Source organism: Podarcis bocagei (genome assembly GCF_964188305.1).
Source record: "Podarcis bocagei genome assembly, chromosome: 10".
Lineage (NCBI taxonomy): Eukaryota > Metazoa > Chordata > Lepidosauria > Squamata > Lacertidae > Podarcis > Podarcis bocagei.
In genome coordinates this window covers 53,204,288-53,348,466 of record NC_138135.1, presented here as the reverse complement: position 1 = coordinate 53,348,466, position 144,179 = coordinate 53,204,288, and the positions used below count along the sequence as shown (strand labels likewise).

The 144,179-nt window shown below is 42.2% G+C and overlaps 1 protein-coding gene across 4 annotated transcripts; it reads right to left on the bottom strand.

The window, feature by feature from the left end:
- Nucleotides 1–44,872: 44,872 nt before the first annotated feature.
- On the bottom strand, nucleotides 44,873–125,860 carry ADAMTS20 (ADAM metallopeptidase with thrombospondin type 1 motif 20). Of its 4 annotated transcripts, none has more exons than XM_081211366.1 (39): nucleotides 125,546–125,860; nucleotides 123,830–124,176; nucleotides 107,974–108,139; nucleotides 103,069–103,328; nucleotides 101,412–101,495; nucleotides 100,697–100,821; nucleotides 100,154–100,194; nucleotides 99,794–99,899; nucleotides 98,522–98,668; nucleotides 97,601–97,742; nucleotides 95,703–95,807; nucleotides 92,981–93,126; nucleotides 91,258–91,439; nucleotides 91,025–91,161; nucleotides 90,038–90,155; nucleotides 89,210–89,305; nucleotides 88,772–88,938; nucleotides 88,537–88,666; nucleotides 86,951–87,077; nucleotides 86,417–86,627; nucleotides 85,963–86,127; nucleotides 85,178–85,342; nucleotides 84,599–84,721; nucleotides 84,379–84,486; nucleotides 83,418–83,582; nucleotides 82,879–83,169; nucleotides 81,613–81,774; nucleotides 80,352–80,528; nucleotides 59,983–60,150; nucleotides 55,955–56,128; nucleotides 54,968–55,138; nucleotides 53,927–54,127; nucleotides 53,688–53,817; nucleotides 53,478–53,572; nucleotides 53,299–53,393; nucleotides 52,580–52,713; nucleotides 50,625–50,716; nucleotides 48,215–48,319; nucleotides 44,873–47,546 (listed from the first exon to the last, which is right to left on the bottom strand). In XM_081211366.1, the coding sequence occupies exons 1-39, from the start codon at nucleotides 125,634–125,636 to the stop codon at nucleotides 47,457–47,459; spliced, it is 5,739 nt and encodes a 1,912-aa protein (XP_081067492.1). In that variant the 5' UTR covers nucleotides 125,637–125,860; the 3' UTR covers nucleotides 44,873–47,456. The 4 variants fall into 4 exon arrangements, with proteins under 4 accessions (XP_081067492.1, XP_081067494.1, XP_081067493.1 ...); XM_081211368.1 differs by lacking the exon at nucleotides 125,546–125,860 and adding an exon at nucleotides 118,796–118,900 and having other exon boundaries at nucleotides 123,830–123,946; XM_081211367.1 differs by lacking the exon at nucleotides 50,625–50,716.
- Between the last annotated feature and the right edge of the window lie 18,319 nt (nucleotides 125,861–144,179).

Sequence of the window (144,179 nt, the reverse complement as noted above, 5' to 3'; positions counted from 1 at the left end):
ATGGAGCACAATTCTAATTGTGATCTAGAATTGTTGTTCAAACAGAGTGCTGGAGAAGGTTCATTTATAATTATATTTTGGGAATGATCTGTGTTTTTATGTAGCTGCATTGTTTTATACTGTCCTGTGACCATATTATCAAGTTGTTGGTGTTCTGTGTTATAAATCAAGCCCTCCTAGCAGTTGTTTCTTTTTCCAATGTATCTCTTATCAATAATAAAAAAAAAATGGTATGTCACGAGTAATTTTTTATTCTGTGTAGCCCAGAGAAAAAAGTTTGAGAACCATTGATCTATTCTACACAATTGGCAGAGAGTTTTTTGTTTTTTGTTTTTTAAGGCCAACTCTATCTCAAATCAAGTGTAAGTCAACAAATGACATCCCTGTGCTGCAGCTTTTTGAAGACACCTGAAGGCAACCCTATATCAGGAAGTTTTTAATGTTTGATGTCTTACTGAGTTTTTAAATTATGTTGGAAGCTGCCCAGAGTGGCTGGGCAACCCAGTCAGATGGGCGAGGTATTATTATTTTTATCCCTCATTCATTCTAGTTATCAGTCATAATGTCAAGCATTTTAATGCCGTCCCTCACGTATTAAGTAACCGGAAGGCCTCTTTCCTTAAGAAGTAGAAAGTAAATATGGCAGGTCATTTTGTTTCCAACTTGAATCCAAAAGAAGAGAGATACAGGGTAATTGACCATAATATTTAAGTGGCTATTTAGACATATTATCATTTTGTGCCTTTTGACTGAATTTACAAGGGGATGGTCATTCAATAGATTTTCAGTCATATTAACAACGCTTCAACTAGAAATTTATTATCATTACCCACAAGGGTCTTTCGCAAAGGACTGGGAGCTCATGTCTATGAAAGATGCAGCTGCATTAAATAACATTTTTCTTCTCCATTAACTTAACAACCATAATGTGGTTTCCTGCCATATGAAATTATCTGGCTAAGCATAAACAGCAGCAAAAGGAGTGTTGGGGGATTTACTCTTCGTCTTGTTACAGCGCTGGCCATTTTTATAATTCATCTGATAAAAAGTAATGAGTTTGTCAAGGTGCTGACATGGATAATCCAGATCACCACTGCTCCCTAAAATGGAGACGCTGGTTTTCGTGCTTGCGGTGGAATAGGTACCATGCACTTATACTTTAATTTTGAATCATTGATCAGAGCTCTTCTGGATAATTACTCAGAGTGCAACTGCAAAACAAAACAGCATGTGCTTCTGCATAATTCTGAGGGTGATTTATCCCCAATTTTTGAATCTTCTTGCAGACTTTTATCCAATAGTATTGAATAATAGTTTGTAAATTCTCTCTGTCTCTGTCTGGTCTCTCTCTCTCTCTCTCTCTCTCTCTCTCTCTCTCTCTCTCTCTCTCTCTCTCTCTCTCTCTCTCTCACACACACACACACACACACACACACACATTTAGGAAAAGTCAGAAGAGCAGCCAAAGTTTGATGAGGCTCAAATTGCTTCCTGGTTCCCATTTTCTTATTCAACCCAGAGGTACAGATGCATTCTCTGCTCCCAAAAAATACCCCTTTTCACCTTGCAAAAGTTTGGGCCAGTTGCAATGCCAAAGGAGAAATATCCCAGAAACAGGGATGTATGACCTGGGCTAACACAAAGTTAAATTAGTAGCAAAGCCTCAGAGTCCTTATTTGTGGATACAGTGGCAAGAGTGAGGATGTTGTCCTTTTAAGCACCTGGCTCATAAGTAATGCTTTGGACCTGATATTATGTTAGGACATCACAAAAGAGACTATTTCCCAGTGGCAGGAGTTTATCATTTTGGGGTGGCCGAATCCTGAGTTTCCTATTGGTAGGTATATGCTTGCCATGGGGCATTATGCTTCCTGCTTCCTGCTTCCTGTATGAAAATGACATTTTGGACCAGACACAGTGCTAGATCATCTCACAGGAGAGAGTTTTCCTATAGCAGTGTTGTGACTATGGTGTCACTTAAAGGTTATTTTGGGAAACAAAGGGATGTATCAGAATGTTCTTTATTCAAATTGCTGGTGTGTAGAATAAAGGAACTGGAAATGAGGAACAACCTTTGCCTTTGAAGTCTTTGAATGTTTAACCCTCCCTTCAAATTATTACCTGTAGAATGAATGAACACAGGGGGCAGGCTTTCTAGCTTTTACAGAAATTATTAGAATTAGTTATATCAGCATATTCTCCTTCTCTGTATAGCATATAATTTTATTTTCACTTTCCAGTCCATGGCGGAATTATTTTTCATGCAACTCCTGTGCTTATTTTCTTCAAGTTTGGGTCAATTTAGGAAACAGTTTGACATAGCATTTTTTTTAGTAATTTACTTGGAGTGGCTGGATGGGAAGCCTACTGTCTGTGTTGCTGTCATAGTGCCTCCATCATCATAATGTTAAGTATCATACAGTGGAGTGGAGCAAACAATGAGAGCACACTCCACAAAGTGCCAACTCATCACGAGCTGTTTTGAAACGGGAGTTGCACGCAGCTAGCGCTCAGGGGATTATACTCTGAAGCGAGAGCCTACACAAATGAAAACCCGATAAGATAACTGTTGTGATGAAAAGTGCACACAGAACAAAGGCACATAAAGGATGAGAGCATCGGTCTTCCCGCTAGGACAAGAATGACTCAGCTAAGATGATAGGCCTTGCGTGACTTGCTCAAGATAAAGCAGAAGAAGATTTGGGTTCATATTTGCATGTTATCAGTGCTATCAAGATAATGGCCGAGTGATGCTGATCTCGGGTGCAATGGAAAGTTAAGCCATTTTAGCAAGATCAGCAACACTGGGCAATCTAGTCTTACAGGCTGGTTTTGCTTATGGTAGAACAACCAACCATTTGTCCTAAATCAGGAAAGCAGGTCTCCTTTATTTGCAATAATTTTTGATTTCTTTTATTTTTTTACTTTTTTAAAAATAAAGAATAATAATTAAGTATTTACCTGGAAGGTCCAGGCCCTTAGCTAATCAAACCCTTATAAAATATACCATAATTCCCTTCCCTGATATAATTGGGTTGCTCAGAGTTAGAAGAGGATTTGTCAGCACAGCAGTATCTGCGGCAATGGAGTTGTCAGCTGCCGTAGATCTTAAACGATTTTAAACGATCTTAAAGGGTGGAATCTACATATGTATTAAAAAAACACACTGTGAAAATGCTTTTAAAATAAATGCTTTTTAAAATATATTGAATTTGCCATTAGCTCATCATTGCCATCTAGTGTCACATTTTTATAATGCACTTAAAACATTATATCCGCAGCTGTACCGTCCCAGGGCTGGCCCAATACATTTTGCTGCCTGAGGCAAAGGACAAGACTGTGCCCAATGGTGTGGCAGCACACCTGATGGTAGTAGACTCAAACAGGGAGTAGGGGTGTGCTGTGCTTACCCTGCATTGTGAGGCAAAGCTGGGTAATTTAAGCAAGGTTGTCATATTTCCAAGTATGAAAGGTGATGTTCTGCTTATTCCAGAAAAAAAGGCAACTATACAAAACCAACCATGAGGAGCCATAAAGCACAATCCAAGCAATTTCAGATCCTATTGAATTCAATAGCATTTACTGCCAAAATAAAAAAATTTCTTCCAGTAGCACCTTAAAGACCAACTAAGTTAGTTCTTGGTATGAGCTTTCATGTGCATGCACACTTCAGTGTATCTGAAGAAGTGTGCATGCACATGAAAGCTCATACCAAGAACTAACTTAGTTGGTCTTTAAGGTGCTACTGGAAGAATTTTTTTTATTTTGACTATGGCAGACCAACACGGCTACCCATCTATTTACTGCCAAGTAAGTGTGGCTAGGATTTCAGGCTGAAATATTGTAGCAGCTTCCACATTGATTTTGATGGGTCCTAAGTGTAACTTTGGGACGCGGGTGGCGCTGTGGGTTAAACCACTGAGCCTAGGGCTTGCCTGTCAGAAGGTTGGTGGTTCGAATCCCCACGACGGGGTGAGCTCCCGTTGCTCGGTCCCTGCTCCTGCCAACCTAGCAGTTCAAAAGCATGAAGTGCAAGTAGATAAACACGTACCGCTCTGGCGGGAAGGTAAATGGCGTTTCCGTGCGCTGCTCTGGTTCGCCAGAAGTTGCTTAGTCATGCTGGCCACATGACCCGGAAGCTGTACACTGGCTCCCTTGGCCAGTCAAGCAAGATGAGCGCCGCAACACCAGAGTCGTCCGTAACTGGACCTAATGGTCAGGGGTCCCTTTACCTTTACCTTCAGTGTTAACTTCATGGGTGACAGGGACCCAACTCTCACCAGTGTTTCACGGCATGGATTTCTGAAGGATTCATGAGATAGAGAAAATGAAGAAGTTAAGAGTAGGGAATGATGGTGTGATAAAGTACTTCAAAAAGAACTCCAGTACTAAAAAAATACTTCCAAAGGGCATCCAAGAGTGGGAAGTACTTCAAACAGGGATAGAAAGAGGGGAGGGGGAACCACCCTCCCTCAAGAGATTGTTGAAAATTACCCTGTAGCACAACTTCTCTCAGTTCGTTATAATTAGTATTACTTTTATAGTTCTGCTTTTAGAACACCCGGCAGTGTAATAGGGTGCAGAAGTCCTCATGTCATACTGAGAAAATACATACTCCAGAAGCAGAGCTGTGTTGGCTGCTGCAGCAGCAGCAACAACAGAGTCTTGTTGAGTAAGGGTAGATGTTTTGTGAACTCTAATGCATCTATACCAGGGGTAGGCAACCTAAGGCCTGTGGGCTGGATGCGGCCCAATCGCCTTCGAAATCTGGCCCGCGGAAGGTCCGGGAATCAGCGTGTTTTTACATGAGTAGAATGTGTGCTTTTATTTAAAATGCATCTCTGGGTTATTTGTAGGGCATAGGAATTCATTCATTTCTCCCCAAAAAATATAATCCGGCCCACCACATGGTCTGAGGAATGGTGGACTGGCCCACAGCTGAAAAAGGTTGCTGACCCCTGATCTATACTGTAGAGCAAGTCTCACCAAGTTCAATGGGGCTTATTCCTAGGCAACCATGTGATCCCTACATATCCTTCTTGGGCCAAGAAATAGCATTCTCAGAAGCTTCTCTGTGTTCTCTCTTGCTACAGATACTCCACTTTGCGGCATGTTAAGACATTCAGTGACATGGCTCAGGTGGGGCAAACTACACATTATGCTTAAGGCATGATGCTTAATTATTATTATTTAATTGCAGGTACAGAGGTAATTGCTATCATTGTCACAATGTGTAGGGAGGAGATGTGTAAAGGTAACAATAAAGGACCCCTGGATGGTTAAGTCCAGTCAAATTTGACTATGGGATTGTGGCGCTCATCTCGCTTCAGGCCGAATGAGCTAGCGTTTGTTCGCAGACAGCTTTCCTGGTCATGTGGCCAGTATGACTAAACCACTTCTGGCGCATGGAGCACCGTGATAAATGCCAGAGAGCATGGAAATGCTGTTTACCTTTCTGCCGCAGCGTTACCTATTTATCGACTCACACTGGTATGCTTTCGAACTGCTAGTAGCTGGGCAGGAGCAACGGGAGCTCGCTCTGTTGTGGGGATTCAAACCGCCAATCTTCTGATTGGCAAGCCCAAGAGGCTCAGTGGTTTAGACCACAGTGCCACTCACTCCCTAAGCGATGTGACCCCTCCCTATTCCTCATAGTTAAATGGGTTATGCCAATGGGAGTCTTTTTCTAATCCTCATATCCACAATTTTCACCCAGATGGCAACTGAGGAGGGAAGGGATATATTCCTCTTCCAGTCCCAGTCCTAATAATATTTCTAATAAAAATTACCTATTATTAATTAAAGGAGGGGAACCAGAAAAGTACCCGTGTAGTACCCGTTAACGTGACATGCAATTTGATCCTCTCATTTCTTGACTGTGGAAAGATGCAGAATGGGAGCGAATCTAGGTGACTTTGGGCAGATCCACACCATACATTTGAAGCATGTCCAATGCACTTTTAAAGCACGTGACTTCTCCCAAAGAGACCTGGGAACTGTAATTTGCTAAGGGCACTGGGAATTGTAGTTCTGTGGGGGGGGGGGGTTTGTCACAATTCCCATTATTCTTTGGGAGAAGCCATGTGTTTTAAAAGTGCGTCGAATATGCTTCAAATGTATGATGTGGATGCATAGTGCGTCTGCTTCAAAAACAGGCTCAGACACTTCTGTTTCTCTTCTAAGCAATGGTCCTCTGAGTCTGCTGTCCAGATCACACCTTGTCTCCTCCTACCTGCTATTTCCCAATGGAAGAAGACACTTCTGGAGAAGCTTTGTGCCAGGGAGTGTCAGGCTTTAGCAATTAAGCATTTCCACATTTCTCCACTATCTTAGAGTTGAATATGCCTTTTCTCTCGGTCTAAGGAAGCAGCCACACCCAACCACAACACAACCATCCATTTCCATTCAGCATAAATTCTTTGAACACTTCTGTCCAGACCCAAAGCCAGATATCGCACCTTAATCCAGCCAAAGCCTTTTGAGAAGCACCACTTCACTCTTCTACCAGTGAACTATGTCACTTGCAAAGATCAAACAGAGCATCAAGAAAGCTATGCACATGTCTAGACTTGTCTCACCAAACTTCAGTGTGCTTTAATGCCATCTTTTCCTTCTGAATCTTTCTGTCGTATGTATTTCTTGGTAATCTAACAACACAAGATACTTGCCAAGTATATAACGTCTTGTAATATGATGGGGGGGGGGAGATAGCATTTTAATTGTCAATCATTGCACATGGATTGTTGGTGGCTTATGGGCACCTGGCGTCATGTGTGGAGGAAGTGCTATATGACCCAGAAATGCTCAGACAAAGGTGCACCTACTCCTGCAATAGCAAGGAGCTCCCAAAAAGTCTGTTATGAGTTGTGGGGGTGGAGGGGAGAGAAGCAGGCTGTATGTGAGACCCTTCTAACCCCTGGATTCAGGAAATGTTAAAATAGAAGCTAGAGTAGCTTCCTGACGAGGTGATCGCCTGGCCATTAAGGGAACAAAGGAAATGGGTTCTGTGTGAGATGACAAATGGTTATCCCCCACAGTTTCTGGTTGGTAAGAAGGATGAATCCAGAGTTTAGCGCTGTTGCTATGGGCTGTGTGAATAAACATTTTATTTGTCTGTCCTTTAGGGACACGGGTGGAGCTGTGGGTTAAACCATAGAGCCTAGGACTTTCCGATCAGAAGGTTGGCGGTTCGAATCCCCGCGACAGGGTGAGCTCCCGTTGCTCGGTCCCTGCTCCTGCCAACCTAGCAGTTCGAAAGCACATCAAAGTGCAACTAGATAAATAGGTACCACTCCAGCAGGAAGGTAAACGGCGTTTCCGTGCGCTGCTCTGGTTCGCCAGAAGCGGCTTAGTCATGCTGGCCACATGACCCGGAAGCTGTACGCCGGCTCCCTCTGCCAGTAAAGCGAGATGAGCACCGCAACCCCAGAGTCGGCCACGACTGGACCTAATGGTCAGGGGTCTCTTTACCTTTTGTCTGTCCTTTATCTTCCAACACTCAGTTTCATTGAATGTACCCAGGTTCTAGTATTATGTGGGGGAGGAGAAAGCTTTTTGGTATCCACTTTCTAGAGACATAATTTTGTGCACTTCTACTATGAAGCCTCTTGCTTGCCTTTTCTCTGACCTAAAAATCCTCAAGTGCTGTAGCCTCCATTCCCCTTGATGACTTTGGTTGACTTTGAACCTTTTCCTGCTGCAGTACAATATTCTTTCTGGAGCGAGAGACAGCCAGAATGGTGCACAGTATTTCTAGAGAGGCAGAAAGATTTGTAAGTCTCTTGAAGGAATTGCATTTGAAACTGTATATTGTAATGTGTATAACATGAAATGGTTTGTGCTTAAGTTGAGCTAGTGAAACGGAATGCTAGAAAGGGGACATGTCTTTTTCCCTGACCTTGCAGTTGGCTGCAATAATCTTTCAGCCCAATGATACTGATTCAGTTCAGCACAGCCTGAAAATTATCACCACACTCTTCAGGAGTGTGGAGAAACACAATAATACAGTCGGAATAACCCTGGTTCTGAAGTATCAACGCTTACTTTATTTCACAAAATTTATGTACCGCTTAATAAAACAAAAACAAAAAAATCTCTGAGTGGTTTACATAAAATAATGTAAAATATTTCAAAATAGTTGAAAACAAAAACAGTAAAAAGACTAAAATTATAAAAATATAGATAAAATCGGCAGTTTTAAAAGCAAGTATAAACAATAACATTGTGTTTTAATTGTGATGACGATGATATTTGGTGAACTTGCTCAAACAAGAAAGCTTTTAGCAGGCACCTGAAATAATTCAACAAGGGGTTCCAGGCGCTACCCCACTAAAAGACTGGTTTCTTGCAAGTGCAAAACAAACATCGTGTGGAAGTTGTAAAAATGCCAGTTTTTGTAGTTCAGAGTGGTTGAGTGAGTGGGTAGGCAAATAAGGAGGTAAGAGACACAAGTCTCAGAGTGGTCTAACAGTCAATTACACTTCCCAGGGAACTCTGGGAAATGTAGTTCTGAGAGAAGAATAGTGTCGTAACACCTTTCAGCACCCTTAACAAACTGCAGCTCCCAGAATTCTTTGAGGGAAGCCATGGCTGTTTAAAGCGGTATCATAATGCTTTAAATGTATGGTGTGAAAGTGGCTTAAACAACAATGGCTCTTAGAACAAAAAGCCCTACATTCTAGGTGAAAAAACCTAGATGCACACCCTGGATAGAATTGTACAATGTTGTTACAGGCCACTCCAATCTCCAAGTGGTGTGAGATTCCAGGAATTCCAGGATCCATGTTTCCTTTTGGAAAACAAGGCACAGCGGCGACTGTGGTGTCTTTATGATATATGATTTGTTTACACATATATACAACCTGAGCATATGTGTGAGGGGTTCCTAGCATTACACTCCAGTAGGGTCTTTCTTAATCTATAAGCACAGCCTTGTATTCCAGGCAGCCATTGCTCTGCCTCCTGCTTCCCACTTCTCACAGAACACAACTCCTCTCAGCTTCTACCCCATGTTGCTTTATCTGTGGAGTGAAAGGGGCCCTATCCCTTTGCCGTTTCACACAGAGTTCCCTTTGAAGTTTTGTTGTCCTAATGGGTCCTTACCCCCAGGCTAACACCTCACGCAAGAAGCTAGTCCTGGCTGAATTAGCTTTTGACACATGTTGATTACAGGATTTAGAAGTGTCCAATACACAGCTTACATACACACAGGTTTCGCCTAATACACACGAATCTAGCTATGTTTTAATATTGGACCCAATGATCTTGCTATTTGTCTATGTAAGCTCTAATGTCCTTCCTGAAGACAAAGCAATGGTAATTCATTTATTAATGGCAGAAAGAATGGCCATAAGGCATAACTGTAAAAAAAAAAAATGAATTCACTTTCTATCTGTGATGGGTGGTTAAGAGCCTGAAATATGTTACAAATATGCTTAGAACCAAGACACTAGTGCAATTGACTTCAGCAGGATAAAGATGATTTAAATGCATTGACTTAAATTTAAGTGTTTTGGTCAGGCTACATGGTTATGCTGATTAACCCGGGAACCCATTCAAATGGTGCTTTACACAAAGGCAGCAATTTCCAAATCTAAATCCTGCACATATCTATGCAGAAGGAAGTGTACTTGAGCTGCAATCCATATCCTCTTACCTGGGAGTAAACCCCACTGAGGTCAGTGGGACTTACCTCTGAGTAGATGTGTATAGCAGGATTGCATTTTATAGTTTCTCTCTTTTCAATAGATCTTCTTTTCCTGGCATCAAAGGAAGGGATTTAAAAACGCCAAATTGCACTATCCAGACTTTGAAGAGTAGCTTTCTGGTCAAATATGCTTGTAAGATTTATGTCACCGAATACATAAAGACAGAGCTTGAGGCAAGAAGCTGATGAGCTTTAGGAAAGGGCTTGTTGCAAGAAAGTGTTAACACATTTATTGTCACTCTAGGGGAAGGTGTATTTTACAGTCTTATTAGAGCAGCTGCTAAACTATAAAGACACCGAGCTTTGCATCTGGTTTTGAACATCAGACGTGGACACATGATTGACATTCAGCGCTGAGCTGATCAGATCTATTTATTAACTCTTGTTACATTAGACCTTAAAGTGAGAAACCTGACCAGTGTGGTCTACATGCAGCAGTGGAAGTTTCTGCCTGTATTAATTTTGTTGTCAAAGATACAGCTGTTATAGGAAATATTTTGAATTTTTAGTACCATCTGGCATGTCGAAAGCGGCGGCAGCGGTACGTCAAATGTTGGCAGATTTCCATTTTTTAAGTGGGTAATATTGGTGCTTTGAAAAGGGGGCTGTCAGAACACGGGCTGAGAGGAGTCATTAATCTGGGCTGTTTTCATCTTTCAGTCGTGCTACAAATCCTACCATGCCTCAATTACAGCAAACATGTTTATGACTGTATAGGAGTCAACAGACAATGGTTCATTTCTAAAGCTATTTGCATTATCAGACATTGCTCCCCTGCAACTGACCAAAGTTCAACAGTAAGGAAGAATGGTTGACTCACAAAGAATTGGGCAAACATCAGGAAAATGCCCACATTAAGACCTTGTGGCCAGGTAATGAAAGTACAACATTAGGTCGGTGAATATACTTTCTAAATTACTATCATAGCATTTCATCTGCCTCAATAATCTTCTTTGCTTGTTCCCATCTCTTGCTATTCACATCCTTTTTCCTTTCCGTTTTATTTTACAGATGGCTTATTTGAATGTTAAATATATTTAGTTGGAGAATTTTTAAAAAAGAAAAGTATTGGGTTGTATCCAATGATAACCCTACTCAGATTAGAGCAGTCTCAAGTGTTTCAGCCCATTCTGAAGTGTGAATAATTGTGAAGGTCTGAATAGATTACTTTGAAGAATTCTTGGAAAAGGCAAAAAACACCTGCAATTTGTATATAGGGTTTTAAGATTCCCTACATCCTCTCCCCACCAAAATTTATCGCCGCTTTCCATGGTTTCCCTACCCAGCCACCCATGTTACCGAGAGTCCTGTTGCATTCAATAAGCAGAGCCTGTTGTGAGCCATTGTGTGCCTTCAAGAAAGCTAGATTGTGATAACAACTGCAACATCAATCCATAAACTAGTGGTAAAGAATACAGCACTGTTCCCAGCTTTCCATGGAGAATGAAAATAATGGCTCCTAGTCACAGTGCAGAGGAAGGCTGCACTGAGGAAGAATAGTGGGAGCCGCCACCCCCCTCCTGATCCTGAATCTTCCCAGGAGCAGGAGGACAGTATAGATTTGGAACAGTGGTTTGCAGAAGGGCATAGTTCAGAAGGCAGAAGCTGGGAAATACTGGATGGGGAACAGCTAGCAGAAGAAACACTAGAAGAGAGAGGGTTAACAGATCCACAGTCTCTGGAGAGTATCTACCCCACTTCCCCAAAGTCCTGGAGAGCTCAGAAAGCTCTGAACTGGATGGGCCTCTGGTCTAATCCTGCAGGACTCATGTTTTTATGTTATGAACTGCTATAGAAGGGAGTGAACCTTCAAGGATAAGTGAGAAGGAGCACTTAGAGTGTGAGCCCCAGAATTCCTTCATAAATCTCTCTTACCCTTTCAAGGATTCTATCCAGATTATTTTCAGGTCAAACTTCAAATTGCCCTCTATTGACTGTTGTTTGCTCAGCTCTGCCTGCTTTTATTAGGATTAAGGGATTTCTTGTTGGCAAAAACAACAGCCTTTGCTTGGGAATTCTAAATACTGCCAGATACATTTGTTACTACTCTGTGACTTTCTTGAAGGGGGAAGAAAAATCACACTATAGAGAGATATGTTAAACTACAGATTCACAGTGAATCGCATAAATATCTCCAGGAGTAGAAAGGTGGAGGGAGAGCAATCTGTATGTGCATCTATCAGCGGGCAGAGCATTTATATTTGGTTCAGAGAGTTTCTATCTTCAATTTTGTAGCAAGAGCATCCTAGGCAGGGCCAAGGTTTCCATAAGCAGCAGCTGAATCAAGCTCTGAACTAATCAGGTCCCTTATAATGTTAAATAAGAAGAGGCTTGATGAGGCGCAGCTGCACCCAATCCTCATAAAACCTTCCGAAAAAGAAAAGAAAAAAAGAAATTAAGGGAAAGAAGGAACATCATAATCATGGGATGGTCTCCTGCTGTCACAAAACCCCACAGCCCTGTGCGTGGCACTTCTTTTCAATGGGAGAGGGATAATTACCTCATCAGTGTCTCCTTTATTGTGCTTGATTTCTGCTATTCTAAGGGCTGGTTCACATTTTGTTTGTTATCTTCCCTGCAATGGCGCCACACCAATTCCAGCTTCTGGATCCCATTGAGTGGCTTCAGGTATTTTTGCAACCCTAAATTCGGCTTTCCACATTTCCGCAGCACATTTTTGCAGATCCTTGTGAAAATTCATCAACATCTTAGCGCGAATTTCTCACAGTAAAACACGTTTTCGTATCCTGTTTTGACCAGTGCACATATTTGTGCAAGCAATTCCCCCTACTATAATGGATGTGAGGGTGATACTGGCTGCAACATCTGTCACTCCATTGATCACTAGGGTTGATTCAGCTGATCTGGCTAGCTAGGCGGGTGTCCCCTCACTGCTTCATGTGCGTCCCTCCCTACTATAATACATTTTTGAATGTTATGTTCACTAATATGTTGATTTTCATGCATGCTTTTTCTAACATACGCGCTTTTATAAGCACTTCAGTTGGAGAACTGCATCACAAAATTCGAATAAGGGCGAATTTTGAAAGATGACTACATTTCTTTTCTTGTATTGCTTTGGAAAGGACAAATTAGATAGACTCTCCTTGGAATGTGAACTGAATTGACTCTCTCCCCATCCCCAGTGGTAGTCAAGCCGCACCTCAGGAACAGACAGGTAAAAGAAGGATCTCTTCTTTGGTGTGACTCATCTTACCTCTATGACAAAACTGTAGCCCATTTCTCACCTTGTGAAGTGGCAAACTTAGGTCTCCCGTTATATGCACACTCAACTGAAAATACTGGAGAGCTACTGTGCAGACAGTACTGAGATAGATTGATAATAGTCTGAGTGGCATAAGATAGCTTCCAATGGTCCCCTTAGCTGCACACCAAAGCAATAAACTGGGTAAAATGAGACTGTGTTCGTTTCTACTCATTCAAAGTATCTTGGCAGTGACAAACTAGTTTCCATCAAAGCATTGCTGGCTTGCACAGAGTTGTAATGTCCACCCAGTGAATTGTTCAGCCCTGGATTGTAACACATTGGAACAATAGAAATGGAGGCAGAACTGTCATTTCTTCTGATAGCAAACACAAGTGTCTGAGCACCAACGGCAAACCAAAGGGTGACATCAACAAAGTATGCAAGACTACATTTTTCTATCTAAAGAGGGCACCCGCTAAGCTGGAAAAGAAAATTGGAAGAAGCCGGATTGCCATCTGGAATCCTATAATACCCTGGAAGTGGGCATGGGTCACAGGTACCCTGAAGAAGAGCTCTCCTGGTACTGCTCTATTTTGTTGTAGGTCCTGGTTGTGACTGTGCCAATGGAAAATCCTCCAGCGTATCACAATAGGTGTATGCATCCCCCCCCCCATTCCCTCACCCCCATGTCACACGCTACTCATCACCCTCGGGGCCAGACCCACACCTCCCAAAACTACTTAAAACATTTATGGCTCTCCCCAACTCAACCACCAGCCCTGGGGAACACACAGGTGTCTGAATTTCCCATTTCTTAAGTGCATCCAGCTGGACCTTTTGACGGGGGACGGGGGGGGGGACTGGTGGAGCTGAACAAATCATCTGAGAAATTCCACAGAACTAACCGAATGCCTCCAATATAGCATCTTCTGCCATAGCATATTTACTGTTGCTTCTTTCAACACCTTTATCATCAATCTCTATGCATAGGAATGCAGAGCAAGTTAGAATTAAACCTCAAAAAACCACAACAATAGGATGGTTTAGAAGACCAACAAAGCAAGTTTGTGTTCCTCCCTCTCTCTCTTTTACAACAGGGTCTATAAATTCTTCTTGGGAAAACTAACACAGATTTGCACCTGGTCTCGACTGCAGCACTTTTCTCTCTTGGAATCTTTAGAAACTGCATTCTTTGAGCCCATTGGACAGCAATCCTGTGCACACTAAATTAGGGGAAAAAGCTTACTGAACTCAGATTTATTTGTGGGTAAACTTGCACATGAGGGTCGTGAACTGATTTGAGAGTGAAGCATACCCACCAACAAAGAATACAGACTCTTCTTCTGTGACCAAGTCCTGCTTACAACTTAATAATAATAATAATAATAATAATAATAATAATAATAATAATTAATAATAATGGAGGGAAGCCAGAAGTCTTTTGCGATTCTGCTTAATGAAAGTGGAATTTTTGCACCGTGTTCCAAACGTCTTGGCAGATCCCTTTGGCAAATATGGCATGCTGTATACGCAAAATGGCCTTTTCTATTAAAAAATTTAACCCATTCTAAATGCATAGCAGATGAAAGCAGTGAGGTGGGTTGTTGTTTTTTACAACTGACAATAGCTACGGGGCATAGGAGGCATCATGACAATTTTGAAAATAGTAACATGCCAGGCCTTTTGTTGCTGCTTGATAGCTATCAATTAATCTCTGAGATGCCACACCTGGGACAGAGAACAGACTCTGCCAATTAACAGTCCACATTCCTTCTATTCTATGAGCTTTCACCTGAGAGCTTCCCCTTCTTTCACCAGCCTCCTACCCTGGGAGATCCTCTCTAGCCTGCTCCTCACGCAAGGTCCTCCTTCTTCCATCCATCACCTTCCTGTGCACATCTTCATTAATCCAACATAGGGAACTTCAAAAGCACTCATGCCACGCATGCAATAGGTTATCACAGGCTTCCTCAACCTCAGCCCTCCAGATGTTTTGAGACTACCATTCCCATCATCCCTGACCGCTGGTCCTGCTAGCTAGGGATCATGGGAGTTGTAGGCCAAAAACATCTGGAGGGCCGAGGTTGAGGAAGCGTGGGTTACCAGCTCATTCTGTCAGCTCTATATTCTGGTTTTAATTCTGTCCACTCTAAAGTAGATTAAACTTGGCTTCATGGGTCTTTCTCTCCCCCCCCCCCCAACCTGCAACTTTTATCTGCAGGTGGTTGAAGAAGAACAATGTAAGGAAATACATGAGTGCCCCCACGAGTCCGAAACATGATAAAACAAATTAGGGATTTTACCAAAGATGGAAAATAATCCAAACTGGTTTTCTTATATCCCTTTAAAAATAATCATCCCAACTTGCTTCCAGGCTGAAATCAATCAAGTTTGCCCAAATTAAGTAGCATGTGATTACAAATGAAAAACATAGATGCACATAGTATGGTAAGAATCCCATCATTTCTTCATATCTCTGTAAAAGAAAAAGAAAAAAATATGCTCATTCTTTGATCAAAACGACATGCCTAATCAGTAATTCATTTTTTTTTAGATTAAATAAAAGCCCCACACCCCTCAGCATGATGATAAACGAGATCCAATATTTCCCTGAAAGGGGATTATGAAAATGATTCTGCTGTGTTATTAAGAGCTCTGATTTCTTAGATAACCACTCATAAATATTAATAGACGTTTCAGCCCCTCTGGAATATTGAGAGACTATCAGCTGCTCTTACAAAGCTATTGAGATGAAGACCCCTTGATGCAAATGGTTGCTGGATGTTTCACAAAGGAAGGACACTAGCAGTTAACTGTTGGATGCAAGTGGATCACCATAATAACTGTGGCAGTACTGTCATCTTCAGGATGCTTGCAAAATAGGCAGGAATGTTTTGCAGCTTATTGTAGACCTTATAGGTAGGGGGAAGAGTCTCATTTGAATTTTTCATGCTTTCTTTACAATTTACTTTTGCATAATTTTCTAGGTGAACTGTCAGAACAACAACACTGCCAAGGCGACCTAAGTAAAAACATATATAAAACCACAATGGATAGTTTCCATAAAATACAATGAACAGCAGCTAAAAAAGATCTCAAAGTCCTGCTCAAAAGCGAACAAAACAAATTAAGCCACTAGGAAAAGTTAAAGCCAGTGGTGAAATTGGCCAGAAAACAGCCCCAGTGAGCAACTAGATAACTATTTGGCTATGAATAAAAGTAAAAATAAAAATCAGAGGTGGGAGAATGGGACATCTTTTGTGCTACCTGGAGGTCCTGAAGGAATGGTGGGATATAAATGTAATTATAAATAAGTGTGAGGGCACCCTAAATTAGAGGATTGATTGGTTCTTTCTTGAGATGTCCACATTAATGGTGTGAGAATCACAGTCTCTTAAAGACTTGTCTCTTTCCAAAATGGACTCATCTTCAAAACTTTAGTTTAGAGCAGTTATGGGGAACTGTGGCTCTTCAGATGTTGTTGAACGCCATCAACCTCAGTCAACGAGGTCCCTCGCCAGGGATTATGGGAGTTGGAGTCTAGAGGGCCATCGGGTTTCTCAACCCTGTTTTAGAGAATCCAACTTTGGTTTCTTTTTATAATAGATTTCCCTTTTCTTTGCCCTTCTTTCCTCTATTAAAAATGGGTTTTAACCGGATATTTGATTTGAACGTTATCTGATAAGAGGCACTATATAATTGATAAAAGCAACAGCAACTATTAATATAATTCCATGGGTTTATCCTGAATCTGCTGGAAGCTTTGCTTAGTTTTCTCTGCAAAGGAATTGAGTAATTCTCTTTAATCCCTTAAAATGATATTAAACAGAAAATGAGCTCACTGGGCTTTCATGTGGGAGAAACATATCATTCCACGTGGGCTTTATTTCAATTTGGCACCTACTTAAATCTGCTTTTTTGACATTTCGGCTGGAAAACGAACATATCCCAGAGGTTCTCACAATAGTCTCATTTAGTAATCTTACATCTTCAGTATATTTCCAAACACACGTGCACACAAAAGTCAGTGGAATGAAAAAATGAGTAAAACTGAACACAGACACCAATGTTTTATGTATGTGAGGGCTCTTGGCTGAGTGCAGCAATGTTGTTCTTACCACTATAGAACAGATTGTCTGCTTCTAGTTCAGTTCCCATCCATAGCAGGCAGGCCTGCTTCAGCAAAGTCACGCATCATCCTTTGCGGTTCCTCCTAACAAATAGCTCTCGAAGTAGAAAGTGGAAGCTCCTCCCTGATCTTTCCCACCATTCTTGAGCCAGAATTACAAATTTAACTTTTGGTGATTTACAAAAGCACATTATATGTGCTTCTCTTTCAAGAATTCTCCTTCTCCTCCAAGGTATTAAGAAGACTACTACTGTGACATGCTCAGCGATAGCAAAGGAGGGTCTCTTCCTCCTCTGATTGCCTGGCCTGTTCCTCCAGCCAATTTTTTTTACCTTCCAGCTGATACAGTGGTGTTGCATGGGGGACCCCACCAGGGTGGTTGCCCCGGGCGCAAAATTGTTAGGGGTGCAAAATTTCAACACCTGGGGCTGCCTCAATAGAGTGCGTGTTTCTGTCGCTGGGCTCTGTTAAAAACAGCTTCTCCATGAGAACCAGGAAGTGACCTCTCCAGACATTAGAACAATTCTTCTTTAATAATAATAATAATAATAATAATAATAATAATAATAATAATAATAATTTATTATTTGTACCCCGCCCATCTGCCTGGGTTTCCCCAGCCACTTTGGGCGGCTTCCACAAATACCAAAAATACACTAATATGTCATACATTAAAAACTTCCCTGAACAGGGCTGCCTTAAGATATCTCCACCACAGCATACTCCACCACAGCATATAAGGCCCCAAGGAAGCCCGGGACATTGCTGCTGTTGCTTTGCCGGTGAGTCTTGGGGAGGACCCCTCCCCCCAGAAGCTCTTTTTCTACCTTGGGCCTGGGGGTGGGCCCCATACTCACCTCTGCAGCCTATGGGGCTCCAGGGAGGCCTCGGGTGTGTGGGGTGGGTGGGTGTTTAGTTGGGTGTGGGAATTTGTTTAATTTAATTATGTTGTGTTTGTAACTTTTTTTGTTTTTATAGTTTTATTGTTCTGTTAGTTTGTTTTTTGTATAGGCTTTAATTTGATTTTAAGGGGAGGGGTCAGGGCTGCCTGGGAGTGGGTCCCAGCAAACAAAATGGCTGGGGCAGGTTCCACAGGGGGGAATGCACTGGAACAACCGATCTCAGTGATCATGGGTAGGAGGAGGACTTACGCTAAGACCAGACCATGTCATTACCAAGGAAGCAGGCTTACTCGTTGTCTGAGGACTATCCCTGCCTCCAGGTCTGGTCCTGACCGGAAAGATACTGGAATCAGCAAGGGAAACCCACATGACCTGAAGGTGCTGCTGTGCAATGCCAGGTCAATGATGAATAAAACCACTGCCATCCATGACTTGATCATGGATGGAGGATTTGACCTGGCATGTGTAACAGAGACTTGGTTGGATGAAGCAGATGGGCCTGTCCTTGCCGCTGCTTGTCCACCAGTTTTCTCTTATGCACAGCAACCCAGGCCTTGTGGGCGGGGGGGGGGGTTGCAGTGATTTTTAGGAAGTCATTAGTTTGCACCAGGCATCCTATTGGAAAGACCCAGTTCTCTGAGTGCATGTTCTGGAAGTTGGGCAATAGGGGCAGTACAGGATTCCTATTGGTGTACCGACCTCCCCGCTGCACCAAGGATTCCCTGCCCGAGCTGCTTCAGGTCGTGGCGGATGTCCTCCTGGAGACACCTAGTTTGGTTGTCCTAGGGGATTTTAACATCCATGCCGACACGACCTTACAAGGGGCCACTCGGGACTTCGTAGAAAGCATGGCCTCCATGGGGCTGTCCCTGAATAAGTCTGGCCCAACTCATAGCCACGGGCATGCCTTAGACCTGGTGTTCACCTCTATGGATGTTGGGATCTGACACTAAGTAAAAGCGAAACCAAAGAAGTGCCATGGTCAGATCACTTCCTGGTGCAACTGGACTTCTCCGCGACCCATCCCCTCTGCAGCGAGGTGGGACCGATTCAGATGGTCCGCCCCCGCCACTTAATGGATCCAAATGGTTTCCAGAGAGTGGTAGGGGATGTTTTATCCCATGTTGATGGCCTTTCAGCTGATTCCCTGGTGGCCCGCTGGAATGTGGAGTTAACCAGAGCTATTGACTGTTTGGCTCCAAAGCACCCTCTCCGATTGCATGGAGCCCGGACAGCCCCGTGATTTTCCACGGATCTGAGGGCAATGAAACAATCGTTGAGATGGCTAGAGCGCCGGTGGCGGATAAGCCATTCTGAATCTGACCGGACACGGGTTAGAGCTCAATGTCGAGCCTACCAAGTGGCGATAGCGACGGCGAAGAAGACTTTCTTCACCGCCTCTATTGCATCTGCGGAAAACAGCAGCAGGAGACTCTTTCAGGTGGTTCACAATTTAGCGGAACCACCTGCTCCATCAGGGCCCAGTACGGGCCACATGATCTCCTGCAATGACTTTGCAAAGTATTTTGCAGATAAAGTCGCTCAGATTCGAGAAGAGGTAGACTCCACCGTGGGAGCAGGGCCGGGGTGGGGGAGTGCTAGAGTCCTGTCTAGTCAAGTTGTGTGGGATCAATTCCAATCTGTTACCCCTGAGGATGTGGACAGGCTGCTTGGATGAGTGAAACCAACCACTTGTCTCCTTGATCCTTGCCCATCCTGGCTTATAAAAGCTAGCCGGGAAGGACTGGGCGATGGGCTTCGTGGGGTGGTGAATGCTTCCCTCCATGAGGGAGCCTTCCCAGACCCGCTGAAAGAGGCGGTTATTAAACCGCTTCTTAAAAAAAAATCTTTAGATGCGGCCATGATAGCCAACTATCGCCCAGTCTCAAATCTTCCATTCCTGGGCAAGGTGATTGAGCGAGCGGTTGCCGAACAACTCCAGGCACGCCTGGAAGAAACCGACCATTTGGATCCCTTCCAGTGGGGGTCAGGCCTCATCATGGGACTGAAACTGCCTTGGTCGCACTGGTTGATGATCTCCGGCGGGCTAGGGACAAAGGTGAGAGCTGTTTCCTAGTTCTGCTGGATCTCTCAGCGGCGTTTGATACCATCGACCATAACATCCTTCTGGACCGTCTTGAGGGGCTGGGAGCTGGGGGCACTGTTATACAGTGGTTCCGCTCCTTCCTCCTGGGCCGTGTTCAGAAAGTGGTGGGGGGGATGAGTGTTCAGACCCCTGGGCTCTCACTTGTGGGGAGCCTCAGGGTTCTGTCCTCTCCCCCATGCTTTTCAACATCTACATGCGGCCGCTGGGAGAGATCATCAGGGGATTTGGGCTGGGTGTTCATCAGTATGCGGATGATACCCAGCTCTACCTCTCTTTCAAATCAGAACCAGTGAAGGCAGTGAAGGTCCTGTGTGAGTGCCTGGAGGCGGTTGGAGGTTGGATGGCGGCTAACAGATTGAGGTTGAATCCTGACAAGACAGAAGTGCTGTTTTGGGGGGACAGGAGGCAGGCAGGTGTGGAGGATTTCCTGGTCCTGAATGGGGTAACTGTGCCCCTGAAGGACCAGGTGCGCAGCCTGGGAGTCATTTTGGACTCACAGCTGTCCATGGAGGCACAGGTCAAATCTGTGTCTTGCCAGAGTGGTGCATGTTCTGGTCTGGTTATCTCCCGCTTGGATTACTGCAATGCGCTCTACGTGGGGCTACCTTTGAAGGTGACCCGGAAACTACAACTAATCCAGAATGCGGCAGCTAGACTGGTGACTGGGAGCAGCCGCAGAGACCACATAACACCGGTCTTGAAAGAACTACATTGGCTCCCAGTACGTTTCCGAGCACAATTCAAAGTGTTGGTGCTGACCTTTAAAGCCCTAAACAGCCTTGGTCTAGTATATCTGAAGGAGCGTCTCCACCCCCATCGTTCTACCCGGACACTGAGGTCCAGCACCGAGGGCCTTCTGGCGGTTCCCTCAGTGCGAGAAGCCAAGTTACAGGGAACCAGGCAGAGGGCCTTCTCGGTAGTGGCGCCTTCCCTGTGGAACACCCTCCCACCAGATGTTAAAGAGAACAACAACTACCAGGCTTTCAGAAGACATCTGAAGGCAGCCCTGTTTCGGGAAGCTTTTAATGTTTGATGTATTATAGTATTTTAATATTCTTTTGGAAGCCGCCCAGAGTGGCTGGGGAAGCCCAGCCAGATGGGCGGGGTATAAATAATAAATTATTATTATTATTATTATTATTATTATTATTATTATTATTATTATTATTATTATTATTATTCTGAATGTCAGGTAGTTGTTTATCTCTTTGACATCTGATGGGAGGGCATTCCACAGGGCGGGCGCCACTACCGAGAAGGCCCTCTGCCTGATTCCCTGTAGCTTTGCTTCTCTCAATGAGGGAACCGCCAGAAGGCCCTCAGTGCTGGACCTCAGTGTCCGGACAGAACGATGAGGGTGGAGACACTCCTTCAGGTATACTGGGTATCAACTCTGTGGCTGCGATCTCCTGGGTGATGCTGATGCTATTATGCATGCATATTTCATCTGTTTCCCTCCTACCCACCCACCCTTCACGTGGCCCTGGACACTGGCAACTCACGCTACGCCACTGCTGCATGGGCCATGACCAGTCTTCCCCTTCAAAGGCAAAATAGAGTCACAATAGTCCTCTGGGGACTGAAACTAGAACCTCTGTTGTTCTCTGAGCCCAGCTGGTGGTAGCCCTGAACGGTTGCTTCCCCCTTCCTTTGGTTTTCTGGCAGTCCAAGAAGTTCCTTCTTCCCTCAGTTAGTCTTCTGGTAGACACTTTATCAACTGATTCCTATGTAGCCCATCTCTGGATTGTTCCTAAACTATGACAGGAGAGTTCGAAATGGTGCTCAAGAAAATAAGGATGGGGTTACACACCCGATCCTGTTATTTGCTCCTCTCCCTGACTACTGAATCTCCTAGCTTCCTGCCTTGCCCTCCTCTGCCAATAGAATATGGTGATATGAAGTCTCTGTTAAAAGAGGAAGCACATCTCACTGAAATTATAAGGCTGAGAGCTTGAGTGGAGCAGCTGGGGTTAGTAAGCACATTTTTAACTTCAGAATCCTTTCATTCCCCCACCCCCCTTATAGACATAAGGTATACTACTGATAGTACATCAGGGTGGGTTGTTTTCAGCTTAAATTGTTAAGGAAAAATACTAATTCAAAGCCGTATGTTTCAAATTTTGAAATTTAAATATTTCCTGAACAAGCATGCTTAGTACCCTGTTGCTATACCAACTGAAACATATTGGTTTGCAACTGAATAAAGCCTTTATGCAACTCGGGAGCAAACTTTTGGCCACACAGCCGTGAAGGAGAGAGCTGGTATGGCAGAAAGAGGTGTAATAAATGGGGATTGTTCCTTGTTTTAGGGGTACAGAAATTCTGTGGTCAAATCTCGGGATATTTTAAATAAGGACAAAGCAGAATGGTCAACTATATTGATTGTTAAGAATATGAAATGGTAAAGTTTCTGTACAGTTGGGATAAACTCTTGGGATAAACTTTGAAACCCACAATATCTGCTAACTAGCTTCTCAATGATATAATTATGTCTCTTGATGAGAAAGGCGTCAAATAGATCTTGCTAAGTGGAACAAATTGAAGTACTTTTGCTTTGCATGGAGTTCTGCAATTAAGATGTCAGTTTGGGCTATAGTTAGAGATAATATAGATAAACCTGTGGAATCCAATTATTAAAAATTAGATGGAGAAATTAAGAACTTTGGTCAAGGGTACAAGTTGTTTGGATTTCAAATGTAACCTTTTAATTTTTTTGTCCAAGCTTTCATTCTTACTGCACACAAATCCATTGTTGACTTTTTTCAAATTCTAAAAATAGTCAAATAGCCAAATTTGATGTGATGTTAAATATGTCATTAGAAACATTTAGCTTTTTTAAATAATAAAAAAGCAGCAGGAATAAAGCAGGAGGGGCCAATTAAGATTACAGCACACAGGGAAGAGTATTTCATCTTTTTTCTTCTCAGGCATGGTCTCACTGAACAGCACTGAGGTAAATGGAAGGTTCTCTTTTTTAAAAAAGCTCATAACTTGTGTTCGTTGGCATCCATTTGTCTCAGGAGACAATGCGCCTTCAGTGGGGAGTCAAACCATTGGAAATTGATACAGGAGTGACATGTGTTGTTGCAACTGGGGCAGATGAAGGCGTCTAGGCTGCTCACTAGGGCAAGACTGTTTGAGCATATTACACCAATCCTAGCCAACTGCACTGGCTGCCAATTAGTTTCTGGGCCCAATTCAAAGTGTTGGTTTTGACTTATAAAGCCTTAAACCTCTCAGGACTGCAACACCTCAAGGACTGCCTCTCCCCAGATGTCTCAGTTGTCATCTGAGGACCTTTCTGGTGGTGGCTCCCTGCTTGTGGAATGCTCTCTTCAGGAAGGCTCACATGGCAGCATCATTATATATCTTTAAGTGCCAGGCAAATCTTTCTTCTATATCTATACTTTTGGCCTTTAACTATCTGTGGCCTTTTAGAAGTGAGTGGGATGTTTTCAATGAATTCCACCCCTCCCCACCCCTGTTTGGTGTATCTGTTTGGTGGTTTTGTTTGTTTGATTGATGTTTGTTTGTTGCTTTGGGTTGCCTTGGGCAAGATAAAGCAACCAGTAAATTTCATTAATCATCATCATTATCATCATCAATGTTAGCCATAGTTATTACTTTCAATAGTTTCACTCTGAGTATACATTAGCTGACTACAGAATCCTGCCTCAATAACTTGGCAGATCAAGCCTCTTTTCCTGAGTGCTAAAATTGTAAAAACAATTGTAAAAAAACAATAATTAATACCATCTCTGGTAAAGCTTCAACTCATTAAAAGTCTTGTTACACGGATGGCTTGACAGGAAGCGATATGTTCCTCAGCTGACTGTAAGCAGTGACACTTGTTCTAAGAAGGTATGAAATGATTTGTGCCACTTTGTCAGGCAAAGTTTGGTTTTGTCCATGGTGTTGGGCTATTTTCATTCACACTTCAATTCTTTGGAGTGATAGAGCTGCTCGGCTGCTCAGCTATTCACTTGCTGTTTGGTGGACAATGTCTCCGGCTCTTCCCAAATCATCGCCTTGGCAAAGAAGCCCTTATTAACAGCCAGGATGGTGGGCTTCTTGATAAATGCAGTGATTTAGAACAAAGCCATCATTCTTCTGAGCAGTTTAATGTACCATAATGAACTAAAATAAAGCAGAATGGAAGGGGAGGGAGATACAGGCAGTCTGCTGGAAAGCAAAGTCATTAAAAATAATGAGCAGCCTTTCACTTCCTTCTTTTTATTAACTTTCTGCAAAAGACAGCCCAACACTTTATTTTTAACGCAGTCGCCATGTTTCTAATATCCGTCAGACTGATGGCTAAAAAAAGTTTCCACAGTACAGTTCATGATATTCACAAACAACAACAACAACTCACAAGAATTGCTCTGCTTTTCTCTCCCCCCCCCCCCAATTTTATTTCTGGGCTGTTATGCCTTCCTCGTTATTTTAAATGAATCTTTTATTTTATTGTTCTCATAAACAGGGAGAACAAACAACCAGTATGAAATTGCAAAGCTTGGAGTTTTAAGTTCTCCATGATTCTGGGGAAGACTTCTAGAAATAGAATATTACCGAGATATAAAAGGAAATAGTGAAATAAAGCCCATTGCCAAACTCCAGCTAGTATCTCAAAAGTTGGCATCCTCAAGAATGTAAGAAAAGCCTTGCTAGATCAGGCGAGAAGACCATCTGGTCCATTTTCCTGTTCTCACCATAGCCAACCAGATTCAACAGCAATCTCCTCACTTGCAACTCCTGACAGCTGGTGCCTTTTCCGAATACCTTCTCCTCCAGAAGATTTGCAAATTTTGCTAGATGTGTTGGACGAATCCCTACACCAATACAGCTTCTTGACACAGCCTTGCATAATAAATATTGTACTGGGGAAACAAAGTTTGGACTGCAAATACAGTGGTACCTCAGGTTAAGTACTTAATTCGTTCCGGAGGTCCGTACTTAACCTGAAACTGTTCTTAACCTGAAGCACCACTTTAGCTAATGGGGCCTCCTGCTGCTGCCGTGCCGCTGGAGCCCAATTTCTGTTCTCATCCTGAAGCAAAGTTCTTAACCTGAAGCACTATTTCTGGGTTAGTGGAGTCTTTAACCTGAAGCGCATGTAACCTGAGGTGCCACTGTAGTGCAATAGTGAAACAAGGCCTAAAAGGATTTGGTTCCAGAGCCGATTTCGGGAGATAGTTCTCTGCATGAGGCAGAACAGCAAGTGAGCTTCCCTGCCCACTGCAAGCTGGACGAGGTGTAGAACCATTTTGACACCTGAGGCAGGAAAGCCCACAAAATAGCTCTTCCCCTTCATGGCAGTGGGGGGGGGGGAATACAACAACAGCAGACTGAATAATTAACAAGTCACTGCCTTTCATGACACTTAAAATCAGCTGCCTGAGATAGCTGGCTCATTTTGCCTAAGGCAGAGGTGGAGACCCTCAGGGCTAAAAGCCAAATGTGTCCCCCTCAGACTCCACTCCTTGGGACTCTTCCCAGGCTACATCCCCTTCCCAGTGCGGTGTAGTGGTTAAGAGTGGTAGACTCGTAATCTGGTGAACTGGGTTCGCGTCTTTGCTCCTCCACGTGCAGCTGCTGGGTGACCTTGGGCTAGTCACACTTCTCTGAAGTCTCTCAGCCCCACTCACCTCACAGAGTGTTTGTTGTGGGGGAGAAAGGGAAAGGAGAATGTTAGCCGCTTTGAGACTCCTTCGGGTAGTGATAAAGTGGGATATCAAATCCAAACTCTTCCTCTTCTTCTTCTTCTTCCCAACCACACCCCCTTTCTGCAGGCTACACCTCTCAGTGATCTCCCTCCTTGAATGTTCTTGCTTGGCTGACATGTATCCTTGGCCCCAAATAATAACTCTGCCTGGTTTGAGGACAGAGAGGTGTATGTGTAGAAACTAGTCTACTGTAGAACGGTAAAATTTATATTCATTGCCCACTTTTGCCTCTGGCCCCTCCCAATCTTGGCATCCCCTCAAGAAGGTTGCCCAGAATAGAATGTGGTCATCAGACTGAAAAGGGTTATTCAGCCCTGGGGGACAATGGAAGGGTCAGCCCTGTATACAGTTACTCAGGCAAGCTCTTCCAGTCCTGCTGCTCTTCTCCCCCACTTTGCCAGTAATGAGCCAGTAGTGAATCACACCGAGCAAGTAGAGTTAACTCTTTATTAGCAAAACCTGCACAGGAGTGTGAGGCCTAATGAGCATAGCAACCGGTAGGTCTTGCTCTCGTGAAGCAGCTGCCGAGACTGAAGGTCCCTGCCTTCCCACAGCTGCCTCTTCAGGGTTTTCCCCAAGCAATCTGAGACTGCATCTGCATGCCTGTCTTTGCTCTTCCTGCTTCATGCCTCTTCTGGTTCTGGCGAACCAGTGGGGAAGGAAACTTGTTGCAGCAGGAGCAACAAAGTTCTTAACCTGATACCTATGACTCTTCACTAGCCTGACCTTGGTGTTGGTGCTGACCTTTAAAGCCCTATTTGGTCTTGGCCCAGTATACCTGAAGGAGCATCTCCACCCCCATTCAGCCCGGACACTGAGGTCCAGCTCTGAGGGCCTACTGGCAGTTCCCTCCCTGTGAGAAGCGAAGTTACAGTGAACCGGGCAGAGGGCCTTCTTGGTGGTGGTACCTGCCCTGTGGAACGCCCTCCCATCGGATGTCAAAGAAATAAACAACTTTCTGACTTTTAGAAGACATCTGAAGGCAGCCCTGTTTAGGGAAGTTTTTAATGTTTGATGTTTTATTGTGCTTTTAATATTCTGTTGGAAATTATTCTGTTGGCTAGGGAAATTGTTGTTGTTACAGTGGTACCTTGGGTTACAGACGCTTCAGGTTACAGACTTCACTAACCCAGTAATAGTACCTCAGGTTAAGAACTTTGCTTCAGGATGAGAACAGAAATTGCACCACAGCTGTGCGGCGGCAGCAGGAGGCCCCATTAGCTAAAGTGGTACCTCAAGTTAAGAACAGTTTCAGGTTAAAAACGAACTTCCAGAATGAATTAAGTTATTTTAACCACTGTATTGCCTGCCTTATCTCTGCCTCTTGGCCTCCTTCCTCTCCTGCTTCAGCTTCTGCCTCTGCTTCTGGACTTCTCTCTGCCACAGACTCTCCCCACTCATTTAGCCCTGTTACTCCTTCTGCTTCTGATACCCAGTCTTCTCTCTCTGACCACTTATCATTGTCCCACCATTCATATGCGCTCAACCAGTCCCTGACAAGCAAGCTAAGAAACTAATTGCTTTCAACTGAACGCTTTTAGGTAACCAAAAGGTCATAGAGTGAGACATAAAATGAGTTTGGTGGGTGCTTCACTTCTATCACTTCTGACACAAAGACTCAAATATGTAGCCTAGCATAACAAAATAGCTTTTGTGTCGTGACTGAGCAATGGGCCACTTTGATAGAAGATTCTTATTTATTATTTATTTCACTGATTACCGCTATTTATTATTGATCAACGCTTGACATTTAATGTAAGCAGTAGAGCTTTCTGATGAAGTGCTGTGCTTTGGTTAGACACTCCATAGCTCTTCACTGTTCCAGTTGGAATATATATATATATATATATATATATATATATATATATATATATATATATATCACTGTGGGGTTTTTTATTTAAAAATGTTTAGGGGTACTCTCATTTTTCTACTCATATTGAAATATTGCCCCTCAATGAGGCCAAACTTAGACTGACAAAATGTTTACGAGTATGCGTCCCCCTTTGTCCCCCCAGAAAAATGCAATATATAATCACAATCCAGTGATGGATGCATGTTCATCCATCACTGGATTGTGAAACCAATGGATTCCCGAAGAGCATTGTCATTCCATATAAAGAGCACTGGAACCCATCCAAGAGCTTGCGTTAGTGATTCAGCTATTATTGTCTAATAAATTCAGACTGAAAGGTTTGCAGTTTTAATGGAAAGCTGCTAATCACTTTACTGACACATGAGTAATAAAGAAATTGAAGGCAGACTTATGAGAGAACGTCTCAGGAGAATCACAGTGTATATATGTGTGTGTGTGTGTGTGTGTGTGTGTGTGTGTGTGTGTACACACATATATACATATATATATATTGTTGATCTTGACAACTTCTCAACACATTTCCCGACTGAGCCGACTACTGGGTTTAGTCATGCGACAATAAACCGTTTTTCCTGTCTTGCGATTTTTGCGCAAACACCTTTTGAAAGTGGGAGGGCCGCCATTTTGTGAAAATGAGGAAGGGCTGTTGGATGACTAATGCCAATTCTAGTGTGTATGGATGGAGCAGAAATTTGACCCAGTTTGCATTTAAAAGCAAGCCTACTAAATTTGCACCTTCTGAAACAATACGTGAACCAATTCACATCCATTCATTGAAATTAACATTTTTTTGAATTTTGCGATCCAGTTGATCTGCCAAATAATGTGTACAAAAATGAATATATTTGGGTAAAGTGTGCCTATGAATGCATATCAGTAGTGAGAATAGCATATAAACATGCATTATATTAGAGGAAATTGCTCACAAAATGTGTAGATCAGTCAAAACTGCATAAAAATGTGTTTATTTGGAGAAACACAATAAAATTGCTGATGAATTTGCATAAGGATTTGTTTTTTGAGGGGGGGAAATGCAGATAGATGCAAAAATGTGAAGAACTGAATTGGGAAAATGAGAAACTGAGAGGAGAAAATTAGAAACCAGAGAGACAGTTGGAACACTGGAGAAGGACTCACAGGACATATGGCGTCCATTGCTACCTCAAGACACGATACTGACCAATGGGCCACTGACCTGATGCAGCAGGCTCTCCTTATGTTCTTATTTTAAAAACTACATTTAGATTGAAAGACTACTTAGCATATGAAGCCTTGGGGACTTTAGGGCAAGGGGGAGAATCTCAGGCCTAGAGTGGGGTGTTGGCAAATGCAGACTTCTAGGCTTCTTTCCTCAAGCTATGCACCTCAACAGCCTTGCTCCATGTCCTCCTCATGTGTTTTTGCCTGGGTGGAATGTTTCTTTGAACTGCAATAATGTCTTTTGCTGGCCTGGATGGAGAATGGAGAGATAGATGTGGGGTTGGTGTACATAGAAACCACTGGCTTTGTAAGAGCCATGCATGCTGATCCAGCCCCCTTTTGCCACTGGCCTCTGGCCTTGGAAGGTTCCCATGAGGTAATGCTTCCCTCGCAGTCTGAAAGGGTTTCGCCATCCCTGGGCAAAGAGGAGGAGAGTACATGTATGAAAATGATTGTGGCTATAATTCTTTGTTTATGGCTAGAGACGTCACTGAATTGTATCACTATTTGAGCACCTCATTGCTAATTGCAGGACCTAATGCTCTGAAGGGAGAGTGTGTGCCTTTTTCCCAGGGGGTACGCAGGGGTACGCATACCCCTAAATATTTTGTGAATCTAACAGGAGAAGAAACTTAAAAAAAAAGTTTCTTCTCTAGCACAGTGAATCGTCAGTTCCGTTGCTGCCCCCGATGGCAGCCTCATTTTCTGTCATAGTGTTTCCTGAGTCTCAGATGGAAGTGAGCGTTTAATGTGTGAAGCAATGTGGATGTGTGGTGTTTAACGGATGAAAGTTTGGCCTCATTGAGGAGCAGTATTTCAATATGAGTAGGAAAATTATTAACCTCATGCCAGTGTGGAAGTTACTGTGAGCTGTCAGCTATGTAATATGAGGCAATGCATGATCTTCGTACTTTTGTCCATTTACTGTATTTATTTTTCCCGATTTGAACTATAAAATGGTGATTTTCTTGAGTCAAAATGAGAGTACCCCTAAACAGGGCCAGATTTAGGTTTGTTGAGGCCCTAAGCGACTGAAGTAATGGGGCCCTTTATATAAAATGGTGATTTTCTTGAGTCAAAATGAGAGTACCCCTAAACAGGGCCAGATTTAGGTTTGTTGAGGCCCTAAGCGACTGAAGTAATGGGGCCCTTTATATCTCCAGCTGTCCTTTGCTAACAACAAATTGTCACTTTTTTGTGTTGAATATATGATATATGGTAATTTATGGACCTAATAGGTATCTAAAGCCATTTGCACACTGTTGCTGTATGTAGGTTTTATTTTATTTGTTTTTTATCTTATATTTTGGAAATGTACATCCAGTTTTCCCCCCTGTAATTTTTTTTTGGGAGCCCCAAGAGAGTGGGGCCCTAAGCTATAGCTTGTTTAAAGGTAAAGGTAAAGGTACCCCTGCCCGTACGGGCCAGTCGTGTCCGACTCTAGGGTTGTGCGCCCATCTCACTTAAGAGGCCGGGGACCAGCGCTGTCTGGAGACACTTCCGGGTCACGTGGCCAGCGTGACAAAGCTGCTCTGGCGAGCCGGCACCAGCGCAGCACACAGAAACGCCGTTTACCTTCCCGCTATAAAGCGGTACCTATTTATCTACTTGCACTTTGACGTGCTTTTGAACTGCTAGGTGGGCAGGAGCTGGGACCGAACGACGGGAGCTCACCCCACCACGGGGATTCGAACCGCCGACCATGCGATCGGCAAGTTCTAGGCGCTGAGGTTTTACCCACAGCGCCACCCGCGTCCCGCTTTTTTAGCTTATACGTAAATCCGGCACTGCCCCTAAACATTTGTTTTAGGGGGGAAAGCAGTTTCTACATATTCCAGTGGACTTCATTAGTGATTTCATCTTGTTTTTTTAATTGGAGATTAGGGACTAAAAGAAAAGGATTGTAAATCCATTGTCACCATCGTAAAATGGAAAGAGGGGAAAACAGCAGACGATTTTCGATATCCTCAAGTTTACAAGGACTGATCTAATCAGATCAGATGTTCTCACCTAGCACATAAGGCCGTGTGCCTTGGAATATGAGTTGCTGAGAAATGTAGGTGGGCAGAGTGCTGATGCGCTAGTGCGCTGCTTTCAGGCTTCCCACAGGCATCTGGTTGGCCAGGATGCGGGCCTAGGTGGGCCATTGACCCAATCCAGCAGACTGTTCTTGTGTTCTTGTGGTGTAGTGGTTAAGAGCAGTTGACTTGTAATCTGGTGAACCGGGTTTGATTCCCCGCTCCTCCACATGCAGCTGCTGGGTGACCTTGGGCCAGTCACACTTCTCTGAAGTCTGTCAGCCCCACTCACCTCACAGAGTGTTTGTTGTGGGGGAGGAAGGGAAAAGGAGATTGTTAGCTGCTTTGAGACTCCTTAGGGTAGTAATAAAGCGGGATATCAAATCCAAACTCCTCCTCTTCTTCTTCTGCATGGCTTTCCTCCTAATTTCACAGCTACAGATTCAGCATTTTTCTCTCAGAGAAAAAAAAGGTTGCTGTCTATAATACCGTGAAAAGAATGAAATGAACAAAGCAAACCTGGAAGTCCAATCCCTCAGCTGCAAATAAGGTAAGATCAACCCACAGAGACCAGTTTCTGAACTCTTTGGTGTGTTGTGGAGGGCGCTGGAGAGCAATAGGTGACTCAAAACATGTGGGAAACGATTTCCTAGCCAATATTGCACCTTTGTTCAACCCAAGGCCAAGAAAGCATGTTAAAAACTAAAGTAAATCTGCAGAAACGGTGCAGCGGAGGTTTACTCACTGGCCATGTGGTGCATTTGAGCAGCCTTGGCAAGGAGCCCGTGTGTCTAGGAATGGGATACATTTTCCTCGCTTCCTTTAGAATAGCTGCTAGGCAGCAGCTGTCCGATGCACAGCTTGTCAGTATCATAGGCATGTGCTGTGTTTATAAGAGGCTGTGTTTAGTGTAAAAATGACAACTGAGTTCTACCAGCGATGAAAGGTACTTTGGGGACTAAACTCTAAGGCCAATAGCTAGCTTGTCTTTCCATTGTTATCAATAAACTTCGAAGCGCGCACATGCTCACCCCAGACAAATCGAAGGGCATTCCCACTGCAACTTACATTTCCTGGAGAGATGCTTGATTCCAGCCCTACCAGGATGAAATAAGAACAGCGTTCATAGTCATCTCCTGAATTTATTTCACTGGGAACATGTGCATGGGTTCACCCCATGGTAATATTCTTGCTTTAATGAGAATTGGTCTGCCTCTGAGTCAACGGAAGGGACTCTCTGGTCTGCAGTCTCCTAGTTTGGCCTGGGAAGTGGCTTTCCACAAGCCATGCCCACCACCACGCAAAGAGGTGATTCCTTGAGACAGCTCATTGGTGCTTGCCGAAGCTGAGGACTTTGCAACCCCTACTGGTTGCTAGCACTTGCAAAGACCTGTTTCTTTGCCCGTGTAGCTTGATTTCAGGCAAAGGATAGTGCTTGTCAGGCGACTGATAAGTGGCTAGCTATGCCCACCTGTCAAAATGATCCACAAGGGGGAAGGAGGTCAGGATCCAGATTGCAAGCTGCACCCTCCCCTGGCTTGTTTTAACTGGCACTACCTTTCAAACTATTTTTATTTGACTTTCTTTCTTTCTTTCTTTCTTTCTTTCTTTCTTTCTTTCTTTCTTTCTTTCTTTCAGAATTAGAGATATTATCCCTGAGGCCACTTCCTTGTTCTGATCCAGCAAGTATGTTTGAATTAGCACCAATCAAATAGGATACAGGGTTTGCCGACATGATACCACCCCCATAAAAAATAATAATGCTGCGGACTACAGATCCCATGAGCACCAGTCAACACAGACAATGGACAGGGATGGTGGGAGTTTCAGTCCACAACATCTGGAGGGTCTCTGATTGGTTCAGGGTGAAGGTTATTGGCCTTCAAGTGAAATCTAGGTCCCATCTGCACTGTACATCTAGCAGGCATCTCCAAAGTCCATTTCGGGGGCCTAACCTGGCCCTCTGGTCGATTTAATCTGGTTCCAGTGGCAGTTAAATCCCCCCCCCAAAAAAAGCTCTATAACTTCAATTCTAAAAAAAGCAAAGCTCAACAACTCCAATCCTAAACAAAAAGGTCAACAACTTTGGTTGGCCCTCACTCATGTTCACTTCACCAAATCCGGCCCTCTTTGAAAAAAGTTTGGGCACCCCTGAAGCATTATGAGATCTCTTTAAACTGTTATGGTTCCCCCAAAGAATATTGGGAACTGCAGTTTGTTAAGGGTGCTGACAGTTGTTAGGAGACCCCTACCCCCCTCACATGCTGCCACACGGAAAGTCTGATTTCTTGCAAGTACAGAACAAACATTACGTGGAACTTGTAAAAGTGCCCGTTTCTGTAGATCAAAGTGGCCAGATAGGGACACAGGGGGCAAGCGCTACAATTCCCAGAGTGGTTTAACAGTCAATTCCTCTCCCCAAGTAGCTCTGGGAACTGTAGATTTGTGAGGAGAACAGAGATCTCCTAACAACTCTCTGTACCCTTAACAAATGAAAGCTCTCAGAATTTAAAGTGGCTGAATACTATTTAAAGTAGTATAGTAGTGCTTTAAATTTATAGTGAAGATGGTTGTGGGTGCCCAACCCTGGCACCTGGGCGCTGCTTCAAGCAACCACTGTGGTTCTGCAATGCTGCTCCCCTACAAAAAAACACCACTGTGCTTGCTTCAAGCAGCCTGGAACTGGAAATTCTGGCCAGGTAGAGTCATGCAGATTAGACCAAAGGATATGGCCTTTCCTAGGCCCCTGTAACCTTTTAAAACACAAACAAACCATTGCCAGCCAAAAATAGACAAACAGCAAAAAAGAACTCTGGATTTTCTCTTCAGGATCTAGGGTGGCTTGGACTCCAGTGGCTAAATTCCCATTAAATTAAAAGGAACCAGATTTGCAACTTAATCTATTAGGCCATTAGGGATAATTCAATCTCTCCTCACACTCTTTTTAAGTTCTAAATGTTCATTTATTTGCACTCATTTACAATTCTTATTACATTGGCATTTCAGGAACCTCAGCTATATGCTTGAGTTTTCTCAGCCGTGTGTTTTAACGTCTCGGAAGCCACCCTGAACGGTTAAAGAAGCAAGGATATGTATGTGTGTGCTGCATCAAAATATCTGAAAGAGGCCACAGACTCCCAGATCCTTAAATGTGTCATTTAAAAGGCGTGCTAGGATCCTTGGGGCAGTCAGACTGATTGGGGGTGAAGGAAGCCCTCTTCCGTGTGCTTTCTGCCAAATCTCCACAGCCTTCGACGTCTGCACGAGGGTCTCTGTTCATCATTTCTGTTTATGAATGCTTGGCAGAAACATCTTGCCTTGGATCCAGACAAGAAAGTTGTGGGCTGTACACATTTGGACTGCGAGGCGAGTTTCTGTCTCTGTTAATAAAACATCTCTTGGAATTAACGCAGAAAAGAGTGGGCGCCAGTTGAAGTCATGCAAAGCCACAAGTTTCCTCTGCTTTAAAATTCTGCCAGAGATACTACATCCTTCGGAAAACTGCAACTAGAAGTAGTACATCTGGCAGAAACACGGCATCTTCAAAACTCAAAACAAACTAAATCGAACATGGATGTTCCCGAGTTTTTTATATCCACCGAAGTGCATATACTTTACTGGGAGTTGGTACCCACCCATATGTTATTTACATGTATGGGGAAAGGCCTTCAGATGCAAGACTGGTATCCATAGATGGACAAGTTTTTCCTAGACCTGGTTCTCCTCTTCACTGTCTCAGCCTACATCTTCACCTGCCTCTCCCTCTGATCATAAGTGGCTCACCCAGGGGCATGGCATGGGGAGGCAGTAGCCCTGAGAGCACAATCTGGGGGGAATGAACCAGGTGCCCCCATGCAGAGATCCTTGTCCTGCCCTGCCTGCTGCCAGGGGTCTCTGGGCCCTGGAGCCCAGTCTTGCCTTGCTGCTGCACCCGTGGCCCCCTCACTGAATGGCTGCCCAGCCAGCACTGGCGATTAATATACACAGAACAATAATTATACATACTTTAGCAACCTTATGAGAAAAATACAAAACATTAAACAAAGCCACAAAGACTTGCGAACTACCCAGCCTAAAATGTCTGGTTTCAATAGATTTTTCAAATGCTTAACTCAGTCTTTAGGATAAGTTCATGAAGATACCAACAAAAGATAAGTTCGGTGATATTCACAATACCGAGAGGTGCTAGTAGAATTGTAGATAGATGTTAATAAAGTTGTAGACAATGAAGTTGTAGACGACAGGGTGCCGGTGTTTTGCACCTGTTTCGCCCTGGCAGTCCAAGTAATCAAAAGGCCGCTGTTTGCCCTCGATGGGGCCCTTTAACTGAGGCTTGCAGGTAGCACACTCCCAAGATAGTTTTCTGGGCTTCTTCAGTGGTCTAATCTCAAACTCTTGATACTTATATTGATATTCAATCTTATAGTGAATACTCTCTCTTGGCTTAAGCTGAAGAGACTAATTTGCGAGCCCCTTAACACTCGTTGTCCTGTGCCCATCCAGCAGCAGCAGTGAGGGCTGGGCTGGTGGGGGGGGTGTTCATTCTCTACACCCAGCCCCCAGTCCTGCCCGGTGTAATTGAACTATATCCTTTATAACCAGTTTGGATACGATGCACTAAGTCTCACTGATTCAGTAGGACTTCCTTCTGAATGAGCATGATCAGGACTGTTGTTTGGTATTTAGTTGAGGTCAATTTGACATTTTCTTCCCTAGAACGGCTAGTAGGTCTGTTAGTGGCATTGCTGCCAATTTGCCAGTGACTTTCTTTGCTGCATTATGTTTTTTTAAAAAGAGAAAAGAACCAGTCCTTTGCCTAACTGAATAATTCATGTTGGCTTTAGATTTATAGATGTGTGGGATTTATAGAGTATCCCAAACCTATTAGTAATAATAATATTATTATAATTTATTATTTATACCCCGCCCATCTGGCTGAGTTTCCCCAGCTACTCTGGGCGGCTCCCGATCGAGTGTTAAAAACAATACAGCATTAAATATTAAATAATATTATTAAATATTAATATTAAAATATTAAAAACTTCCCTAAACAGGGCTGCCTTCAGAAGTACAATAAGTAAGAAAGACCCCTGACCTAAGAAGTTTGTAATCTTTTTTAAAAAAAGATGCTTACAATCTAAAATGCAAACTCTCAGTTTATTATTTGCAGAATTTCCTATTCTGTTGCTCCCTTCATATTCAGATATATTCCATTCACCGATGTGCAACTGCTGTCATCCAAGTGAAATGTCTGGATTGATGTGTGTGAGAGAGTGATTTATTCTAGTCTCCTGATGAAAAGGCAGCAGCATTATTCTTCCTTGGTGGGTCTTCAAACCAATTTGGCCATTTTGGCAATAGCCTTTCAGATGTAGGAATACTGACCCGGAGTGGCTAGACTAAGGTATTGCATGCAACAGTATTACTTAGTACCACCACAGCTACCACTATACACTACTTCATGTTGTAAACCCCTAATCGCATTTATTTGGAAATTACTCCTACTGATGTTATTGGATCCTACAGCCAATAAAGTATGCACATGATCACTTCTACACTGGCTTATCTACTTACACTCTTCTCAGAGAACTGAAATACAAATTTGCCTACTGAGCGAAAATGAAATGGACAGCTGTGCCAACCCTAATGTGCAGAAGCCGACTTCCATAAGCAATCCCAAGATAAATCCACATTGGGCCTGGAAGCAAACATAGACTCATAGAGCTGTAGACTTGTAAGGGACCACGAGGGTCATCTAGGACAAACCCCTGCCCGCAGTGCAGAAATCTCAACATGAGGTCACCCATCCAATTTGAAACCATACCGGACTCTGCTTAGCTTTACAAATGTGGCACTATGAGGCCAACACTCATCAATATCTTTCTATCTATATCTATCATCCATCTATCTATCTATCTATCTATCTATCTATCTATCTATCATCATCATCATCATCATCATCTCCTGCTGATCTATAAAGTCCTATTTGGGAGTGAGAGCAGAGGCTATGCAGTGTTTCTCAAACTTGGGTTTCCAGCTGTTGTTGGACTACAACTCTCATCATCCTTAGCTAGCAGGACCAGTGGTCAGGGATGATGGGAGTTGTAGTCCAACAACAGTTGGAGACCCATGTTTGAGAAATACTGATTAGAGTAAGACAGCCTAAGGCAGGGTGCAGAACCTGTGACCCTGCAGGTGGTGTTCAGCTCCAACTTCCATCAGCCCCAATGAGCAAGGCTGACAGAAAATGGATGATGGGAGATATAGTCCAGAAGTGTCTGGGCTGGAAAACCATAGGATCAAACTCAATGGAGCTTATTTTTGGATAGAGGTGTATATGATTGCATTGCTAATTTATTATTTTCTTCACAAGTCACGGCCTTCAAGTTTCAGATAAGCTGGAGATATACCTAACTGATGGGCCAAGTTAAAACCATTTGCTTTTTTGTGTTTCTCTCCCAAACTCCTTTGAGCTATTTTTAAAGCTCTTAGCTCTATCATCAAATCCCTATCCTTTCCTGTTCCAAGTTTTCAAGATCCTAAAGAGAGAGCTTTTTTATGTATTTAATAAGTGCACATGCCAATTGTATATTGCATAATTACAGCTTGAATTATTTAACTGTGTAAAAAGCATTATATCCCTCTTGGCATATAATTAAACTTGTTTTGCTCCTGTATCAAAATTGATGTTTCTTTTCAGATTGGAATGACTTCAGATTAGCATTTCTCCTGCTGCACAAGGCCATCTGCATTAAATTGGAAGAGGGGAGACCTATATGAGGAACTTGCAAGGGGATACGTAATGTGATAAACTGTGCAGGAACTGTTCTTTTGGCCATTTGCTTGCTTAAAGAATGGTTGTCATGAAGGTCATTGTGGAACAGACATTTTCAGACAACCTCCTTCCATTGGTTGGAACCTCCTTCTACTTGAGGTGGCCATAAAAGTTACCATGCAATGAGGACAACTGGCATATAATTTCTGCATAGTCCTCTTCAGGAGCTCATTTTGAACACTCAAAGGGTAAATGAGAGTGTACAGGATGCAGCCCACCTCCTAAATGAACCTGTGTACGTCAAGGTCTAATTCCTCTGTTGCAAACCCTAGGTGTAAGTGTAACACAACAGAAACGTCACAAAGGAATGGAACACCAACTACAAGATGGGACAAACTTTCCCGCCTCTCCCCATTCAGAGAGGAAGCACATTTAAAAACAAAAAGCCAGAAATATCTGCTCCCAAGCTGTCAGCAAATACCATAGCTACAAATGTATAACAATTGTCTATGTTTCCTATTACAGCTTTTGGGTTTTACCAGGTTTTACTCAGAGTTGACCCATTGAAATGAATGAACCTAAGTTAGACATCTCCTTTAATTTCAAAGAGTACGGTTAACATTGGATACAACCTGGTATCTTGATCCATCTTGACAAAATAAATAAAAATACAGATAATATTGGAAAAATATGTGTAGGCTAGGAAATCATATTGCAATAATGTAGACATAATCCCCAAGAAACTTTTTCGAAAAGGGTTTCTTGGATGTAGTGGAGAATCGGCCGTGCGCCAGATCAATGTGTGCACAGCTGTTGATGTTTAAGGACAGACTACAGACATAAATATAATATAGCCAGAGATGCCTGTCTTGTGCGATGGTATTTTTCTTCAGCAAAGCATATTCAAAGGGAGATCTGTCATAACTGAACTCGAGGGGAAACTTATCAGAAAACAGAGCACAGAATCTTTTCCTACAGCCAGAATAAACACACCCAGTACCTATGAAGCTGAGGCCTTGTAAAACGAACTGCCACAAACTGTAAAAGAAAACCTTTATGTGTTAAAAAGGGATCTGAAGCCAAACAAGCCAATCCTCTATGGGCTTAAGTATAAAAAAGGCCCAAGGATGCGGAGATTATGTACTTGCTATTCTCAAAATTATTGCCATCTCCCCCCCCCCACCGAAAAGAAAATCCTAATATTTGTGTTAAACTGTAGGCTATGTAAGAACAAGGGAGACTTTACAAAGCAGTCAGAAAGCTCAATTTTTCTTGCTTAGGATAGCATACTCCCTTAGGATGGTACACACAGTGGAAGCTAGTTCATTAGGGCAAGTGAGGCAATGGGCCACAAAATCCACGCCATGCTCAGTCAGTCCCACCTGCCATAGGGGGACACCAGCTGTCCGCCTGCTCATCCTTAGTCCTAGTGTTGCCCTTATAAAAATGGAGCAGTTGTCTCCACCTACCACTGGCTCTAGCACCATCGGCCATTTGCTCTAGCGACCCCTACTGTTGTCCTCCCTAACTTCTACCTAGCAGTATCCATTAGTATCATCCTCAAATGGTAGCACACCCTATCACATTCGATTTTGTGAAAACCACATTTGGTGTCGAACACACTGATCTCCAGCCAACCAGGAACGATTGCTTTGCTTAATCTGAATAACGTAGAAGAACTAACTCTTCTTCTAAGGGGAGGGGGAAAGGACTAAAGAGTGCACAGATCTGTGTTAAAATGTTCCTACTTGCAAATGAATTTAATGTAAACAGGAGCACAATGTATCTCTCTATAGGAAGAAAGACTGCAGCAAGGTGATCTGTGCGCCTCGTCATTAATTTGATGGAAGTCACCCAGAGTGGCTGAGGTAACCAACTGCGGCTGGCAAAATTCTTGCAAGGATCTGAGCAAACCGCCTCCTAACTATATCCAAGGCTACCCTTCCTGAATCCCAAAATAGTTTTCGACCTTCTAGGCAGACAGTGGACATGATTTTCTCTGCTCGACAGCCTCAGTAAAAATGCAGAGAGCAAAACCAACCCCTGTATACAGCATTTATTGACCTGACTAAGGCTTTCAGCACTGTAAATCGTAATGCCCTGTGGACTGTCCTTCTGAAAACTGGCTGCCCAGATAAATTTGTGGACATGATTTGGCTCCTCCATGATAACATGACAGCAACAATCGCAGATAACAATGACTCTCAAAGTGAACCGTTCACAGTGGGATCAGGTGTAAAACAGGGTTGCCTTATTGCCCCAACTCTATTTATTATTTTCACTGCCATGATTCTACACATTGTCAAAGGGAAACTCCCCACCAGAGTAGAGATCATGTATCGAACAGATGAAAAGCTCTTTAACTTGAGTAGGCTGAAAGCAAAGAGTAAGGTTACCATAACTTCCATCACAGAGCTTCAATATGCTGATGACAACGTAGGGTGTGCACACTCAGAGGATGACCTCCAAACCATCCTAAATATCTTCTCAGAAGCTTATGAAAAGCTTGGCCTATCGCTCAACATGATGCAGAAGGCCAGCAACATTAACCCCACCACATGGGAATCCCTTGGAGACAATCGCAGTGCCTGGAGACAATCAGGTTGTGTATCCACAGCAGTGACCAGAGGAGAGCAGAGAGAAGAATCACCATGGTACACCTGTAGCAGCAAAAATGGATGCCTTCATCTGCCTCACCTGCAATAAAACATGTCTCTTCTGTTTTGGTCTCTACAAGCCACAGCAGGCGTGGTAACTTTCCTTGACTTTACCCCCAAAGGCACACTCTTCCATCATCTCCCGAGACAGACAAATGCCAACAACTGCCTCAAAACTGCACTTTTCCAGCAAAGCGTTTTATGCTTGTTTATAGGTCACTGGGCTTAACATCCGTGCATTAAATGGTAAGGATGGTTATTTTGAATCAGTGTAGTTTATAACAATGTTAAGCAAAGCCACTAGATGGGGCTGTGCACATTATTCTAACACACAACAAAAAAAGAAAAAAGAAAAAAATAAAGAGTACTCTATAAATTTTCTGTCATTTCACTTAAGTAATGGAATGGAAATTCAACATGAGCATGATATCACTGAAGCTTTCATTTCAATATTCCACATTTTAACCCAGCAGCAAGTATGTTCAATCATATCAGATTGTCAGATTTGATATAGATGTTATAGACATATGGTCTTGCCAGACTTCAGAAGCTGGCCACTCCTGACAATTTTTTTTTTTTAATCAAATATAAAAAGTGATGACTTTCTCCTTCCCATTTTGAATCCTAAAGCTTAGGATGTCCTGAAGTAGGTCACAACAGTGAAATATACTCCCTTGAAAGTACTGAGAATTAAAGATCTAGGCGAAAAACTTGGCATTCATTTCTTGCTTTGTTCAAACTCCATCTTTCCTTCTGTAGTTGTGAACTCAGAAATTCATCTGAAAATTTCTGACTTTTTTCTCAGGGCATAGACTACAAACTGAAGAATGCCTCCCTTTGTATGAGCACCCTGTGAACTAATGCTGATTACCTTAACATCTCAGTCTGAAGAAGAAATTGTCTAGCGGAATATTATACATGCACTAAAATATGAATCCCCTGAGCCTGAGCTCCCACCAAGGTTGGATAAGCATGTTTCCATTTTCACTGGTTTACCTTGGCAAAGGAGCTGGTCTCCACATCCCTCCCCACACTTTCCCATCTTCCATGCAGATGTCATTGCGACTTTTCAAGTACAAAGAAAGTCATTTGCCAATGCCTCAGATCTTTTCTGCGGTGAACAACAAAACTGAGGTGAGCTGAGCCACACTAATAATAATAATAATAATAATAATAATAATAATAATAATAATAATAATGGTACCTCAGGTTACATACGCTTCAGGTTACATATGCTTCAGGTTACAGACTCCGCTAACCCAGAAATATTACATCGGGTTAAGAACTTTGCTTCAGGATGAGAACAGAAATCGTGCTCCGGCAGCGTGGCGGCAGCAGGAGGCCCCATTAGCTAAAGTGGTACTTCAGGTTAAGAACAGTTTCAGGTTAAGAACAGACCTCCAGAACGAATTAAGTTCTTAACCTGAGGTACCACTGTAATTTATTTCTACCCCGCCCATCTGGCTGGGTTTCCCCAGCCACTCTGGGCAGCTTCCAACAAAAGATTAAAAATACATTAAAACATCAGCCATTAAAAAATTCCCTAAACAGGGCTGCCTTCAGATGTCTTCAGAAAGCCAGCTAGTTGTTTATTTCCTTGACATCTGAGGGGAGGGCGTTCCACAGGGCAGGCGCCACTACCGACAAGGCCCTCTGCCTGGTTCCCTGGTAACCTCACTTCTCGCAGTGAGGGAACCGCCAGAAGGCCCTCGTTGCTGGGCCTCAGTGTCCGGGTGGAACAATGGGGGTGGAGATGCTCCTTCAGATATACAGGACCGAGGCTGTTTAGGGCTTTAACGGTCAGCACCAACACTTTGAATTGTGCTTGGAAACGTACTGGGAGCCAACGTAGATCCCAGACTGTAAGCATTTCTTCACAATATAGACTTAACTGGATTGCATCAGCATCTTTTTAAACATAGCAATGCACCAGCAAGATGGAGTGAAAGCTGTGAATTTGGATGCGGCTTCCAATAACTTTCAAGGAAATCTTGAAGGAACATGATGACATGGATATGATGTCTGGCTGTGATAATGAGCTAGAGGAGAGCTCAGAGACAGACAAGACAGAGATGCTGTCAAGTAGATGGTCACCCCTGTCTGGATGAGTGGTGTTCAGCCTGTTCAGCCTTGTAGCTTGGGCAACAGGGGCACACCTAGGGGTTGGCCAAGTTGGCCTCCGCCAAGGGCTCAGGCCTGGTGAGGTGGTCATGAAAATCATGCCTCTGGGCTCTAGCTCAGAGTGGCTAGGAGCCTGCCCACCCATGCACATGCTCCCTGGGCTGCTCCTCCACTGCTCTGGGGTGGAAAAAAACCTGCCATAAATAAGTCATAAATTAAATTTGTTATAACAAAATAAAAAAAAGCCTCTGTAAAATTGCATAGTAAAGTTTTGTGTTCTACAGCACCATTTGGTGTTGCATGTTCATAACATACAGTGGTACCTCAGGTTACATACGCTTCAGGTTACATACGCTTCAGGTTACAGACTCCGCTAACCCAGAAATAGTGCTTCATGTTAAGAACTTTGCTTCAGGATGAGAACAGAAATCGGGCTGCGGCGGCGCAGCCCCAGCAGGAGGCCTCATTAGCTAAAGTGGTGCTTCAAGTTAAGAACAGTTTCAGGTTAAGTACAGACCTCCAGAACGAATTAAGTACTTAACCTGAGGTACCACTGTATTTAAACACTGTTTTTAAACATGCAGCTGACTCCTGGGTGGCCAATGTCTCCTTGCCAAGGGCAAAAGGGAGCCTAGGGAGGCCTCTGTTTGCAGGTGCTCTTTGATCCATTACCTGCATTGGAGGCGCTAGTCTCCTCAATGACATGCACTACCTTTCTCCAGCATAGGCTGGTATCCCAGCGATGCTGCTATCAGGCTCCAGGTTACCAGGCTTCTGTGACTCACGTTCTGGTACCCTTCCATTTGGGTTACTGTAGTTTGTTCTAGAGGTCCGTTCTTAACCCGAAACCGTTCTTAACCTGAGGCGTGCTTTCGCTAATGGGGCCTACCGCTGCCGCCGCGTGATTTCCATTCTCATCCTGGGTCAAAGTTCTCAACCTGAGGTACTACTTCCGGGTTAGCGGAGTTTGTAACCCAAACTGTTTGTAACCTGAGGTACCACTGTAATGCCCTAAGACCAGGGCTTTCTTTTCCAGTTGTGCGTCATTTGCAGACCGACAGTAACGAAAACAGTGAATGTTGATCATATTCCCTTGATGGATTTCTATTTCAGATCAGATGCGGGAGGAATAAGTGAACTCCAGCAATTTCTGCTCCCATTTCTGTGTTCATCGGAATTATCTGACATCGCTACTCTCAGGTAGGTATACAGTGGTACCTCGGTCTACGAACAGCCCTGCTCATGAACAATTCAGTCAACAAACTCAAAACTGGAATTAGGTGTTCTGGTTAGCGAACTTTGTCCTGGAAGCCGAACAGAAGCCGCATGGTGGAAGGGCATGGGTGGCGAGAGGCCTCAGTAGGGAAAGTACGCCTCAGTTTAAGAACGGTTTCGATTTAAGAACGGACTTCCAGAACGGATGAAGTACCACTGAGGTGCCACTGTACAGAGGACTGCAGTCTTAATAAATTAAGTTGCACAGGCTCTTTCTTCCTGATGTAGAGAAAAATGTCAAAGGTTGAAGAGACGCTGAATGATTTGCACAAACCATCCCATAAGTGATTTGCTGACACATCAGCACTGTATTTAAGCAGTGTATTTAAGCAGTGATCACATGGCATATTTATTACATAAAGGTTTTTTTTTATAATTTATAACATAGGTATTGTAAATGTAAACATTTCTTGGAAAATAATGTTACAGTTTTCATGTTTACAAGTAGAATAAGGCACATAGTGCAAAAAAAATACTTTTCTGATACAGAGGTCACAAAATAGTTATCTATATGTGTTAGCTCAAAGGCAGTTAACTGCTCAAAATCCCGTGGTATGACTGAGCCCTTGTTTTAAATATCTTTGTGGGTGATATTAGTATAGCTGCCATTTTTTCCTCTACCAATGCTTTACTGGCAGTTGACGGTATTTGGTTTAATTGTCTAGGTCAGTGTTTCCCAACCTTTTTTGGGCAAAGGCACACTTGTTTGATGAAAAAAATCTCGAGGCACACCACCATTACAGCCCCGTGACGTCAGCGCGCAGCGTTACGCTGGGAGGGACGCACGAAAGTGTAAGTTTCAATTTTTTTCCCTCCCCCTTGCCGGGGAACCTCCAAGTTTTGGGGGTGGGGGGGGAGGAGGCAGCAAAGCGAGGCAGGAAGGAGAGCGCGGCTTGGCTGGGTGAGCTTTGGCAGGGAATGAGAGCCGCGAGGCGGGCGCTGCGGACGGAGGCGCTGCCCGCCGAGCTCGCAGGCAGCCAGGCAGGCAGACGGCGAGAGCCCCGCGCTGGGTGGCCTCTCCTCGACGACGACGCCCCGCCTCTTGCCGCCCGACTCACCCACCTCCCTCCAGGCAACATCTCGCGGCACACCAGGCAACATCTCGCGGCACACCAGGCAACATCTCGCGGCACACTAGTGTGCCGCGGAACAGTGGTTGGGAAACACTGGTCTAGGTTGCAATAATGCTGATCCATTAAGATGAATGGGGCGTTTGTCACAGACTTGAATGGAATGAGGATTGTACCTTTAGCTGGTATTTGGCTTCAACAGTAGGCATCACAAAGAAAATAGAATCGTACTATATGCTATACATTCCAAATACCTGAGAACTTGTTATGAAATAGTGTATGTAATTCAATGTAATATTAATATTGGGGGTTTCTGGCAAGTCCAACAACCAGAACACTTCTCAAAGACAAAACTCTCCACCTATGTGGAGAAAATGTGGCAATGACTTCCTGATGTGGAAAAAGCAGGACACTTGAACGAGGACCACTAGGAGCACTAGAAATCTAAACTAGATCTCCCTAAAGTTAATGAGCTCTACTTCCTACATAGCTTCTTGCATGAGAGTTTCAGTGATGCAACAGAGGTTTCCTTTATCATATAGTATGGGCATTCATTTTGAAGTATTTGGGCAATGGCTGTATACTTCCGTGTGTGTATGTGTGTACACACACAACTGAATTAAAAAAACACCCCTATAATATACAAAATTAATTTGTTTTCATAGTACATAGATGAGAGGTAGGATTGCTAACATTAGGTTCAGAACTATGCTGGTTTTCTTTATGTGATTACTTGCTTTTAGCCACAATAGACGTTAACTTTGCTAAGCATGTGCCAAGGAGATTTCTGAAGCTGAGCTGCTGCGTCTGTCTAAGTACCAAAAATGTGATGTGAAAAGAGGACAGGGACACAATGAAGAAAGCTACAGGAACTGTATCAGCAGAAAGTATATTGATATGCACCTATCTGAGATAGATCTGGGGACAAATATAATGCCTGGCAGGGTTTTGCAAAGTTGATCAGTTGCCATCCTAAACCAACGTACTAGAGAGTAAGTCCCAATGAACCTAGAGGGATTTAAATATGATTAAATGTATTTTGGATTATGCTGGACATTGTATATTTCAAGACCTTCTGTGCTTTCTAACATAACTGATCGAGCCAGCTTAGCAAATGTGAACTCTTTGTTTTGTACAGTAATAAGGAACCTAAGGGACACGGGTGGCGCTGTGGGTTAAACCACAGAGCCTAGGACTTGCTGATCAGAAGGTTGGCGGTTCAAATCTCCACAACGGTGTGAGCTCCTATTGCTCGGTCCCTGCTCCTGCCAACCTAGCAGTTCGAAAGCACGTCAAAGTGCAAGTAGATCAATAGGTACCACTCCAGCGGGAAAGTAAACGGTGTTTCCGTGTGCTGCTCTGGTTTGCCAGAAGCGGCTTAGTCATGCTGGCCACATGACCCGGAAGCTGTACGCCAGCTCCCTCGGCTAATAAAGCGAGATGAGTGCCGCAACCCCAGAGTCGGTCACGACTGGACCTAATGGTCAGGAGTCAGTCCACGGATCTTAACATATTCATTTAATAAACAGCTTTACAAAAAGCCAGTTCAAGTTCTCTTCTTCTTTTTGCCAGGGGGTCAGGTGAGAATGCTCTAGTGCAAGTGAAATGTGCACAAGGGGAGCTCCTTCACAGGGCGATCACATGTATAGTATCTCGGTTGGTGAGTGCGTGGTGCTGATAACACCAGGGTTGCAGGTTCAATCCCCATATGGGACTGCTGCATATTCTTGCAATGCAGGGGGTTGGATTAGATGATCATCAGGGTCCCTTCGAACTCTACGATTCTATGATTCTAATGGAATCGTAGCAGCAAGCCCTACGCCCTTGGCCTCCATGCAGCTACGTGCCTATCTGTTTGGTTTCTATGTGCATACAGACTGTGCAGAGAGGGCCCGAATCTGCAGTTTGGGACTTTACTTTTTTGCAGGGTTGGTTTGCATATAGGACCTTGTTTTAGAGTCCCAGTGTTGCCCCGAGGAGGACTCTGATCCAGATGATACTCTAGTGTCACCCTTAAGGGAAGTCCTCTGTACATTTGGCCTGAAGTTGTGGCTCTTCCATCAGTGCTAAGTAGTGGGGGCTGCCCCCCCAAATTTGCAATGAAAGAGCCAATCCCCCCCCCCAAAAAAAGTTCCGAGGTGGCCTTGCTGAGACCCTGCTGTTTGTTACCATTTTCTCTGCAGGTCCCAATCCCCAGCAGAACAGGATACAGACTGTTAAAGAAACATGCCCAGGCTGGAGCCGGCTATGACCCCATGTACATTCACTATACATTCAGCCAGTGTGTTCAGACTGCTAGGGAGCTGCAAGAAACCCCGGATCTCAGAGAAATGTATTTATATGCTATGTGCATTTGTAATCACATTTGCCATGTTCATGTCACTCGTTGCAGTTTTATGTGTGCGAATATAACACCAAGGGGTCCTTTTTCCTTTTAAATAGGCAAAATGGCTTTAAGAATGTGCCCAGCAACCTGTGGCAGCCTCATAGGAGGTTGTGGGTGTGGCAAGAAGCAGAGTTGCCGATTGACATAGAAGGAGGAGAAGGAATTCAGAGTAAACAAACACTGCAGAGTTGAAAGGATTGAGGAAATAACAGCACCTTCAATATAATTCTTAAGGATTTCTTCTTCTTCTTCTTCTTCTTCTTCTTCTTCTTCTTCTTCTTCTTCTTCTTCTTCTTCTTCTCTCTAGTTTATTTGAAGTTGGAGACCAGTGTTTCCATTAGGAATGCATTTCCCACAAAATCCTCCACATCTTCCGTATATCTTAGTGTCATCCTGAAAAGAACAGAAAATCACTTCATGAGAAGAATGCACTCAAAGCTGCCTTGGAAGCAACAGCAACCCTCGCTGCAGTGATGCGCAAGTTGTCTGAGAACCAGGAATCATGGGAAGGAGATGAAGCAATGACCTGCACGTCCTCTCCTTCTGTGCCATGTGGCAGGCAACTCCAAATCATTCCCCCCACCCCAGCCGCCCTGCCTTAAAACAGGACTGCTTCTTCCAGATGTCTGCTGCCACTTTCCTTGCTCTCTTCATTAAGAGGTTTTCTGAGATTAAGTCTTTACAGCCTCTTCTTCTTCTTCTTTTAAATGCCTGACGCTTTCCAACTCCTTAGTACAGTGGTACCTTGGGTTACATACGCTTCAGGTTACATATGCTTCAGGTTACAGACTCCGGTAACCCAGAAATAGTGCTTCAGGTTAAGAACTTTACTTCAGGATGAGAATCATGCTCTGGCGGCGCGGCAGCAGCAGGAGGCCCCATTAGCTAAAGTGGTGCTTCAGGTTAAGAACAGTTTCAGGTTAAGAACGGACTTCCGGAACGAATTAAGTACTTAACCCGAGGTACCACTGTACCTGACTCAAGGTTCCTTTGCTGCTAATTGAAGCAACTGGAGCAAACACCCCATCCCTGCAAAGAATCATTGGTGCAAACAGACTTACTTGAGATTTGTGTATCTGAACTGTAACGTAATTTCCCTGAGCGATCCACTTTGCTGTAGGGGATAGCCTCAGCCCAGTGCCTGCCAAATTGACGCCAAACTGCCCCTTTTCAAGTGGAAAGAGAAAAACATATAGATCGGCTTTAGAGCGTGGCTAGTAATATTGCTAATATTTGTGCAGGTGTGCCCAGAAATAAACAGCAGAAGCGGCAATAAAAGAAAGATGAGGCAAGGAGGGCTGAGGTGGGGTGGAGAGGGTATGGGGCGGCATCACAAAAGAAGAGTTAAGAAAGGGGGATAAGGGGATAGGGGGGGGGGGACAACATGTTGTAGCAAACAGCACAGTGACGTATAATCGATTTAGAAAATCTTTCTGCTCTAACTACCAATTGGTTGAAAGGCAGATTTTAGCTCCAGAAAAGCTGTCGTATCACCCAGCTAGGAGAAATGTCACATGGTTCTTACCCAAAATATGAGGAAACAAGCAACTTAGAAGGCAAATTTCGAGACCGTGTGTATAAGGCCCTTAGTATTTCCAACTTCCTTCCTTTAATTTCTCTCTCTCCCCCCCCTCTCTCCCTGTGTGTGTGTGTGTGTGTGTGTGTGTGTGTGTGTGAGAGAGAGAGAGAGAGAGAGAGAGAGAGAGAGAGAGAGAGAGAGAGAGAGAGAGAATCAGCGTTGTGCAAGTGTCAGGTGGGCAGAAACATTGTCAGGTATGTGTGTGTGCTTTTGTTAATTGTGTCATGGGGTGTGTGTGCATGTGTGGTCATCTGTCCAGCATTGCACATTTTTGCTTCCCTGCCCCCAGCCCATCTTCAACAGTCACCAGTCGCTACCGCATTAGATATTTGAAATAATAATAATATGTACCCCACCAATCTGACTGGGTTATCCTAGGCACTCTGTGTAGCTTCGAGCACATATAAAAACATAATAAAACATTACACATTAAAAAGCTAGTCTATACAGGGCTGCCTTCTAAAAGTTACATCCTAGATACACCCTAAAGTTGGGGAACCTGCCATGGATTAGGGCAGTGTTTTTCAACCAGTGTGCCATGGAACCCTGGGGTGCCTTGAATGATGGTCAGGGGTGCTGCGGGAAACACCAGCCTCTGTCTCTCTTCCTTCCTTCCTTCCTTCCTTCCTTCCTTCCTTCCTTCCTTCCTTCCTTCCTTCCTTCCCTCCCTCCTCTGATGCCTTCTCATGTCTCTGCCTCCCAAAGGCTTGCACAGCTGTTTGTTGCAGCAGCCCTGGCTACAAGCTTAGCAGGCAAATGGTGCCTCTGGGGCTGGTCAGGGGAGAGGAGAGGAGGCTGAGGGAAAACTCTGCAAGGGAGGATGTTCGAAAAGGGGCTGCCAGCTCTGCAGGCTAGGGACTTCTGAGGTTTGGAGCACATATCCCTACAGGGGAGCCACAGAAAGAATGTAGCCATGGACTCAAAAAGGTCAAAAACTTCTGGATTAGGTCAATGCCTCCATTGTACCACTCTGAAAAAGACTGCCTTGACTCCAACCTAAAGCACAATTGCTGAAGAGAAGTTGTGAGATCACAAGAGGGCAGTGTTGCATTGCAAACTCCAGCTGCAATGGGTCAGGAGGGAGGGGGGTCTGTAAGAAGTGGCGAGACAAAGGAAGTGAAAGAGCAGGTGAACAGAAAGAGGGGGTTTCAAGAAAAGAGGGGGACAGGGTTAAAGAAAGAACGAAACAGGAACAGAACACCTCATGGGATCTGGGTACTGATTTCTGCCCATACACTAGGAAAATTCTCACATCTCTACAGTGCTTGCCAATGGCTGAAAATCCCACACACTTGCTTGGGAATGTGCCCCATCAAATGCAATGAATGGCAAGCCAAATTCTACAGTCCTTCTGTTCATTGGAGTCACTGAACATTTGAAAACAGATAAAATGTGAGAAACCAGCTGAAGAAGAAGCCAAAATGAAATAAAAAGGGAGCAAGCAAGAAAAGAGGGATATTTGGGTATTTAAAGTTTTCAACAAAATCAGCTATATATCTTGGAAAGTTGTTTGTTCACCCCTTGTTTGGACACTTCAGGAGATACTAGAATCACATTTGGTTCTGAGATCAAAGAGTTTGTTTGTTGTCCAGTTGGACACTATTTTCAAACAAGTTGGCAGAATTGACTTTTCAAACCTTCCGTGATATTAACCAAATATGGCATGATGGCTCCTGAGATCAAGGGGGAAGGTTTGGATACAGTTGGATGCCATTTGACTCAAGATGGCAGACCATGCCTTTCAAAACTACACTGATTTCAAAAGTGCACTATTCTTTTGATTTCTTAGAGTTCCTGAGCAACACTGGGTATAAGACGGCTAATACTTAATGGATTGGGGGGAAATGCATGACAAAGGAAAGCTGAGTCCCATCTCTCTCCCTGACACGTACCTGTGGGCATCTAGCAGCGCTGTAACAGTCTCCAGCTGTGGCAAAAGGAACAGGCTTCCCAAGTATGGTGTGAGCAAAACGGAAGTCGGTGGCTAGCAAAAAAATTTGAAAGCTCATTATGGCAAGCAAAACTAGTTTAATTAATCTTGATTCATGCCCACCCCATGGAAGGTAAGGTAAAGAACCCCTGGACAGTTGAGTCCAGTCAAAAATGACTATGGGGTTGCGGCACTCATCTTGCTTTTAGGCCAAGGGAGCCAGTGTTTATCCACAGACAGCTTTCCGGGTCATGTGGCCAACATGACTAAACCACTTCTGGCACAATGGGACACCGTGACGAGTGCCAGAGAGCATGGAAACACTGTTTACCTTCCCACCGCAGTGGTACCTATTTATCTACTTGCACTGGTGTGCTTTCAAACTGCTAGGTTGGCAGGAGCTGGGACAGAGCAACAGGAGCTCACTCTGTTGTGGAGATTCAAACCACCAACCTTCCGATTGGCAAGCCGAAGAGGCTCAGTGGTTTAGACCACAGCACCACCTACATCCCTGTGGAAGAAGGGGTGAATGAAGATCTACATTGGGAACAAGGAGGGAAATAACGGTCTACAAGGGGAACAATGGTGGGGGTGGATGAGCAGCAGCACCTCTTATACACAAAGAGGCTGCTGTAGAGGCAGCATGGGGAAGCTCCCAGTGAGGAGGCAAAGTTGGTCTCCAAGGAAAGCGCCAAAGTTGTTGCTGCTACCTCAGCAGCAGCAGTAGCAGCAACAACAGGCAATGCATTCCCTGGAGGCCAGATCTGCTGCCCCTGTGGATCCTGCTGTCTGAGGCAGTTGCCTCAGGTTGCCTTATGGGTGGACCATCCCTGCCCTGCCCCTTCAGAACTCTTTGGTGGAGGCCTAAGTGCATGGGAAACATGGAAATACACCACTCTGCCCCTCCCCCAGTTCCCTTAAAGTATCTAGTTTAAGGGCTGGACCAGACATGGCCACGAAAGTGCTTGAATAGGTCTCAGGTCTCTTTAAACTCTTTCAAATAGCAACCACCGTGGGTCTCTCTCTCTCTCTCTCTCTCTCTCTCTCTCTCTCTCTCTCTCTCTCTCTGTGTGTGTGTGTGTGTGTGTAGCTCCATATCAGGACAAAGTATGACCCTTTCAAAGAGCTATTTCCCCACTGAAAACGGCCTTTCTGAAGTTGCTATCACCCTGTCAGGGCAGGGATAGCCTTGGCTGCAGTAATCTATGGCCTGGGAAGCTCAGTACTGTGTTTAATTGCTACAAGGAGCTATATGTGGGGCTGCCTTTGCAGACTGTTTGGGAAAGCTGTACTGGTTGCCTCTGCATATCCAATACAAAGGGCTGGTTTTGACCTATAAAGCTCTGTCCATCCCAATATATATTTGGAGCGCCTCTCCTAACATGAACCTACTTGGATCCTGCAGTCTTCATGTGAGGCCCACTGCCCCCTCTGAGGGAGTTTGGCAACAAGGGAGAGCTCTTTCCACTGTCATTCCCCTTCTGATGTTGACATTAGTGTCATTAGGAAAACCATAAAAGCCTCATTTCTGCCTTGATCTGAATTGTGGTTGCTATTTGCAAAAGTCGAGAGAGAGCAGAGATCAGATGACAAATCTCTAGCATCGCCTTTGCACAGAATGAGAAGAGAGAACAATATGGCCGGCTGCTTTGGAGATGGGCTACACATACAAGCTCACCTCTTGATAGGAGCATCACACCATAATGATGTGCACATGCGAAAACCTATCACAAATCAAACCCCACCAAGAAGAGATTTCATAGAATCTCACATCACCTCCAATATATCATTATGTAATGAAAGACGGGTGGGGGGGGTAGACTTTTTCTTTCAAAAGGGCACTGCTGGGAATACAATTTGTGTTTTCAACAGTCACTCAGTCATTGCAAAACACAGTATTATTACATAAAGACTCACTTTTAATCTCCAAAGAACTGAGGTCAATTCTTAGTTTCCTAAAAATGGTGTAGCCAGCTGCAGGGTAGTCATCCCTGCACATGCAGTCTTGCCGTCTGCTTCCATTAAAAGGACACTCGTATGGATTTTGCAGCCTACAAATAAGCGCTCTTTAGTTTTTGCTTTCATCGCAGCAAAGTGCTATTCCATATTAAAAGCCTGAAGAGGGTGAAAACTAATGAGGTTACATTATGCAGCATGGAGGGTTGTATAAACGCCTACAGATTTGCAGCTGAAAGCTGTGAAAACAATCCAGGAACGCTAAATATCTTTTAAGTCCTGTTGATATTATGGAGAGAGGTGTAAGCATGTCCTTAACTCTCACATTAAAAATAAATAGGATTTAGAAATTCTTAACTTTGGCTGGATCATGCCCAGCATACGGAGCCACTGCAGATGCAATGCTTAGAAATAAGCCACGCTCCGGTTGTGAGTTTTGGTAGAGCTCTGGCCAAATAATAGCACGAATTATGGGGGTTGGAGTTTGCTCCAGATGAATTCTGAAACTTTTTGCACATGCTCGGTTTGGAGCATGAAGGGTACCACCATTTAGCAATTCCTAGGTTCTTCAACATTAATTCAGAACATAACAAGGAACAGACATATAATTCTGCAACTTACATATGAATACAGTATATCTACAAATAAAGAAAGGTTAAATTTTTTTTAAATCACAGTACCTATATCCATATACTTCTGAAAAGTTATCTGCTTCCCCTTTAGCCAGTGTTAAATATTCTTTGGGATCCTCTAGCCACATGTCTGAACAAAAAATCTACAACAGAAACATAGAATTCCTTTAGAAAAAGATGGATTTCCTCCACATATCTCCCCTCTCAGATAAAAGGAGTAACAATACCTTTATCTTTCTTCCTTTAATGTTTAGCAAATATTCCCCATCCTTTCTAATCTTTTTTCTGATCTGGATTTCTTTGCAGCTGGTTATCATCTCACCTAAAAATAGACGTGTCAGGTCATTTTGTGTGTGTGTGTGTGTGTGTGTGTGTGTGTGTGTGTGTGTGTGAATGAAGCATTCCATTGTATCCGCTGCAATTTCTGAATTACTTACAGTCTTTCGCATGGCAAATCCTTCTAGCTGCAGGTTTCAAATGTGACAGACACAAGTCACTGGGTGAACCACTTTGGGTCATGCATTCTACTCTTCTTCCTGCCGTCCCCTTTCCACAAGGTGCTGAACACTTAAACAGAGATCATAGAAATAATTTAGACAACAACAAACAAGTCAAAGTGGAGGCCACAATTCCTTCCTGGGCTGAGGCATCTTAACCTTGCTGAGTCAATACTCACCTGACTCCACTTCCCCACATTCCATGATGCGGCAAGTGGACACGCCACAACATTACATTTATTCATCAGTGGTGACTGAGCCAGTGGGCAATTTCTGTATGCTATTTTCCGAAGGCTGTTGGTATGGCTGCTCCAGGCATTGTGGGCTTCTACACAGTATGAGGTCTTCTGCTGGTTCTCAAGATAACAACCAGCTGGACACTAAAAAATATAATTACTGTCACAAAAGGCACATGAAGTTAATTGTTATTATACTGGTGAGTCGAGGACCTGCCACCTGCTTGAGGATAAGAAAGACACAAGGACAAAGTATATAAAAATTCCTACCAGGCCCCTTGGACAACCAAGGCGACCAACCACAGGTCCATAGCAAGGTCAAAAACATGGAAATGAACTAAAGGGAGGGTGGGTGAGTGATCTGACGAAACCCAGCAGTGCAATGAGAGGGCAATGCTGCCGCTGGCGCATTTGAGCAGCTAAACCCCACCCCCTCAGTTTCTGCCCAATTGGTTGGTTGCCAGGGGGTGTGGCGCGGCAGCTGGGCCTGAGACGCAGGGGCCAGAACACCCCCTGCCGATGCGGGAAATGGCTCCTGCTCACAACTCCTCCCCTCTGGAAGGAGGGGAGGCTTTATTGCAAGCTTGTTCTATGCATGTTTCCTAGAAGGAAGTCCCCATTTCAATGGGCTTACTCCCAAGAAAGTAAGCATAGGATTTTATCTCTTGGTAGTTCCACCTCCCTCAGAAATTCAGGGTGGCAGCTGCTCTGCAGAAGACATTTTTTTGTGTGGCAGCCCCTAAAATCTTTGGGCCACAAAATACAAAACTTTTTCAACAGAAAGAGATGTTCATGTTGGGAAAAGCAGCTGCAAGGCCTGTACTAAAAGCAAACTGAATTGGTGGAAGCTGAGAGAATTTAATGAATGTTTCTGAAGTGTTGGTAAGAGAGACTGTTTGTATTCCCATGTTTTTTTTAAAAAAATGCATCTGCTGTTTTCAGGGATAAAATCAGACACCTGGCCACAAATGTAGATATACATACCTGTGAGGAATCAACTGTAATGACAATATATTTACAGGAAGCCAGTTTGCATTTCTTGCTGGATGGAGGTTTTGCGCCAGGATCACAGAGTCTTTCGTTTACTTGGATCCCGTTTTCATCCACACACCTCACCTTGCGGTATGTTTCCCTTTTTTGACACGACGAGGAACACTGAAGATGACAAGAACAAATCCTGTAAGATAGACTACATTTCTGAAGCCGAGTTTTTCCCCCCAGAGAAGCCCGTCCCAAATGTGGCCACACTGAAAGCAAGTGGAATTCTGTAGCTACTCGTTTATATTAAAGCTTTATATATGATATTAAGTGGTTGGTGCTAAGAGTAACATTTCAGGGTGGGCATCTCACAGAAGCTACATGTTTCATGTCGCCCTAGTGGAGAGCTGTTGAAGTTGTCCTTCAATCAGGTATTTGGATTTTCCACACAGGGTGAAATATGTCTATTTCACAGAAGACCGAGAGTCAACGGAATAAGGAAGTTCACATCAAAATCACTTCTTGTTCCCTGTGTGTCATCGTGACATTCAAAGCCACTCAGAGTTGTAAAGGAAAACCCAGAGCAGCGAAATGTATCACTGTTTCAATTTGCCCCATTTACACTATTGGGGCACCCTATTCATGCAGCCATAGAGTCATACATCATAAAGCAACCTTCAGATCTTTCTTCAACAGATCGCCTTTGATCCTTAAAACACGTGTGTCAGTAGCGTTACCACCCACCGCACTTTACGGGCATCTTCATTGGCAGGGAGGGACTGAAGTAGACAAACTGGAAATATGTGGGCAAACAGCAGAATGCACAAATAATACACATATGGGAACGGTGTTGCATGTCACCGTTGAAAACTATGACGGTCTTCCCACTGCAAATATTTTTTAACAAGTAGGGTAACTGCAGCCAAACCTGCAGACATCTGTAACTGGTTTAAATAATCTCAAGCAAGAAGCTTATTTCTCGGCCATACTTACATCTTGCCATTCGTCAGTCAGCCAGTGATACTGTACACAGGCAGGCAGCCAACAAGGCCTCTTACTAGGTGGTTGCATCAGATAATTACACAGCACTTCATCAACTCTACCGCTGCCTCTCAACCTACAGTAAACATCCCGGTGCTGAACTCCTTCTCCACAGGTCACGGAACACTGAAATAAATAAATGTGCACACACAGACATAGAAAAACCAGGGAAATGGGTGAATGGGACATAACAGGGCAATCCAAACCATATCTGAACAGAGGAAAGCCCTGATGAGCTCAAGACTGCTTAACCCATGTATTGTTAGGAATACAACATTCATACTTTTTAATAGTCACTAACTCTGCTAGGGTATACGTACTCTAAAATAAATCAATGGGGCTTACACCCAGGTACATTGGAGACAAGACTGCAGCCTACCTACTTACCTCGGAGTAAGTCCTGTTAAACTCAGAATGACACTTATGAGTAGGCAAGTATAGATCTTTGCTGTAAAACAGCACAGGAAATCTTGCTCTGTTAGTGGAAGACAATTGTCAGTTGTGAGCCATTGCACCCACAAGCCATATATGCGGAAATATATCAATGTCATTTTCTCTCAGTTTCCCATTTTTCCGATTTTAAGTTTAGATTGCCACATCAGTTCATGGTTTTTCCTAGAATCCACCTTTTCGTGTGCAATTTTGCCCAATATCTACATTATTATTTTTTTGCAAAGCAGCTTTCCCTAGTATAATGCATTTTATGTTATTTTCAGTACAATATATGTGCCTATATGCACATTTTACCCTGGTTTGTGCATCTTTGTACACATTACTTGGCCGAAAAACTGCATTGCAAAATTCAGGGAAATGTGAATTGTGAAGGATGGCCGAACCTCAGTTTGCAGATCATTTTGGGAAATGTGGATTAAGTTCACCTTTAAACGCAGGCTGAATAAAAATTATCTCCCATCCCTTGTTGTGTAGGCAAAAGTGGAGAGTTCCGGCATTGGAAAACCACAATATATGGTTGTTAGCATGTATTGTCGGTCACGAGCTGTGCAGGCTTATAAGGGGGGCTGGAAAGCAAGTGAGCAAGTGTTCTCTTTATTTCCTACCCCTCGTACATGGCATTCATGTAACTGGTAAAGAGGGAATTTATTCACATGCTGATGTCACTTGCCTTCTCTCTCACACACAGAAATCAAAGGCCACATGCTTTCAAGCAGCTTCATCTTACCATTGCCAATGTTTTCCAGACTTCAAAAATGACTGAATCATATTTAGCCATTATTGCCTCCACCCTTTCATTGCATATTTGTTTCATATTTTTTTTTAAGTCATACTCTCCTCTGCAGCCTTTTAATGTTAATTCTCCATGGCACATTTCCTAAAATGCGTGCCTCTTGAAAAGGCAGAATATATAGCCTTCTTGTACGTGAGTGAAAAAAGCACATACCACAACTTGTTTCCATTAACTTTATTTGAAAATCGCAGATGGGGAGCTGGAGTTTCTATTCTCCAGACTCATTTGTACTGTAACTATTAACTTTATGGTGATCTGTATGTAAGCATGAAAGGAGAGCAGATCCTCTATACGTGTTTTGCTTTGTAGTCATCTCCATCAATTGCATTCGCTGACGCAAGGCACATCCCTCCCCAGAATGTTAATTAACTTCAGAACTGCATTGACACAATGCGGCGCAATGAAAAATGATAAGTGTAATAATTTAGGACACATATATGACCGCATTGTCCTAATCATACAGGAAAGGCAGTGGAACATCAGTAGTAGAACATCTTCTCCCCATGCAAAAGGTCCAAGTTTCTATCTCTGGCATCTCCAAGGTAGGACTGAGAGAGACCTGAGACTATCCTGGTGATGATTCAGTATAATGTAGCTTCCTAAGGTCCTATTATGCTTTCACCACATGTTAAGAGAGACTAAAATGAGATGGATGGAAGTGGATGATTGTAGCAGGCTTGCACAGCTTATGGCCTCTCAAACTGACGACAGCTCTTGAGCCAAATGAAGGGGGAAGGAATGGGTTCTGTGCAGTCAGTCTGAAACGGGACCCAAAACCCTCATTTTTCCTCCTCCAAGGGAGCATTTCTAAAATGCATTCACTTGAGCTCTTGAGTCAATGTATAAACAGAAAGCTATCTGTATAAGCAAGTGCTCAAAGCCCTCTCCTTTATCAGTCCATAACGGCAACGGATGGCCTTGCCAGTTCCGTGGAGCAGGGATGGCACGTCAGGGTCTTATCTGACATCCTGATCACAAAAAGACGCACCAACTTTGTCAGGTCTGACAAGAGACCTGGGAACGGTGCCAGGAGTGTTCTTAGAGTTGGTGACCTCCTGCCCCAAGATAAGAGTATAGGAACAGGAACAACCTTTTATGGTCAAGAGTACCAGAACAGGAATATTTGTTTATGGTCATGTATGTCAACTTGCGTGTATGAGCTGACGTGGTTGGATTCCTGGGGAAGGGGGGAAAGGGTGCCTGGAGGATATATAAGGTAAAGGTAAAGGTACCCCTGCCCGAACGGGCCAGTCTTGACAGACTCTGGGGTTTGTGCGCCCATCTCACATCTATTGGCCGGGGGCCAGCGCTGTCCGGAGACACTTCCGGGTCACGTGGCCAGCGTGACAAAGCTGCAACTGGCGAGCCAGCGCAGCACACGGAACGCCGTTTACCTTCCCGCTGGTAAGCGGTACCTATTTATCTACTTGCACCCGGGGGTGCTTTCGAACTGCTAGGTTGGCAGGCGCTGGGACCGAGCAGCGGGAGCGCACCCCGCCGCGGGGATTCGAACCGCCGACCTTTCGATCGGCAAGCCCTAGGCGCTGAGGCTTTAGCCCACAGCGCCACCCGCGTCCCACAGCGCCACCCGCGTCCCCACAGCGCCACCCGCGTCCAGCGCCACCCGCATGCAGGATATATATACTGCATGAAATTTCTCATTTCTTTGGACTTGCTGTGGACTGACCATGCAAGTGCCTTCTGCTATCCGGAGAGCAGAATAAACTCTTTCTCTGAATCAACCTCGGTGTCATTTGACCTCCTCCCTCCCTCCCAGGAGCAACGCAGACCCCACCAGTTGGTAAAGTCTAATAAGGCTACACAAATATTGTGGCCTGCTCAGTGTCTGACAACCCATGCCAGCCCAGGCAGACCCCCAAATTCAAGAGGCCTTATTGAGTGGCTGGTAAGTTACTGTCTATTGTTGGCTCACTGTGTTCAGCCCAGTGGTGTGCAAATTGTGCATTTCTGAATTATAGCAATGGTGTTCCAATGTGTTCAGAATGAACCTGTGGCTCCCCTAGTATCACAGTTTTGCCACTTTTGTGAAATATTTCTGAATAACCGGCACCACACAATGCAAGAGAATACTGCCTAGTGAAGGCAAAGCACTTAAAAACCTCACTGATTTCAGTGGGAGAGTTAAAATCCAGTCAAATCCTGTGTTTACTCAGGATTCTTCAATGGGGCTTATTTCCATGTGACTATTGTGTCCAAATAATGGTCTAAGAAAATTAAATGCTGTAGCAAAACTGGATTGGTACCCCAACTTGGAAGTGTCTTAAATTCTTATTAAGAATGTATTTGTCCCCCGCCCCCAACATTTCCCAAGTGTTATTTTTTAGATTGCACTGCTTGGTGTTTTTTTGTATTTTGTTCCTTGAGTTTCATTGACAGTTTGTATTTTCAGTTAATTTGTATTCTATTTTATGCTGCTGTTGTAAAACTCTAAGAGCTTTTTAATATATTAATTGGTCCATAAACTGATTAAACAAACAAATAAGTAAGTAAGTAAGTAAGTAAGTAAGTAAGTAAATAAATAAATAAATAAATAAATAAATAAATAAATAAATAACAACAACTGTCATTAGACAGTAGATTGGACCATACGAGCCAAACTCTACTGGGTGCACCACAGTACAAAAAAGTTAGGTACTATATTTCATTGCAGAAGGTATGGCCTTCTCTCTGCTGCAGAACTGTATCGTGACTTGACTGCAAGACTAAAAAATACCTCATTCCACCTGTTGGCCTTCCATCCAGGACATCGGGCAGCTCTGCAAACTTTGTGGGTTCGAGGCTTCTTTAAATGCTGGCACATATTATCCCCTAGTTTAATTTGGAAGTTGTTAACGCAATATATGTCACGATCCTTTACACCCTTCCCACAGGATACAGAGCACTGTAAAAGAAAGAAGAATCAAACATTCTCAGCTGTTTGACTTTAGAACGACATTTTCATAGCATGGCCAATTACTGGTGCAAATATTGCATGGCAAAGAAATGCTGCTACGCTGAATCAGCTCCATTTGGGCCACAATCATATACCCACTTAAGGGAGAAGGCTCTATTGAAGATAGTGGCACTTACTCCTAAACAAACATTCATAGGGTTCTACTGTGTGGTCAGCCACGTGAGTCTTGAAGTTCTCAAACAGGACATGTTGGCCAGTGATGCAGTTACATAATTTTGGAGACCAGACTTAACAGTCTTACAGAGCGTCTCTCTGTGTTGCTTTGCTTACTTTGAAGTCAGCCCTGCTGCGTTTGGTGGTCCCCTTGCTCACTCTGCTAAGTGGGTCCTCCTCGGATTCGACCCTCAAGTCCTGCCCTGGTACTACTACTGATATTGACAGTGACCACGTCCTGTTCTTTGTTCCCATGGCCTGGCACCTAAACATTCCATTTTGCTTACGTGCTTAATAGCATGTTGATGTATCTATCCTCTGTGTGACCATCCATCTCTGTATGATTCGTTACTCTGGTTGTCACCAGTCTTATAGTGGTGGGAGGAGATCTTACTGGAAAGTCAGGTGGGGTTAATACCAGAGCTGGTCAGTACCAGAGCACCCTATCACTAACAATTATCTTTCTGTTTTCTGTTGCCCTGATCTGCCCTGGGCTTGGCAGACATTTAAATTTCCCACATTGGCAGAGTGACACTACTACATGGTGGGCCATAATGGGAACTTAAAATAGCAGCTAGACCCAAATACTCAAGGCAGCTAAAATAAGTCGGCAGGTAATGCTTTGCCTGCTCATTTGTAGTTGTGTTTAAGATTTACCTTTAGCAGCCTTACTTCCCCCAAAGCAAAAATTAATACAGTTCTTATTTTCAGCAAATGGAAACATTTCTAAGGCTACTAACTGAGACTTGCATTTCACATCACTGTATCTAGCAGTGTGCCTCATATATTTCTATGGAACTTACATATAGATTGTATGGTGGAACTTGCCTATAGTTTTACTGAAAGGTAGGATTTACTTTGTTGTAAATACAGTTAGGACTAGGGATGTCAGTGTATTTGTTTTCTTATGCTAAACTTTCGAACACTAAAGGCTTTGTATTCTGTTACACTTTGAGGGTATTCTAATGAGGGGGAAAGACCCATGCAAAGGATATTTGATATTTCCTGCAAGGTATTCTTTTCTCTTATCCGAGCCCTTGAGCATGAGGCAACAGAGAACCTGCCACTTTTGCAAACCTTATCATTTTAAAGGCATTTCAAAGAGCCAGTTCTGGAAGGATTAAGTATCAAAGGACCCCAGTGATAAGCTCCACATTAAAGTCTTTACACTGTAAACAGAACTTGATAAATGGTGGCACTTAAGTAAGGCAGGTGTTTGAACGAGACACAACGTATTTTCTATTGTCTCAAAAGGCTCACCTTTTTTAATTTTTTTTAAAGTTCACATATACTGTAAGGCAGAGATAATCATTTAATTTCTTTATCTGAAGTACCAACATGAAAACAGATCCAGTGTCAGTATATTAGGATGTCCTCCCTCAGCGGTTTCCATTTCCCCAATATGAGCTATTCCTCACCAGACACTTTACTTCCATTTTACCTCTGTTTCCGAGGTCTGCAGTTTCCAAACAATATTCACCGAAGGCAACAGTGTTAAGGTAAGAATGTTGTTCTGTTCTTTACTTTTGTAGCAAGGCAACATGCCTGGTCTACTCAGTGATTAGTAATCAAAAATTAAGGGTGCAATCCAGCCACAGCTAAGCACTTTTAAGCAAGTCCTTTTTTTCAGCAGGAACTCGCCAGAAATCAGTTCCTGCACTTCTCACCATTGGCATTATAAGAGAGCAAGAGAGGCGTTCATGGTGAGTTCCCGCACCTCTTTTTCTAGAAAAATAGCACTGCTTTAAAGCACCATCAGTTTCAATTAAGCCAAGGCTGAACTCTCACCATTTGAAATCAACAGGATTTGCGTTAGAAGGATAATGCTTACAGAGCCAATATAAAAAGGCAGATGGCTGCTCATTAGTAATTCATACAGCGGCTTGTTATAAATGTATTGTTTGAAATGTAAAGATATAAATGTTTTAATTGTGATCTGCTGAATCCCTCAAATGTATAACGACAGCATGCAAAATAAAGCCAATGCTGTCTTTGATCAAATGGGCACCAGTATTGCTTGAAAGGAATATGGGGAATATTTTGTTGTTTGCAAAATGTTCATTTTAAGTTGTGCTTGTATAGAATAACACAGAACAGGACGCAGACAATATATACTATAGAAGATGGTGTTTGTGCAAGTGTGTTTTATGAAGTCACTGTAGTAGGTTTAGCTTCTTAAGAGGATTTCTTGATAATGGTCAATGAAGTGTCAATTAATGTACAATAAAATAATGACAAAACAGACAAAATATAGAGTGGAAGTTAGTAATTCAGAAAGGATAAAGGAAAAAGCATTAGCTGTACATTCACATAGGAACTATAAAACTAGTAATGGAAGGAAAGCAACAAGAGGTGCAGCAGCTGTGGAAAAAATATTAGGAGTGGGGAAAGTACCAAATGTATGATTTTTAAAAAAGTCTTCCTTGGCCTAGTCTGATAATGTGACAATAGCTTCACTGCTTAATAAAAGTTTCAAAACATACATGCAAAAGAGTATGGGCAAGTGGATTCATCTGTCTTACATAAAGCAACTGGTCTATTGTGACAGGCTGATGCCTGAAACATATTGGGAATTAAAATTATCTCTTTGTCTACTACACAGATGGTGCCAGAGGGCAGGATCCATCAAAGTTGTTCTGTCAGCACAAGAACTCCAGAGCAGATTTGGGGGAGGCATGGGGTGTGAGGAGAGGAGAGGGAGGAAAGTTCTGTTGTGTAGACAGAAATCTTTGTGCCAGGGGAACCACTTCACTGGATACTGCTCATGGTTTTTACATATATAAAGAGCCCTTAAGTGTTAAGATACTTAGTTGATGAAAAAGCTAAAGGCCAAAGACTCATACTCCAGTGTTGTTCTCTACTGAATTTTACTAAAATCTATGGGATTTGTCAGTGGCGTAGCGTGTGCAGGGGGGGCCGGCCGCACCGGGCGCAACATCTGGGGGTTAGGGTTAGGGGGTGGAAATCCACGGGTTAGGGGGCGGAAATCCACGGGTTAGGGGGCGCAAATTACTTGCCTTGCCCCGGGTGCTGACAACCCACGCTACGCCACTGGGATTTGTTCCTTACACATAACTGTGCCTGACTGTGCCTCTCTATTATTAACTTTGAACTAGTGATGGGTGAGCCACCTTTGGCTCGGTTCACTTCAGATTGGCTTGGAAAGAAACTGAGTTATCTCCTCCCAGATAGGGTCCACTCCCAACCTCCTAGTCACTCAAACTTATCTTCCGCTGGTACCTCAAAATCACCCCCACCCACTTATCAGGCCGCAGTTTTCAGGTGGCAGTATTTATTTCCCGTCCATCTGGCTGTGTTTCCCCAGCCACTCTGGGCGGCTTCCAACAAAATATGAAAATACAATAGTCTATTAAACATTAAAAGCTTCCCTAAACAGGGCGGCCTTCAGATGTCTTCTAAAAGTCTGGTAGTTGTTTTTCTCTTTGACATCTGGTGGGAGGGCGTTCCAGAGGGCGGGTGCCACTACCGAGAAGGCCCTCTGCCTGGTTCCCTGTAACTTGGCTTCTTGCAGCGAGGGAACCGCCAGAATGTACCACATTAAGCTGTAGGGTGCCTGACGGAAGGGATGCCTTTCCTCCCTATTGCTCTGCTCTTGAGACTTTTGTGTGATATGTAGCACGGTACCAGACCAACCAAAAGGAGCCTTTGGGGATGTAGTCTGCATCTCTGTGTAACCGTGGCCTAGGTGCAGCACATTTTCCAGGGCCCACTTTGGCTGGGCTGGCATATTGCTACACCACATGGAGATGGGAGGCCGCTCTCTGTCACCTTTCCCAGTAGCCTGCACACAGTGCAACTTGCTGCTACAGCCATACTGTGGTCTTCACTGTAGTCCAGTTAGTGGTGTGGGAGAGTAGGGTAGGGTAGAGGAGCCTGAGGGAATCAGCTGAATGGAGAGGGTTTGGGACACAATGAGTATAAGGAATTCTTCTCTAGCTCAGATCAAAATCTGAACTGAAGAAAAATCCAGGGATCATGTTTTGTGGTTGAGATACTACTACCCCTTGAAACATGGATGCGTTCCTTACAACATTTCTCCAATGAAAATAGGGGTGTCCTACCTATTCCATCATCATCATTATCATCATCATAATTTTATTATTATTTATACCCTGCCCACCTGGCTGGGCTGCCCCAGACACTCTGGGCAGCTTCCACTATATAAAAACATAGTAAAACATTAAACATTTAGAAACTTCCCTAAACAGGGCTGCCTTCAGATGTCTTCTAAAGGTTGTATAGTTACCGTATTTTTCGTCCCATAGGACGCACCTAGTTTTTTTGGGGGGAAATAAAGGAAAAAATGTTTTCCTTTATTTCTCCCCCAAAACCAGGTCGGGGAACAGTGGGATGGCCGCGCTGCGCCTCCCTGCTGTCCCCCGAGCTTGTGGGGCTGGCCGACGTCTGCCCGGCGCGAGGGGTGCTCTGCTTCAGGGCGCCCCGCGCACCGGGGGGCAGGCTGCTATCCGCAGCCTGGGGAGCCCTGTGGGAACTCCCACAGGGCTGCCTAGGCTGCGGGTGTGTTCCCGAAGCGCCGGGCACTCTGCTTTCAGCGCGCTCCGCGCTCCGGCAAGCAGGCTGCTATCTGCAGCCTAGACAGCCCTGCGGGAACGGTATTTATCTCCTTGGCTCAGGGGTGGCATAACTCCATACCTTCCAACATTTCTCTGATGAAAATAGGGACATCCTAAGGAAAAGTGGGAAATTTCAGGATCAAATAAGAAACCGGGAAGGCTTCTGTAAATCTGGACTGTCCCTGGAAAATAGGGACACTTGGAAGGGTCTGTGGGTGTCTCAGCTTGTGGGCACATAAATTTCATGAAGGAAGTCCCAAACTCTGAGATTTGCATCACTTTCTACCTGAGTAGAAGCAGTAAGAGCCCCCACTAGCATGTAGTATACCAAGAAAACTATCAATTCATGTGTTCAACAAGGTGTATTTTGCATTCAGCTGTCCATATCTAAATGTAGAAAAAAAACACAAGGATCAGTGATTAAAGGTTCAGTAAATAATCCATTGTTACAAAGGTAGTTTCCTGCAAATTGCCCTAGGCATTAATCTCTATAATAGATTAATAAATGCATTCCCCCCCCTAGCCAAAGCACTTTAAACTCCCACAGGTTTCAACAGGAGAGATTTATGCATGTGTTTAAATCTCCCACTGAAATTAATAGGACTTAAAAGTGCTTAACTTTGGCTGGATCGTGTGAATTTTATTGCAAAGTGAAAAGTTTTTTCACTGCTGCCACTTAATTCCATCTGTAAAACTAAACCGAGAAGTCTGTTCAGGTTTGTGTTCAAAAGCTTCTTTGCTTGCGCTTTAAAGGGTCGCTTTTCAGGAAACCGTGCAGACAGGAACTCTTCATATAGCTTTTATATCTTTCCTTTCAAGAAACACCCCACATATGTGCCACCAAGGGGCCTCCACCTTTTGGACTGCAATTTAGATCAATCCTGCCTCTTCAGTAGTGGAAAACGTTACCTTTAAAAAAAAATACTGTGCGGCTATTTGGAAACAAATAAAAGCAAACTATTTTATAGCTACGAGAAAGGAATAAGATTGCTTGAGATATCTGCTTCTAACTATGCATTTCTGCTTGTTTCAGGGCTTACAACAGCTGTGCAAGAAACACCAATGCTCAAGAAACAGCTGGCCACATGTCTCTAGATACAGTATATAGAGTGCATAATATCATATGTGTAGAAACACGGAGATACACCAAGTCAATTCTGCAGGTTCCAATCCATTGGATTGTGTCTAAGATCACAGGCCTAGGTTATCCAAATGGGTGGGTTGTGTAGACAGGCCTGGTTAACCATGACTTTAGGGTTTTTCACCTCTCTGATTTTCCCTATCTAAGTTTATTGGTTGCTAAGGGGTGGTGGGTGGAAGGAGAGTGATGCAGTTTGGGGACAATTTAGGGCAAAACCGACCCTTCTCTGTAATAATGGGATCATGTAGGCTATGCCAAAAGTCACTGCATACTTGTTTCCCCTTCCCTCGGGAGTCCTTGCAATATACGAACTCTTTCTCCACAAGCAAACTGTCCATCAAAATGATGGGTATTTAGCGAGCAATAATATAGCTGCCAGTTAATGTCAATGGAGTAGAACGCTGTCGTTCCAACTTAATAAACACAATAGAGTTATCACTGCTGACACTTGGAGGATTTAACAAGTTCTGTTTTGTGCTAGTTCAGCGCCTTTTCCAGGGAAGGTACCTGCTGTCTGACTCCTTTAAAAAATGATTGTATGTCGGGGACTGTGCTGAGGAGGGCTGCACTGAGGAGGAATGGAGGGAGCCTCCCCCTGCTCCTGATCAGGATCCTGAATCTTCCCAGGACAGTATAGATTTGGAACAGTGGTTTGCAGGGGGCATAGTTCAGAAAGCAGAAGCTGGGAAGTACAGGATGGGGAGCAGCTAGGAGGAGGAGAACTGGGAGAGAGTTAACAGACTCAGTGTCGCTTGAAAGTGTTCATCTGCTCAGTTCAAAGTCAAGAAGAGCAGATAAGGTGGCAGCAGAGAAAGCACAGTGGTTGCGAGATCAGATTGCAAGACACAGTAGTGACGTGGGTGACTAGGGAGGAAGTGGGTGGGACCCTCAATTGAGAGCACCTTCATTCCTAGGAATGGATTCTTTGTTCTTGCTGTGATAATTAAAGTTTCTAACTGGTAAGAGACTCTTTTATCTTTGTTCTGCTTATCTACTGCTAAAGGGGGAGGAAGGAAGCCAGTTCCCTGAAGCCTGACATCCTATCACACCCATTGGCACTTTATTGCATAAGTAGTTTTTGGCAAAGTAATCAATTGCTTGCTGCATCTCACACAGACAAAAGAAATAATTGGTATCTAGCCTTAAGGAAAGGCCCATTGAAACCAATGGGGCTAACTAAAATTCCATTGATTCCAGTGGGTTTTACTCTAAAAAGGATAAGCCTAGCTAAAGTTCAGAAAAATAGTATAGTCCCTTATGGGCAGATGCACACACTTTCTACAAAAGTGCCCCCCACCACTCTGTTTTTTCTAACCATTTTATTTCTCTTTGAACATTTTTGCAATTATACTGTTAGAAGATATGCAGCACAATCATCTCTACATCACCACTCCAACATAAGTCTTATCATTGTCGATGGGACTTAGTGCCAGGTAAGGGTGTACAAGATTTCAGTCTTAAATCTTATTCATTTGATGATTTATACAAAATACTTGCATTGGATGTAGCATGCAGAAACCATTCGCCATAATTTGAAGAATCAAATATACCGACTAAATTGAAGCTGAATGATCTCTTATTTATGCTAAGATTCTATTACTTATCTCAACTGGACTAAACTAACATCTGTTGTATGGCAGATTCTTTTAAAAATATTAACACATCAAAGGGCAAAAGCTGGATTTGATTAGTATTGTTCAAAGTCTGTATGCTTCTCTGGTAACTGGGCTTTGTCTGCTAAATCCCCTTTCCCTTTAAATAATAACATTCAAGGGAGATCAATCAAAGGCAGCCGCTGGAATACAAATGAATTCATATGATACAGGTGTAATATTCACATTCAGACACCTAAAGACACAGTTGATTGCAGAATCTTGAATAGTTGGAATGTTCCGCAATAAACTGTACTGGAAGAGATTGAGGTGACAAGGCCTGTGAAATTTCATGAAGCCATTCACCATTTCTTACCCTACCCTGCTTCCCCAGCTATAGTTCCTCTTCTTCCTTTTCTTTGCCTTAGTGAGGAATTTTTACACTCAAGCTTCAGCTTGAAAAACCTTCCAAAAAACCCCACACTCATCACAGTAGCCTTTCAGGTTTTCCTAGCCCCAATAATATTATTGCTTCAGATCCATCTGCAGTGATTCTTCTTCACTGAATGATCCCAACCAGATAGGGATTACACAGAGAACCTCTTAGGGTCCCTTCCAACTCAACAATTCTATGATTCCATGACTGCAGCCAATGAAATTAGGCTACATCACTAACGGATAGTGAAACCACCCCTTCGAAGAGTGGAGATGTGCTTCTAATATTCTCGCCTTGCTTGCTGTGCTGTGCAGGAGGTTACATTGCCTATTTAGCCCTGAACACCCAGGCTTTGTACCCAGTCCAACTCTAGTGGCACGTTGCTGTGTGTGGCTAAGTGTGGTGGAATGTGGATGAAGTTAAATATTCGGATGGGAAAAAAAGCAACGTGTTGTGAATTAGTGACATCAGCGTTTGGCTGTGCATCCAAAGACACATCTTCAGCCTCATTTGGCTGCAACTGTGTCCGATTGGATCAAGATGAGAAGTATCAAACCAGTTTCTCTGGCAACAGCAGCACATTCTCTCTCTCCTCTTTTTTTTTAATCATTTTTATTGATTTTCCAATAAAAAAATCCAATCAACATACCCATCAAAATCCAATTAAAACAAAAAACTAAAACAAAAAAAGACCAAATTATAACCCAAATTGTAATTATTGATTTTTCGGGGCTCCTCGTAGTCTGGACCTCTGAAGCATATCTCCAAATCTCAGTCCTGCCTCTCTTCGTTGTTGTCATATTTTCCACATCCCGATTTTAACCCTCTCTCCTCAAAACACCACCCTCTTGCAATCCTCCACAAAGAAGTTCTTAAATACTATATCAATCCATCAATCAACTGTCTTCAGGCACAACGAAGCACTTCCATCTCATTATCGGGACAGTTATTGGGATATTAGGTGGAGGGGAGCCAATACCTCAAAGCTGAATCTATGAAAAGACAAAGATGTTGTGTGCCGCAAGTTCTCATGCCTGGGAAGTGGGGAGACAGCTCATTCTGGATGGGGTTGCACTCCCTTGCAAGGCGCAGGTCCAGGGGTGACTCCTGAATTCAGCACTGTCACCAGAGGCTCAGGTGGCCTCAGTGGCTAGGAGTGCTTTCCCCCCACTCTCACTGGTTTGCCAAGCTCTGGCCCCTTTTGGACAGAAATGACTTGGACACTGTACTCCATGCTCTGGACACTACCAGATTGGGCAACTGCAATGTGCTCTACATGCGACTGGCTTTGAAGATGACTCAGAAATGTCAACTGCTCAAAAGTGCAGTAGCCAGATAATGGGTTCCATTTAGATCTCTGTTTTAAAACAGAGACACATCTGGAAATGTCACTTAATGGCTTTCAGCAAATGCTAAAGTCTCACCTCTTTACCGTGACCTTTGATACGTGAGATACATATTTTAAGACCTTACTTTGAGATTGTAACTTTAAAAAAAACTGTTTTTAATGTTGTATTTGAAATTGTTGCAACCCACCCTGGGACTTTTGCGTGAAGGGAGGGTAAGATATAACAGCAACAACAACAACAATTTCAAAATCATGATTCTGACTAGGTGTGCTAAATTCAAATGGACTGCAGGACCAATGATTTGCCACCAAGCAAGGAATACACCCGTATTTTAAAACTGAAAATAACTCATCTGTCTGCATCATAAACAGCAATCATGGATAGATTTGCACCTTTGTGCTTAAAAAATTACTTTGTAAAGAATAGAATAGAATGTGAATTCAATTCAATTCAATAGAATGTGTTCTCAACTATTTATGAAGTATAGGTTTTTTTGGTAATTACTGAATATTATAACAATTTGATTATTGTGGAATATTAAGAGAAAATCTTTATTGTTTTGCTAATTGTTTATACCAGGAATAACAATGACTTTAGTATAGATTGTCTGCAGCTCTTAAATTGCCTGATTGTTTATATAGATATTTTTGTATGTATAGGATGCTTATAAATAAATACATTGATTTTAAAATGAACATCAGATTTCAAACTATAAAGATAATTCAATAGTATATTGTGCAGGAGCATTTCAGGAGGTCACTAGGCCATTATGTTTGACACCTCTATTGCAACTGAAATCTCCATAATAAAATCACGTTGGTCTACTCTTCTCAGCTATGTCCCCCCCCCCCAGGATTAAACGACATATTGGAAAAAGGAAACATTATAATGCTTCTAAGATTCAATTATTATTGAACAATATGTAAGCATGTCTCTATATAAACCGATTTTCACACTGCATAAAAGTTTAAAATTACTTATTCAATATTTACTATCAATACACGCTTTCCCCCAACTGCACAGATATATCAACATTTCATGCATTGTTTAATATGCTTTTTAAGAATAATAAAAAAGACATACACACAAACCCATTACAACAGAAGGAACTATTATTTTGGCTTTTGTCTTAACAGAGATCTTTGCTATGGCATCTGATTACCATCCGAGAATCAGAAAATCTCTCTCTCTCTCTCTCTCTTTCACACACACACACACACACACACACACACACACACACACTTAATTTTTCATTTACTCATGTGGTGGGATCAGCTGTCAATAAATTTCCTCCCTACTTCACAATTTGAAGGCAGTCATTATTTCAAGTACAGATGCCATTAAAATATTATTTTAATATTGGTAAAATGGCAAAGTTTTAAAACAGCTTGATATATCAATCATATGGTTACTGCATGCATAATTACAAATGTCTTCCCATATACACTATACACAAGTGTGCATTATAAGAAAGGTAAAAAGGCAAAGGACCCCTGGATGTTTAAGTCCAGTCAAAGGCGACTATGGGGTGTGGCGCTCATCTCGCTTTCAGGCCGAGGGAGCCGGCGTTTGTCCACAGACAGCTTTCTGTGTCATGTGGCCAGAATGACTGAACCGCTTCTGGCACAATGGAATACCGTGATGGAAACCAGAGTGCATGGAAACACCACCACAGCAGTACCTATTTATCTACTTGCACTGACCTGCTTTCAAACTGCTATGTTGGCAGGAGCTGGGAAAGAGCAATGGGAGCTCACCCCGTCGCGGGGATTTGAACCGCCAACCTTCTGATCGGCAAGCTCAAGAGGCTCAGTGGTTTAGACCACAGTGCCACCTGCATCCCATCTATGCATTATATCGCTGTTCAGATATAATCCTTTACTGGATATACCCTTTGCCAGTACACTGAAGTGCACCTTATGAAGTAATGATTATAATAATTGGGTATCTATTGAGGCTAAACCAAAACAATGACTTTGCAGCCCTACAAAAATGAGGACCCCTTTCCAACATTCTTCTGGAAGGCTCAAAAAGGGGCAAAGTGTTTTTAGCATGGCTGCATAGCTGTACTCCTATTTCCCTTTAGGTTTCATTCCGCATTACCTGTCAGTTGGATGGTGTAGAGTTGGATGGTCTGGTGTTCATCTATTTCTCCAGCGCTATTTCTCTTTAAACTAGTTATTTTCCCATAGAAGCAAGTGAGTTCCCGCATAACCAGATTTGGTCACATGAGATTATCACTGAGAACCAACAAACTAATTCGGAGTAATGTTCAGGAAGCATAGCCTTCACTCTGAACTGATTTCATTTGGTTTCAGTGGTGTTGCTATGTAGCAACACCTGACTGACATGTGATGATGCCATTATTACTAACACGATACCTAAGCTACTTCTCTTTTAGAAAGAAAAAAGTTGATCAGGCTATGTAGGCACACTAAACTGGCATGAGAGAATGAGATTTTCAGGGAACATCTTGAACCACCCTAAAACACCATCAAAAATGTTTAGCTGTAACTATCAATCTCTCCACCCACCTGCTTCAGAAATGATGAATGCATGCATTTATCACAAGATGAAAGTCACATTAGGGAAAGAACACTGAAAAAGATGATGGCTGGAATGTTTCTGTCAACAGCAACAAAAGAACTCACACACAAAGATGAAAGTACAAATAATTTGCTAAAAGATCACAGAAGAACCAAAGAATATTTTAGCACGTTCCTCTTCAAATGTAAGAAAACTATTATGCCAACAATATTGAGACAGATGTACTTTTACAATGTACCTGCAACTGTTGGACAGAAGCGAACACAGGAACCCATTTGCTGGGTGCTGGGTCTAAGTTAAGCATGGTGAATGGCAGAGGGATCTGCTGTGTAAATCAAGAACATTTCAGCAGGGTCAGCATTACTGTATTTTTTGCTCTATAAGACTCACTCCCCCCCCCCAAAAAAAGTAAGGGGAAATGTGTGTGCGTCTTATGGAGCGAATGCAGGCTGTGCAGCTATCACAGAAGCCAGAACAGCAAGAGGGATTGCTGCTTTCACTGTGCAGCGGTCCCTCTTGCTGTTCTAGCTTCTGAGATTCAGAATATTTTTTTTCTTGTTTTCCTCCTCCAAAAACTAGGTGCGTCTTGTGGTCTGGTGCGTCTTATAGAGCGAAAAATACAGTAGGTAAAATGATGAATAGGTCTGATGACATTAGTAAATTACATCATATTATTTAATATATCTTTAGGAGCTTATTAAGAGAATTAATGATATTCTCTAACCGCATTATATTACTTAATGTAATTACATATATTTTATGATAACAATGAAACATTAATACTGAAGCAAAAAATATCAATAAAATGGTCGAAGAGGATACGTTTGAATCACCTCTTGCTTGACAAGAGTCCTGCTAGAGAACAAATAGCTGTGTGTGGCAGGAAAAAAGTGGGTTTCATTGAATTTCCATGCGGAACTGATGCAACTTTTACAGGAGCGGATTGGAACACAAACAGTTTGATTTGACTGATTCACATGTTTCAGGAACAACAACAACAAAATAGATTGAGACATTATGTTTTCACTGAGGAATATCCAATTAAGGCAGATGAAATTTAGGATTTAAGAACACAAAAACAGCCCTGCCTGATCTTAGGAAAGGCACATTTTTGCAAAACCACAAGCGAGACAAGAGGGGAAAAGCCCACCCCTGCTGCTTCCTCCCAGAAATTGGTATTCAAAAGCATTCATCCTCTGAACATGCAGGTAGCCACTGATAGACATATTCCCCATGAATCTGTTCAACTCCTTTGGTTTCATGTCATTTATGTACATAAGAATGCAGTGGATGTAGCCTACCTTGATTTCAGCAAGGCATTCGACAAGATGCCCCATGATATTCTTGTAAAGAAGCTGGTAAAATGCGGTCTTGACTATGCTACCACTCAGTGGATTTGTAACTGGCTGACTGACCGAACCCAAAGGGTGCTCATCAATGGTTCCTCTTCATCCTGGAGAAGAGTGACTAGTGGGGTGCCACAGGGTTCTGTCTTGGGCCCGGTCTTATTCAACATCTTTATCAACGACTTGGATGATGGACTCAAGGGCATCCTGATCAAATTTGCAGATGACACCAAACTGGGAGGGGTGGCTAACACCCCAGAGGACAGGATCACACTTCAAAACGACCTTGACAGATTAGAGAACTTGGCCAAAACAAACAAGATGAACTTTAACAGGGAGAAATGTAAAGTATTGCACTTGGGCAAAAAAAATGAGAGGCACAAATACAAGATGGGTGACACCTGGCTTGAGAGCAGTACATGTGAAAAGGATCTAGGAGTCTTGGTTGATCACAAACTTGACATGAGCCAACAGTGTGACGCGGCAGCTAAAAAAGCCAATGCAATTCTGGGCTGCATCAATAGGAGTATAGCATCTAGATCAAGGGAAGTAATAGTGCCACTGTATTCTGCTCTGGTCAGACCTCACCTGGAGTACTGTGTCTGGGCACCACAGTTCAAGAAGGACACTGACAAACTGGAACGTGTCCAGAGGAGGGCAACCAAAATGGTCAAAGGCCTGGAAACGATGCCTTATGAGGAACGGCTAAGGGAGCTGGGCATGTTTAGCCTGGAGAAGAGGAGGTTAAGGGGTGATATGATAGCCATGTTCAAATATATAAAAGGATGTCATATAGAGCAGGGAGAAAGGTTGTTTTCTGCTGCTCCAGAGAAGCGGACATGGAGCAATGGATCCAAACTACAAGAAAGAAGATTCAACCTAAACATTAGGAAGAACTTCCTGACAGTAAGAGCTGTTCGACAGTGGAATTTGCTGCCAAGGAGTGTGGTGGAGTCTCCTTCTTTGGAGGTCTTTAAGGGCTTGACAACCATATGTCAGGAGTGCTCTGATTGTGTTTCCTGCTTGGCAGGGGGTTGGACTCGATGGCCCTTGTGGTCTATTCCAACTCTATGATTCTATGATTCTATGAGTACCATACACACAGTTTAGGGGTCACAAATGCCTATTGTGGGAAGTATAGTGATTGTTCTGCATGAACAGAAGTACTTTCCAAACTAAGGCAGCTCATATTTGCAGCCGTTGAATGATCTAGCAGAATGTATTTAAAAAATTGTTGTAGGGAAAACGGCTTAACAACTTATTATAGCTAAACAACTTAAAAGCAGCTCATTTTGTACATACCTCTTCAGGTTAGCTCTTCGTTCTTCCCCAAACAGGGTAAAATTTGGTTTGGGATGCTGCGAAAGAATGAGCTACAACTCAAACCACGTCGTTTCACAGATCCCCCAACGCCTGTACAGTGGTACCTCGGGTTAAGTACTTAATTCGTTCGGGAAGGTCTGTTTTTAAGCTGAAACTATTCTTAACCTCAAGCACCACTTTAGCTAATGGGGTCTCCTGCTGCCGCCGCACTGCCGGAGCACAATTTCTGTTCTCATCCTGAAGCAAAGTTCTTAACCTGAAGCACTATTTCTGGGTTAGAGGAGTCTGTAACCTGAAGCGTATGTAACCTGAAGCGTATGTAACCTGAGGTACCACTGTATTATGAACTTGGTGGAAAAAAACCTCAGGATCCAGGAAGATCTGCAGGCACCAAACAAAGCTGAAGAAGCAGAGCTCACTCCACCAGCTCTGCTGCGACAGGCCAGCTCCATCAGGCCTCCTCTCCCTTCAGCTGTCATCTGGGCAAAGCCATTTCATCAGGCTGCCTCAGTCGGAAAGATAGGAAGCAGGGTTCACTGCATCCACTTTTCTGGAGCCCCAGCTCCACCAGGGACCTCCTGCCTTTCAACTGTGCCTGCTGAAAAAATTATCTACAAACTGGTGCCTGAGTTTCAAGTTTTATTTTCCTCTTTCCTCCTTGTTCCTTTTCCTTTGTGTGTTGTATTTTAAGTTATTTATTTGAATGTAAGCCTGCAGGTAGGGAGTGTCTTGCTATGATTTCATGTAACCTGCTCTGGAAGCCTTTTTTGGCTGAAGAGCAGGGAACAAGTGCTCTAAATAAATAAATACCTAGATGCACACACACCAATCTCTACAAAACAGAGTTCACGCATAAAAATAAGCCAGGACTGCTGGCTTATGGTGGATTGTTGCGAATAAGCAGCTTCCTGGTTTATCACTCCTGCTTCATTCCTTCCCAGGAATGAGTAGAGAAACAAAGTAAGACATGGTTGTGCTCAACCTCCCATTACATCCAAACCTAAGATCAAAGCATGTTGCACTCTAACAAGCCAGGATTTGTAAGCCAGGGACAAACCATGGTTTAAGGCTGACTAGCAATCATGGCTTGCACAACCCTGGATTTGGTTATAACAAGAAGCCAAGCTTGATTGTGGCTTCCTAGTTTGGTTCTCCTGATTGTGTCAGAGGAGGAACGAAGCTGGAGTAAGCAAATAGTGTGTCTGCACACAATAAACCATGGTACACCAGCACCCCTGGTTACTTGTGACATAAGAATGTGGCCAAAGGACACCACAATTAGTGTGAATATGTAATCCGTATTAGCTGTTAATATAGTTACTTCAGTGCCAAAGGCAGAAAAGTACCACCTTTCCCCTTCCCTTGTGGTCAATGACAATTGCATATTAAATTCATAACAATTTGTATTTTTTTCTCTTTCATGACACCCAAAACCTACTACTTGAGATGTCTAAATGGTAAAGGACCCCTGGACGTTTAAGTCCAGTCAAAGGCGACTATGGGGTGCGACGCTCATCTTGCTTCAGGCCAAGGGAGCCAGCGTTTGTCCACAGACAGATTTCTGGGTCATGTGGCCAGCATGACTTAACTGCTTCTGGCACAACAGAACACCGTGACAGAAACCAGAGCGCATGGAAACGCCATCTACCTTCCCGCCACAGTGGTGCCTGTTTATCTACTTGCGCTGGTGTACTTTCGAACTACTAGGTGGGCAGGAACTGGGACAGAGCAACTGGAGCTCACTCCATTGCGAGGATTCGCACTGCCAACCTTCCAATCAGCAAGCCCAAGAGGCTCAGTGGTTTAGACCACAGCACCACCTGTGTCTACTGTACTCCACCTAATCGTAGAACCAGCCCTGATTGAAATGACACAGTCATATTGAAATAGCATTTGTTCTAGATTGGTTAAAGGATTCAAACTGCCATGAAACTTTAGTAGTTATGGAATGATTTCCTCCTACCTGAGGTATTTTTCTTTCTGAAACGGAAAGGAATGTACCTAGATTCCACCAAGTGCTAAGTGTCTTCCTGGTTCAGAATATATTTTTGATAATAGATAATATAAGTCCACACATAAAGGCCATGACAAACTCTACAGTATTTCAATCTTTAATTATTTAAGGGTGTTGTAACAATTATTCCCCTATGAAAGCATTGGCACTGAAAAATAGCACATTTATTGTCATATACAACACTTCCACATCAATGGTTAATTCCAAACACAATCCAAAAACAAAGGATGAATTAATAAAAGCACATTTAATTATTAACGATTATGAAGCCACAAAAGACAGGTGACACAACAATTAAATCAAAAAGTAATTATTATTTTGCATAGACACCAAGTAGTATCCATATAATTAAATTAAATTATCAGACATAAATTATTATTTATTATTTTATTCTGTTAACTACAAGGTAATAGAACATTAACATGGACATTTTTAAACAATAACAACAACAACAATACAATCAACACATTAAACTTGTTTGAGAATTTTAGAAATGTCTATTTTGTTCTCCTTTTTCAACACAATTATGCGCTGGATGGAGTGTCAAGTGTTTAGAGTCTTTTGATTTCATTGTATGAATTATGTCAGACATTGGCAGATCATTCTTTTCTCCCAAAGCATTAAAAAAAAAAAAAACAGCAATCAGCGTATAGTAAGACTGAAGTTAGTAAACAAACCATTGGACAAATATCAGTAATGAGGTATTCTGACGCTTGACAATATTCAGCAGCAGAGGAAGAAGTATGTAGTTGGTTTTGAAAGCAAGATCCTGACTTCCCTTTTAATATAAAAGACTATTAAAAATATAAATACTTTCAGGCACTATAATAAGTGAGTGGAGGCACTTTTATGACAATTACATCTTTACATTAACACGGGTCAAATAAATATTCTTTTACTTATATATACTTCATCTGACTCCAAGGACTACTGAAGCCAAGAACAGATGGTGGCCAATGACTTAATGGTGAAAGGGGTTGAAATATATAAACACAGAAGAGGATTGATAATATCTACTGCATCTTGATCTACAAAATAAAAGGAAGCTAAAAACTGCACAATAAATCTTATTTGTACATGATTTCAATAAACAGAATTAGTTGCATCCTGAGCAAGTTAGTTGCACTTGGACCCTACTGACAACAATGAGAAATATCAGGAGGAGGAGTAGTTTGGATTTGATATCCTGCTTTATCACTTCCCGAAGGAGTCTCAAAGCGGCTAACATCCTCCTTTCCCTTTCTTCCCCACAACAAACACTCTGTGAGGTGAGTGGGGCTGAGAGACTTCAAAGAAGTGTGACTAGCCCAAGGTCACCCAGCAGCTGCATGTGGAGGAGCGGGGAATCGAACCCGGTTCAGCAGATTACGAGTCTATCGCTCTTAACCACTACACCACACTGGCTCTCAGCAATCATGACTAACTTCCCACTGATTTCAATGGAGCCCAAGTGCAATGAACTTGCTCTGGATCCAGCCCAATGTACTGCTGAATTAATGTATTTAGGATAAAGATGTCAGTTCACTTATAAAGCTTTATGAGAGAGAACAGAAACCCATCTAGGAGTAAATATAGAAGTTCACAGCTTCACCAAGTGGGTTGGTTACCTCCATTCACATGAGAGGGTATTGGAGCTACAAATGAAGACAAAAGTAGCTTCACATATTTTAATAAACTTAGAGCCTAAATAATTTTCTATTGCATTCCCAAGTATTCCCACACTTTTAACTGAGTAAAACAATTATTCTTTCCAGTACTGGCAGCTTTGCCATGTCTTCATCTTATTTTCATTTATGTTCTAGAATCCATGCCTCGCTAATTGGGTTACTGGCATATTCATGCATTAGTTCCAAAATCATTAGTGTTTATCATTTCAGAGAGTCATTAAGGAAAATAAATATTACGAGGTATGATCCAGACACATCTTTAGCACCACTGAATTCAAATGGAGAGAATTCAGCCAGAGTTTAATTTTACAATTTTACAATTGTAATGAGTGCAATTTAAGCATGGAAATGCTTCGCAAAATATTCTGGTTCTGAATGTTCAGTATGCTCTAGATTGAAAGTTCTATTTGCAGCATGAAAAGGTTTTAACAATTACTTAAATATTTTTCGGCATATAAAATGTTTGTTTATAAAATTGACTTCAAAACAGTGGTAGAAAAATCACTGCAAATGGATATTATAGTATTAACCTTATAGATATTGACATAGTCAAAGAGAACGCTGAACAATTTTGCTTGCAAAATCGTTCTTAATAAAACCAGAGGCTTCTAATAAATGCAGTGAGTTTTCCAGCACGATCTGCTTAGCTAGACTAATCAGTGTTATTCTGTTATCCAGTAACTCCCACTATCCAATTCTACTCCCAAAATAATAATACTGTGATTATACTAAGAACATGACTCAAGCATCTTTAACTACAACACACTTAGGGCTCATCCATGCTTACCTTAGCTCCGCACAGGTCTGAACTTTCCACATCTGTGTCTGAGCGCTTTTGTTTCTTGCCTTAGCACTTTCTCTGTGAAAACCTGCTCTTTACCGTTGAATCGGAGCAAACGGCAATCTGCAGAAAACCTGAATTGCTGTTTGCTCCAATTCAGTGGTAAAGATTGGGTTTTCCTGAGGGAAAATAGCACTTGGGCATAGACTGGGAAAGTGCAAACCTGTGTGGTAAGCATGAATAAGCCCATAAACTGCTTAACTTTGGCTGGATAATTCACATTTGGGGGGGGGATTGCACTTGTGAAAGCATCAATGGCAATAGCTATGTATGTTTTTGGTACAACCAAGGTGTGATCTTGTTCAAACACAACAATAAAACATGCCTTGTTGCTCTCCCCATTGTGTGTGAAGGGAGGAGACTTAAATCTCATTGGTTTGTTCTAAACCTTCCCCCCCCCCATTTCATCTGAACTCAGGCAACTGCAGTCTGTACAAACCAGGAATAGATACTTTAAATATCCTTACTCACACACCAATGAGACGGGGGGAACACACAATCCCTAGACATGTGCAGGCCATTGCTTATAACTTCAAATCAAAATCTATCTGAACCATAAAACGAAAGCTGTTGTATTTTATACACAATGCAGTATTATACATATTTCTGTAGCCTGCAAATATGAGTCTTTATCACACACTGTATGGATGGCATGGTATACATTACTGAATATAAGGCAAGCCAGCTGTATACACAACAAAGAGTGTTCATTATTTTCTATGTACAAAAATAAATATGTAGAAAACATTATAGACTTTTACGCTGACTTTTAAACAAGTCCCCCTTTTCGGTTGCCTTCAAAACCAGTTAGTAACAAAAAGCTTAGTCACTCTCGATGATCAGAAACCTGCATGTTTGTTCCCACACCCTAGAGTGTACAAAACATCAATTTGACTTCTATTAGAGTCACTGAAATTGCCGTCATTGACTAGCCACTTCCAAGGCTTGAAGCAATGCAGCAGTTACAGGGGTTAGGATACAACACCAAGTAGCAAACTACATATACAAAATGCATACTGAATGCACTGTTCTTCTTGTATTTAAACAAAACTTCTACTTAATAAACAAAAAGGCAAAGGGGAAAGGAAGAAAGTAAAATAAATATGATAGTGAATACTACCGTACCGATTTCCATGGTCCACGATGCCATGAAACTTCAACAGGACATGCATGTATGTCGCACTGTGCTCTTTCAGGTGGTTTCTCTAACAGTTCACAGTTTTGATCATTCAGCACTTGGCCATTTGCAAGCTGACAGATCACCAGTCGTGTCTTTATTCCATCGCCACATGTCTGAGTACACTGGAAGTTAAATACAGATCAGCATTTTCATGAATGGCACTGTTCTCAAGAAGAGCCTGTAGTTTATTGCTCATAATTTTAATTATCAAAGACATCTGTATTCCTTATTCCAATCAGCTGTGTGTGGCATTCATTGGGCTTATCCTTTCCATATGAGGAGAACAAAACTGGCGTAGCCATTTCTTTTACATAAATGTGTATACTGCCTGGTTATCTAGAACTGGTGTTTTTTTGTAAGGAAAATAGCTATATTAGCGTTGTTCATACGTGTTTACGTTGGTTAGGCTGATACAAGGTGATTGATCCAAGGTCACTTCATGGGTGAGTGGAAATGTAAACCCTGGTTCCCCATGTCCTAGCCCAACAGTCTAAGAACAACTACTATGAGTGTTACCATAGAATGCTTTTTCAAAAAAGAACTAGCTAAAAGAGGAAGCCTATATGGGTCTAATGGGTTTACTCCCAGCAAGTGTAGTGAGTTGCAGCCTGTTTTATATACCTGTAGAAAAGGCGTACAATAAAGAAGACATAGATATTTGAGAAGCATGACACAAAATGACAGGTGAAAACAGAAGAAGATAAGGGGGGGTGGATTATTGGAAATGAGATGGAATATCCACTGTTGAAAATACAACAGACAGCAGTGAAATTAACGTTTCTTTACTATGCTAAAACATCTGCAAGTCAGCCTCATTCTCATTCCTTACTTGTGAACCAGGACTGGGTTTGTCTAGAAAATGGACTAAATTGGTAACAAATTAAAAAAATTCCTTCCAGTAGCACCTTAAAGACCAACTAAGTTAGTTCTTGGTATGAGCTTTCGTGTGCATGCACACTTCTTCAGATACCAAAAAAAAGCTCATACCAAGAACTAACTTAGTTGGTCTTTAAGGTGCTACTGGAAGGAATTTTTTTATTTTGACTATGGCAGACCAACACGGCTACCTATCTGTAATTGGTAACAAATGTTATATTGCTGGGTTCATAATGCTGCGTGGAATTTGTCTAACATCAAATAGTAAGTGAGAAAGCATTAATAGAAATAAATACTCTTTTTTAACCAAATGGAGTCTAATCATCTTACTTCTCCCCAGTCCCCATAGTTCCATCTTGGACAGGGACCAGAATCGCAATGGCTGGAGTCAGGTGGTTTCAGTGCTTCATCACAGAAGCTAGCACTTCTTCCTTCCTCATCTTGGCACACCACGACCCGGCGGTGAAATCCACCAGCGCAAGTACTTGAGCACTAGGAGGCAATAAACACAATATGCTGCCCTAGTTGTGTGAATACCAAAAGAATACAATGATCCAGTTCACACTTAGCACAAAACTCAGTGCATACACACAGGTGTGTTGGGTCGAGGAAATGAGATCACAGTCCCTTTGCTCCATCTTTGGTCCTGCATCTGCTGTGGTGGCTGTGAGCCGCTCTGAGCCCAGCTCCGGTAGGGGAGGGCGGGATACAAATAAAAACTTATTATTATTGGCTAAGTGTGCCACCTGAATTCAGGCATGAGGTTTTGTGGTGCTTCAGACAAACCAGGAGCTGCAACAAAGGCTTGCTCTTGGCTTACAGTTTGTGGTTTGTATGGAGGAGACAAAGTACAAGCTTGGGTTCAGGCAGCACACAAAGTACAACCATGGCTTAGCGTACAGCTGCACCGCAGCAGCAGGTCTAGAGGAGGAGCAAAGTGGCTGCAATCTCCTCTCTGGAAGACTGTATTTTCACACCATGCCATCCTTCAGTTTAGAGCAAGGAAGGAGAACCTTGTTTGCACCTAAAATATAACATCAGGGTTATATATAGTTGTGGTGTTCAGTGAGGGAAGGGAAACATGTAAGGAAGATTACAGTATATGTGTTGACAGTTTGCATGTGGACACCTCTGGATCAGGGACCTACAGGATGGAAAAAGTGAACAGCAGCAAGATCTGTTCACCTTTAAAGCCCTAAACGGCCTCGGCCCAGTATAGCTGAAAGAGCGTCTCCACCCCCATCGTTCAGCCTGGACACTGAGGTCCAGCTCCGAGGGCCTTCTTGCGCTTCCCTCACGGTAAGAAGTGGGGTTACAGGGAACCAGGCAGAGGGCCTTCTCGGTAGTGGTGCCTGCCCTGTGGAACACCCTCCCATCAGATGTCAAGGAAATAAACAACTATCTGACTTTTAGAAGATATATGAAGGCAGCCCTGTTTGATATTTTATCACCTTTTTTTCTGTTGGGAGCTGCCCAGAGTGGCTGGGGAAACCTAGCCAGATGGGTGGGGTAATCATCATCATCATCATCATCATCATCATCATCATCATCATCATATGTTTGCATAAAAATGTACACAGACAATGATTTACTTACTGCTCCCCATGGTCCTGTTCTCCACTGGTTTCCTTGAGGAGAGTGGTGATTCCTTGAGTTTACATTGTCATGTGAATCATGGACCTTGTGTATTGGAGGATAATCCTGGTGGTTTGGATGTTCACGTGTATCCGGATTGTGGTGATAAACTGGCTGGCAGGGTGGCATGTTACATTCTTGTTCTTTTGCAGGGTGGCCTTCGGGATCACAGTAATTCTCATCAATTTGTTGATGGTGGTTGACACAGACAACTTGCCTTGTTACTATTCCATTACCACATGTAACTGTGCACTGACCAAAAATTAACCCAACATTTATGTGACACAACGTAACAGGAAAAAGTGATAACCAATGATTAACAATTATTTTTTAAAATTGCAATTAACAATTATCTACATCTGTGGAACAAGGGCCAAAGCAACTCTACGCATGCCTCATCAGAAATTAAACATAGGAAGTCTTTCTACCTAGGTGTACACTGGCGTTCTAATATAAAATAGGAAAATAAAAAACAAAATGGGAAAAAGAGTAATATTTACAGGTGACCAGCTTCCAGATTGCCAAACACCACAGGGACTAAAGCAGCTTGAAAGTTCTTTGGGTCGTGGCAAATGTGCACAAAATGATTCTTCTGCTACTCTGCCATGACCATCCCGGCAGCTTACGTAACGAGCGCGGTTCCCCTTCCCACAAGATGCGGAACACTGCAAAGACAGACCAAAACCAGAATTGTACTATTCTAACCAAACAGGAACATACTCAGGACCCAGAGTCAAGAAACCTCTCCTTCCCTAAGATATTAAGTGTAGCTAGGGTATGTTCCTTAGTTAGGGATGGCATGCTAGTCAGCTGGGCGCCTATGGTCAAATACTGCCAAATATTCAATGAAGTCAAGAATGTCACTGTGTAGTTGGCAGTTTACCTAGATTATTTTCATTATGGTGCCATTTGTTAGCACTTGACTCCCTAGCCCTGCAGCTGTCAAGGTAAGACATCCTGCACAACAAGACTTCTTATAGCGGCCTTGCTTGAACCCCAACCGGAACAAAGGACCCTGACCAGGACGACCCATCTTACTCGGACAGCAGGTGGGCTGTTCTATTACTGATCCTTGCCCCATGCCAAGTCAACCCCATGTTCTTGCTGTAAATTGCAGCCTGCTGTGTTTTTAACCCACAACTAGTCTGCCTACCCATTATTCTGCTCCTGGGGACAAGGTGTCCTATGCATGGTGCACAATTTGAAACAAGAGATAAGACCAGCGAACAAATGCATAATGTTGTACTATAAACATTGCAAAACAAACGGGCTAAATTAATTTGCCGAAAAGTGATGCAGGAGTTTTTCATCTCTTTTTCATATCAAGAGAAGACAATTCTTAAGATCTTATCCTTATCCCAGTTTACTTATAGAATAACATTTTGAAATGGAGAAGTTTAAGTAATTGTGAAATAAAGAAGGAAAATGCATGTTTGATTGCACCATTGCAACATCACTCACTGGAGTCCATGATCCATATCTCCACTGAGCCGCTTTATCAGTCTGGATCACAGGAAGTGATGTTGGCCACAGCTTGATGGTCTCTGGACAAGAAGCCATTTCACATTTCTAAAGGTGACAAAGTACATTTTGGAAACATGAGATGGCTGGAAGGGTAGAATAAAACTCACTTAATTGTTATTTTTTCACAGCACTTTCTCTAAATACTTGTTTTGCTTACTTGGCTGTCTCTTGGACGAGTTGCAGCGCTGCACTCTCTGTTATCGTCCAAAATAGTTCCATAAATGCCAGCAACACATTTGACTGCACGCACTTGATATCCATGCCCACATGTAACAGAGCACTAAACACAAACAATTCCATAAAGATAGAACAGATTAGACTTAGGATCCACAGAGATAAATGGAAAATTCTTCAGTTCCAACTGTTGCTAACCATGTATTCCTCCTCTTAAATTTCTACAATGGATTCCTATACTGCTTTGAATGAATTTGAAGGTTCTAGCTCTTGCCTTTAGAGCTCTCTATCTCCTGGTTCTCTCTCTCTCTATATATATATATTCTCTTTCCCCATAACTTCCTCCATTGCCTATTTGTCAAGTTCTCCACCTGATCCTCAAAGTCTTTCATCAAATATTCTTAGGCCATGTACAAAGACTTAGGCTGTAATAAAGATTTTTTGGAGCATCGTTAACCTCACTGTACCTGTCCCCCTGTCTTCACAGAAATGGTTTAGGAAGAGGCTTTTTAGTGGTGAAATGCTTGAAAATAATATGATGTAAGAACTTCTATGCACTCACTGCTCCCCAGGGTCCCACTTGCCAAGCTGCACATTCATTAAGTTCACATGCTGTCACTGAATGTGGCATAGAGTTTGGATCGCAGAAAACGTTTTCCAGTTGTTCGTCATTCAGTTGACACCATACTTGTCGATGCCTCATTCCCTTCCCACAAGTCACAGGACACTAGGCAGAGTATCAGAGATGGTAAAAGGATTTGAGTGTTATTCGTTGATTGATTCATGCAGCTTTTACATTACAGCTCCTTCTCCAACAAGGCTCTTGGAAGTATACAAATCAAGTAATAAAATCTGCATAAGTAAAAATAAAAATCCTAACTTTTCTTATCACCCGCTATAAGTTCCTCACACTAACAGCATGCTAAACCTATGTTAATAGCACAAAAATAAAAAATCAGCAAATGGCCTTCTATGGGCACCTGTGGTCTCAAAGCGACACCTCTGTGATGCCACTCCCTGCCAGGTGTCTGACAGCTGTTTTAGAGGTGGGTGCCTGCCACTGCTACTGCCACTTTTAAATGTGAGTCAAGCTTTGCTCCCATCCATGGCGGCCCAAAATGTACTGATTTTAAGTGAGGAGTGGGAGCAGGGCTAAGTAATGAGTTTGAGCAAAAGGAATTTAAGTTAAGGGATCCTAGGATGGTAAGAACTCCAAACTCAGCCTAAAGGCGCAGTTCACCAGGAATCTCTGGCAATAAGAGACCCCTTGGCATTCTGAGGATCCTTAGCACCGGATGGAAAGGGCTTAATGGCTTCACAACAGTGAAATCAATCTGCACACATTACCTCACTCCAATCACTAGTGGTCCAGCTGGGGCACAAGAACTCGTTGCAGCTCTCCGTAATAATCTTTGGAAGTTCGTGGCACTCTCTATCTGCCAGCCGGCGGCCAAAGTTGTTCATACAAAAAGCTTCTCTGGTTCTCGCACCTCGTCCACAACTCCTCGAACACTGGTTTAATCGAGAAAAGACAAGAAACGTATCACTATAAAATAAACAAGTGCGTGTTAAGGAATAGAAGCACAGGTGTACATCAATGCATGCTTCGGGCTGAAAAGGATTTAGCATCTTGTTCTGTGGTTGTTATAAATTGTTGAATGCTTAAAAAATTTATTATGCTTGAAAACGGCCAGTGGTTTACACACAAACAGAGCTTTCTGTTGCTTATCAGAAAATACAGTAAGGCTACAGCACACTTGTTAATGCAAAAACGAATCATAGGAAGGTTCTAGATCTGTACCTCGGACCAATCTGTGTAATGCCAGCTTGTTAGAAGACAGTCTCCATGACAGGGTTCTCGGATTGGTGGTTTCTGTTGATCAGCACAGTATTTATCATCCACTGGAACACTCAGTCCCTTTGAAACAGAGTACTTCATACAGTGGATGTCTAAAGATCGAAACCCCGGGCCACACCGAGTTGAACACTCACTTTTGCCAGTGTTATGCCACCTATAAGTATAAACTATTATATAAAACTAAATATGTTTTAGTGTGTAAAGGTAACCTAAATTATGAAGGTGTTCAAATAGAATGGGGAACAAACAAACAAACATTAAGCTTACTTTTTTATTATTTGTAATCGTTCAATGCAAGAAACACCAACTCAAGGAATTTTTATACCACTTAAGGAAATCATATAAAAAAAAAATCCAAACACAGTGAATTAAATGAGTTTGTGGAACACACACTTCAAAATTACAAAAGGAAGTCCAGAATATGTAACAGTTTGAGTAAACGTTAATCTAGTCATACAATTTGATAAATGTTTATACCTTAATTCACATTCTGTATTACACTGTTCTGTTACGGCTGTGGGACGGGTTATATGCTCACATCTTTGGTCAGAGACCACCAAGTGATCACTCCTTCGTATGCATGTAACCTTCCTCCTGTGAAGACCTTAAATAAAAGGTTTAGAAAAAGTTAAAGATGAGATTTAAACAGGATGAAAGGAGATTTTATTTCAGGCTTTAATCTCATCAAAGCTTAATCTCATCAAAATTTGCAATAAATGTTTTAGTTCCCCTCCCCATCTACCTTCCTTGTTCACTTCAGAGAGCTGACAGTCTCCAACATCAGGGAGGAGACTCAAAACTGCTAAAATTGAGGTAGCCATGAGGAGTTCGATTCAGAAGCTTTCACCTCCATTTGAATTAAACACAGCCTGTCATATTATTTGAGCCCAGTATGTGGTTCATCTTACCTATGGTTTGTTTGAAACAGACACCAACCTGTGAGTTATGAAGCTGTTGTGTTTAAACAAATATTGGTTAACATCAACCACATTTTAGGACTGAATTACCTACTAAACTGCAGTTAATTAAAACCAGTGAAAGCTGCCCATCTCTTTGCAGTCTTGCCTTGAGGAGGAAGGGAGAAGTGTGAAAGTGAGAGGCTCAACTTGGGTCCATTCCTGCCACACTAGTAGTTTAGCACAACATCAAAACACAGACATCGTATATATAATTTGCAACTTAGTTATGAGCAGGACAGCATTCACAAAATGCAATTTTTCCAAGAGATTTTTCTTGCATGGACATTTCATAAAGATGGGAGCTTTTCCCTAAGCTTCTTGGTATACTGAACTAGAAATGTCTTTTTTAAAAAAAAAAAATGTTTTTATTGAAAGATTCTCATGGATAACAAGTGTACATACAACATCTCTGTTTTCAATTCATAAGATCTTTTCTACCGGCCAGTTACATTTGGGGTGAGACACTGCTGTGTTAAGCATTGTGAGGTTGGGAGGAAAGAATCGGTGAGTGAGAGGGGAAGAAAGAAGGGGGGGTAATGTTATTTCAAACTTTTGTGTCTGGAGGTTCTTTATTTGTCTGTCTGTCTATCTGTCTGTCTGTCTGTCTGTCTGTCTGTCTGTTTGTTCTGGTTAGTGGTGGAGAGGTTGGGAAACCCAGAGCACAGTTGGTTGCATTCAGTGGATCACAAAGAGTTTTGTTTGTGTATGGGGGGGAGGGGCAGGTTGGGTCAATTTAGCCATATCAGTCTACATACTGTCAGGGGAATTGTGTTGCTGTCTTGTATATGTAATAAAAGGAAGCCACACAAGGGTGAAGGCATCCTCTTTTACTTGTCCCCATTCTAGTAGGAGCACCATTTCCGATCATGTTTTCATTGTTCCAAAGTTTTTAAAGTCAGAATTTCCTTGCTTTTAAAGAGTGAATCTTATGAAAATTATGACGACGGTCTACCAAGTTGCAACCTACACAAAACTATGTTTCGCACACATTTCCATAATCAAACCACAGCAAGGTGAAAGAGAAATAAATATAATTTACAGCAGGTTACGACAATAAATTTTGAAATATCTTTAAAATCACATCAACCAAGAAAACGACAATACCTTGACACATTTTGCTGCAGTCCTGCCAAAGCCCATAGGGGTCCCATATAAACAGATCATGGTCTTCTTCTACAGGAACATTGAATGAATAGCGAATGTCGGGGTTGTATAAATTCCCTACGCACAACACCTAAACAAAGATGTTTTAAAAACTGTTTTTCAATGAATTTTTCCTCACTCCTGGTACATAAAAAAACGCAAATGCATACTATTAATTAACATATTGAAAATTCACCTGCAAAAGAATCTCCTCTTCCAGCTGGCCAGTGCTGTTTATTCGCTCCACTGTGTTGTTTGACCCACTGTACTCAAAATTAGTTCCGTACATACTGATTTCTTTTTTAGACAAGCTCACAACAAAATTTCCATTCAGGAAAAAATGCCCCTGAGTGTTGGATAATGCTATAACAACATTAACAGAAACAATCACCAATTAGTGCTTCTTTACTTCATACTTACATGCATCTTGCACATTTGTAATGATTTAATTATTGCTAGGGAATTACGATATGGAACATTAAAATAAATTCCAAGGTTCAAATAATTTGAACCCTGCAGTGGTAAAATACCACTGAGTCAGAGTGATATTATGCAAAGGTGTTCAAGAGAGTCTTAGGGCTTTTGGATTTCTCATAGGGAATGAAGCCAGTAATGGATTATCTGAAACACTTACCAAGATAGTTGTCGTCTTCTGGCTTCCCTGAATAGCTGTGCTGATGTATGTCAAGGTTTGTTGCTCCTATAGGAATTTTTACTACAATGTTATAGCCTAGAATATAATTAAACTTAAATTAATCCTATGAAAGATTATGCTTGTAAACAATAAACTTCCCAAGAGAAGTGATAAACCTGAAGAGAAATTAAAGCAGCTTTTTGGTTTGTTTGTTTTTGTCCCCTGCCAGAATAACAAGTTACCGCTAAATAATCACTTCCAAGGAGCAACGAAAACAATTTATTCCCTACATAATATTGCTTTGTTTATTAATTACCTTAATCACAGGCCATAACAACAAAGACAAAATAAGAAAAAGAAAATTATGTATCTCACAAGTAAAAACACAGCATTGGTAATGCATGTTTGGGTTAAAGGTGGGCCCCAGGTCTGAAAAAAGTTTAGAACTACTGATTTAAACCATTAAAATATGTGGCACTATACTAAACTTGCTCATAACACTCCAACAGTGTTGGACCTTTCTGTAGCTGGGTTTGGGAATGAAAGTGATGTTAGAAATAAATAAGATTATAATATAGGGGTTTGAAAATACAGCCCTTTTTGAAAGGAAAATATGTCTGGCATAGTGGACAGCATTGTGGAATGTAGAAAAAACGATTTAATGCCAATATTTATTATTTTAATTTTGAATTGTTCGAATTCGCTACTAGAAAAACACAGCTGACTGCACACACACAAAATCAAACTTGAGAATCTGTTTGGCATATGAAAGCCAGTGTCATATGCAATTAAATATGTAAATAGAAAGATGGATATCAAGAAACATACCATAATGAGCGCTATTGAAAGTTCCTGCAAGAGTTCTACATGAAGAATCATCACCACCACAGATTCCACATTTATCTCGCCTTGCCTTAGAGTTTAACACATGATCACAGCCTGCTTGCTATGGAAACATGTCAAAATGTTTTTAAGTACATGCAACAGCATTCAATTTACAGGTAATTCAAATTGCTCATTTTAACCTTTCATTCCTCACACCTTGCAAGTAATAATTCATTCAACAATTCTCATAATCAATAATGCATTTGGTGCTGTGTTGCAACAATGATTAGCTTTACTAGTCTATAAAAGAAATTTCCAAATGAACGAGCACACCAAAACCATACTTCTAATTCAAGTGTGTTACGACAACAAAATATCAAAAGCATAGGTGTGCTGGATTGTGTCTAGGAGCATGTTCGAAACAAATGGAGAGGTTGTGCTCAGGGGAGGAACAAACAGAAGCGGGGATGTGGCAATAAAAAACACCCACCAATGTGTCATCACACACATCATCTGTCTGCAAATGGTTTTTTGTTTATTAATTAGATTTTCCATGCTCAGGGAAAATTCAGGTTTAATATAAAAAGTGTGTGGACTGGCATTTTTATGATGACAACATCATATGGACATTGCTGTACATGTATATTTGTGTGTCAGATCTGGAAGCTCCCTATGAACTTGATTTTGTGGGCAACAGTTCACTTAATACCAATTCCAGGATGTCAGTTTTACCAACTCCAACTAGGTTGGGTGTTTGTTTTCTAATGACCACTGTTTTTAGAACTATTTGTACTTCTCTGCCTTTCATTTCCCTCTGACTTCTCACTTTTACAATTCCACTTCCCAACAATGCACACATATGACATCTGCTGTAGTTCATGAAAGCTTATGCCATAATAAATATGTTAGGACTTTAAGGCACCACAAAACTCCTTGCTGCTCCCAAACAGTTTCCAAAAAGATTTGTGTTGTTTTAGTGCACTCAATTACCCTGCATAAGCCTTGCACACATATATCATGGGTGTCCGTTCCACATGGAGTACCATCAATGACCCTGTCTTTCAGCTGATAGTAGGACGTTGTGCCAGAAACACGGCAAAAAAGCTTACAGCGATCCTTTGTAGAAACTGTTGGGACAAAAAAAGCCAAGTATGTTTTTTGTCACTTGAGAAATTATACGCAAATGAATATTTAGTTTAAAGAGGAAGTTTCTCATTACTTACTGCCACTGTATTTTGGAAGCCAGCGCACGGTAGATGTTAGCCCGTTGATGTTGAAATGTTTACCATCAAACTCGGAGCACTGCTGCTCCCGAAAATCTTTTCTGCCTTTGGGACATGAATCAGTATTACAGGATCGAAATTTCATCCTGCGGCCAACGCAGTATTGTCCTCCATGTTTTGGCCTAATGGAAATTGCATTGCAAGCATGTTAAGCAGAGACAGACAGTCGTATTCAAAACAAACTTTCCAAAGAGATCTTACTGATTTAATCTAAATAACATGGATGGCTTTAAAAGACGGTTGGAAAAATTCATGAAGGAAAAGGCTATCAATGGCTAGGCTTTGCCTGCAGAGGTAGTAATGATCTGAATACCAGTTAGAATCATAGAATCATAGAGTTGGAAGAGACCACAAGGGCCATCGAGTCCAACCCCCTGCCAAGCAGGAAACACCATCAGAGCACTTGAAATGACAGGAAGGAAAAGTGCTCTTGCGCTCAGGTCCTCCTTGTGTGTTTCCTACAGGCATGTGGCTGGCCACTGTGAGAGCAGGTTGCTGGACCAGATGGGCCATTGGCCTGACTCAGCAGGATCTTCTTAAGTTCTTAAGGTGACGGCTACCACTGCATAGCTTTAACAGACTTCTATCACAACACTATAAACAATATTTTCAGAACTAAACTACACTGGTGTGGTTTTCGTTTATTTGAATACACACACACACACACACACACACAGCCTTTCAATTAAAAATTTCCAGAGCAGCTTTCAATAGGTAGTAAAACACATTGCAAGCAAGAATATTTAACACAACTTAACAGCTGTAATGTGCATCATGGTGGGAATACAATTGCAAAGTGAATGGGAATTAAATATAAAATGTCATCATTGCATAAGCATGCATTTTTACAAACCCCACCACATTATTCTAAGGCTTCACTATCCACTGCCAAAATGCCAGGATTAAACAAACCAACTATGACAATATATACAATAAAGATAGCTTATGTTTCATTTGGCTTTGAGTAATTCATAATTTCTGCCTTTAAATTTCAAAAGATACATTGAAATTATGATCCAAGTATGGTAATGTGTCTTTAAGAGCTCGAACAGGCATGTTACTCTTGATAGATGATTCAAAGTATAGCAGTTCAAAAGCATACCAGTGCAGGTAGATAAACAGGTACCGCTGCGGTGGGAAGGTAAACAGCGTTTTCGTACGCTCTGGCACTCATCACAGTGTCCCGTTGCGCCAGAAGCACCTTAGTCATGCTGGCCACATGACCTGAAAAGCTGTCTGCGAACAAATGCTGTCCCCCTCAGCGAAAGTGAGATGAGCGCCTCATCCCATAGTCACCTTTACCTTTTACTAAAGTATAGTCATGTGTTTTTAAGAACTCAGAGGCAAACAGCCATGCCTGCCTGCATCTGACTAAACAGAACAATAAAATTGGGTTCCAGATTAATAGCATCTGTTGTGTGGCCTAAGGGGTTGAAAACAAGCTTTGTGGTCCACCACTCACCTGTTCACATGGGGCAAGTAGCAATTCCTTCCAGGTAAAGTAGGTGGTTTTAAGTAAGTGATAATGGAAAGGCTAAACAGTATGGCATTATCTGATCCGGTATGGAAACCTGCTATTAATTTATTATTGCTTTCAGAGGACTAGGCAGAGTAAACATAGTCTCAATGGACATATATTTAAAATGAAGAACAAAACACATACTCTGGCCGATTACACAGTCTGGTTGCGCTTTTGATGCCACCTCCACATGTTCTGGTACATGAACTGTAGGGTCCCCAGGATCCCCATTCTCCATCTACAGGGAGCTTTTCCTTTTCTTTGCTTACACAAATCCCATGCCGGCAATGCTGCTCAATTAACAAACATAACAAAATCATCAAAATTAGAAAAAAATACAATTCAGTGTGCACAGACTCTGATAAGCAAATAGGAGAACAGGAATTGATATCAAAGAAAATTGAATCGGTGTTAGAAGATTACTGTGTCATTTAAACAGTAACGAACTTTACTTTCAAAATACTATTAACAATTCAGGAATCTGGAAAGTTCAGCATCTAAGCTTTCATTTATGCATTTAAAGGAGATGTCTAGCAATTCAAAAGCAACCTGCTCCTAGTATCTTTCATTCAGAACATCAGAAAATCTGGCAGCTGATATTTTTACACATACTCTGTGCAATGAAATAAGCATGAACCCCAATTTATGCTGATCAGAATAGAAAGCAAACCTAAAACATGTGCAATAAGATGGGCCTCCAATATGCAATAGACTAAAGGAGTTTATGTGTGTAAAACTAGTGTTTATGCACAATGGATTTGTTCCTATGAAACATGGGGCAATAAGAAAACCAGCTGTTTTCATAGCACTTGTAGAAACTTTTTCATTTTCCACTCAGACAGGATAGATTTCCTGCTTTCATTCCAAATTAAGGGGTTTATTTTCAGTATGGTGTGCAGCCACACAATCTACCCATAGCATGTGAGTAGACGATGGAGGCCTTATGCAACCATGCCAGTCCAGGCAGAGGGCAAATAAGGTACCTTTAATCAGGGGTGCCAACATGGTGACCTCCAGCTATAGCTGGACTACACCTGGTATGGCCCCAACTAATAGTCTAGCTGCAGCCACTGAGAATATTCCCCCCTTACTCCAGACAAACTTATTTCAACTCTTGGTTGTTGGCATCAAGTTGTCTTGAGTGACAATGCGAAAGTGTGCCATTGGGGGTCAAGTCAAACCAATGCTACAGTGCCTGCAGTGGCTGTAGAAACCAATAGGACACAGAGAGGGGCCTCACCTTCTGATCTTAAGAGAGTGGACAGGATAATATGGCATGATACCTGAGAGCGAACTGTGTAGCACATGAAATAAAAGTGGAGTTAGTTTTATATTTGTCTGGAAAGACGATTCTGGAATGTTTGAAGTTATACCTAGAGATATTGTACTAATATGGCCACTTCCATAGAACTGGAATAAGCCCATGTTAACATCTGGGATTTAATAGCTTATTCGATAAAGATGTATCAGTTTTTTATGCTGTGCAGCATCTATACAGAAGAAACGAGATGAAGTCACAGTAGAAAAATTACATACCAGACCTATCCCAGATGTTCGTGTCATGCAGTTTTTCTTCAGCCTAGCAGTGCTTGTGCTTCAGATATACTTATGTTATTATTTATATATCAAGCAATGCACGCAAGACTTGTAATCCATGAGCACAAATGCAAAGATAGGAGTCCAAATTAAAGGGTAAGAAGAGCCATCTCCACTGATAATTAAAGCTGTGTTAATAAGGCCTTTTGCCACAAGGTATTACTGAAGCAAGTACCCCGATTTTAGGTTTGTTCAGTGTATTTCACAGGAAAATACTTTATGAAATGTTAACTACTGTGAGAACAACTATGCACTTCCCACAGTAAATTCCAGTCATAAATCAGCTGCTGTCTGTTCTGGAAACAAGGAAAGGGCAATGGGATTCCCCCCCCCCCTTGGCGATTAGGTCAGTGGCTTTAACACAGCAATTGCTTTCCCGCTCTGCCAACTGCCGCAACTCCTTAGAGAAACTATCCCTCTATTCTAGCCATGCACCTCAGAACACAGCAAGTTATAGGGACAGCCTGAGCTTAGAAAAAATATTTCCACAGCCACTCCAACCATTTTTGTTGCTGAGGAGATCAGCTGGAGATTAGCCCCTGTACTTGTCCCTGGAATATAATGCTGCTAATGACTGCCACTCGTGAGGGCTGTAGACTACCTTCAGGATGCTATAGGAATAGGATGTCTCTGAAATCTAGTTGATGCCTCCAAATACCAAAGTTCACTGGTGTTCACAGACAAGGCATTCATTCACTGGGACAACAAAAGAATGAGAGGGCTATTGTGGGCTTCCCATTGGCACCTGGTAGGCCACTGTGAGAAAGAAGATGGTGGACAAAATAGGTCTTTGGTCTGATTACCCAGTGTAAGGACTCTTATGTCTCATGTCTCTGCCATTGTCTGGACTGGGTACAGGGAAACACTAGACCAGATTGCTTTGCACTACATCTAAACTGCTGATGGGTTTAATGGCTGCCTTCTAGTGGAAAAATGGATTACAGCAGGAAAGAAGATACTGTTTCCCTCCAATGGAAGCATAGATACGTTCTGAATTGTTAATTCAGAATTGCCTTCTACATCACAATTTTCATGCAGAGGAGACGTCCGGCAAGGCACTCCACTAATGAAAAATCAAGATTGATTTCTTTCAGTATTATTGGTATATATATATATATATATATATATATATATATATATATATATATATATGGATGTAACAGCAGAGAGATAAAGGAGGGCATGAAGACATTTGAAGATAAGGATAGATCTCGATGTGGACAGAAAGCCAGTGATTTAAGGAAAGGTAGATGTGGAAAAGAAATCTTACCATTCCATGGCCACATTCTGTTCCATCGGCCAAAGGCATGTGCTGCGTACGACAACCCTTATGAATGCCTTCTGCACTTGTACACCACAAACGTTTGCATTGTTTCTATCAAACAAACAGGATTTACTTTGTTACATGAGTAAGACTTATTTTTCATCAATCTATAGATGCAATAGCCCCAACTTAAACTATGTTTTGGTTTTAAGCTACAGGGCAGGCCTAGTTGTCAACTGGGAACAACCCCAGGGTGTCAAGAAGAATGCAACCTAAAGATAAGGATGTTTTACAGGATATTTAGTGGTATGCAACAAAGTAGATCCCTTAGCACACGGCACTGTCCCAAAATTTGCTCTGGAGGGTTGTGAGAACTCTCAGAACAGTTGTGGGAGAGAAGGGACTGGAGAGGGAGGGAAATTCCATTCCACAGCCAGAAGTCCTTGCACTAGCAAAACTAAATCATTAGATGCCACCCATGTGTCCTGAGTTCAAACACCAATATTCTAATATATTGAATTAAAAATGAAGCGTGCATGCATTCTTAAATGTGTCTCCAAATACTTTCAAGGAGCAACCAGGAAAAGATTGTGGTCCTGTTTACATTTTAAAGTGAAAAGCCCTATTTGAAACATGGACCATTCATCTTGAACATGATCCACATGTATTTTGTACTTGGATATCTGCATGCCAAATACAATCTTGTGGTGAGTGAGGCTAAGAAATCTCTAAATGGTCATTTTAGAAGGTACTCAGCCCACTAAAGGTTATGGGTATCCTAAAGTGCATAGGAGTTTGGGGGATCTTCCTCTTCATGGCCAAAGCAGGTGGATCAGCTGCAGAGGCCCATTTGTTGCAGCTGCAGAAACCACAACAGCTGTCTCTGCTCCAATGGTGGTTGGAGGGAGAATGGGCATATCAGGGATGTGCTGAGAGTAAATGGATTTAATCCAAAGCCCTCCCATTTCTAACATGCCCTCAAATAATGAAGTACTCCACTTTGGGATTGGGATACTTATTTCCCCTCCCCAGCGGGACCAACAGGAGTTTCAACAGAAGAAGCAGGGGATGAAATATGCTTCTACCACATTATGTCAGGCAAAGTGAGTCCATTATTATTATTATTTTGGATATGACAGTAACCACTCAGTCCCCCAATCTGGTAGGACTGGTCTGTTATTAATTACGTTTACATTATAAACTTTTGGTCTTGAGCTAAGATCCAAAGAACTACACTAGGTAAACTTTAAATTCCATTTTAGAATCAAAGGAGGGGGAAGAGGAAGGAAGGGACAAATCTATGTATCTGATAATACGTCTCTTTCTTAGCTCAGTGTGATTAAGAAGTATTCACAAAATACATTTTGATTACGTTTAGATTAGCTTTTGTGGCTTTGCTGCCCCTTTACTATCAAACTCTATTTCGATACTGCATTTCAAGAAATATCTTACTTCTTCTGAATATTGCCCATAGCAGAGGAATGAACACCTCTACCTTGGCAACATTTTTTTAAAGATGCTACTTTATCATTTTATTTATTTTTTCATTCTTTTATCTTCCTTCTAACCTTCCTTTATTACTGATTTCTGAGTTAACAGAGTTGATGTATTTTGTTTCCATTAAAAGTATTCATTAAATGTTGTTAAATATTTATTTCTAGCTCCTCCATTACCTGGGTCACTAACAAAAGAAACAATTAAAAGCTGATAGAAATCTTGTGGTATGGCACTAAAATGCAGGATACATGTGTTTCCAAGGATAGAAAAGGCAACAAGGGATTACAAATTAAAGAGGGGTGCCAAAAACATTTTCAACCACCTTCTCAGGATTTCAAGATAATTTCAGCAAAGTTTTGAAGTGTTATGCAAGTATTATAAATTGTGTTTTGCATTACGTAACTTACCATGTAAGGACATACTTGTGACCCAGGTCCAAACATAAGTTCACACTGCTTGTTCACATCATAGAGGGAACCAGGCAACTGAGATTGAAAGTCATAGATTCTTCCATTTGGTTTGTCAAGAAGGCATTCCCCATAACCAGTGCTATAATAAACAAACAGAACTTCTCTTAAACGACCCATTGCTTTTGACTCAAACATACTTTGTAAATAAATTTTAGGACTGGGGTTGATTTGCTATGGCGCATTGCTATTAAAGAATTCAACTTAATGCAGTGCTATTACAGTGGTGCCCCGCAAGACGAATGCCTCGCAAGACGGAAAACTCGCTAGACGAAAGAGTTTTCCGTTTTGGAGGTGCTTCGCAAAACGAATCTCCTATGGGCTTACTTCGCAAGACGAAAATGTCTTGCGAGTTCCTGCAGGTTTTTTTCCCCTCCCCCCCTTTTTCTAAGCCGCTAAACCGCTTATCAGCTGATCCGATAAGCCGATAAGCCGCTAAAAGCCGCTAATAGCGCTAATCCGCTAATCCGTCAATGGGCTTGCTTCGCAAGACGAAAAAACCACTAGACGAAGAGAATCACAGAACGGATTCTTTTCGTCTTGCGAGGCACCACTGTACAATAAATCAACTCTGGGTTTGTGAATTGATGCATAACCTATTTTCTGACACAAAATAAGCACATGTTCAAATGTAATATAGTTGTGTTCTAAACTATGATGAATTGTTTTTACCTTTTGTAAGGAAACCCCAAAATGTTAATTTATTTGAAGCTTTTCTCTTTCTCCCCCTGCCCCTCATTTAACACCTATTTTAATAAAGGTAAAGGTTGAAATTCTGCATGAAATCACACAAATGCCCACCACTACAGCATCCGTGTGCTAAACATATGCAGGAGGTGGATGGACTGGAACTATACTTACTCAAGAAATTCAGTAATGTACTTCTCACTGCATTTTGACCAAGTCCATGGGTTTGAATGGTAGTTTAAAGTCGGGGCCATTACATGATACTGATGTTTAATCCCAACTTCTTTACATTTAAAGCTATCATCATGGGGAACATTAAACCTAATACAAATAGAAAACAAATTCAGAAAGGGCATTTACTTTTCAATAACAATGCAGCAACATTAAACCGATGCATCACCTCATTGATTGTGACAGCACTTGAATAATATAATGGTGTTTTAGGGGTTATTTGCCTTTCTAACAACTCACCTATGGAAATATATAATTTGAATCTCAGTAATGTTTTTAGAAACTGGGAATTAAGATATTGCAGAGTAAGAGCTGTGCATATTTGGGGGCAGAAAGTGAAAAGACACAGGCGAGTCTCAACACAATAATATTCTGGCAAATTCCTAGCATGGCCAGTCACATTGCTGGCCAGTCACATTGCTGCTGCTTATCAGGAGGTAAAAGTGGGGAGGAGGCAATGGTAAGATTGGCATAGTACAAACACACTGGCGGAGCCACTCTACTGCTCCCACCAGTGCATTTACATCTCACTAGCCTTGCCCCTCCCACTCTACTTCCTGGTAAGCAGCAGCAATGCAACCAATGGTCAGATGAGCACTGCTGTCTGCTACTTAAATTTATTTCAAAATACAGTGGTACCTCAGGTTAAGTACTTAATTCGTTCCGGAGAACCTGAAACTGTTCTTAACCTGAAACACCACTTTAGCTAACGGGGCCTCCCGCTGCCACCGCGCTGCCAGAGCATGATTTCTGTTCTCATCCTGAAGCAAAGTTCTTAACCTGAAGCACTATTTCTCGGTTAGTGGAGTCTGTAACCTGAAGTGTATGTAACCCGAGGTACCACTGTATGCCAGGTTTCGATGTTAACCTGAAGTAGCACAGCGGCCAAGATATGATACTGAGTTGCATCAGAAGGCCAAGATTCAAGCTATTCTCAGCAACACCACTTGTAACGACACTGAGATATCTTACAGTGTTCTTGTTGGAAATCAGTAAGATAATGTACTGCATATGAACCACTATGAACACTCCCAACTTTAGAGTCTAAACTGCTATATGGATGCTAAGTATTAGTATGTAAATACAGCACTTCCTTGCAAGCTCATGCTTTTTCAGCCAATCATGCAGAGGCTTACCTGCAAAATAAAAATAAAAATACTGTGTCCCCTATGTAAGGCAAATGCAAGATTTACTTGGTAGAAAAGACAGACTTACACATGTCCAAGTTCATGCGCTATTGTGAACGCAGCACTTAATCCATTTTCCTCGCTGATGGAACAGCTACGCAGTGGGTCACACATTGTACCCAGTTCAGCTAAACCTATAAAATGGAATTTGTTACCTGAATGCGAAACAGGTTATATAGCAGCAGTGTTGTCTTCACAGACAAATGCAGGCCTAGGACTGTGATCCAAATATTTATCATCATGTAACCATATGCTTACAAAGGTTCAAAATATGTTCAAAAAGTTTACAAAACAAGATAAATTACATTAAATACTCATTTACAATTTAAGACAACCATTTTTCTTATTTGCAGAAAAATGGCATGATCATCTTTTTGCTTTAACTTACCTAAGGTGTCACATTTCTCTCTAGCTCTGCAGATATCTTCCCTTAAAGAAACAAAGGTTTTCTATGAAAATTTCAGTCTTAAAAACAACAGGGAAAACATATTGCAGATACCTATACATACTTTTCTGAATCCCACCCCCAATTGGAATTCTTTCATTAAAATTTCAATGGTTTTAATGGGCAAGTGCCCCATTTGACTGGTTCTCAAAGATGTACTTGCAGTAAAGCAGCACCTTGGGATCAAGGGGCCTAGCTGTGACCCTAAGCATACATATTTTTTATTAAGATCAATGGCACTAAATTCCAAAAGAACATGCCCCACATGGTTACAGGTGTAATATCAGCCACTCCTCAACTAGACGAAAACTGGAAGCAGATCAGGGGTTTATGCATTACTTCTCAATATCCCTCCCCTCTTATTTGCAAATTCCTCCTCCTCTTCTTCTTAATCCTGATTGTTCACACAAAGCTTAAGAAGGCCCAATGATACTTCTACGAAGTAATTTTATGGAACAGGGATAGTAACTAGTGAACAGATAGTACCTAGTGATAAGAACTGCAGTATCGTGGTGAGAAGGATGAGCATCATCCATAATGTTTTGTGTTTGCTGCCATAAACAGAAGTTGCGAAGAGTGGTAGCTGCGTTAAAACTGATAGCTGGTCCTTCCTATACATAAGTTGCCAAGACAAAACAAGGATGGCAAGTTTAAATCCATTGCAGTTATATTATAATGTAAGACCAGCTCTGGAAAAGATATCTCAATGGTACATATCTGTATGAATTTTGAGCAAGTAATGACCAGAAAAACTAGTTGGCAGGGTCAAGGCTGAATCTGGACAGCATTAAAATATTATCATTTATTTATTTATTTAATAATAATAATAATAATAATAATAATAATAATAATAATAATAATATACCACCCTATACCCGGAGGTCTCAGGGCGGTTCACAGAATAAAATCAAAATATAAAACCACAAAATATATAAAATAAAAACAACCCAATAGCCCCCCCCCGATAAATAATAAACCTGGCCATGTTAATCAGTATTAATAGCTAGATCCCAATTCTAAACATTTGCACCAGCCTGTCTGCCTGCAATGTATGTGCAAAATACTTGGAAGAGCAGCTAGCAAATCTCATTTCAAGCATTTCATTTCAATACTTTTAAAAGCATTAACTTCTGAAAGTACACGTTAAAACTGAAAATTGTAGCAAGTTACTCTGAATCGTGAAATGAATGCATTTTCTTACCTGTTCATTGTGAACTACAATTAATTTTACAATCATAATATTTATTTGATTTCCTATACTTGAATCTTTGTAGATTGTAGCAACCTAGATAAATAAAAGCCAGAGTGTTAAAATTCTATGCTACTGTACAGTCAGTGGAATCCAACATTGCATTGAGCATTCATTCAACTTCTCTGCCCTATTTGATTTAGCATGCAATCCTATCCATATTTTCCAGGCAGCAAACCCCACTGAATACTGTGGATCTTACTTAGGAATAATGAAGCATAGGATTGCACTGTCTGAACCAATTTTCATGTCACATTTTCTCTAACTGCAATATATACACAAGCAGAGAAACTTAACAAATGCCACTTGAATGCCAATTCCCAGTCAGAATCAGCGAAACAGTTATTTAGGGCAAATGTAATATGAAAATTAGCTAATTGTCCTGTTGTCATCAATGGGACAAACCCATCAAACTTGAGAAACTACTGGTACATTCTTGCCATACCAGGAAAAGGTCATGTATTGTGGCAAACCTCTGGCATGGTATTCAAATCTCTCCCCTTCCAAAAATTCTAGTTATTTTCTAGGTGCAACAAGTATTTTAATAAGCCTGTACACTGGGTTAAGTTCCTATTTTTCTATTTAATAAAGGCAATGATAATTCTTATGAGACCATATCTATGCTTATACACACACACACACACACACACACACACAAGTTCCATAGCTGTTTTAGATGTAAACCTCATCCACAACCCAGTTAAGCCGAAGTTCTTTAATTTAAATGAAATGAAATAGGTTTATTTTAATCCATATTGCTCTGAACTGTACATAACAGATTAGTAGAAGCAAATCTGACATTATATGTATTCACAGCATTATTTGTGGATATCTGGGGCTCAACATTCCCCTGACATCATTTTTAGAACCAAATTTACTGTCAAAAAGAATTTGTCACTGGATACAGCCAACCAAGTAATATGGGCCTGGATCCAAAGAGCTGCCTGGGTTTGTGCCAGGTTACTATGCTAGCCCAAATGAATGTTCTCCCCCCCCCTTGAATAGCCGTATCATTCCTTCTAAAAGCAAAATGTGTGACCCTATGCCAATCAGCTTGGAAGCAAAACTGGATATTCACAAACAAGGTACTTTCTGCATACACAGGGGAACCCTGAGGTATACAGAAGCCTACTTCTTTCCTCTCTATAACCCCTTCCTGCAAAAGAGAGTCAATTTTTCTCCAAATTAAAAATGTTTGCATTATGGAATCCTGGCAGCAAGAAGCTGGAGTGCAGGTGCAAATCTTCTGCTCTGTAACTGTGAAATCCCCTATCTCACAAGGCTGTTCAAGCTGGGGAGCATGTTTGGCTAATTCTCCAACTCTCCTTCTGGCCTGGAGGAAGACCAGGGAAATTGCACTCATAGGCTCATGGATACACCGCAACATGTCATCAGGTAGGGAAAGGTTGCCATGGGGGGGGGGCACACACAAAGTCTTTGATCACAATCCTGGAGGTTGCAGTCTAAATGATACGTTGCTTAAAACAATGACGGGGAAGCCAGGAACAGTTGTCTGGGCTCTACTTTGGTTCCTCCAGGCTGACAGGGATACAACATTAATTCTCCTCAAGTACCTGTTGGAATACATCTGTAATATAGGCTTACTTACTATTGACATTAGCGTTAATACATAATGCTGCAAGTTCCGTCCATGGTGCTGAACCATTCTGGCATCAGCCGTAACCATCACCTCTACGTATCTTGGATAGGAAAGGAAACGTTTCCTCCGGGAATGTGGGTTGTTTCTATCACTCTCGACAGAAAGGTTTTTAGAAGCATATTCTACAGCGGTGTGCTCCTGAAGTACATTTATGTCTTTCATTAAGCTGCTCTCATATGGAAATAGTAAAGTGCTTTTCTTTGGCTCTTCTGCAAAATAAAAACAAACAATTACTATTGCACATACAATTTGCAAGGCTAACACCCTAATGCTAAACATATTTCTTGCAGTCCCCTTACAGCTTAAAGGATCACACAGAAAGCGGGGGAACTGGCTTGAAGAATGAACGTAAGTTTTTGTCTGTTTGGATTTCAATCCCTCCCTCTGCCCTTTATGCACTAGGCTGAAGAAACAAGGTATTTGCTTTGTTTAGGTGTTAACTCCGAATTCTGGCATGTGCGGGCTCACACCTGAGTTCTCTCTTGCTTCACATGCACACTTCTCAGTCTTCTCAGTGCAGAAGTGTGGGTTGTCCTCCCTTTATATAGAGTCCATGACGTATAGCCACGCAAAGGCGGTGATCGCGCAAAGATTAAGGGATATTGCCAGACAGGAGGACATAGCCCGTGTGAAACCTGGGTTGTTTCTGGGGGAGCAGTTGTATCGGGCTGCCCCAGCTCGCTACCTGGCGGATATCCACTACGTGGAATACCGCAGACTATTTACTGCGGCTAGGCTGAATGTTCTTGACTCGGCGGTCCTGAAGGGAAGATATGGAGGAGTTCCATATGACCAGAGATTATGCCACTGTGCATTGGGTGAGGTAGAATCCACAGAGCACATTTTATTGAGCTGTCCCTTCTACAACGATTTAAGACAGTATCTTATAACTCCATACTTACCCCAGCTCAGTTCCCGACAAAGAGGAACCCAGACAGCATATCTGCTAAATAAGTCTTCTGGGAAAACAACCTTGTCAGTGGCTAAATTTCTTTTCCTGGCACTCAAGCGTCGGAAACGTATAACTGAATGCTTTGATGTGGGTTATCTGTGAGAGGTCTATTTCTGTGGCCTTACCTTACCTATGTATCTCCTATGATGTTATAGTTTATAATTATTGTGTAATGTTTTAATTCTGACTATCGGTCGAATAAAGAAATTGATTGATTGACTTCTCAGTCCCCATCTCTTTCAGGTCATTTTGGGGGATAGTTTTTTTAATATAAAAAACAGAAATGGGATTTGCTTGCATACTTAAGAGGACCCTTTGCACGCACAGGAACTCAGTTCTGCCCTTTTTGCTTTTCTTGCTTTGGGCACCATTGTACAAACAAGGGAACAGATAGAAAAGAAGATTGGAATGTTACCAATCTGCCCAAAAGAGAACAGAAACTAATCTATGCTCACTTGCCAATAAGCAGAGTCAGGCTAGCATAGAAATTCGTTTGCATTCAATGTCATTACTAGATTCAATAGCTAAAATTTCTGCTTGGGCTATTTGGGCAACACAAGCTCTTTCTCTGCCAGTCAATAATTGCCTACAGGCACCTTATAAAGACCCAGGACTCATGGGAACAAGGCCAACAATCCCCAGCCCTGAAAAAAAGCCTGAATCAGTCTTGCTCATATTCTTCATCCCATTCCAAACAAAGATGGGGATGCTGAATACCAAAAGAAAAGATGTCCTAAACTTGCAAGTTTGCCTGAAGGCTTTCCTATAACGCTCTACTCCTGTTGTTCTCGGTGGATAAAGCAACTCTGAAACTTGGCATTTGCTACATAACACATGCACAATAAGAACAAAAGTGTTATTCCAAAACCCACTGGTTAGAAATCCAGACACCATATGGCAACACCTGTGCGTGGAGACAGCAACCCTTAAACAGGCCTCTTCAATGCTGGCTGTTATCCAGTACATAGTGTGCTTCTTCGAGTGTGTAATGCTTATGGAATATTGTCTATCACCTTTCTTTTTTCCAAGTTTCAATTTCCCTCAAAACAAACTTTAACAAGAGTACCCCTCTTGGTGTTATTGTACCCGCTACCAATGTTTTATGTACTGTGAATCTTTTTCTGCTTAGTTCAATGGCTTAGCAAAAAGGTTTCTTTTCACAGAACAAGAGGTTGAGAAGATACAACCCATTTATACACAATGTGGAGTTATCAATCACAGCATTAGGGCACAAAAAAAAAATGGTTGAGATGCAGTGATATAAAAACAACTGGCCAGTGCAATTAAAGATACGCAAAATTCAAAATAAAAAATTCAAAATAAAAAATGAGACACAAAAATGGCAGGCTGATAAACTGTGAATTATAAAGTCATAAGCTACAAGTATTGCATCCTTATAAAACTGCCTTCCTACCTAGCTATATGAGGGGGGGGGAAGCTTTCCTAAAGAAATGGCAGTAATGCACAGTGATGAACATAGCTCGGAAATTAAGATGTTGAAAAAACTCCACAAGAAGAAATAATTACTCTTATAAGAAGAAACAATTGCTCTCATATGAAACAGTGAAGAACTAACAACACTGCCTAATCTACACAAAAATACTTCAAAAAATACACATGGGATTGCACCACACAGACCTCCCTAAGGTGACACAATCCTCTTGCTAAACATACACTTCCCTACCTAGTTTTCCATGAATGAACACATTAAATCTGAAGACTCACTTTGCAAAACTGGTATTATATGTCTTGACCACCTATGATACTATTATATACGCAATAAAAAATCTGATAGATGTCTACTTGCACTGTCTAAATCCCACAAAGTTCAATGGAACAGATTTCCAGTTACCGTAAATGTGTATCGGATTTCAGCCATAATTTTTTTAACAGCTATACTGCACGGTGGACACCAGGGGGTGACAAATGTAAAGGATAGAGAAGCAGATGTTGCTCTAATGCAGGTGGAGAAGAGTGACACCACAAACAGAAGGGGGTTAATACAATCTGAGTTTGATTAGTCACAAATATGACATAACAATCAAAAATCTCAATAGGCTACATAATGCACAGCCCTTGTAAACCCTAGTAAGCCCTTGTATGACTCCTGCTTTGTCTGGAGAGAGATAAACCAGGATCCCGAATTAAGATGCAACATTAAGCCAAATCTTAGGCTTAGGTCTGCATAAATGCCCAGAATTTATTATGCTTTATTTTGAACTCAATAGTTGTGATTTTGTGGGATTTGGATTTTTCCATTTTCTAGCAGCAGGGTGAGTAAAAAATGGAGAAGTATTTTGAGGAAGCAATGGAAAAGTCTGATTGGCGGGTGATGTTGGGAGGTAGCGTTGGCGTATAGTTATGTTGAACACAGGAACTCCACTCCCTGTACAATGCTGCCTCTTTCCCTAACCATAAGAGGAATCACGGTATACAAGAAATGCCTTTTTAAACAAAATGCACTGAACAGCAAGATATCAACATTTATTTCCTATGTATCAAATTAAGAAACAATTCCGCACATGAGGAAATGGCAGAAAATTGCCAATCTTGCTACATCAAACCAGAATTGAAAGGCTAAAGTATATCCTAAAGCACGCTGCCTTCATTTCTCTCTACCGCCCTACTTCACAAAATACTGTTTAAGGGGCATTCTGCATTATTCACAATTGTCAGAATATAATCTGTATGCAAGCCCTAGGCTGAGCACTTGGCAATGGTGCCAACTCTCAAAAATGCATGTGATCTAGTTAAGAAAAATGCTGCTCAGAGACCATATGTTAAAACAACAGCACATATCTACCATTTTTGCTGTTTCCAAACTTATAAACATAAGCCTTTTCCTTCAAAAAGCAAACAAACGCTTATCCATTTTTAATAACAGTCCCAGGTTATCTAATTGAAAATCATACAAATTTCCACTACATAGGAATTACTGGAAATGCTATGTCCAATTCCTGGAAAAGAACCAAACATGGCGGGGATGGGGGGGGAGGTTTGAGAGTATTTTGGCATTATCTGATGCCTGATCAGCCAAGTGTCACGACACACCTCCAGACTGCAAAGCCTTTTAATGAAAGGAAGCCATGTAAGACTAAATGAAGGAAGAAAATGGCCTGTTCACATCTTCCAATTAAATTTCTAAAGCTAAGCAAGAACTTTATCCAACCTGATTCTGCAATTAAACCCTGCTTGGCATTCTCCATACAAGCGTCATTCTCCTCTGGAACGAAAATACACAACACAATTTTTAAAAACAGCTCTAGTCCAATCATACCAAAGGACACTGCAGCCTTTAATATGGAGCATCTAATAAAGAACATGGAAGAAAATGCTGGCCAGGTCTCTTGAGTACAGATCAGAGCAGCCGTATTTTACTAACCAGCCAACCTTTCTTAGATGCCAGCAGTAGCAGATCATGTCACTTCAGCACAGATACTGAGGGGACAGCTACACTGCAGACTTCAACTAGTTTAACAGTCTTTCCCTGCCCACAGGAAATGGGAAATGCAGTTTTGTGAAAAAAGCTGAGGCTCTCTAACATAATTCTCAGTCTGACACCAATTCCCTGAATTCTATGTCGTAACAAGTCTGTTAAATGTGAATTCATTGCTTAGATACACCCTTCATCTTCAACAATCATGTACAGCAGGTATAGGGACCCTCCAGTTGTTGCTGAACTATAACTCCCATCAGCCCCTGTAAGCATGACCAATGACCAGCATCTGAGGGCTAAAGGTTCCCCACACCTGACTTACAGCATCTTACCCAACACCACCAACATGATAAGAGAAACACAAGCATATCTTGATGAAGACTAATACCACCATGGGATAGTATCAACAAACCACTGGTGATTCTAACAAGATAATTGTCCATCACTGTTTAAGATTTAGTTGTACCTGAAGTTTCACAAGGTTTATAGGAATTCTGATAAGAATCTTTCTTAAATTCTTCATGTTTATATATTAGATGTGGTTTATTATGGTCATCTTCTTGTTCATCTTCAGCTGCTGTCATCAAAGGTTCCAAAAAGTATTCACCGTCATGGGACTTAAATGTGCCCATCTGAAAACGAAAGAGAAGGTGTCACTGGAGAAGCTGCAGCAACCCAAATGTGAGTAGGTTAATGCCTTTTAAAAAGTAATCACAGTTGCATTATTTATTATATGAATTAATGGTCCTTAAACCTTACAGGCAAAACTGGGATTTCAAGCTTTTTGATTATGCTGAAACACTGATGTTGCAATCCTATATGCACTTACCTGGGAGTATGTTGGAATGAACAATATAGGGTTGCCGTATTTAAAAAAGTGAAAATCTGGACACAAAAGGCGGGGGGGGGCAAAATCTAAATAAAAAAAGGAGATGTTTTTGAGCTATTTTGGGGGAAATTCATGCTGAGCTCCAGGGATATGTGCATTTATCAGACCAAAATCAACCCAGGCTTGCCCAGCTGCTTTGATGATTCCAGATAACATTGGGTCAATCTCTCTCTCTCTCTCTCTCTCTCTCTCTCTCTCTCACACACACACACACACACACACACACACATTGTGGCGGCGGCAACACATTAAAATGTTTGCCCTATCAACTTTTGATGGTACTTTCTGTGCCTACCATGGTGACCACAGGTAATCAGTTATGGTTCCTTTGTTCACTCCCACCGTTCTTTGGATAACTGTAGTAATTCTAGAGCTAATACATGCCAACAAACATATTATAGGACTGTTGTATTTCAAAAAGTGAAAATCCAGACACAAAAGTTGTCGAACGCTTTTTCTTTTCTTTTTGCTTGCAAAGTTGTTGAGCTTTTTTTTGGGGGGGGGGAAATCTCTTTGACGGACGAATCCCATCTATGTCCAGGAACTTCCGAATACATGGCAGCCAGAAGACATGCCCAGGATTTCATTATTATACTTGTATGTCGTTTCAAGAAAGCAAAGGATAAATGTAGATTAGAAACCAAAGCTTACAATTCTAATGAAATTATTTCTAGAAAAAGTATTGCATATTTAGTGGAATCTGGGTTAAACACATCAATTAACAAGTTAAATTATCATCAGAATAAGTGAGTTGCAAATTCTACTAATATACAAGTGACTGTACTGCAGATAGTTACATCACTCATCTACAAGAGCCTTTATCTGAGTGTCATATCTAACTTTTAAAATTAATTATTGTATACTACAAATGTATATTAAATTAATCGCTCTCATTTATAGCATTTTTTGGAACTGAACAAAATGTTTCTGATGTACCAGGCACGAAATTCTAGAAACAGTTGCACAATTTATTCCTGCCTGGAAATCTGTAGTAGTACAATTACAGATCTACATTCTTATTTTATAACAGCACTGAAATGTGTATTAAGGTATTATAGTTTTGCTTTATGAACCTTTTCATTTTCTCTAGAAACTGTGGTCAGTGAGAATTCATGTCACCTGAGCACAAGAGTGTCTGATTTATTATTATGCTGAATGCATACAATGCTGAGCTCTGGATGGTTGGCAAAACAGCATCCACTATAGCCTGCTTTTGCAGCCTAAATTGCAGCAGCTGAAACACAATGTGGTGTGGGCCTTCCACCCACATTTTACTTTGATGTTGAACCAGCAGGGGTAGTACACACAAACCACGTATTCCACTATCAGTCTTAAGTTGTTGAGGGTTTTGCCTTTAAGGCCATGTTTTGAAACTCATATGCAAGAAAGCTTGTTTGCTATTGTTAACCACCTTGAATGGCTCACTCAACCAATTTCAAGAAGGGCCAGATCTGTGGGAAGTTTTCCTATCATTGCATGTGTGATCTGATGCTTGATCAGTAGACAGATCCTTTACAACATTGTCAATCAGTGAAGTAAGAGGCTCTCCAATTGAGAGTTTGGTGAATGAAAGCTCAATTTCACGTTATGTAGAAGTGTCTTGCCAATGTTACTTGTCCACTTGTTGTAAGATAAGGTCTTCCCATCAAGTGTTGTGATCAAGTGTCTTAAGGGTAAGTCATTGGTGTGGAGAGCACAAACCAACCAGATCAAGCTTACGACCAATCTTGACCTATACCCACTACATGGTAACATGCTCCCAGCCAGTTAACATTTGTATAATCACTTTCAATGGCCTGAAGGCTCTAACCAATGCCCTTTGTCTTCATGACATCTACAAGATCATTAGCAATAACGTCAGCTGTTTTTTCTCTCTTTGAGCCCTTTTCCAGAGTGAAGTAGTAGAGATATATTTCACCTGGCTCACTGCACACAGAATAATGCTGTTCTGATGCTGGGCAACTGGGGAACTGCTGATGTGAATTGTCTGCTTTCAGCATAACTTTAGTTGTATCTTCATGACCATCAAAGGAGATGCAGTCAATTTCACCCTTCTGACAAAGATAATTCAATTCCTGATCCAGAGACTACATAACTTTTTATTGGGGTCCCTTGACTTTATTGTGATAAACTCCAAGTCTCTTGTCCTCTCAGTGATCAAGCCAGCATCCATAAAGGTGGTTGTGGTGATAGCAGCTGTGGCATGCAGGCTAACACCCTATCCGATGCTCTGCATAGCAACATTATGTATTTCTAATGGTGTTGTACTCTGCCTTTTTATTAGACGTGGAAGGTTTACTTGGTTTTCCTAAAGTCAATTCATAAGTTCCATCATTTCCATCTTGGACATCAGGTACAGTGGTACCTCGGGCTAAGTATTTAATTCGTTCCGGAAGTCCGTACTTAACCTGAAACTGTTCTTAACCTGAAGCACTACTTTCAGTGGCGTAGCGTGGGTTGTCAGCACCCGGGGCAAGGCAAGTAATTTGCGCCCCCTAACCCGTGGATTTGCGCCCCCTAACCCTAACCCCCAGATGTTGCGCCCGGTGTGGCCGGCCCCCCCTGCACCTCCCACGCTACGCCACTTTAGCTAATGGGGCCTCCTGCTGCCGCCGCGCCCCCAAAACATGATTTCTCTTCTCATCCTGAAGCAAAGTTTTTAACCTGAAGCACTATTTCTGGGTTAGCAGAGTCTGTAACCTGAAGCGTATGTAACCTGAAGCGTATGTAACCTGAGGTACCACTGTATTTGTTCTTTTATTTTCATCAGCAGAGAAAATTATTTCATTTGATGGTATGGAAGCATCCTGTTTACTTCTTTGCTTATATCCAGCAAGGCTTCTTCACTTGCCTTCTTGCTGCTTCCACTTTTTGACTTGCCTGTTATTTTCCCAAGCAAGAGGATATCCCACTGAGTCCAATTCTTCAGCCTTAATTCTTCCAAGAACTTGGAAAACTGCAGTTTATGTAACAGCAATTGCTGGCTGCTCATTTTGTAATACTGTGAGATTTATGTGAAACAAAACTCAGAAAAGTAGCTATGGCAGGCTGCCATGGGTTTTGGTAGACTTGGGCCTCCAAGGACAGCTGCAAGTAATTGAAAGATGGCTCTTGGGGAATTGTCAGTCACTGTATAATGAGCCCCAGGTGAGAGGAAGATGGGGCTGATTAACAATAACAAATCTTCAGCCAGAGCAAGCTTGAAGAGGATGTTAGAGAGTCTGGTGGTCTCTGATCAGGATTATTGAACAAAAATATAAAGCTGAATAGAGGGTTGTCCAGTAAATGAAATATTATTCTGGAACCAAGAACTGGAAAATTAATGCATTCAGAGAATCAGGAAGCATTTTTGAAGGTTATAAATCCAAGGGTATGAACTTATGGGTAAAGGTTTTCCTTTGAAAATATGTACTTCAATGAGGGATGGATCTACACACAGGGGCAGAAACCACTATAAATAAGCTATAATTTAAATCGTTATAACAAAAGAAAAAAACACACTATGTAAAATTACATAGAAAAGTTTTGTGCTCACAGCATCAACTGGTGTTGCATGCTTATAACACATTTGAAATGCTGTTTTTCAACTAATGTAGCTGAGTCCAAGATGATGGTTCGGTGCTGATAGAATGAGGTCACCCCTCTGAGGTGCATCATGCTCTTACTTTTGCTGACAGGTGAAAATACACCTACTCATTCAGGCCTTTCAGGAGGGATAAAATGCATTAGGTACCGATAGCACCTTCTATCGCACTGTCCTGATTTCTGATTTTGTTGCTGCGGTTTTATCGCAGATGTTTACTATCAATTGTTTATTGATGATGTTGATTTTTGTTTATCTTGTTGTTGTCTTATTGTATTTGTATTTTCCGCCCTGGATGAAGAACAGACTATAAATGCTTGCAATAAATAATATGTTAGTTTTGGCTATCCAGTATCTTCAGCATGGCGTTTCTACAATTAAAACATTATAACCAGTGAACATAAACAAGTTCCAAGGCCATGTAACTCTAAACATGATGAGGACATGAACAGCTATTTCAGATAAGTGTTTTGTCATCATCTACACAGGCAAAGAGCGTTTGCTCAAGATGGCATACACACACACAACTGGCAAGTCTGCAGCAGGGGAACTATGACATCCCAATTCAGTCATAATGACCAAAAAAACATGACACTGATTTTGAAATGGCTTTACAGTATTATGGATTATATGAAGACAGGAAAAACATATTCAAATGGCTAAAGACCATTTGTAGAAAGGTGGTTACACACTTCTGCACTAGCATACGCACAAATAAACATACACTTGCACAAACTATCTTGCTATTTTCAAAAATAAATATCCCAGGTATGCACAAAGGTAAGGTGGAGATGCCTACTCTATTGACTGATCTATCTGTAAGTCATAATTTTAAGAATGGAACAAAATAGACAAGTTGCCTCTTTTTCTTCCCAGAATGAGGCAAAACAAAGACTCCTGCATTCCTCTTCCCCATACTGTACAAACAAGAGATATCTTTTTTCTATCTGTTTTCAGCAGTAACTCTTTAAAATAGGTTTTGGATTTTGGTGAATTATGACTCAATACACTCTGGCCCACACAGCTGCTTATGCAGCCAGGTTCTCTCATCAGAAAACATTAATAAACCAAGCTTTGTTCATGTCCCCCAGAAACTCCCATTCCTGACTGACACAGCCTACTAGGACATGCATGGGAATCAGCGGAGAGAGAAAAGGCAGGATCAGATTAATAAAGGCTATGGTGACCTTGCAAGAACCCACATGGCAAGTGAGCGAAGGTCTCAATTTGCCTATTGAGAGAGGACCAAGGGTTTCTTACCCCTGCTGTTTATAAAGAATTATACATGATGAGGCAGGGAGGCTGCGTTTCTAAATGCATTCACTTCAAATAGAATTTTAATATCACTGCACTATGTGATAAAACGGTGAATGCAATGTGCTGTAAACAAAAGCACATAACAAACAAGCTTAGCACTCCAGGATAAATCATCAGTTGAATCAAGTCAAATACTCCTTTGTAGAGCAACAACTCTATCAAAGGCTGCTTTAAATCCCACTACATAGCCATGAGGTCAAATTCTGCCTTTCCATCTACAAGTTTAAACCTCTTTTACTTCAACAGGAATTGTACATGCATGAAGAGGACAAAAGCCCTTTCATTTGTGCATACTAAATGATAGAATGCATGCTGGAAGGATCTTCTCAGTCTCCAAGTTAAAGAGGCAGAAAAATGATGTGTTGAAAACATTTTACACTTTGGCAAGAAGGTGTGCTGACTCTGAAAACAATAACCTGTGCTCATGCTTAACAAAAACAATATTAAACTTGCACACAAAAGGAAACATGGAGGCAATCCACTGAAACCTGCCAGGCACAAAAAGAACAATGTATAGATTTTACCCTGGATCATGTTCTGAACCTAGCCACTATCCTAAAATTTGGGTTAAGAAACATTTAGCATTGGACAGCAAAGTCAGTTTTACTAACCAGGTCACATAATAGGATTAACGCATATATACAGGAGTGCAGGGCTTTCTGGTGCCAAGCCGTTATGCTTTTGCGAAATGAGTGTGAAATTTTGTGCATGTACTCATGTATACAATAATACCATTACCCTTCTAACTTTACTATCTGTTAATATACCGTATTTTTCGTTCTATAAGACGCACCAGACCATAAGATGCACCTAGTTTTTGGAGGAGGAAAACAAGAAAAAAAATATTCTGAATCTCAGAAGCCAGAACAACAAGAGGGATCGCTGCACAGCGAAAGCAGCGATCCCTTTTGCTGTTCTGGCTTCTAGGATAGCTGCGCAGCCTGCATTCACTCCATAAGACGCACACACATTTCCCCTTACTTTTTAGGAGGGAAAAAGTGAGTCTTATAGAGCAAAAAATACGGTAATCAGTTCAAAATTCTATGAATGAAAAAACTGAATAGATCCTTTGGAATGAATGTGAGATCTTTAAATATTACCAAAAGAGGAACAATTGCTGAAGGCTATCTTAAATAAACAAGACTTAAAACAGGAGAATACAAAATGGCAGAACAACACTCCGTGGAAGAAGAATGTCACATTTCAGGACGTTTTTACTTGTTTGCCTAAGGAAGGGGTGGCAAACTTCTTGTCTATTGGAGGAGTTGGAGGATGGATGGCGGCTAACAGATTGAGGTTGAATCCTGACAAGAGAGAAGTACTGTTTTTGGGGGACAGGAGGCGGGCAGGTGTGGAGGATTCCCTGGTCCTGAATGGGGTAACTGTGCCCCTGAAGGACCAGGTGCGCAGCCTGGGAGTCATTCTGGACTCACAGCTGTCCATGGAGGTACAGGTCAATTCTGTGTCCAGGGCAGCTGTTTATCAGCTTCATCTGGTACACAGGCTGAGACCCTACCTGCCCGCAGATTGTCTCGCCAGAGTGGTGCATGCTCTGGTTATCTCTCGCTTGGACTACTGAAATGCGCTCTACGTGGGGCTACCTTTGAAGGTGACCCGGAAACTACAACTAATCCAGAATGCGGCAGCTAGACTGGTGACTGGGAGCAGCCGCCAAGGCCATATAACACCGGTCTTGAAAGACCTACGCTGGCTCCCAGTACGCTTCCAAGCACAATTCAAAGTGTTGGTGCTGACCTTTAAAGCCCTAAACGGCCTCGTTATTTATTTATTTATTTATTTTTTATTATTGTTATTGTTATTGTTATTGTTATTATTATTATTATTATTATTATTATTATTATTATTATTATTATTTGTTTAGTCATTTAGTCATGTCCGACTCTTCGTGACCCCATGGACCAGAGCACGCCAGGCACTCCTGTCTTCCACTGCCTCCCGCAGTTTGGTCAGACTCATGTTTGTAGCTTTGAGAACACTGTCCAACCATCTCGACCTCTGTCGTCCCCTTCTCCTTGTGCCCTCAATCTTTCCCAACATCAGGGTCTTTTCCAGGGTGTCTTCTCTTCTCATAAGGTGGCCAAAGTATTGGAGCCTCAGCTTCACGATCTGTCCTTCCAGTGAGCACTCAGGGATAATTTCCTTAAGAATGGATGTGTTTGATCTTCTTGCAGTCCATGGGACTCTCAAGAATCTCCTCCAGCACCATAATTCAAAAGCATCAATTCTTCGGCGATCAGCCTTCTTCTTCTTCTTCTTCTTCTTCTTCTTCTTCTTCTTCTTCTTCGCCAAATGTAACTGGGCATGGGACCCTAATAGACCCATGAGGTCACTTCCCCAAAGCCACTTTCATCTACACCCAAAAGGTGATGATGGGGCAGCTTCAGCTTGGAAGTAATGATTCTCAATCTGGTTTCAAGTCTGGTTTGGGGTACTCAAACTGCTTTGTGCCCTGTGCTGGGAGAGGAACAGGTAATAAAAATGTTGATCCTCTTTGACATCTTGGTGACTTTTGACACCATTTGCCACACTGGGGCTACTGCCAAAGGGCGGTACACAAAACTCTTAAATAAATAAATAAATTTATTCGATAAGTCTTTCTTCCACTTCTTGCTTTTTTGATGACTCATATAATCACATCAGTCAAACTGCACATATCTTGTCATGCATATATTTCCAGGTCACACAGAGAAGCCCCATCCCCAGACACTTCACAACTTATTGCCAAGAGCTTCACTGGTTAAACTAGTTCCCAGTATGCCCAGTAATACTGGTGTTCTTACTGCCTTGCAATGCATGTCATGGAAGGCTTAGACCAGTCAATAAGCTGCATAAGAAATGTATCATCTCTCCTCAACAATATCAAAACAGCAACTGGAAATTCCTGAGTCCGCTCAGATACCGCAAAGTTCAGTGCCACCTAGGGACATATAATTACACTATTTACTGAGTATATCCCTAAACTATTACTATATAATTGGTTCTATATGTAAGTTAGGCGCAATCACTAACTCAAATACTAAATGACAAGCAAGTTGTTACCCACATATATTCATGTAAAATTCTTACATCAACTAGTTTGTTACAACAGCTTTCTGTCTACAACTACTACTACTTTAATGAAGGCTCACATAACTCCAACACTAATTCTACTGTATAAAGTGAAAATATATAGTTTGTTACGTTATAGTGTGCATTATCTAATACTGTTGTGGCTAACAGCTTCAACAACAAAAGTTGTGAAATTGAAAGCAACTTCACAAATAGTCTTTAAAGCAATTCCTAATACTTTGAGGGTTTTTACAATCAAGCGGTTATAAAATTCTGATGCACAGCCCATCAATTCAAAACTGAAACAAAATAAACAAAAGGATTCAAGCAAAACATACCATGCAGTAAAGATTAGTGTGAAAATGTTTGTAAAATTCTTAATTCTAGAGCAATAATTGTGTTCTAGCAAAAACAGCAAAGAATTTTATGGTGCCTTAAAGACTAACAGCTTTATTGGGGTATAAGCTTTCATGGGCAAAAACCCACTTCATCATAATGTGTTATCCTTATCTACAGAAAAAAGTCAGTCACAGATATTCTTTTTCTCAGTTAATACAAATATGGAGTTCATCACTGGAGTAATTCCCACCAGTGCCTTTATTTTTATTATTTGATAAAAATAGCTGCTGATATTTGGGGGGGAAAGAACAACACTCAGTTGCAGCCAGTCATGTGTAGCAGAAAATTTCCCAATGCTTTATTTTTCCAAGGTAAATTCTCCATTTTTGAAGTTCCTCAGTAACAATGAATGGGTACGAATTGCAAATAAATATTATGCAATACGGTTAGTTACAAAGTAGTTAGCTTTGTTTACGAAATACAGTACAAATAAAACAAACATGCTGAAGTAAATAACCTTCTAGGGTCTCAGAACTTTTTCCAATGAAAACTGAAAATCTACAATACAAATTACTATATGCAAATTTACTTAGGAAAATTTTCTAATTCAAAATTATGGACTCAACTAAAAATTGCATTGATTACTAACAATGCGATCCTGACCTATGGTATCACAAACACCATTTAGACATAAATCTTGAGCCCTAACATTTTCTGTAATGGAGAACTACAACGATACCACAGAACAAAACCTCCTAGCAGACCTCGCAAACAATAAATATTGCATCTTTTACTAAAGTGGCACCTCCTAGATTTTAAATTATGAAGCCACAACACTGGAAATGTGTTTTCTTGTAGAGAAGTAACTCAGTCATCAGACTCTCATCAATGCTGAAGATTGTATGCTCACTGCTTTTCATGAAGGTTGTTTAATAAAGAAACAAAGAAATAATTCATACTGTTTTGTCAAAACTGGACAGAATAACAGCTCCTGCAGGAGAAATATCCAGCTTTCGACTCGGACATGCCACAAATACTATGCCACCTGATTCTAATACCACATTTTCCACCTACTAGATTGTCTGAAGGCATTTTCAGTAGGGCTGTGTCATTTCTATGTTTAGAACATGATCTTACAGAGCACAGGCATCTAGCAGGCTATGAGTATCAAATAATTATTTAGCAGCAGCAGCAGTGGTAATAGCAGCACTATAGTCATTTTGACCCTATATAACAAAATGGATCATTCGCCGTGCAGTAATCTTTCCTTAAGGTTCGCCGAGTATATCATGAGACAAATGAGACCCAGACCTATATAGATCAAGTAAGGGTGGACCCATAATGCACAAGGCCCATGTATTTTTCTGAGTCAACCAAATGTTTCTGGGTGGATAATGAATTTAGGAGGATATAAATTAGGGGGAATAAATTTAAGATGGCTTTTCCTAGATGATTTGGGAGTGATGGAGAAGTGTTAGTCAAATGGAATTAAGAGTTATTTGGAGCAGGACCTGTGAGGAAATTAGTTTTGGGTAAATGAATTAAAAGATGAACGGATTTCAGGTGAACTAGAGTGGGATGCAAATGAACTTACTCTGAATTAACTGAATATATAGAGGTTATCCTGATCGAAAATTAGTGAGCTTGCCTTTTATAACATTTAAATTATACATTTGCATAAACAGATATAACTTGGCATATGCAGATATTACGCAGATTTGTGTCTACGGGTCTGTGCCCTGTATCTTTCAAGCAACTAGCAATATCCTGGGACCATTTAGATATCTTAACCACATATAGCAGAATTAGATCCACAACATCTGGAACTATGGAAAAGTGAGGTAATATGTGACCATAAAACTGGTTTAATTACAGGTAGATGATTCACCAGATTTATTGTGTCTGCCAAGAGTAACACCACATTCTCCAAGAAGCAAGGCCTTTTACATTAGGAAAGGACTCTTTCCCACCCTTTAAATAGTGACTGTCCTATTGAAGAAAGACTGTATTGTGGTCAATTGTATACTTCACCCTGCATTTCTTAACAGACTTTGGTGACAACTAAGTTTAATAAGACTTAATATATTTTACCTCTTTGTTTCCTCTCTGGACTATGTTTAAGAGGCCATTTTGATCCACCTGCAGCCACTGAAATCCTCAGCAGATCTGGTTGCCCATTTCTGTAGGAAGCTAAAACTGACCAATGAAGTGAAAGTAAAAGAAAAATATAGAACTTAGAAAAATGTAGTTAGCTTGTGGCGTCTAGAATGAATTCTAAATTATGTCTGCCTGCCTGCAAATGATCAGACACATGTGTCATTGCAAATAACTCCTGTGTCCTTTGGTTACAGCACTGATACATATTTCCATTTTTTCCCCCTTAGCTCCCTTCTCAGTCATTCCCTTCTAACATCTGCATGCCAGAACGTATGCACATTGCATGACTGAATCACATCTTTAAGAAATGTTTCTAGTTAGCCCACAGCATTTATTCAAGAAGTACTTATCATATGCTTAGGACCCCTTCAGTGTGTTTGTGTGCATGCACACACAGCAAAAACACTGCCATGTAAGCTGTTTGACAGTGGAATGGTCTCCTTCAGGAGGTTGTGGACTCTCCTTCCTTGGAGGTTTTTAAGCAGAGGTAGGATGGCCATTTGTCATGGATGCTGTAGCTGAGATTCCTGCAATACAGAGGGTTGGACTTGATAACCCTTGAGGTCCCTTCCAACTCTACAATTCTATGATTCTATGAAGAAAATGTTAAATACTATGGTATGTTCACACCTGGCAACCTACACATAGATTTTCATTAGATGTGCTTTCCACAGAGGAATTTTGTCATATCTGAAGCAGTGCGTGTAGAAGTGCCCTCTTAACAGTACACCCCTAAACATGACTACTCAGAAGTAAATCACTTTTTGTTAAAAGGGGCTCACTCCCAGATAAGTACATGTAATATTGCACACTGGAACCCACAGTGAACAGTAATGAATGTATCTCATTTATTTCAGTGTTGAGTAAATATATTTGAGTGAAGGACTGCAGTCACGGTGCCTAGACCTTCAGTCCTGCCACTGCTATAAATTCTGTTTATATAAACAGGCTTGGACAAATGCAGAATTATGATAATATACTCTACTCAAGTAACTATATATCTGATTATATTCAGGCAAATTGCATGCACATTCAGAATATGTTTGAAATCTTAGCTTGTAAATCTCTTGTAGGCTGTTTTAAGTCCTATTTTTTTTTCTTCCTCTGACATTTATAGCAATGATCCATTGCAGTTCCTCACAAATATGTGAAACTGTGTGACATAATTGTCAACAAATCAATCAAAGGAGCTTCTCATACTTCAATTGCAATAATGAAAGGAACTGTATCAGGGTTTGGCACAAAACGAGGAAAGATTTTTTTATCTGGAATCATTTTCACACTGCTTATTATATAATTATTGATATTAATATAAGCCTTCTACAAAATAAGATTGCATCCCCATAACTCCAAAAAAAATGATGCCACTTGATAATGACACAACTTGGTTATTGATATTTTGAAGGATTTACAAATCCTGAAGACATGGATTGGTTTGGATTTAATATCAAACTATGGTTTGGCGCTCTTGCAATCCTGGTTTGTCTGGTTTGGAAATACTTCCTCATATGGTGTAGAATGAAAACAGAATGCAGAACATTCATTAGGTAACAAAGGCATAAACATGGGTACTCACGAGGAACTCATGGGAAGAGAGATAGGGTAGAAAAAGATACGTATCCCCCGCCCCAAATCAGTTAGACGATCCTTCAAAAGCTTGGACGATTTCTGCTAAACATTAGGTGTTAAGTGCTGAGCCAATTCAAGACAACCTTTGCCTGGAGGGTACCAGTAGATTGAGAGGCCTTTAGAGCAAATATGGGAAATGTGTGGCTAGACTACAACTCACATGACCTCTAACCCTGGGGTGGGAATAGGCAATAAAGATACAGTTTGATTCCTCATAGCCAGAGTTAGAGTCCTGGCTGCCAAGGACCACACCTGTGGCCTAGGTTTTTTCTGCTGCCTTGTGAAAGAAGAACAAGGGTGAGGGAGGGTGTCTGTCATGGGTAGAGACCATTACCAGCCCTTTAGCATTTCGCCCAACCCCAATTTCTCAACTTCTGTATTAAGAAGCATGGAAGGGAGGTTACAAGCAGGTTGATAATTACAGATTTTCTGTGTAGCAGACCCAGGTTTGTCAAATAAAAAGGGTTTCTTTGGCTACGTTCAAAGCAAGAGGAAGAACAAGCAAGCAATAGGTCCCTTGAGTGAAGAAGATGGAGAAATGCTATTGGGTGACAGAGAGAAGGCGGAGCTGCCTCTCTCTTCACCCAAAATGAAATGATAATGGCAATGATTATGTTATTTATATGCCACCCATCTGGCTGAGTTGTCCCAGCCACTCTGGGAGGCTAACAACAAATTATAAAACTACAGAAAACATCAAACATTAAAAACCTCCCTATACAGGGCTGCTTTCAGATGTTTTCTAGAAGTCAGATAGTTGTTTATTTCCTTGACATCTGATGAGAGGGTGTTCCACAGAGTGGGCAAAACTACCGAGAAGGTTCTCTGCCTGGTTCCCTGTAACCTCGCTTTTCACAATGAGGGAACTGCCAGAAAGCCCCCGGAGCTGGATCTCAGTGTCCAGGCTGAATGATGGGGGGTGGGGATGCTCCTTCAGGTATACAGGGCCGAAGCCCTTTAAAGGTCAGCAGCAACACTTTGGATTGTGCTTGGAAATGTGCTGGGAGTAATTGATGCTTTAGTTAAGATTCCTGCACTGCAGAGGATTGGACTAGATGACTCTCCAAGTCCCCTCCAACTCTACTAATTCTATGATTCCATGAAATCTCTTTTTGTTTACTGATAAGAGGCAACAGTGAAGCTAGAAGATACAACACTGTTAAATTATAACAAATAAGACAAACTGAAACCACAACAGCAATATCCTATTTTGAAGTTACTGTATGCTCATAATGTATCTCTAGTATGGAGGTTTGCCAAAACGAAATTGAGAAATTGGGGCTGCTATAGTTCTCAGGAAACAAGCCAAAGTGGCAAGCCACAAACTTTCATGTCTTAAATACGCATAACTCTAGATCATGAATCTCAACGCACTTTCAGCCATAAATGCACTTCAGCCAAGGGCAGGAAGAGATACTAGAACAACTACTGAAACGTGTATAGATTAAGCACCAATTGCACCATCAATTCTACTTCCTAGGAAATAATAGTAAATAAAATAAAATCCTGATGTGATTAATACCAATAATAAATAAAGGGTTTTTTTGTAAATAATATAAACAAAGGTAAAGGTAAATGTACCCCTGACCGTTAGGTCCAGTCGCGGATGACTCTGGGGTTGTGCGCTCATCTTGCTCTATAGGCCGAGGGAGCCGGCGTTTGTCTGCAGACAGCTTCCGGATCATGTGGCCAGCATGACTAAGCCGCTTCTGGCGAATCAGAACAGCGCACAGAAATGCCGTTTACCTTCCCACCAGGTGGGCAGGAGCTGGGGCCGAACAACGGAAGCTCACCCCGTAGCGGGGATTCGAACTGCTGACCTTCCAATCAGCAGGCCCTAGGCTCTGTGGTTTAGACCACAGCACCACCTGCATCCCTGAAATAATATAAATAGCTTTCAATAAAAGGGCCAAATGGTTCTCAGGAAACAGTTAAAACACTAGAAGGCCAATCATTTCAACAGAAATTACACAGGATACAGTCCATTTACCCCATCACTTTTCATGCATGGGGATTTCTTGCCACTGACCCATCCCCTCTCAGCAGCCCTCCTGTGGCCAAAAACTGCACTCACAGGACATTTACACATGCTCAATGGCATATGCTCAATGGACCTCAATGGACACATGCTCAATGGACCTTTCCATAACCCTCTGTTCGCCTTAAGTACCATCGCAGCAAAACACAGCTGGAACTCACAGTGGAAATGCCTTTGTAGGTTTAAATGGCTTGCAAAATATAGTCTATTTAACTCCATTCATCCATGTACCAGTAAAGCCTTATGTCAAAAAGTGTACAAAAGTGCAATAGCTGGATTCCCCCATTCTTTTCAAGATTCCAGCACTTAAAGAGTTTCAGTCTTCCATAGCTCAGATCTCAAATAAACTTCCTTAAAAAGAACTTAAAATTGTAGTTAATCTGTTGACATTGCTAAAAGTAGATCTGGACATAAATTAAGTCATAGCTGGAAATATGAAACATGGGCTGAAATTCAAAAGACCTGAGTTATTCAGCAGCAGATGCTGAATCCACTTTTTTGACATGAATCCAGGCTCAGAAGGGCTAGCTGGCTGTAGAAAGTGCTCAAATATTACACCCATAGGCAACTCAGTAACTTTTTAGATAGCCGATAGCGCATGGGACCTGAGAGTTCTGCTTCCAAGCCCTAGCACAGGCTGTTGCATGGTCTTGGATACATCACTTCTCTGCCTTAGTTTCCAATCTGTAAAAAAAATAATGTGAATAAAGCCTTGCAATTTGCTAGTGGTGGGAAGCACTTTCCCTAGTGAGTAGGACGGACGAAACTTGAATTGAAGAGACACACCGTGTATGCTGCAATGGTTCTTTATAATCCCTTCTGAGTTTGCAAAATCTCAGAAAACAAAACACAAGTTTTTCAGCTATTTTTAATGAAATTAACAAAAATCTACACTTCCTACATTTATGCGATTTCCAACATTTCTGCCCAGACGCTGTTTAAAAAGGCCATATGGTGTCATTGGAAAAGGTATACTCTACTGAATTCCAGCATCATACTGTGCTTTGGACAGAGAAAAGACACTACCAGAATCCCAAACCACAACACAGTTTTGTTGCATTTTACAAAGTTCATGATATCAGACAGAATGCTGTTAAGGTAAATGTAGATATTATATATAAACGCCATATATGCATGTATCCCAAAGAATATCATCTCTATTTGAAGCCAAGAGTGCTTCAGAATCTCTTTCCTTTATGGTCAGCAACCCATAAAACCTCCAATTCAGCAGCCAGCTCTCCAACAAGTCATCTCTCCCACTCAGACAGAACAAACCTGAATGAAAGAAACACAGTACTTACCAAGCCACCACAAATGCTGAAGATTGCTATGTGCATTTCCTGTGCATTAACATGCCCACGGTAGAAGCAGTGGCGCAAATCTGAGGGGGGCTGCCTTTCAGTGGCCCCCACATGTACTTCAATATAGTGAGGAGCGATGAAGCTGGTGTCAGCACTCAGATTCAGCTGGAATACCTGTCCATAGGCACTGAGGCGGTAGTGAGTCCTGAAAGGGATGGGTTCCACACCTGTCTCCATGCTTCTTTTCCTCCTTTTGAAGTGGTGAGTATGAGGAAAAGTTTCTCCAAATTCATTCACCCGTGTGGGTGTCACTATTTCATAGGACGGCAGATGTTTCACCAAAGTCTCTGCAACAAAACAGCAAAGGTACACACTTTGAATATGGTGCAGATTCCTGATACAGGCATGGGATCCATCACAGTCTACTGCCTACCAAAGGAGACAAGGCTAGACTTTCTATTCTTCGGGGAAACCAGTGCAATACGATCTGCCCTTTTGAAAGCAGAGAGGTTGCACAAATAATCTGCACGTGCACCAACTCCTGATAGGATTGGGGCAAAAGCCCTGGTCAAGCACTTTGGCGATCCATTGCCAGTCAGTGTAGACCAGGCATGGCCAAACTTGGCCCTCCAGCTGTTTTGGGACTACAATTCTCATCCTCCCTGACCACTGGTCCTGTTAGCTAGGGATGATGGGAGTTGTAGTCCCAAAACAGCTGGAGGGCCAAGTTTGGCCATGCCTGGTGCAGACAGCAATAAGCTAAGTCGGCCCAATTCTCTGACTCAATCTTTCGGTCATCATGGTTTCAGAAAAGATGTACAAACTAACAATGGCGCAATATATGCATCATCAATATACAAAGGACAAAAACAATGGCTTTTGCTTCACTCATACCTGACCTTCCTAACAATACAATACAGGCTATTTTCTGGCTACACTCCTACACACCATTTTAAAACTTGAATAATCATGATGTTAAGTCACCAGATGACTAAAACCAGTCCAAAATCTCAGGGCTCTTTCTAGCATTCATTGGGTGCTAATTGATTAAAATTTGCTCAGAGTACACATACCAAAAATTAAGGAGCCTAAGTTAATCAGGCTAATTCAGTGGGCTGACCCTGAGTAAAAACTTAGCTGAGTTAACACTGAAAGTCTGGCATATTCCAAAACACATCCTATGATATAAAAGTGAGAAAATGTTATTTCCTCAGGCGCTTATGAATTCCGACGTCCATGCAAGAATAAAAGGACAGGGGGAACAGGCACTGCTCCTCTTTGCCCACTGAATAACGAGCTCCAAACACAACTGCGGACAAATGTCTTTCTTATGGGTGCCTGAAATGTCTTTTGCTCTGGCCTATCTGCCATAGTGTAACCATGTACGAGGACGGGGAGGAAAAAAGGCCTTCCAGGCGGGAATGCACCTGAAAGAGACAAGCGCCCAGCCCCAGCCGGGCTCTGCCTTCGCCTCAGCGCGCGCCGCGCGCTCTTCCCGCACGTGCGAGGCTCCTTCCCCACGCGCACGCGCGCTCGCCTCACGCCGCTGTCCCTCCTCCTCCTCCTCCGCCAGCGCAGCGCCAAAGCCTCGGGTTCCTAGAAAGCGGCTTGCTGGCGGAGAGGGGCGTGAGGCGAGCGGCCGGGGACCTGCGGGGCTTTTCGCGCGGGTGCCCGAGCCCGGGCGGGCGCGCTCTTCGAACCGGCCGGCTCTTTTACCTTGCTTGGGGTGCAGGCGGGCTTCCCACGTCCTGGCGACGAGCAGGGCGGCGAGGTACAGCAGCCTCGCCAACCCCTCCGGACCCCGCATGGTTCCGCCTGCCTCAAACGCCTCCGGCGCCGCTCCTTGCTGCCTCAGCGGCGGCCGCGGCAGCTACTGCAGCCGCTCGCCGGCTGGGCCGACCTCGGACGGCGCGGCTCCCTCATGTTCCCGCCCGGCGCCCGCAGCCGCCGCGTCTCCTCTTCCTCCGCCGCCGCCTCTTCCTCTCCGCCCCGGCGTCCCCGCTCGCCTGGGACTTCTTAGCGAAAGGCAACGCTGCCGGCTCGGCGCGCCCTGCTGCTGCTGCGTCTTGCTGCTGCCGCCGCCGCCTCCCCTCCACGTTCGCTCCCTCCAGAGCTGCTGCTGCTGCTGCCGCCGCCTCGCTCTTTCCTGCCGCGCAAGGAGGGAAGGGTGCCAGCTTCGCGGACTCTCCCGCCACCCCGGGACCCCCGACATCAAAGACTCTGCCCGCCCCCTTGGGGCAGGGACCTGACCAGCGATTGGAGGAGTCGCGGCGGCGCTACCGACTCGCTCGCGCCCGGCTCGCTCTCGCACACGGAGCGGGCTCGAGGTTGCGCGGCTGGCTTGCCAGAGGCGGGTCGCGGAAAGGAACCGGCCCTGTAAGCAAGGGCAGTCGGCGTGCGGTTCTGGATTCCTGCTTCTAGGTAGCCTCACAGGACAATAGAAAGGGGACCCGTTGCAAAAATCCACCTAAAAAGTTCTGAGGAAGAAAGCACGAGAAATCGAATCCCGGTTGGGTTCTAGGGTTGCCGTATTTCGAAAAGTAAAAAACCAGGACACCCCGAAAGTTCAAAATTGTTGAACGCTTTTTTTAAAGGAAATCACGGAAATTGTTGAGTGTTTTAAAAGGGAAAGGCGTGAAAAAAACCTATGATTTTTCGATGGACTTTCTTGAACTCCAGGACAAAGCACCACTTTTGGGAAATCCCCCCCCCCAATGTCAATTCCGCCTTTGAAATCCCAGTAGTGTCCAGATGTATGGCAGTCCTAAACCCCTAGAAGGCAGCCAGAACAAACCCCCAGAGTAAGGCAGTAAGTCTCACTAGCCTGGGCAAAGATGCTTAGAGGGGAGAGGGGGCTGCACTCTAGGTTGATGATTGTCTGCTGGGGCCTGGATTCAGTGGTGTCCTGATATCTGTAAGTTGTGTGGCATTGGCTCAGAAGCCACAGCCATCCATCCAAGAGTCTGCAAGGCAGAGTTGTGGGAAGCAGTTGTGTAGCCCACACAAAGAGGATGCGGTGCCATCTTCTGCCTTTTATCTAATTGGCTCTCGTTTCTTTTTAATGCCTCAAACTGATAGTCCTCAAAATATTGCACACCTCCAAGAGGAAGTATGGCATCAATTATCTTGGGATGGGATAGGATACTTTGGGCTGAATCCGGGTTTTCTTTCTCCCCCCCCCAACAAATTGTCACCACTGTGGTGATGCCACCAAAGCTTGTATACAGCAGTACCTCAGGTTACATACGCTTCAGGTTGCATACGCTTCAGGTTGCAGACTCCGCTAACCCAGAAATTGTACCTCGGGTACAACTTTGCTTCAGGATGAGAACATAAATCATGCTGTGGCGGCAGCAGGAGGCCCCATTAGCTAAAGTGGTGCTTCAGGTTAAGAACAGTTTCAGGTTAAGAACAGACCTCCGGAACGAATTAAGTACTTAACCCGAGGTACCACTGTACCTTTGGAGGAAAATAAACAACTGCAATGACTTCTTCATTTAAAAGCAGTGTCAGTTAAGGCTGACAATACACAGTGCTTCCTGCCAATACTGTAATTAAGAATAAATCATCGTAAAATTGTAGAGTTGGCGGGGACTCTGAGAGTCCTCTAGTCCAACCCTCTGCAATTGCAGGAATCTCAACTAAAGCATCCATGAAGATGGCCATCCAACCTGTGCTTAAAAACCACCTAGGAAGGAGAGTCCACCACCTCCCAAGGGAGTCCATTCCACTCTTGAAGTGCTGTCACTGTCAGAAAGTTCTTCCTGCTGTTTAGTCGGAATCTCCTTTCTTGTATCTTGAATCCATTGGATTGAGTCCTACCCTCCAGAGCAGGAGAAAACAGCTTGCTCCATCTTCCATGTGACAGCCCTTTCAATATTCGAAGATGGCTATCATATATTGCCATTTAGTGATGCTTGTTCAGTGGAGTTTTATGGAAGAATGTTCTGAAATGAGGGCTTTCGATTATAACCCTTTGCTGCCAGGTAAAAGGGACAGGTTTTTAACTGATACCCTAAAATAAAAGATATCTGATGAATGTGTTATCTTCAGTGATGCACAGCTGTTAGAATATAATCTTTGGGTTGCCCATGATTTGCATATCCCACCTTTCACCAAGAATTAACCTAAGGCAAGTAACTATGCACACAACGTGGATTAATAGTCTCAAACCATTAACATTAAACCATTGACACTTTTTTCTTATAGTGCTCCAGAAAACTTGAAACAAAAAAGTTTCTGTCAGATGGTTCAGACTATTGGGCTAGGTCAGGGATGGAGGACCCTTTGGTCTGTGGGCCTAGTTTGGTCGCTAGGTCTCTCCATCTGTTTCCCAGAATTTGCCATGGACTGGGATAAGGATGAAATCTGTGCCTACCCAGTTCAACAGTGTTGATCTGCTGAAGGGCAGGGATGGTCTGACTTTCATCTCCATCGTGGTATGCTGGATGGAGAAGTTTTAACCTCCATGCCTCACACACAATTGGGAAGACCCCCCCCCCATATTTACGTGACTCATCTGATGAGTGATGAATGATGGTTTATCCCCATTGTGGCACACTGAACAGGAAGGGTAAAACTTCCCCAGTGCACCACAATAGGGATCAAAATTGGACCTTCAAGGATCCACGCCAATCAGCTGAGGAGCAGGGAGCTTTACGTTTCATTCCTCTCCCAGCGCATGGCCTCCCTGCCCACCTTGTTGTGTTAGGGATTAATACCAGGTCTTTCCCACTAAATGATCTTCCCAGGGAGGGAAAATTGCAGATGTGGTGCAGCTACCAAGGAGGCTCTGCTCTACAACAGTGCCAGCCTGTCTTCCAGCTTTATTCTTCAACAGTAGGGATGAGTATATGCAACACAGTTAAGGGAACGAGAATTTAGACTTATTACAGTACTAATTTTCTCCATAGATCAAAACGTAAATACTTTTTTTTTTTTTTACAAAACCCATTCCCCATTCTTTCATTGTAAGTGGGAATGAGAAATCCATTGCTCTGTAATTATTCTAGCGAGAAGTATAGTACAAAAACATTTATAGCTTTGACTATGTAGAAATTAATTGTTACTATAAACAAAGTTAGTCTGATGAAATCAATAGAAATATGCCAAGTTACACATCCTGGAACCATAACTTCTGGTGAGGAAACGTTTTCCGCTTCTTCAAATCTGCATGCATATTGTTGTTGCTAACAAAGAATTGCCTTTGAGAAAATAGTTCCAACGGCAGTGAAATGAATCCATCCACTTACATTGTCTAGTAGAAATGTATGGAATGATGTGCCTATGCCAGTTCCTTCAAAAGCCTGTATATCAAAAAAACAAAATCTGTGCTTATTCATACTTTCTCCTTTCAGTTAAAATTGCAGTGATTTTTAGACCTTTTCAGTGGTGATGTATGCTGAAATGAATGTCCTGGAGATTCCCACTTAAAATTCCCCTGCATCTTACAAAGACACCATTGTATCCTAGTACTCAGTCCATTAGCCCTAGTAGCTTTGGGAGGAAAGTTCTCTGAAGGGGGAAAGAAATATTCCCAGCCTAACACATTGTAGGTACATCTACCCATACTCACCATTTTACCAGGAGAAAACTCCTACTGTTGGATTGATAAAAAGCAGTACCTACTTTTCTTTGGCTCCATCAACATTTCTCTGGCCTTTTGGAGTATACTACCATAGTTTCTTCCAGATTTATATCCCCCTTTTTGAAAACACTGGTTCATAGTTATCCCATAATGTGTTGCTGTGATTAGAGACGAAAGTAGGGAAGAACTCACTCTGTGCAAGCAGAGAAGTAATAAAACGGCTTCCTGCTTCTGTCCACGCTGCAAGTTGAATTACAGTCAAAATAACCAGCGCTTGGTAATTAAGTCAAACTGCAACTGAGTTTGAAGGAGTTACCACTGGGAAAATACAGGATATAGGAGCAATTCAAGTAGAGGTTGCACCCTAAAACAGATAAAGAAAAAGTGTGCATACACCTCACCTTAAAATCTATGACTTCACATTCCATGTGAATGAAGGGGCGGGTTATAAATTCTAAAGAGAGATAGGTGTTGAGTCTGGCATTCCAGTATGATAGATGCAAAACTGTTGCCAACCCATGCTACAAAAACTCAAGAAATCTTTTAACATTATAATTTTTTTTATCACCCTTTTAGTTTATTAGGGATGTTAACCTTTTAAGCCAGCCTCCTTTTATTAAAATTTAAAAAACAAATATAGGCAGTTTGTTATAGTGATATTAGGACTATTAAAATGCACTGTCCTTTTTTAGGTTCACAAATGGCACAAAAATAAATTGGTTTAACGAACAGGTGCATGTTCCTCATTAAAAAATAATAATACAGAAAAATATGAAAAAAGTATTTACTCCATGAAATGTAGATTCTTAGTGTTCTGAGTGCACATTAGACACTAATACCTGCAATAGTACCTGCAGCAGTGTAACAACATCCTAACATCTTACATAAGGTTTTCTCGATACTCAGATATCCTGCTTCAGTGTGAGATGTGCAATGCCCTGCAATCGTCATGTACTGTAAGCAGATACCAAGAGCAGAGAATCAGAAGCTGGCAAATGGTTACTTCGTTTATGCTGTCGGGCTGGAAACAGCAACCAGAGAATGGCACTTCAGCCTTTTTTGGATCTCCTTCAGCACTGTACAGCTGTTATGTCAGCCGGCGGGAATTTTCAGCCACACGGGAGGGGATGGAAATACAGGTCAGTTCAGAATCCATATATATCTAAGTGTGCATGTGTAGAAAGCAAAGAATTTGCACGAGAATTGAGACTTGCTTCACACTAAACACAATCATGAAAAAATACTGCTTACTCCACTCCATTACTACACAGCTAGAAAGTTTGGACTGTCATTCTGTCCTGGAGAGTCTTTTACTTCTAATCCTTTTTAAAAAAAGAAAGAAAAAAGATTACAGTTGTCATGAGCATTCTGCAGCTGTTATCTTGGTGAATGAGAAATAGCTCTCACAAGGAATAGATCAAAATCATCCTAGTATAACTCCACTCACATCAGCAGTATTCCTACAGAGTTCAATCTGGCTCATAAAGGTTTTTTCTAATGACGGGTCCCATTTTCTTCATGATGTTCTAGGAACAGCCATGATAGTTCCACAGTGGTTTCAGAACACTAATATTATATAATCTTACTTTCCACAATTCCCCCCCCCCCGAATCTATAGGCCATGAATTATTTTATTTTATTTTATTTTGTTGACATAATAAAATCAGAGAGTTGCAATAAGCACAACAAAACTGGCTAAACCACAGATTCAACATAAAGTTCTCCAGTAAAACAAGTTGCCTCTTGAGTCCTTTGTGTAAAGGTTAGTCAAAGTTTAGTCAGTGCATAGAAGGTCCTGTCTCAAAAAAGAGCTCAGTGATCAACTATGTCCCTGCCAATTTGATTGTTCTGTGCACCCCAGTCTCAAGAGACCCCAGGGATTCCCACACTTATCCAGGATTCAGATTCCTTGCAATGAAGGTCAGTGGAGACTGTGATATGTTTATTATATGTTTTCATATACACAGATATGCCACCTGATCACAGGATAGAGGGGTTCAAGGCATTAGCACCCCAATGGATCTTGCTTCCCCATTAGGGTTCCAGGAGAGCCCCCCAAAAACAGATGCTGGACTTACGTGGGGCAGACGTGTCTGTTTCTCCAGCTTCCATCATCACCCAACACTCACAGACTCTTGGCTTATTGTTCCCCATGCTAGGATGATGTGGCACCAAGCTAAGTGAGGTGGGAAAAGGCCCATACAGTTGTCTCTATGGCATGCATCTGAAACTGGTTCTCACTCTGTGGCCCTTAGCTTTATTCCGAACAAATTGGTTTATGTGTGTTTCTTCAGGAATTCCATGTGCTTTTGGTACATCTCTGACTCTTCAAATCCTCCCTGTGAATGTGGCTTTAATAACAGTCAGAAAGTTAACTTTCACTTGAGCCCGGCATGCTGCCGACATGAATTCTGTGCACTCTCTTTATAAGTCATACGAGTGTAGCATACTACCATTGTGGAAGCATTTCCACGTGCATACATTTTATACAGTTTCCACGGAGCTGTAGAACTGGACGCTCTTAATTCTGGACCCAATGCTGTGATGAAAAAGATGACAGTTTCTCCAACAACACTCACTGTACTTCTGGAATTTTCAGCTGAAGCACATAGGATGCATTGTTGACCGTATGGAACAATCTGCCTTTGTGTTGTTCAGTGGTGGGTTGCAGGGATATTCCAACCACAGAAAAAAAGATACTATCAGAAATATGGTAATGCTATGCTATGCCTTTCATCTCAAAATAGAATTTCATACATCTCATGCATATCACACAAAAGAAAATAAAAGTGACATTTCATGTCAATTGAGGGAAGGGGGGAGAAATTCAAAGCACACCTTCATAAACTTATTTGAATAATGGGCAGCTAATTTTTAAATAAAGGGCAGCTGAATTTGCACCCCAGTTAAGTCAAAATAGTACAGCCAGTTAACCAGATGCACCACTGGCAGAAAAGCAGAAAGGATGAACGAGGCAGAAGCAGTGGCGGTGCTGATTGTCGGGTGGATTCAAGGCTAAATAAGAGAAACAGCCATACACATGAAAATATGCAATATATCCACTATAGAGACCATTATTTTACCCAAAGCATTTGTTTTAGCAAAACCACACAAAACAATCTGTACTAGGGGTGGGGAATCTGCAGCCAGGGATTCATTTCGACACCTAAGGCCCTTCCCCTCAAACCATACTGTCCTGCCCCAGAGGTGATGCCATTTGTGACTATGGGTGTGGGGCAAGTAGAGATGCACAATTACTTCTGAGAAAACATGCATAGGATTGTGCTACATGTAGCTTTAACAGTGACCAGCGGCCTGTTGATCCCAGGTTCTCCCTTCCAGCAACGAAGCCCTTAAAAGTCAACAGTTGGATCCCCGCACCCATTGGTTCCATCTTGCTGATTCTACTACACTTCAAATGAATCAACAAAAAATGCTGGGGAGGTGAGCATGGCTGTCAATGGGTCTTAAGAAATGTAGTAATGTAGGGTTGCCATACATCCAGATTTTCCCGGACGTATTTGGAATACAGTACTGAAGTCGGCAGCAGTGTCCGGGTGGAAATTGGATGTATGGCAGAACTAAAAATAGCTCAAAAACTTTGCCCCTGCCCCCCCAAAAGCTTCAGCCTTAAAGTTACATCTAGACACTTGGTGTTCCAGTATTCGTTTTTACTGCAGGGCATTATAATTTAGCTGCCACACTACCTAAATTTAGATCCTTAAATCTTACTGCTCTGGGACTCAGACCAAAAAGCCCCACAGTACATTGTGCAAGAGATAAGAAGAGAACTTTGTTGCTTCCCTTGGCCTGTTCTATCTGTGTGGTGCAGTGAATCGGTTGCAACCAGTTATTCCATGCAGGGAGTTGAGTGACTGGCTGAGTTAGAGGTCTGGAACAGAAGTTCACAAGACCACGGCATTACATCATGCTCTGGTTCCCAATTGGTGGTCCACAGGCCCCCAGGGGGTCTACATAACCCACCATTCACATAACAATAAACTACCACAGAGAGATCAAAATTGTGGGGGGCCATGGTTTGGTTTTTGAAAAACAGAGTCTGCAGTTCTTGGCTAATTGGGAATCGCTGCTCTAGAGGTTGCCAGGGTGGACATTTGCCAGTAGGGTGATCTATTACCCAAAAAAAGGAGGAGGAAATGGATCATAATGCCAATTTATGTGTATACATGAAAATTTAGAAACATGTTTTACTAATTGTTTAGGTTCATTTATTACAGCGCTCTTAATTTAGAAAGCCCCAGAGTAGTCAATTACTATGGTATAGTGGAGCAAGCTGTTCTGAGGTAACTGCTGTTTGGGTGCTAATTGCTGATGAGTCGCTGTAAGGGTCCTGCCCTCCTTCCTTATGGTTCTTCACTGGGCTTTGAAAATGCATCTCTTCAAGAAGGAGGCAACTCCAAACAGAGCAGATGCAGGGAACCTTAGGCCCAGTGGTTGAATGAAGCCCTCCAGACTTTTCTAGCTGGCCCTCAAAACTCTCCTCAGGCCACACACCTCTTTCCTCTGTGCACACCCCTCACTTGCCCTGCTTTGAGCCCCAAGTGTCTTGGTCTGACTGGAATGTGTCCCTGGACTCTGAAAACACCTTTTGCTTATCTGAAGGAAGGACATAGAGGTTTGTGTGTAGAAACTAGCCTACAGTAGAAAAGAAAAATGTATTTTTGCCTCTGGCCCCAACCAACACTGACACATGTAACTCTCAGAAGGTTTCCCAAAAGGGAACATGGCACTTGGGATACAAAAGGTGTCCCATCCCTGAAACAGGAGGACCATCCTGCGTAAAGGAGGACACATGACCACCCTATTTATCAATGCCCCATCATTTGAGAAGTGATACCATTTCTATTTTGCAAAGGATAACAAAGGAGATCAGATGCAGCCTCAGGGAATTATCAGTTCATGTGGCTTTACTTTTCCAGGTTAGGGGGCTCAACTGAGGCTGCCACAACATGAGAGCCCTCAAATCCTAGAGCCAGTCTTGTCTGCCGTACACAAAATGACCTACAATTACAAGAAAGCTAAGCAGTGTGCTGTTACGAGCTACAGTCCACTTTCCAAGTACGGCGTGCTAATTCCAGACAGAGTTAGTAACTATCTTATACAGAGAGAGAGGATGTTTCTTTCTTTCTTTTTCTTTTTCCAAATGCAAAGGGCACCACATGGCTCCTCTCCTGAAAGTCCATGCCAGGAAAGTCATCCATCAGGATATTCTGAATTCAACAACTTCTGTTACACTTTACCCCATTGACCTGATAACTGTGCCGAATAAGGTGAAAGGGCAGCAGGCCAGGGGTGAGGAAGAGGCAAGGAACTTTTGGTAGTTCGTGCTGATGGCAACAATCCAAGCACATGCTACTATCTGCTATGCTACTATCTACTGTGCTTGTGAAGGCTGCAAGAGTACAGCAAAAAGATTTTTGCAAAGAGTTTTGCAGAATGCTCACATTACAGGGAGGACAGAAAGAATCAACCACCTCACCTTTTGTTGCAGACTAGCTCAGCCTCCCCTTAGCTACTGTTCTTAGAAGACAACACAAGGGAGGGGGGCACAATTTGACTAAAACCAGAGGGAGCCATAACCCCTACACTTCCTCTAGAACCCAAGCCCAATTTTTGGCACTCACTTCACTAAATTCAGTGTGCATTTTATCTCATCTCTGGAAATCTGAAGCAATATTAGAAGGAAACTTAGCTACCACCAGGCAGGAGAAAGTGAAAGATTGTAAGCTATTTCAAAATAGTTTGCAACCTCTCTGAGTTCCTTGCCTTAGACAGGGGCCCACATCTCCAGTCTCCCACTTCCTCCTTTTCAGTCAAATGTCCTTCGCCTTTCTTTCCCTTCATTATGACCCTTCCCATCATAAAAGTAGTCAGTTGCAAAGTCAGACTTGCAGCATAATGCTGTAGTGTGGAGTGTTCCTGATCAGGATGCTGCCTTCCATACTCCTTCCCACCCAGTTTTCTGCCCATCTTCTCCTATCCCCGCCCCAGAATAATCAGTCAGCATCCCATGGCCGCTGTGCGTACTTAGATTTCATCATGGCATTTTGGGGTACCCCAGTGTAGGAATTTCAACCTGAAGATTATACTTCTGCAATTTTTTGGGTTCTCCTAGCTTGCTGATATCTATTGCATGGACGCTGCTACATAAGTACCAATACTTGGAGAAGTGAGATCACTGTTAATATATATGATTTACAGAATTGTTATCCTGCTCTTCAAATAAATTCCCAGGGCAGCTTATGAAGATATCATCGAAACACTGAGAAACATAAAAAGACTCCAGAAGTGGTAAAAGACTGTTTTCCATCCAACTGTTGCTGAGCAACAGCATGTGCTCCCTTTCTTGTAGAATTAGCAAAAGAGCAGATGAAGGAATACAGACACAACTGAAGCTGGACTGGAGGGGTGGAAGCCAGCAAGCTCCATGCAAAATGCCCTGAGTTGGCAGGCTGTGGAATATTTGTGTAAAACGAAATTTTTCCTCCATGGGCACTTCCAGACTGTCACTATTTTCGAGTCAGATCCATTCGCATACCAGAAAATTCAGGTTGCACAATTAAAGCTGATTTGCAGCTCTTGCGCAACAAATCCCAAAAGATCAGGCTTTTTTGCCACAAGAAAAGTGATGAGGAAATGGGAAGTGTGGAAGAACCTTTGCTTTGATACAACATTGCGGAGCCAACGCCATCTAATCTCCATGCAAACAAATTAGGATGAATGCTCAATAAGCAGGTCATCTGGAAGTGTCCTATATTGCCACAAAGACCTTTATGGGGTGGCTTTTTAATTTTAATATGCAGATTCTAATTTTAATAGGCAGCAATAAGAAGCAGCATCAAAAGCAAGCAGCAGTATAGATCTTTGGAGGACGGAGCTGGACGATAATTTTTTTGGAAGTTGAAAGTGGTCTGAGAGAACGGTCACTTTCCATAGAGTGCATGCACATCATGAAGAAGAAGAAGAAGAAGAAGAAGAAGAAGAGGAGGAGGAGGAGGAGGAGGAGGAGGAGGAGGAGGAGGAGTTGTTTGGATTTGATATCCCGCTTTATCACTACCCTAAGGAGTCTCAAAGCGGCTAACAATCTCCTTTCCCTTCCTCCCCCACTGTGAGGTGAGTGGGGCTGAGAGACTTCAGAGAAGTGTGACTGGCCCAAGTTCACCCAGCAGCTGCATGTGGAGGAGCGGAGATGCGAACCCGGTTCACCAGATTACGAGTCTACCACTCTTAACCACTACACCACACTGGTGTACACCACACTGAGGATGGGCTATAGCTCAGTGGTTGAGTGCATGATTTTCATGCAGAAGCTCCTAGGTTCAGTCCTTGGCATCTCCATCAGATGATAGGAAGGATCTCTGTCTGAGACCCCAGAGAGTCACCACCACTTAGAGTGGACAATAATGGGCTAGATGGACAAATCATAGAATCGTAAAGTTGGAAGGGTCCGGAGGATCATCTAGTCCAGGCATGGCCAAACTTGGCCCTCCAGATGTTTTGGGACTACAACTCCCATCATCCCTAGCTAACAGGACCAGTGGTCAGGGATGATGGGAATTGTAGTTCCAAAACATCTGGAGGGCCAAGTTTGACCATGCCTGATCTAGTCCAACCCCCTGCAATGCAGGAATCTCAGCCATCCAATCTCTGCTTACAAACCTCCAAGGAAGGAGAGCCCACAACCTCCCGAGAGAGACTGTTCCAACAGATCTTATCAAAAATCAACAATATGAGGCAGCTTCATGTGTTGTTTTGGCCCACGTTGGGAGGTTTTTGGAAAAATAAGAAGCATGCGACATCTGTTTGCTAGAGGCACAAGTGGGCAAAATGTTTGCATCCTTCCTCCTTCAAGTTCCCTTCTATCTGGAAAACTATCACTTATGTCCCACTGCTCTGTTTGAATCAGTGGCTCACCAGAATAGAGATATATTACTAGAACTAGAATTTGCCTAGTCATTTGCCAAAGGATCAAGTAACACCAGCATAACTGTCATCATACATATATATATTCACAGCAGCATCACTCAACGCTGAACTTAAATGGTCCAGGTTGCTAGCAAAACAAAACTAGTAACTCAATCTGGCATCCCATGAAGTCAAGGGGGTGTTTGGCACTGATTGTGGCATGGCAAGTTGAAATCTTCAGTTATGGGAGAGGGCTGCGTGTGGCTCAGTGGTAGAGCATCTGCTTTGGAGGCCAAAGTCCAAATTTCAATCTCTGGCATGTTCAGGTGGGGCTTGGGGAGATCCCTGCCTGAAATCCGGCAGTCAGTGAAACAATACTGAGCTAGATCTACCAATGGACTGAACTCAGTTTAAGGCAGCTTCCTTCGCTCCTATGAAATTCTGCTGAAATAATGCAAAGTAGAAGCTTGATCTTAACACTGGGTAGTTTGAAGCAATGGATGCCTTCCAGATCCTTAGACACACCTTCAAAGAGCCATACAGTGGAGCCAGCTCAATCGCAAAACACTTGACACTGTTTTTATAACTGTTGAAGTTAATGGAAGAGCATAGCCCACTTTTCACATCTAATTAAACTATTCTGGGAGAGACTGCAAGTTTCCATAATATCTGCTTGCTAAAATTACATGCAGATGGTGCCATGCACTTGTATAAACTTGTGCCTAGGGACAATTTGTAAGCCTTTAAGATCACAGAGTCAGTTTTTGATATAAAACCATCATTAGAAACACAATAAGCTATCGTTTCTTTTACACTTCAGTGGAATAAACCGTTGGCAAGAGGAAGTAAACATGCCCTGGAAAAGTTGTCAGTGTATATAACTAGACAGGTTCTCTCTTTCCCCTCTCTGGCCCCTGCCCCACCTCTCTCCAAAGATGTTATTAGAAACATCACCAAGTTTTATTTATTACTGAGGTTTATATATAATATTGATGCCTAGCAAGGGAGGCTTATAAAGTGTGGCGCAATTCATAAAACTATTTACAAGCTGTTTGTTTTCATATGACCTTCGATAAATATAGTTATGTTTAAATGTGGTGTGTTTTTTTTTTAAAAAACACCGAATTACTGCAAAGTGTTTGATATGAAAACACAAGCTTGAAATATGCTTTTGCTCTGCCATGAATGGATGTTTGAATGAAACAGTGTAGAGCTTATTACTATAGTGAACATCTCTAAATACGTCTCTTTATGGCAGCCTAAGTATGGCACTTTGGAAAGCAAATGCTACTCTCAAAAATTTAGGCCTGTTGGTGTCCAGATGTTCCTAGACTCCAGCTTCCATCATTCCTGACCATTGGCCATGCTGACTGGGGCCAAGGGAAGTTTGAGTCCAACAACATCTGGAAGTCCACAAGTTCTCCAACCCTGATTTAGGCACATATCTCTTGAAGTTGGCATGGTGGCTAAATGGTTCTCCTATGAGTCCCAGTCCACTTTAAACCCATTATTAGCACTTCATTGTTGTGACACTTATTATAGGTCTCAGAAATGATCTGGAAAGTTATATTTCCTTAGAGTTTATGTTGGTTGTAAACTACTGGTCTGAGAGTAAATTCTTCTACCCATCTTCAAATGCATCAACAACTCTGCCAGGCTTGCTACATGGACAAGAATATGCCTTGGCAACATTTGAGACAGTGATTTGGATGGCTGTAATTCTCTATGTGGTGATACTTCCTCTAAAATGATAGCAGTGAGTCATTTCTTTCATTTCCCTCCCCTACTGTGTTTTTACAACAGGCAGCATAAGCCTGAAATATTTTTATGACACTTGACATGGCACTCAAGCATCCTCCCTGCTGTCTGGCATCCCAGGTCCTAAATACTTGATTTTAGGGGAGATACCTTCCAAGTCAATGTGCTGAAGATTGTAGCTACAGCCTGAGGTAAATTTTATTGAATTCTCTTATAGGATTAGGAACATGGATCAGGAGATCTGTCAGATTTGTTTTCTCTTAATTTCTCATTTCCCAATCTTACCTTCAGTTTATTGCATTTCCATATCAATTTGCTTAAAAAAGAAGGCTACATCAAAATTCATTAGCAAATTTATCATAATACGCACATATTTGCATGAAATTTTTGCCTAATATACACATTTTTGCAAAGTGATTTTGCCTAATGTGCATTTTTATGTTGTCTTCACCAATATATGAATTTTATTCATATTTTACCCTAGTCTATGCATTATGATACACATAACTTTGTTGGAGAACTGCATTGCAAAATCCAGAGAAACGTGAATTTTGAAAGATGACTATGTTTCATTTTGCGTACTGTTTCGAGAAGTGTGAACTAGGTAGGGAAACTGAGTTTCTCCTCATCTCTAACTAGTGGGGGTAGCGGGAGCCAACATTCCTGCAAGATCGGGGGCTTCTGTCTCACTTCTTTCATTTCAGAATGAGCTGTAGGTAAATAATTGTTGGGTTATGCCTGCTGAACAGAGTTCATAGCTTCATATGAATGCAATGACAGCTGCATAACCCAATTTAGCCAGCAAGGGTGCATGACTGAAAGACATTAAAAGCATTTACTTGCTTAAACAGAGGATGTTGCCACAGGATTATAACCTGGAAATGGCAGTCTCCGAATCTTGTTTGTGCAAGGAGGTCTTTGGAACAAAAAAACAGAGTTAACCAGACGAGTCTGTGGTGGCCTCATGAACCCAAGTTTCCTATATTCTGTATTCTGTTCACTGGCTTTGGTTTAGAAACAACCACCATCTCATAATCCAGTCCTGTCTCAGATTTCACTAGCTGAGGTGTTTGTTTTGTTTTAACTTACTGATTCAGAACTAATTTGGTGGGACTGTATCATTCAGCTTCTAGTGCGAAAGGTCACGGTGGTAAATATATCTGAGATCAAGCATATATACTGAGAAGAGACACTGAACATATTTCCCTACATGTAAAAAGAGGGGGAAACATGTTTTGCAGAATGAGTTGATCAATTATAAACAAGATTTAAACATTAATATCTGGATCAGAAGCATGGTAAAGGTGTGAATCAGGAACAGCCCAGTTCAGAAGGCAGTTTTACCAAGTTACTTGAATTTAGTTCCACTGAAGTCAGCCGCATTAAGCTGGGGCCTACCTTGACACACCACGGATTGAACCCTCAGAGGGAGACCCTGGCTCATTGCCGTGTCCTCGCCTCTGCTGTCCTTGAAGGGCGCTATAGAAAAACCTCATATTTGGAGAGATGCTGTCCCTGTGACTCTGGCCAAATTGAAACTGTAGAACACATGTTCCCCACCCCCCAGTCTTTGTTTTATAGAGATTTACGTTCTGACCTTATTCTACCAATACTCCAGAAATATACTGGAAGTTCTGAACAGTTCCTTGCCACTCTGTTGCTCCTAGATAATAACCCTGGTATAACATACAAGGTGGTCAATTTTTGTTCAGCAGCAATTAAAATATGACATACAGTGGTACCTTGGGTCCGTTCTTAACCTGAAACTGTTCTCAACCTGAAGCACCACTTTAGCTAATGGAGCCTCCTGCTGCCGCCGCACCACTGGAACACGATTTATGTTCTCATCCTGAAGCAAAATTCTTAAACTGAGGTACTATTTCTGAGTTAGCGGAGTCTGTAACCTGAAGCGTATGTAACCCGAGGTACCACTGTACAGTGACTGGCACTCAGGATTAGTATAACATGGACGTTCCTAGTTCAGAACGGTTTTCTTTCTGACAGATAAATGACCACCTAGAACTGCTTTTCTATGGACATGTGATTTTACGTGATTTTATTTTGTTCTGAGCTTTTAAATTTTGTGATCAGTGTTTTTGTCTTTATATTGGCCATTGACTGTAATAAAACAACTTGACTTGACCTGCAGGGATTGAAGCTTTGGAACGAAAGCAAATGCTTGACCACTGAGCTAGAGCCCTTGCCCATTGCATCACTGCCTCTGGGAAGTCTACAAGTAGGGTATTAAAGCAATAACCCTCTTCTATAACCAGAACTGTTTCAACCTCTTATAGAATAAATGTATGTTATATTGACCACATTTTTAATTTCAAAGAAATAGGGTTCCAATAACTCACAAGGTGTCCGTGAAGTTAACTCTTTGTTCAAAGAAACAAAACAACTCAGAAACAAAACAACTAGTGATCCCCGCAATGCTTCCCAGCAGGTCTTTGCCCCAATGAGGCAGTTGTGAGGACTGAAGGTCCCTGCCTTCTACTTCTCTCTAAGGCTCCTTATCCCACAGGTCCTTCCCCGGCGACCAGAGGCTCCTTCACCTTGTCTCTCTTTGTTCCACCCTCTTCATTCCTCTTGTTCTGGGAGACGCAGGGAGAGCTGGTTTCCACAGGAGGGAGAGACTCCCTGCTTCTACAGCAGCCTGCCTCAACTCTGCGTCTTAGCCCCTCTCCTCACCAGCCTCCTTTTCCATCTTGGATTCTGGACAACTCTCTGCCATAGCCTCTTCCTGCTCACTAAACACTGTTTCCTTTTCAACTTCCAGTGACTCCTTCTCCCATTCCTCTCCTTCTTCTTCCTCTGACCACTCAGCATCATCCCACCACCAGTTCCCTAGCTGGTGCCTCCTGGCACTCCTCTGCATTCAGCCAGTTCATGACACCCTTCCATCTTATCACACTTGGACCCATTTTGAGCAATACCATTGTTTGTCACAAATCTGCTCTGCCGTCTCTCCTTAATGGATGCTTCCACAGTGGCCTCCTTTGTAATCCAAGCCATGCCAGTGCCCAAACTATAGGCCTGAGCTCACAACATTTTTCAAGAAGCTGTGAACAGAATTCCAGTATTTCCAGATCATCGTTCTTTCAGTCCCAATTTATGTAATGGAATTACATAGCCCTTGCTAATTCAGATGAAGTTCATTCAGCAGGCCATATTATGTATGGTGTAATGTAATTGTGATTATGCCCAGAAACACACTGCAATTTTGTAATGGGCAGTTATTGGCAGAACAAATCTATTAGCAGTCTTTTCCACAGCTGCAAACAGGCCTTTGTGTGTTCTCTTTTTTTTGCTAGTAACCAAAATGCAGAATTCATTTCTATTTTGATTTTTATATCTCTCTCTCTTTCTCAAAGGCTGAAATACTCAGCCTTCTAGGAATTAAGATTAGGAGAAAGGTACCTTCTCAGTTCTTTAACTCATGCTTCTCTATAGATATATAGCCATATGGCATAGATTCATTTGGCTCATAACAGAACAGCTGCCTAAGTGCCAAAAAGATCATGATTTCTTAAGTAAAAACGGCACTCATAAATGTTTGTGGAGGACTGGAATGCTACAGTTGATGCCTGATATTCGCCGCTACACTGTTATCTAAGAACTCTAACATTTGGGAATTCAAAAGGGTCTGACGCAGTATGTGCTACAAAGCTATACACAGATCCCCTTTGTGCTAAGGCTTTGCCGTTTGTTTTTCATCTCTGTAATGGTATCCACAGGATCAATAGCAAAAACTAAGAGATGTTCATCTCATAAATTATCATGTGTCCTTTTGATGCAAAGAGGACTGTAAGATGCCATCTTAGCCTATCAAATATTAAGTCTGAGCTAGGACCAGAGTCTTCCATTTCAAGCATTACTTTTTGACCAGTAATGGCTTGGGCTGTCATTTGGCTGGTTTTAAACCAACTTACCCATATTTATTGCTGGGTTTATCATCTTCCCATTTATTTCTGCCCTGCTCGACTTCAGAACTGATCAGTAAGACAGAACAACAGTGTTAGTACTGACTAGGGCTTAAGCTTAGACAACTTTTAAGCTTAAAACAAGACCAGGGAGGGTAGAATATTTCATCTCAAAAGCTACCTTAGCACAAGAAGATCTCCTGCAGTTTCATCCTTCTTTGATACTTGCTATGGGAGGCTTAACTTAATATGCACCTTCAGATGATCTGAGAGTAGATTTGAGTAGCTTAATTGCATACACCTTCTGCCGGGCTAATTAATGGAAGTTACCAACATCCCCTCCTTTCCATTGTAAAATGGTCACTTGATGAAAAGATTGGCCAGCGTGCTCTTGACAAATGTGAAGTGACATTTTGCCAATGTCTTTTGTAGACCCGTATAAAAGAATCAGTTCTTCAAAAAAAAAAAGAAAAGAAAAACCCTCCCCACCGGGGCAAAGTGAAAAAGACAATACTCATCCTTAAAGTGGGGTTGAGCTAAATAAGTGGTTCACACATCTTGATCACAAGAGATGAAAGAGGATGACTCTCAGCTCATTGTATATTTGATCACAGACAAGGAATCTTCCAGATCAAAGGGGAGCATAATAATGGAGCCTAACGAAGGGAACTTGATCCAAACACAACTTTAAAGGGTTAGACATCGACAGATGGAAATCTTCCACATTAAAGTATACTTACAAGAATAAAAGGTCTTGGTACATATTATGCCCCTTAACACACAGTTGAGAGAGAGAAAATAGATCATCTGCCAATAGAAAATCCTGGAATTCATCAAATGCTTTAGGATGAATGGACTTAAATGCAGGAGGACCACTCTGACCTTTTCTACAAGCAGACAATACCTTGGAAAGGGGCAAGACTATAAACATGGTGGTGACCTGAATAAAAGCTCCAGTAATTTCCACATATCAGCAGGATAGGAAATGAGTCTGATGGTCTTAATCCAATTCCCAGTGTACTGGACTCCACAGCATCAAACTTATCCACTACAATTAGCACTAATTGGCAACTTTTTGGCAGTCTCTTGAGAAAGGCCGAGGCCTGAGTGAGTCAGGAGACCCAGTCATTCCTTCATTTATGCTAAGACATCATCT

What these genes read in the sequence shown, in the direction of transcription:
- ADAMTS20 (XM_081211366.1), bottom strand. Translation starts at nt 125,636, where the DNA reads ATGCGGGGTCCGGAGGGGTTGGCGAGGCTGCTGTACCTCGCCGCCCTG. An exon ending in GCGCATGAACTTGGACATGT is followed by an intron (nt 98,669 to 99,793) that starts GTAAGTCTGTCT and finishes TATTTGTATTAG; the next exon opens with GTTTAATGTTCCCCATGATG. An exon ending in ATCGTGGACCATGGAAATCG is followed by an intron (nt 60,151 to 80,351) that starts GTACGGTAGTAT and finishes TTTCTTTTACAG; the next exon opens with TGCTCTGTATCCTGTGGGAA.